This window comes from Urocitellus parryii, chromosome 13 (assembly GCF_045843805.1).
Source record: "Urocitellus parryii isolate mUroPar1 chromosome 13, mUroPar1.hap1, whole genome shotgun sequence".
In the NCBI taxonomy this organism is placed as follows: domain Eukaryota; kingdom Metazoa; phylum Chordata; class Mammalia; order Rodentia; family Sciuridae; genus Urocitellus; species Urocitellus parryii.
In genome coordinates this window covers 26,150,890-26,269,178 of record NC_135543.1, presented here as the reverse complement: position 1 = coordinate 26,269,178, position 118,289 = coordinate 26,150,890, and the positions used below count along the sequence as shown (strand labels likewise).

The window sequence follows — 118,289 nt, the reverse complement described above, 5'->3', positions numbered from 1 at the left end:
AGATACTCATCAGTATTCTTTTCTAAATGGCCAAACAGATCAACTTTCAATTCCCTCACTACTCCCTTGGTCCCTGCTAGTCTTAGGGGAACTGCACCTTGGTAAGTAGATTTTCACCTAATCCCCATTTTCAGCCCTGTGTTCCATCCTCGCCTATAATCATGCCCATTGTCCCCAAGGCCTTAACTTGCATGGTTCCATGTTTCTAGAGTATAATGGAAAACCTCCACACTCCTGCCTTGCCCAGGGGTGGGTGGTCATCTGGCTGCTCAGCAGGGAAAGGTTTCTGGAACTCCAACAAATCAGCTTTTAGCCAATTCCTCACCTTTCAACCTGCTTTCAACCTCTCTTCCTTGCTATCTGTTGCCTCGAAGACGAGTCTTTGAGTTTATTCCACTGGATACATTTTAGTTGTATTTTCTTTGTGCTGATTTTAATGATCAATACCCGTCTACCTTCCATTATCCAAATCATCATCTCTTTATTCACAGACGTCTTCTCTGACATTGTTGTTGGTTGATCTTGTGGGTTTATAACTTCTTTATTTATTTTCTGGTATTTTTCTAGAGTTTTGAGAAAGACCAACTAATACATATTTATGTGTCATGTACTATAGGGTCTATCTAGTTATTTTTTGGAAAGTGGATTGAAAGTGTCTCAGCTACTTGTGAGGCGGAGGCAGGGAGATTTTGAGTTCAGGGCCAGGCTCAGCAACCTAGCAACATTCTATCTCAACAAACAAATACACACACACACACACACACACACACACACACACATCTAAATTTATATAGGAAATTGGCTATTAGCGAAAGATGACTTTATCCATGTGTGCTATTTTCTTCTAAAGCAAGAGGTCATGACTCAAACACCCACAGAAACAATGAACTTGATACCCAATGAGTAAAATAAGCTGAGTGTGGTTCTTCAAGACAGACGGGGGTCTGGAGAACTGGGGATGAAGGAGACTGTGAAGGGCACAGCAATGAATGATTCAACCTCAGATGAATGTGGGAATTTGGTCCAACATTGCCAGATCTTCTAATCTTCCTAGAAAACCCAGTAATTGATTTGCACTTGAATCTCCTGATTCTCAAATGTCAACAACTAAGGATGACCACCTGCCTGTACAACTCACATTCACTCCCACACTTCATTCCCATCAGAAGCCTTATCCGATGCACCTGGGATTATCTGGAATTACCAGATTATCCCATCCCTCCCTTTTATTGGTTTTAGTTGTCATCATATGAATCTCTCATTATAGTAGGTAGTCGTGTATTTGTGCATGTGTTTTGTTGCCCATTTACCCTCCTCAAATATAAGCCTTGACTGTGGTACTTTCTGGGCTGCTACTGAATGAATGAACATTTTTTTTTTTTAATGGCATAGGTCAAAGCTATCTGAGCAGCGTTTGCTTCACAGAATTTGTGACTTTTGTTCCATAGCACATACCTTGCTGCACAGAACTTCTCATTTAGAGGACTTACACACCATTTTGAACTTGTTAGAGCCCTTTATATATTGTCAGATGTATTTTTATATGCTTCAATTCCCCACCTAGAAGGTTGACATTGAAGAAGTCAGAGCAGCATTCCACTGTCTTCCTTATGCTTTACCCAGCAAGCATTTAATATGATTCTCTCAGCTACATCAGCCAGTGAAACAAACAGTTTAGATGTGTATGACATGAAGGTGAGCATTGGAAAATGTAAGGTACTCAAACCGAGAGATAAGCAGTTTGTTATGATAAATGATTTCTGGTGCTCGGGTGCCTCATTACTGCTCCTTAAAGAGAGTAACATGCTTTCAGCTAGTAGGCCTTGGTGGCTGGTGTAATAAAGTCAGTAAAGGCCTTGTGCATTTATGCTGAAAAGGCCTTTGTGACTTAGACCAACTAAGCGTGATAATGCAAACAAGGCCCTGTGTAAACAACTGCTAGTATGAAAAGGGTGTCTACCACTCAAGACAGAACCTTTGGTGAAACAGATTAATGTATTTTAAAAATTCTTAACTAGCTGGATACAGTGGTGCATGCTTTGCAATTCCAGTGGCTTGGGAGGCTGAGGCAGGAAGATCTTGGGTTCAAAGCCAGCCTCAGCAACGGAGAGGTGCGAGGAAAGCGGTGGAGCCTCCCGGTCCTCTGCACACCAACTCACAGCGCATGCCCTGCAGCCATCTCCTGACAGTGGGTATTCTCATCACTTTTCTAGAACCAAGGTGTCAGCCACTTGGTCCCTTTCCTGGCACAGGATAGGATTACAGTAAAAATTATACAGACACTGTCCTTGTGGTCAATACCACAAGAAGATCCTCTAATTGTGGGATGGGTGGAGAAGGAAACTCTACAGATGCTTGAATTACTTGTACTTCCTCTGTGAGGCTCAAGGTGGCCTATAACCAGCTAAGACTAACACTTGGAGTATTTGTAGCTATTTTGATCTAAGATGAGACTTTTATTTGTCTCCATGGACGTCTCTGTGGACAGGTGTCACTTAGCAAGCCATGTTTGTTAAATAAATATCTCAAACATGGAGGAAAGGGCAGAAGCCGATTCTCTGGGCCGGGTATGTCTGCTCAGGTCTCACCTATGCCTGGGACTGTTCAACTTCCTGATCCATCATGAGGTCTTAGCTCTAAGCTGTCTCCACATATCAACTCCATTATTTCCAAATGTCGAATGCAGCCTCCCTGATACGCATCTTTAAGGCAGTAACTCTACACTGAAACATTCCATGCCCCCCCCCAAAGCTATGCCTTCCAACATTACATTCCTGTAGTATTTAGTTTTATTGGTTCAATAACTGATCGCCTGTGTTGCAGCAAGTATAGAAAATGACTCAGTCTTGTCTGGTGGGGAGAAGAGAAGTGTGAAGACACAAGGGCAATATAAGAAGTGCCACCTGGGGATGAAGGAGGCTGCACCTTGCTCCAGTCTGCGGGCAGGGAAGACATCAGAGACACAGGAGTTGTCTTCCTGGTGTTCCTGACTTAAGCATTCTCCTTAGCTCTGATTAGAAAGGATCAAGGCAAAACCCTTCTTATATGCTTACTTCCCATAAAAATCAGGGATAGCACACCAGTTAGCACACGGCAACTGGCAAACATTTGATAAACTCCTAGGCAAGGAATCCCTAACTCCAGAGCACAAGTCAAAGTCAAAGCTGACTGTGGCCTGTCCACCAGGCAGTGCTTTCTACCTGCATGCTGGGCTTCTCCTGCTGCAGCTTTGCCCTGAGACTGCCCAAGTGCAGCATCATATCTCCTTTAATCCTCAGGAAGACTCTCTCAGAGACAGCCCCTTACTGGCAGACAGTCCCTTCACCCGTTCAGCACCACTGCAGACACACAGCACTTAATCTGCCCCATTCCAGTCTAAATACTTAAATGTGTTTCAAGTATTTAATATTCAACAGCAACCCTGTGTGGTAGGCACTGCCATTATCCCCATTTTACAAATAAAGACAGGAGGCCTGTGAGGTAAGGTGACTTGCTCAAGGTCAGAGGGCTTGGTGTATGCTGGTGGGACTCCAGAAGCTCTGCTCACAGCCACTCCATGCAGCCTGCTGACCTGGGGGCTTGGTCATTCCATGTCTGTCTTTTGCTTCTAGACATAAGTATTAAGTTGGGGCTTTTGCAAAAACAAGAAAAGTGCTTGCCCAACTATCATTTATTTAGCTTTGCTCCCTCCCATCCAAGACCGAGCTGATCTCTAAACAAGCATCAAAACCCGAAGCTCATTAACATCAGCGTGCACTTCAATAAGGTGAACACTACAATGATGTACAATTACATTCTAATAATTCAATGCCCAAGAGCCCTGTAAAACAATTGCAAAGGCCCAGGATTATCACAGTATGCAAATTCACTAGGAAAATCATTACCTACTTAGTCCCCTTCATTTGGGTGGGTTTAACATGAGAAGAATAATCCATGCTACAAGACGAGATTTCATTTTACAGCTGTAGTAACCAAGTACATAAAAGCTTGAATCTGTCCCAGTAGCTTCTAAAAGATTTTTCCCATAGTGTCAGAGGCAAAAATAATGAAATCTTGCAAATGTACAGTTAATAGGACCCTGGTGGACACTAACTTCAAAAATGCATGGTCTATAAGACATTAAAGGCTTGATTTTAGTTTCTGCACTGTTCCTGTTAATAACAATGTCTAATTAAAACATCTGTAAAATACTGATAGTTTTAATTTTACATAAAATTTCCAAAACAACTGTTACACAGTATAATAGGTATCTGCAATGAATAGGTTATTAATGGAAATATTATTTTAAATTAAAATCAGGTTCTAAATTTAAATTAGTCATCTCTGGCTAATGAAGAGAAAGGAAGTCACCCGTGCTGGAAATTCAACAGAAAATCTAGTTTTCAACATCTGTTAAAGTAAATTCACTCAACAGTCTGAAGGACAATTCATTTTGCTGCCTCTGTCTTGTACTCCACTTGGCTCTTTGGCTAGGTCTCACAGTTGAACTCAATTTCAAAACATGAGGCTAACGCACCTTTCAACGCATCACTTTATAATTTACAAACCACCATTCAACTTTATTCACAGTCTGAATCCCCCTCCCGATTTCCAGCAGGAGACAGCAGAGAACACCATTCCCCATTGGAGCTTCTCTCTCCCAGCCCTGCGAACCTGATGAATATTTTAGAGGGAATGGCATAAAATCTCAGCTTTTCTTTTCTTCAGGTCTCATCTTCTTTTACAAAATAAAACAAAAGAGATTAGCAAGGCTTAGTAGCTGGATGCAATTCAATACCTTTCTTTCTAATTAATGCACAATAAAAGAGGGTTAAAGCATAATCAGCTCTGAATGGCTCGTGGCTACTGATGCTGCACCAAGTTGGTAAGGGATCCATTCCAGACAATGAAAGCTGTGTGTCAAGTTGCTTCACATTCACAGGAGGGTCACAGGAGATGCTGCAGAATGTGGTCCACGGCATGAGGGAAACTCTCACAAGTTAGGTAGGGAGGTGGACTAATTTTTTCTTCATCTGCTGCTCGGTATTTCCCTGAAATGAAGGAAAAGCCAGTGAACAGAGCCTACTGCTAGAATGCTAAATTAATCATGCCCCCTGAGCACCTGGCCTTTACTTACTTAGTAAATTAGGGGATCCACATCCCCTAAAGCACTTTTTATTGAGGTTTCAGGATGCAAGGAGGCAGTTCAAAGAAATGTCACATTCAGTGTTGTCACAGGTCCTCTGGTTGTTCACAAGGGACAATCACAGGTCACATGGTGGTTAAGATTCCCTTCAAATCACCGCTAATGAAATTACTTTCCTTCCCCACCCCACCCCTTAAGATAGAAAGGATGATTAAATCAATGATTTCAAATAGAAGTTCATATCTGGGAGGGCAGAGACCTTGTAGGCTCTGAGGGTGACTGGAACGTGCTGCTGTCAATCTACCCTGGAAGCCTGGGGGTGGAGAAAGGAAAGTAATGGGTGCTCCCAGGGCAGTGCCAGGCAGGGTAGCAGGTAGGCATTAGGTGACAGGAACACTGCCAGACTCTCTTGACTCTGGAATTCCAGGTAGCCTGCTGTTCCTGGGCCTGGCACACAACTCGACACCCCAACTCAGAGGAACCATTCCACTACAGTGGTTATGGAGAGCTTTCATACATGTGAATCAGATGGTGCATGGTCCCTATTTAAATACACTTCTCAGGCCCCAGTGCCCTTCAGAAAAGCTCTTCCCTGTTATTCTCTCTCTCCTAGAACATTGTTCTTTGCCTCCACATTTATGGCAGCGTGCAACAATGCATTTACTTGTTTAATGTCTGCCTCGAATCTAAAGGACTGTAAGCTTCCTCAGAGCAGAGACTGTCTGTCGGGTGCCCCAGTGGATTCCCAGCACAAACATCAACACCAGCACGCCTTCCCTAAATATTTGTTTAAAAGAATAAATGCAATGAATAAAAGGAAGGAGGGAGTAATGAATGGGAAGAGGTGGGCAGGGAAAAGAGAAGTGTTGGGGGGGGCGTTGCAGGAGGACCACAGGAAGGAGGCTACTTATCTGCACTTATATTTTTGCTCTCTCATTCCATTTTCTGTTATCTCTGCTATTTATTTGTCTGCTTTATTCAATTTTTTCTGCCTAAATCCAGCTGCCCCAACAACAGGCCCACCTTTTCTACAACTCCCTCTTTAGGAGGTGATATGGTTTGGATATGAGGTGTTCCCCAAAGTTCATGTTAGGCCACGCAGGAATGTTCAGAGGTGAAGGGGTTTGATCATGACAGCTGTAACCCCATCAGTGGAGCAGCGAATGGTGGACCATGGGGTGCTATCTGTAGGCCAGCTGGGCCTGGCTGGAAGAAACAGGTCACGATGGGGGTTGGGGGTGTCCTTGGCTCTGTGAGTGTGCACTCTCTTTCTCTTTCCTGGCTGCCAAGAGCTGAGCAGCTTTCCTCTGCCACGCGTCCTTCCACCATGATGTTTTGCCTCGCCTCAGGCCCACAGCAATGGAGCTGGACAACCATGGACTGAGTCTCTGTAACTGTGAGCCCAAAGTAAACTTTTCCTCTTCTAAATTCTTGTCAGATATTTTGGTCACAGTGATGAACAGTTGACTAAACAGAGGGCTTTACCTAGCAAACGCAAAGCCTGAAACCTCAACCCCACTTCCACGTCTTTGCACTGTGCTGGAGAAGATATGTACTATCCTATCCTACTGACTGATTTGTTACAGAGAAGAAATCAGCATCAGGGCTGGGGATGTGGCTCAAGCGGTAAAGCGCTCGCCTGGCATGCGTGGGGCACTGGGTTCGATCCTCAGCACCACATAAAATAAAATAAAGATGTGTCCACTGAAAACTGAAAAATAAATATTAAAAAATTCTCTCCTTCTCTCTCTCTCCCCCTCTTAAAAAAAAAAAAGAAATCAGCATCAAATGTACATCTAGGTAATTGGCATATACCTCACTTACCCCAGCACCCTCAAGTCACTTCTCCATAGCATGATCCATATGGAAAATTCTACTGGCAGTTTCCGTTTCCCCCACCCCCACCTCAAGCTTAAGTCCTTTAAGTATAAGCTTCTCTTCAAGGTTTCTGCTTGGTCTCATAGGTATGTTAATAAATAACTTGCTGTGTTACCTACTTCCAAGATCTATGGTGTAAGGGGCAAGTAAGTTTCTTAACTACAGAGTTAAGGGCTTCTAGAATGTTTCTGCTTGTCTGGCTTTGCCAGTGGGGTCTCTACAAAGTACAGATGATACCAGTGGCCCAAGAATATGTTCCAGTTCTGGCACCTCACACGGAGCCTGTACACAGCAGGTGCTCAATGTCAGCAAGAGGAATGAAGCAGCATCCCTGCCCTGCAGCAGCCTGTGCCTCTGTGAGTGAATAAATTAACAGGGGGGACTTAGGAGGCCATGCTGATGCTATAAGACAAAGGGCAAGCTCATTTCTTTCTACATGACTACTTTATAAGTTAAACAGAGATGAATTCTGGTTAGGACAAGTCAAAACCCTTATTAAGATTTTAAATCTTTATTAAAAAATAACTAAAAAAATGTATATTATGTATCTACCATATGCTACCCATTGAAAAAAAATTGCTCAAGACTATCCACAAATAGTACTTCTTACTGAATATGAATTAAAATATTTTAGTAGTTTTAAACACTGTGAAGCCCAGTGCTTGTCCATAGTATTGGGCTAAATTTTATCAATGGAGCTCACAGTTTTAGAACAGTGGGCTTACTCTGGATTTTTGTGACCAAAAACCCAATAGTACAAGAGGGTCTATTTCTATGAGATGGACTTAGCTGCTTTATTAGTTACACATTTTAGATTTGACCGTTATGCTGTTAGCCTAAGACTAACTGGATGCTTTTCACACAGGCCACTCACGATACTGCACGGGTCCAGTTTTGATAGCTGGTATAAATCCTTAACTATGTGAGCTCAAGAAAGGAAATGTTTATGGGAATAATACCCACAAGCAAAAATAGTTATCTGAGGATCCCTTAATGGGATAAAACTGAAGGCAGAACAGTGAGAACAAAGACGCAGAGAGGATGATGTGGTCTGTGTTTCCTGACTTGGTTAATGCTTCCTCTTGCTACTTACATCACAGGGCCATAACATTCCCGGGTAGGTGACAATCATTTTGATGGAGAAATGTGAAAAGACATTGTGTTAATCCTGCAGTGACTGGTGTTACTATCGGTGGGCCCAGGATGGCCCACTCCAGAGCTCAGGCTCTAGCAGATGTGGGGTTTCCCTCTGTACCTCTTATTCAACTCTAGCTCCATCTAGATTTTCCCATTTTAATTTTAAAGTAACTTTTCCGCAATCACAATTTTCTTGAACTCAGGTCATAGTCACTTTCTCTAAAAGATTTCCCCATGGTAAAACTCCTATGACTTTTATGTTTCAATTTTACCTTTTCTGAACAGTCTGTTAAATAGTTTCACTACCATCATATGAAACTATGCAAATGAGCTCCCAGAGTTGTGTACACAACTGTTTATCTGTTACTTGATTTACAAAAACCTGATGGCAATTCTTGGACAAGATTTCCCATTATTATGTGCTATTAGTTTTGAATTCAGCAGGTGCCATTTGAGGGTGGGGTGGGAACCTTTCATTATCTTTTGAAAAACCCATTAAATTTCCCCATGCAAAAATATCTGACCCTCTCACAACTCCCATGACTGTTTCTTCTTTACCTTGAAGAGACTACAAGTAGACCACCTAAGGGATCCTCACCTAGGAGATTCAAGGGCCCAAAGGGAAAAGAGCCATGACCAGAGTTTCATACAGCAAATCAGCACAGAAATGAGACCAGAATACAGGACACTGAATCAGTCAAAATATCGTATTGGGGGCTGGGGTTGTGGCTCAGCGGTAGAGTGCTCACCTAGATTGTGCGAGGCCCTGGGTTCGATCCTCAGTACCACATAAAAATAAATAAATAAAATAAAGGTATTGTGTCCAACCACAACTAAAAAAAAATATTAAAAAAATATGTCATATTAGGTGAATAGTCTCCAAGAAGGTCTTTCTTTTTTCTTAAAATTTGAGAGATCATATAAAGTAAACCTAATTTTAGTGTAGGAAATACTTCTTAAGCTTTTGGTCACCAAAACCAGCAAATGAAAATAAAGAAGTTTTTTATGTGTGTGCTGGTATGTATATATTTTCACACCACCTTCCCCCAACTATATTCAACTCTAGCCTGTACTGAGGATTAAAATTGGGAGCAGGCCACTTTTTTTCTGTTATTGTATTCTTTATTTTTTTCTTTTTGAGACAGTCTAAGTTGCTGAGGCAGGCCTTGAACTTACGATCTTCCTGCCTCAGCCTCCTTAGTTGTTGAGACTACAGGTGTGTGTCATGCCCACCCAGCTGGTATATATTTTTTTAAAATGCAAGCGTGAAGATAGAGGATCAGAGCACACAGATGACCAGTTCTTAAAGAAATCAACTTTATCATCAGATAGCTGGCATAAAACAAATGTTTTCTCAGAGCACCACAATTCATGGTCCTTGCTCCATTCCGACATGGTGAACAGGGCAGGTACTATCAGGCCTCGAGCCCTGATCTTCCCACCTTTTTGCAGCATGTTCCCCCCACCCCTATGGTCTTTTTCCTTTTAATCCTAAGCCCATTTCATTTTTCTTCATGTAGAAAGAAAATTAGAGCCCAGAGTTCTACCATTTCAACAAAGGCTATTCTTTGGGCAACTGTGAACTCTACCACCCTGTTTTTGGAAAGGCATTTGGAAAGGCATACAGAAGATACCTACCAGTTTTTACTAAAATGCCCAGCATGCCAGCATTTTGAGCCCCGCCAACATCATCCCTGCAATCCTGGAAAAGCAGAAAAAGGCACTTAGTCCAGCGTCTTTTATTGCTTGCCAACACATTCTGCCAACAATTAATTAGGATGGGATCGCCACTTGGAATCCCCTGCTTTTTATTTTCAAAATGAAAGAGGAGAAGGTGAAAAGGGGTGACTCCACATGAAATACTCTGAGGAGGAGAACCATATTTGGAGAAGAAAGCGCTGCTGAGGTGGAAAGCAAACACTAGCGTAAGGAATTCCAGTAACTGAACACGGACAACAGTGAAGAGTCTATGCCTTGCCACAAGTATACCTATTTCTTCTTAAAACAGATCACCGGGGAAAAAAGCATTCTATGCATTTGACAGCTTGTACAGTGAATAACTCAGCTGTAAACAGTGAATGAACTCGATTTAGAAGATCACTTTTTAGTGGCCCACGTAATATATTACTCTTAATTTCCATCCAATTGTCTATAATAGATAGGATCAAATCAAAGCAGTATACTTAATCAGACTGTAACTATTTATGTTTACTTCACTAAATCTGGGAATCACACATCAATCTGTAAAGGGAGCTCCCCTGTCCAATTCTTATTCAAATAGGGATAAACACACTTACACAGTGGCGTGCATCTTTACTCCCAGCACATGGGAGTGAGACAGGAAGATCACATTTGAGCCTAGGAGTCTGAGGCCAACCTGGGCAACATAGTAAGACCTTTTCCAACAAAACGAAAAAAAACTAACAAAATAGTAAGAAACCCACCAAAACAGAATATAAAACAAAATAAATAAATACTTGGTTGAGTGTAACAATGAATGCAAGGCAATTAAAATTCCAAGGCCTGGTCAAGTAATCAGTCCTAAGAAAAAAATAATAAAGAAAAAGAAAATCAGTCCTGCTATCTCATATGTACAAGCAGGATTCATTCAGATTATGCCTAAAGAAGATTTTTTCCACAAAAATCTTTAAGTTTGTTCATCAATGACCCTTAGAAATTAGCTTCAGAATGTCAAACTCTTTGTTTAAGGTCTTACTTAAAACCTTTTTCCATTATAGTCAAATTTGCCCATTGAAGAAATGGGGATGGGGAGAGGAAGAAGGGAAATGGGAAAAAGAAAATAAGAAGGAAGCTGGGCATGGTGGCACACACCTGTAATCCCAGCAGCTGGGGAGGTTGAGGCTGGAGGATCACTACTTATAAAAGTCCTTAGTTATATTTTGTTCTCTGCATAATGCTCAAAATACTTTAGGTTTTATAGGGATTTTCTTCAGAAAAAAATGTAAAGCATTTAACTGACTTGCAATATAAACATTTTTTAAAATTATACATGCCCTCACACTTTGGAGAACTGTCAGAAACAATCAAAATTTCAAATGCTTACAAGAATACTGTCAAACATCTACAGGAAAGCTTGCTTCTGACTATTCTTCTCTTGAGTAACAAAAAGTCCACTTCCCTAAAGCAGTGCTTCAAAGCCAGCCGTCCTAGCAAAGGGGTGAGTGCAGGGCATCTCCTGGGCTCTTCTACTTACATCTCCTATCATGACGGCCTCTTCAGGTTCACAGCCAGTGCCCCGCAATGCTTCCAAAAAGAACGTCTTTTCTGGTTTCCCCACTACTATGGCGCTGGTGTCAGTGGCATACTCTAAAGCAGTCACAAAGGGTCCAGGCCCCAGGGCTAAGCCATCTTTTCTCTTGTAATACCTGGCTTTGTGGATCGCTATCAGAGGCGCTCCATCCAGGAGTAATCTAGAGAGACCAAAAAAACAAAAACTGGCTAAAAGCAAGGCTTTTATAACTGGAAAAGAATGTCAGACTGGCAAAGTGGTTTTACTCACACTCACAGAAACAAATAGTTTCTTATTAACTTTTAATGACTTGCTGTCTTCTAATGAATTCACGAAGAACTGCTGGGAATTACATTCAGATACACTAAAGAAAGGTGATAGATTATTAAATTTGGGATTGCTTCAACCTTTTACCTTTCGTGGTTTCAGACACTTTACCCAAATCACCAGGGAAAGAGAATTAAGAGAACTAAAGCTAAATAAGGCACTCTAGGGAAGAGGCTTAACTTAATGAGACGTGTTGTTTCAGCCTTCCCTAATGGTAAGCAGGAGGCTCCTGAGCCTGAAAACGCTGCTAGACTGTTGCTGAGGCAACTTAGGAAGTGCACTTCAGAAACACTGAATTCCTGTTTCCTCGCCTCCAAAATGTAAATTTCTTTTTACTTCAGAAATTTATTTAACTGTTTTTTTTTTTTAACCGAATTTCTGCATGTAATTTCACCCCTTCATTGTACCTAACTGCTTTCGATGGTGTTTGCAAATAAGGCCATCTTCCCAAAGCACATACTGACAAAGTTTAAGGGGACAGCCTGCGGTCTAGTCCCTTCCTTGATTCCGATAGAGAACAAACAACTCTCACACCAAACAAAGGTGTAGTTTTCCTGTCAGTTTGGTAACAAAACTCTACATATAGCTAAGGATCTTCCTTTGTGACTCAGGTAAAATACAACAAAACAAATCTCTGTGAACTTAACACTCACCTCTCACCCCCAGATCTGCCACTCACCCCAACAATGTCACCTTCAGTCACCCAGAAGTAGTCATGCACAAATAATTATCTAATGGAATACAGGACATGATATATTTCTCAAACTGCTCTTAACCAACGGAATAAATGACCTCACTAGCTTAATTTACTTTAAGTCATCTACTTAGTTAAAATATTTAGTATGTCCATGGAGGAAGAATTCATCACTTCTTACCCTTCACAATTATGAGTAATTAAGCGCTCAACTATGAAACTGCTGAATTATTCTTGTCAGTGGGCATGGAAATAACTTCCTGTGGGAGATGCAGAATTCAGACATTTGTGATTAAATATTTTATTAAGTAAAAACCAATACTGGACTATTACAAGGACTTACTGTTAGTTACTACAAATTGCTCACAGCACAGATCCTTCAAATTTGTTCACTAATATTAATACAAATTTATTTCTGAAAGCAGACCTTGAAATCCAGCATTAAGAAATCTGCAAAGCCTCTCCTTTGGCCTTAACCACAGCTGATAGCAATGAGTTAGCAATGGGTGATTCATCCATCCCCCTCTTTCACCCCACCCCAATCCCATTTATTTGCTTCTCTACCACGGAACTGGAATTCTTTATGCAACAGACCTCAAAATTGCTTTCCACTTATATAGCTAAACTAAAAACTCATTTGATTTAGCTTTGTTAATATTTTATTATATATTAACTGGGGATAAGACTTATCAGCCTGATTGATGTGTGTACTTAATTCCAGGCAGCACTTCTGTGTTTTCCCTGGAAGGGCTGGAACAGTGTGTTCCTAAGTGGGAACTGGTTCTGCACTAGTCTGGAGAAGAGCATCTCTCAGGGCAATGGTTCCTGCCTTAACTGTTCTCTGTACAGCATAAGCTTCACTGGATCTTGGAAGAGCTGAGGCATATTTAGGATGAACTAAAAGGGAAACATTTCATAGGGCACAGATTAAAAAATCTTTCACAGTTAAATATTTAAAAAATATTAGAAATAGACACCCCAATACTTGGTAGTGGTCTTATATACTAAACAGGCAACAAATGGTTGGTTTTGTTACCAGAAGGAACACATCAGGAGGAAATCTATAAGCCTGTTGAGTATAAAGAAGCAAAGGAAAAATGCAAAAAGAGGTCTGACACCAAATTTCTGGCTATAAATTCCAGGTAAGCTAAAAATTCCTAGCCAGGGAACAGGACCACAATTGCAATGAGAGAAAAAGCCATGGAGATAATTTAAATTCAGAGCCACAAAACATTATTGCAAGGAACCTTAAGGCACATTAAGGCCAACATGCCCGTTTCACAGATGAAGAAACCATCCAGAGACGCTGGCTGAGCTTAGTGGTACCAACCAGGGAGCTCTAGAGCCAGTGCTATAACCCGGAACTTAAGAAAACCAGTGGAGCCCTCTTCCACATACAGTCCATTATCTTTCTAAATAACTTAACCTCTCGAGGGAAGTGATCAACTTGCCACCATTTCTGCTGAAGGTGGAGCATGTAGAAATGAAATCACCCTGCAGCTTAAGTCACCATCAGACACCTCTTATCTGTTCAATATCAAACTAATGGATCTCTCTCACCCTACTCTCCCAAAGTGTTCCTCCCCCAATCTTTTCCATCCCCCAAAATTCATCCAGAAACCTAGTAGTTATCCTTGATTTCTCACTTTCCCTCACCATCCCCACATCTCTGTTAATCATCAAATCCAGTAATTTATAATTTCAAAACAAAATTTAAATGTTTCAAATCTGTTTTACTCTCCAACCTGAATTGCTGCTATAGACTCCCAATAATAGGACATTATTCTTGTCCTATTATTCCAGTTTACTGTACAGGCAATAGCAGGAGTTTTAAAAAGCACAGATGGGACCATGTTGCTCCCCTGCTGAAAATCCTTCAATAACTTCTCATTGCAAACAGCATAAAATTCAAAGTCCTTCGCATGGCTTGTGGGGCTTGCACTATCTTCCTGCACCTACCGTGTCCACATCTCCAATCTCAAGTCACTTTCCCTACTGCGGACTGTATTCCAGTCACAGCTGTCTGCTATTATTTCCTAAAAAAAGATCAAACTGTTTCCTGCTTCAACCCCCATGGTGGTCCCTCCACCTGAATGGCCCTATACTTTTCACATAACTTTCTTCTATTCATTTGACAAGTCTCAGCTAAATCTCAGTACAACAAAGAAGCCAATTCCAGTCTCCCTATTTAAATAAAGTGGACTTCTTCCTCACATTTCATTTCTATCTCATCCCTCCCTTTTTTCCCTTCATATCACTTGTCATAATTTTCAATACTTTCCAACTGTCTGGTCAGTCTTCTTCACTAGAATATAATCTCCACAATGCAGTCACTGCATCTGACTTTTTTTTAAAAAAAAAAAAAGGTCTAGCACTGCTCACAAAATGATTATTGAATAAATTAGTTAACAGATGAACCTTTGTATGCCCCAGTACCCTGCCTAAAACATAGGGAATAATATATACTGTCCTGGGAGCTAACAGGGACAATGGATGCAAGCAGACCTTCTCACAGTATGTTTCTCACAATAATGACAACTATTTGTAAATGTGGGATATACAGTCCTTACACTATTTAAAATAGGTAACAGCAATTCACTTCATATTTGTGGGCCTCAGTTTCAAATGAAGGGGTTGAACTACATCAGGGCTTTTCAGTATCAGTTCTACTAACATTTGGGGCTAGAAAATGCTGTTTCATAAATCACCTTGACCTTTATCCACCAGATGCCAGTAGTACCCTTCGTCAGTTATGATAACCAAGTGTCTCCAGGCATTGCCAGATGAGAATCACTGAACAAGAACTGCCAAAGTATTAACATTCAAGTATTTTTTTTTATTAAAAATACAAACACAAGGACTGGGACTGTAGCTCAGTGGTAGAGGACTTGCCATGCACGTATGAGGCACTGAGTTCGATCCTAGCACCACATAAAAATAAATAAAGATATTTTGCCCCACTTACAACTAAAAAAAATATTAAATACAAACACAAATGACAAAAGTTTAAATTAAAACAATAGTGAATCATAAAAAGCATCAAAGGAAAACTCTATTAATATTTAATTGAAACCCCCAGAATACCTCTAATATCACACTGATGCAGTCATTTTTAATTACTGAAAAAATACACTGAGTTTTCAGGGATTCTATGATCCCCATGAAATAGAAATCTTCTGAGAATACTATATATTGAGAGAAGTGATGAAATGACAAAACAGAAGATCTAAGACAAGCTCAACACTGCTATTTCTGGTTAGGATCAAAAGTGAAAAGCAAATATATTCATATAGCTTAGTGAGCTGGTACAAAATATTAAAAGAGGTAAAATATTAAAGTTTTACCCTTGAATTCAGAAATAAGATAAGGCTACTTACTATCATCACTTCTATTTAACACTATAGTAGAGATCCTGACCTTACAATAAAGCAAGAAAAAGAAAAATATAAGAAGTGGAAAGAGAAATGTAAAACTGTAATTATTAATGGAAAGCCCAATTGTTTATGTAGAAAATGCAATTTCAAAGATTCTACAAATAAGTCACTGGAATCACCAAGGAAATGTAAGAAGGTTGCTGAATACAAGGTTAATATACAAAATCCCAATGAAATTTCTACATATTAACAAAAATGAAAATAAAATTTAGTGAAGTACTACTTACAATGGCACTAAACAACATGAAATACAAGGAATAATTTAATAAAATATGTCTAAGACCCATACTTTGAAAAATACAAAACACTGATGAGATAATGTAAAAAAAAAAAAGTGGAAAGACATTATGTTCAGATGCAGATTCTACCATATCCACAGATTCAATAAAGTATCAATCAAACTTCCAGCAAACTTTTTTTTTTTAATGTTGGATGGATATCAACAAGTTGCTTCCAAAATTTTTATGGAAATGCAAAGCATGTGGAACAGTCAAGGTAATCTTAAAGAAAAATAAAGTTGAAGGATGTACCCTGTCAGCTATTAAGAATTATTGTAAAGCTATAGTAATCAAGATACTGGGAATAAAGCCACATAATATAGTATATGGTTACTTAATTTATGTCAGAAGGACAACTACAATTCAGTGGGAGGTAAAGAATGGATCTTTTTTTTCCACTATTTTATTGTCCTTTTTAGACATACGTGACAGTAGAGTGTGTTTTGACATATACATACATGGAATATAATTTATTCTAATTAGAATCCCATTCTTGCAGTTGTAAAGAATGGATCTTTGCAATAAATATTGTTGGAACTAGATGCCTATAGGAAAAAGATAAAATGTGACCTCATACAATTCATAAAAACTCAAGGGGAGCTAGGTGGTGCATGTTATAATCCGAGCAGCTCAAGACGCTGAGGTAGAAGAAGCATGAGTTCAAAGCCAGCCTCTGAAACTTAGTGAGAGGCCCTAAGTAACATAGTGAGACCCTGTCTCTAAATAAAATATAAAAAGGGCTGGGGATGTGGCTCAGTGGTTAAGCACCTCTGGATTCAATCCCCAGTACCCCTCCCAAAAAAACCTTCAAGGAGATACTACATCTAATTGTTAATAAAGGTAAGGTAATAAAGCTTATGGAAGAAAACATGAGACTTATCTTCATGTTCTTGGGGTAAACAAAGTATAAGAGAAGAAAATAGTCACAAATTGTACTCCATCAAAATCAAGAACTTCATGTTCTCATACTCTTAAGAGAATTAAAAGGGAAACCATAGGTAGAAAGAAGATACTTGAGAAGAACTGGGTGCAGTGTGTACACCTGTAATCCCAATGGCTTGGGAGGCTGAAGCAGGAGGATGGCAAGTTCAAAGCTAGCCTCAGCAAATTAGAGGCTCCAAGCAACTCAGGGAGACCCTGTCTCTAAATAAAAAATATTTTTTTTAAAAAAAAAAAAGGGATGGGGATATGACTTAGTGGTTGAATGCCTCTGTGAACTCCAGTACAAAAAAAATAAATAAAAATAAAAATACCTCGAGTACATATATTCAAACAAAGACTCAAATTTATAAGACATAAAAAAACTTACAAATCAACAGAAAAAGATAATACAATATAAAGGATGAAAAAATTTGACTGGGTACATCACAAAAGAAAACATCCAATGTCCAACAAGTATATGAAAGGGTTTCAGCACTACTCATCAGAGGAATACAAATTGAAACTTAGTACACCACTATCTAAACCATAGCCACAATTACACAGACTGTTAATATTCTGGGGAAAATGTGAAATAATTGAACTCTCATTTGTAGCTAGTGAGAATGTATAGCTTGGTACAGTCACCTTGGAAAACTGTTTGGCAATATTTCCAAAAGCTCAACAATTATCTATCCTATTATCCAGCAATTTCACTTCCAGATCTATACCCAAGAGAACTGAATGCATGTCTCTCAAAAACATGTAGAAGAATGTTCATAGTAGCTGTATTCATAAGAGCAAAGCTGGAAGCAACTCAGAGCCCAATAACCGCATGATACATTAAAAAACAATGTCACCATAGTATGATTTCATTCATGTGAAGATCAAGAACTTGCAATACTGATGGAGTCAGAACAGTAGTTCTCTTGGGGAAGAGTGGACAGACTAGCAAAGGGAGCCCTCATGGGAATGTTCTTTATCATGAACACACTGGGGGTACATAGATTATCTATGTATAAAATTTTACTGAGTTGTATAATTTGTGTACTTCAGAAAAATCAGTAACAAAATGTATTTTTGTAACTTACTCCCCTGAAACATTTATTTAGAGAGTAGCAAGAGCTGCCTTAATCATAAAAGAATTTATCCCCAGGGGCTGGGGTTGTGGCTCAGTGGTAGAGCGTTCGCCTAGCACCAGTGAGGCACTGGGTTTGATCCTCAGCACCACATAAAAATAAATAAATAAAAATAAAAGCATTGTGTCCATCTACAACTAAAAATATATTTAATAAAAAGAATTTATCCACAAATTACAAAATAATGGTGGTAATTCTGTTATTCAACTTAATTTTGTATGCTGACTTTCAAATTTGTACATAAAATTATTCTCTGCCATGTACTAATAGAATGTTTAAATACCTCAAGCACTTAAGTCTAGAAACAACTTCTCATCTCCAAAGTACTTTATTTTTATTGTTTGGACTTTAATTAAGAAGACTGCATAGCAGTTAGCTCTTTCAAAAGTGAAAAAGCCCACATAAATATTTCTAATTTGAGCCCTTCTGCCACATTGTTCTGAAATTCCTCACCTCCAGGGTTCTAAACACTCAGAAAATATTCAGAAGTTATTATAGAAATGCAGTAATAATAGAGGCCATTACTGTTGGTTTTTCCCCTTCCCTTTCTGTTCTTCCTTTACTAAAGAATTAAATTTACTGGAGTAATTAAACTTGTTATTTTTTTTAAAGAAATAGATGCCCCTAAGCAAGAAATCTAACATTCAACAGAAACCATTTATGATAAGTATGTCATCCCCAAACCCAAAAATCATGGAATTCTGTTCATCTATGACTTTTGAAGCACCCTCAGACCCTTTAATAATCGCAGGAAAGACATCATTCACAAAGCTTCAAAGCAGCAATTTTAAACAGGCTTCCCTATCTAGAATTCTAGATAGGGCAGAGGGGTGGAAGGGAAAGGGAGGGGGCAGGGAATTAGCAAGGAAGGTGTAATGTGATAGACATCATCATCCAAAGTACATATATGAAGATACAAATTGGTATCAACATACTTTATATAAAATCAGAGATATGAAAAATTGTGCAGTATACATGTAATAAGAATTGTAATGCATCCTGTTGTCATTTATTTAAAAAAATTTTTTTAAAAAATCAGGCTTCCCTGTGTATTTAAATGTGACAGTTGTGATGCCCTTTATCTTCAGCTACAAGGACATTCTAATAGGCTCCTCTAGAAGCTGGTGATCAGTTGCTTTTAATTTAGGGAAAAAAACCTTGAACCTTTTTCTAGGTTAAAAAACTCCATGCAGTGTTTTCTCAAAACTCTTGACTTGAGAATTATATTTCTGGAGGGCAAAAATAAGGAAAAAACCCAAATACTCAACAGACACATTCTTAGAAATTCAAATATAACTTCAAAAACCTGAATAAATCCAACAATAGGAAACTCATGGCCAAACAATTTATTTGTTTTTTAATGGGATATGCTATAGGAATAAAAAATGTTGTAGAATAAAGAGTACAGAAAACATACATAATATATTATTGGGTTGCTAAAATGCAAGTCACCGCATAGCCTATACAGAGTTTATATTATTGCGTATATACATGTATGTGCATAGAAACACATAAACTAGTTATTTGCTAAAATGTTAACAGTGATACTCTTTAGGTGACAGGATTAGGTAGTTTTTAGTTTTTTAGTATTTTTTTTTTTGGAGCACTAAAACTTTTCCACAATGAAGTCATATTATTTTTGGGATTAGATATTTTTTAGTCTTAATACCAAGTTTGGGTAAAATTATTAAGAAATCTCTTTGCCTACATAGTCTTCCTCCTAACTGTGATCATTAAATTTAATTTATGATTGGTCCATTATTTAAATGCTCCAGCTTTGGGTTTTTTTACTCAGATCAGAAGATTTTAAAAAGACCTTGGTATAAGCTAGTAATACTGCTATGAAAAAAATCAATGAACTAGAGCTGTGGTTATTCATATTGATGAATTACATAGTATTGTTAGGGTTGTAGACTGATGAATATTAGTAGTATAAAACATGCAAAAATAATTCTGTATTATGTTTAGGGATACCTACATATATGTATCACAAGTGTAAAGAAATGCATGTAAATGAGAACACTTAAATTCAAAATCCTATTACTTATGGTTTGGAAATTGGGGAAGTATTTGTAAGGGATATCAAATATTGATATTTTCTATTTCTTAAAATGGCTTGATAGGTATGTGAACATTCATGACATTATTCTTTTAGCATTAGATAACAGGGGGAAAAAGCTACAAAGGCTTTTAGTGTTTGAATGTTTTAGACAATCCAAACCCAAATCGAATTTATTCCTATAAATGGTTCATATTCTTTCCCAAGATTCTTTAAAATCATTCTCAATTTTGTTCAGGCATTTAAGACTTATCTGGTCACATACTTTGCACAGTATAGATGCACTGAACTATGCACTTTTGGAAGTGTTTGCTCATTAAAAACACAGTGAAAGAGGTAGTGATATTTGAAGGTTGACTATCTGCCTTAACAAACATGCCCCTGAAACTGGCACTCAAAGCAGCTATCCAATGGGCTTCAACATCAGTGTTTATTCTCATTACCAACCTGAATAGTAATTTAATCATTGGTTCATTTGAGATGACTATATTTGCTACATACAATCGAAACAGCTGCTATCACTGGTTGGAAGGCACAGTCTCTGTGGAAACATCAATATGCAAAGAAGGGCGAGACCTAAAATCTTTGTTAACTCTCCACTCAGCTGTTAAGTGCATTTGTGAAATTAGAGTTGACCTATAAGTACACTGTAATGCTTTAAAATGTGGTGTTTGAAAAAATCAATATTAGGAAAGTATACTAATTAGACAGCATCCGAGCAATTACAAAGACAGTATTATGTCAACATACATTTTTATTACCCTGAGTCTAGCATTCATCTAAGACAGAGACCTCCTAACTTCCTATTAAATATGTCCTTCCCAAATTATGAGCTAAAATCAATCAATACCTTCTCCTTGAATTCTGTGGTTAAGAGAATGAATTAAAGTTAGCAGGGGTAAATTCAGAAGTAAGAAATAATGCATAATAATGCAGATTCTGTATTTCAAGTGAATACTGACTTGACTTTGGTTAGTATAGTTGTAGGCCTTATTTGAGGAGCAGACAGGAATTCTCTAAGAAACTAAAGCAGGATAATAGAAGTAAGTGAAGCAAAAGGAATTTTAAAATCATGTACTCTTTTTTATTTTTGGTACTGGGGATTGAATTCTGGTGTGCTTTAACACTAGCTACATCCCTAGCCCTTTTTATTTTTTATTTTGAGACAGGGTCTCACTACGTTCCTTAGGGTCTTGCTAAGCTGCTGAAGGTGGCCTTGAACTTGTCTTCTTTCTGCCTCAGCCTACGGAGTCACTGGGATTATAGGTATTTCCCGCCATACCTACCCAATACCATATACTCTTAAAGCACATTTTTAAGCAATCTGGCATAGCAATGAAAGTTCAGGCAAAACTATAGTAAATTAGTTTTAAACAAATGATGAATACCACACTAAGAGAATCACAAATGAAAGTGCATTTAGTAGTTGTGGTTTCCATTAACTGAGTATCAAAAATGACCATGCACATAGGGAAAAGGTGGCTGTCCTCAAAGTGCTATTTTTGGCCACACAGATTTTACATGAGGCTAGCCATTTTTAAGATCTCAGCAAATAATGCAGCCACATGTGTGAACCTGGTATTGTGTTTTAAAGTTTCCTACAAATATTCTGATTGTAGGATATATACATCAAAAATGAATTCTACAAAAAAATATAAGAAAGAACAATTCTTAGAGATCCTTGTTCTAGTAAGAAAAATTGAATTTAAAAAATAATATTTTTATAGTTAAATACTCAAAATTTACTATGCCATTAAAAATATATATCCCTATGCAAAATTTTGAACTATTAATTTGTCATAAATTCAAAGATAAATTTACAGTATTTTGTGGTTTGACAAGACATAAAAGCCAAGATATGAAAACTTCAAGGAAGAAGATCTGCAAGTAAATTTGGATCCAAATTATCTCAGGAAGAATGAAAACATGTATAGTCTTTCTTTTGGAAGTAGCAGCAAGAAGTTCATGTAGGTGAAATGCACACACTAACAGATTTACATGTCTTATTTATTAACTGTGCTTCTTCTGCCAACAGCCAATGATGTATCTCCACTTGGATGTCTCAGAGGCCAAATGGCCCCAACCACTCATCATTTCCCAGAGCCCAGAGAGAGTGCTCATTCATTTGCTGAAGCTAGATATCTGATGTTCTTAACTCACTCTTCCTCACCATCCCAACCTAATCATAGAGCAAATCATGAGGACACTATCCAAATTTGTTTTTCTTCACCCCTACTGCCACAATTCCAGGTCAGATTATCATTATCACTCACTGAATAATTCCTTTGTAAGTGTGATCAAATGTGCAGATCTTTTCCATTGCCTGGATTCTCCCTGGAGGGAAAATACATCTACTGTTTTTAGGTTAGCCTGGACGCTATCTGCAGAGATTAATGTAGTCAGAAGAGAATCACAAGAGTAATAATACAAGACAAAATTGCTAGCTTTAGAGTTGAAATTTTATTATGAATTTCTACTCCAGAATATTGATTTCACGAACCACAAAAACCCTAATGATCATCACATTTTAACATACTGATTATTTAAAAAAAAACAGAACTAAGAATATTAAACAATATTATTTGATATTGACTTTAAAGTAATTTGAAGATGTCTGTAATTATGTACAATCTAGGCAGCCAGAAACTAAAACACATAAGACTTTATGTGAAAAAGACTTAAAAGAAAAAAGGGGGAGCGTATGACCAGGTGAAAAATTAAAAAATAGATTTACCGGAATGCTTGGTTCAGAGTTTGATAATGAAAATGTTCTGGTGCCAGTCCTATGACCACAGCATTAGGATCATTTGTTTGTATTCCTATGAGTAGAAAAAATAACTGTTAAAAACTGCAAATTTAAAAGCAATGCCACATTTTATAACAAAGTAGTTTTAATCAATTAACTGGACATTTTTGCTCAGCCATATTTGAAGTTTAAGAGATTGTCTTGCCAGTATACTTCGAAAGTGAAAGAGAAAGAATTGAAGACAAGAAGGTGGAAAGGGCTACTAATATTTTTCCATATTCTCATAGCTACTTAGTAACTGAAGTGAAAATGGTAACTTGATGTTCTCAAGCAAGTAATTTCTAACTTCAAAATGCTTTACTGATTACAATCAACAAGAACAGCTACAAGTTCCTTAGGAGCCAGCAGATCAATAGCAACTGATGAGGAATTGAGAATCTAAGAGGCAAGGGAAATTAGACTTTCTAATTGACACTGTCAAGGTTAACACATTCACAATGAATATGGAAAGTACTGCAGATTCTACAGTTTTATACATGAGGCCTCATCCACTTTTCAGAACTTCTTTTCTTTTGTGGTGTTGGGGATTGAACCCAGGGCCCTGTGCATGTGAGGCAAGCAGTCTACCAACTGAGCTACATCCCTAGCCCTTTCATCTACTTTTAGTTTCACATATTTTACAATTAAAGCATGTTGTAAGGCCTTGGTATCTGATAACAGGATGTCAGATATGACAACTAAACGTGCACACTCACCATACAGTTTTTCAAAGTCTGATTAAAAGTTCTGTGGATTATCCATGTGCCAATTCCTATTTGCCTCTCTTATTGCCTGCAGATGCCCAAGTTTTCCAATTTCCTCCTTACTAGTTGCCACAAGTATCAAGAAGTTGGTTAAATTGTTGAAGGAACAAAGTAAAATTGTTGACAACAGTAAGAATTAAAGGGTTTTGTGGGTACACGTGTGTAAATTTTTAAAATTATCTATATCCATCACTGGAGCAAAGATGCTCAACACTGGCAAAGTTATCTCCATTCCCTTCAAAAATCCATCTACCTTGGCAATTTTTATGTATATAGAAACGTTGCAAGTATAGTCCTAGACTGAATGATAAATTTCTTTCAGACCAAGGAGAAGCAGAAGCTTATATATTCCAATTCTAGCACAAATTTGGAATCAGAATTGTAATATTTCTTACCTATCTGAAGTCAAGAAGAAAAAAATCAGATTAAAACATTGTACTGTAGTCCTTCAGCTTGTCCAGAAACATAAATATGTAGACTGTAGGAGATACTTGTCATTATTTTTGGTTGCCCAGTTTCTTCATGCCATTCTCACAATTAGGGAACTTATCCGCTCATTTGGAGTGCTAAGGGGTGGAGCTTACTCTCACAACAGAGGCTGAGGATACCAGAGGCTTTCTATACTCCCTTGGCACCTTGTCAGTTCTGTGGGCAATGGTGTACATTGTTCTGGGCTGCATAGCCCTTAAGACTAACTCTCCAACTATCCTTGGCAGTTCAGTGGGTCACCTAAACAGCTTTTTGTTTGTCTGTCATGGAAATTTCCAAAAATATATAAGTAGAGAGACTAGCGTTATAAGTTCTGATATACCACACAGCACCCAGCTTTTGCAACCATCAATATTTTGCCAATCATCCCCTACAATTTTTTTGCAAATGTTTATAGAACAAATACCAGATATTGTGTCATTTTACTCATTTATACTGAAGTATGTATCTAATCAATAAAGACTTTTTAAAAACCGTAACATTATTACATAAAAAGTGAATAACTTGAGATCCAACATGGTGGCAGGCGCAGAGAGATCAAGTCTCTGACCCCTTCAGCTGCGCGGGCATAGGGAGTCGTAAACTGTCTAAATGCTGTTTGCTCAGGAACACTAGGCAATGCTGAGCTGACATGGATCTGGGGCGAACAGTCTAGGCCTCTCGGAACACACACCGAGCCCGGAGCGACTGCATTCAAGCTCTGGATCACCTGTTTCTCGTGACTCAGCACTAACGATCCCGCTGAAATAACTGGTCGGCCCTTCTGAACTTACAGAGGTAAAAGGCAAGCGAGCCTTCATAGGCAGTGGCCACAGGATTGAAACGGGGCTTGGGAGAGAGAGTCAGGACCCACCCGTTGCATTGGTCACCCGGCAAAGGGAACGAACGGTCACCATTTGCATGGGATACCACCATGGCAGAGAACTGACGTCACGGGCGGAGGAGATAAGTTCATTGAAACCGGCGACAGGTGTGTAATCCCCTAGCCATTCCTCTCCACATAGCAGGGAAACCTTAAGGGCCCCTCCCAGCTCTCCCGTGAGCTCGCTAGCCAGACCGGAGGGAATCAGGAGTGGCGCGGGACTGGAAGCGCGGAACTCGAGGCTACCGCTCCCACCAGTGCTGACAACTGAGGTCCCTTGCACCAGCTACTGGGGGCGTGGCTACCGGAGGGCAAGCAAATTCGCTGGGAGTTCTCAGCCCCAAGCTCTACAAACTTAGGGTCTGAGGGAGGCAAACAGGGAGAGTGTGCCCAGGCATTCATGAAAACAGGGCTCCCAGGAGCAGCAGACATGGCGTGTAGCCAGTATTGTGGTGAGCGTCACAGGTGAGCAGGGCCTGGCTTGAGGAAACACAAGAGAAGGCCCTAGGCACTCAGGATTGGAGACCTGCCCAGTCTGGGAGGAAGAGCTGCTGCACAGTGATTGGTTCCCACCTATTGAGAGGAGAAGCTTGGCCCGTGGGCACAGCTCCACCTACTGGAAGAGAAGTTAATCTAACTCTATGACTGCATTTATTATTTTTTTTTCTTAATTTGGGTTTTTTTCTTTCATTTTCATTTTTTGTTGTTGTTGTTGTTCTTTAACTCTTTTTTAATGTTTTTAACTTTTAAAATTTTTTTAATTTTATTATTATTATTATTATTATTTTAAATTTTAATTTTCAGTTTTTATTATCATTATTATTTAAAATTCTTTTTTCTTTCTTTCTTTATTTTCTATTTTTTTTCTTTTGTCCTCTCATTTCTTTTCAATTTTCTTATTCCCCCCTTCCTTGAATTCTACCTGCCTACTCTCATTCTCTTTAGTGACTTCTTCCCTTCCCTTCTAATATCTTTCCTCCCAAGCATCAAATAAATTTATAAGAGTAAACAGTAACTCAGCAGTCAAACAGAACAAGAAGTAACATGAGCAGCATAAAAAAGCAAGGAAGAAAAGGAGTATAAACAATGAAGGACAGCCTAAATATTCAGGAGGACCTAGAGTCATCAGAAAAATGGTCATATAAAGAACTCAAGGAATACCTTAGACAGATGGAATGGAACCTTAAAGAGGATACGAGACAGCAAATCCAAACAGTGAAAGAACACATTGAAAATGAATTACATAAACAGATAAAAGAAGTAGTTAAGCATCTTTATCAGGAGACAGAGATTATTAAAAAAAATCAAACAATAATTCTAGAAATGAAGGAAACGATAAACCAAATTAAAATCTCAATTGAGAGTATCACTAACAGAGTGGAGCAAGTAGAAGCCAGAATGTCAGATAATGAAGACAAAATGTATCATCTTGAAAAGAGTCTAGCCAACTCAGAAAGGCTGGTAAAAAAATCACAAGAAAAACATCCAAGAGATATGGGATAACACAAAAAAACCAAACTTACGAGTCATCGGGATAGAGGAAGGTACAGAGATTCAAACCAAGGGAATGAGTAACCTGCTGAATGAAATAATTACAGAAAACTTTCCAGAAATAAAAAAGGAAACGGATATACAAATTGTAGATGCATGCAGGACACCGAGCACACAAAATCACAGTAGACCAACGCCAAGACACATTGTTATGAAGATGTCCAATATACAGAACAAAGAGAAAAGCTACAAGAGAAAGGAGGCAGATTACATTCAGGGGTAAACCAATAAGGTTAACAACGGATTTTTCATCACACACACTGAAAGCGAGAAGATTCTGGAACAACGTATTTCAAACACTGAAAGACAATGGATGCCAACCAAGAATTCTGTATCCAGCAAAATTAAGCTTCAGGTCCGACAACGAAATAAAAATCTTTCATGATAAACAAAAGCTAAAAGAATTTGCATCCAGAAAACCAGCATTGCAAAGCGTCTTGAGCAAAACACTACACGAGGAAGAAATGAAAAACAACAACCAAAACCATCAGTGGGAAGTGCGTCGGTAATGACAGTGGGCAGGGGGAAAGCTAACCATGGAGAAACAAACTAAATTAAAAAAAAAAAAGATAAATAATCAAACAGGGCTGGCAGTACAAACCATATATCAATAGTAACTCTAAACGTTAATGGCTTAAACTCTCCAATAAAGCGACATAGGCTGGTAACATGGATTAAAAAAACAAATCCAACAATATGTTGCCTCCAGGAGACACATCTGATTGGAAAAGACATACATAGGCTGAAGGTGAAAGGTTGGGAAAAAATATACCATGCACACGGTCCTTGTAAGCAAGCAGAGGTGGCCATCCTCATAGCAAATAAAATAGACTTCAAGACTAAGTTAATCAAAAGGGATAAGGAAGGACATAATATACTGTTTAAAGGAACCATTCACCAACAAGACATAACAATTATCAATTTTTATGCACCAAATAATGGTGCTGTGACGTTCATAAAACAAATTCTCCTCAAGTTCAAGAATCAAATAGACCACAACACAATAATTATGGGTGACTTCAACACACCTCTCTCACCATTGGACAGATCCTCCAAACAAAAGTTGAATAAAGAAACTATAAAACTCAATATCACAATCAATAACCTAGACTTAACTGACATATATAGAATACATCAACCATCATCAAGTGGATATACTTTTTTCTCAGCAGCACAAGGATCCTTCTCAAAAATAGACCATATATTATGCCATAGGGCAACCCTCAGTAAATATAAAGGGGTAGAGATAATACCATGCATGTTATCTGATCATAATGGAATGAAACTGGAAATCAATGATAAAAGAAGGAAGGAAAAATTCTACATCACATGGAAAATGAACAATATGTTACTGAATGATCAATGGGTTACAGAAGATATAAAGGAGGAAATCAAAAAATTCTTAGAGATAAATGAAAATACAGACACAACATATCGGAATCTATGGGACACAATGAAAGCAGTTTGAAGAGGGAAATTCATCACCTGGAGGTCATTCCTCAAAAAAAGGAAAAACCAACAAATAAATGAGCTCACACTTCATCTCAAAGCCCTAGAAAAGGAAGAGCAAAACAACAGAAAATGTAGCAGAAGGCAAGAAATAATTAAAATCAGAGCGGAAATCAACAAAATTGAAACAAAAGAAACTATTGAAAAAATTAACAAAACTAAAAGTTGGTTCTCCGAAAAAATAAATAAGATCGACAGACCCTTAGCCATGCTAATGAAGAGAAGAAGAGAGAGAACTCAAATTACTAACATACGGGATGAAAAAGGCAATATCGCAACAGATGCTACAGAAATACAGAAGACAATTAGAAATTATTTTGAAAACCTATATTCCAATAAAATAGAAGATAGTAAAGACATTGATAAATTTCTTAAGTCATATGAGTTGCCCAGACTGAGTCAGGAGGATACACTCAATTTAAACAGACCAATATCAATGGATGAAATAGAAGAAGCAATCAAAAGACTACCAACCAAGAAAAGCCCAGGACCGGATGGGTATACAGCAGAGTTTTACAAAACCTTTAAAGAAGAATTAATACCAATACTTTTCAAGTTATTTCAGGAAATAGAAAAAGAGGGAGCTCTGCCAAATTCATTCTATGAGGCCAACATCACCCTGATTCCGAAACCAGACAAAGACACCTCAAAGAAAGAAAACTACAGACCAATATCTCTGATGAACCTAGATGCAAAAATCCTCAATAAAATTCTGGCAAATCGGATACAAAGGCACATCAAAAAAATTGTGCACCATGATCAACTAGGATTCATCCCTGGGATGCAAGGATGGTTCAATATATAGAAATCAATAAATGTTATTCACCACATCAATAGACTTAAAGATAAGAACCACATGATCATCTCGATAGACGCAGAAAAAGCATTTGACAAAGTACAGCATCCCTTTATGTTCAAAACATTAGAAAAACTAGGGATAACAGGAACTTACCTCGACATTGTAAAAGCTATCTATGCTAAGCCTCAGGCTAGCATCATTCTGAATGGAGAAAAATTGAAGGCATTCCCTCTAAAATATGGAACAAGACAGGGATGCCTGCCCTCTATCACCACTTCTATTCAATATACTTCTCGAAACACTGGCAAGAGCAATTAGACAGATGAAAGAAATTAAAGGCATAAAAATAGGAAAAGAAGAACTTAAATTATCACTATTTGCAGGTGACATGATTCTATACCTAGCAGACCCAAAAGGGTCTACAAAGAAACTACTAGAACTAATAAATGAATTCAGCAAAGTGAAAGGATATAAAATCAACATGCATAAATCAAAGGCATTTCTGTATATCAGTGACAAAACTTCTGAAACGGAAATGAGGAAAAACACTCCATTCACAATATCCTCAAAAAAAATAAAATACTTGGGAATCAACCTAACAAAAGAGGTGAAAGATTTATACAATGAAAACTACAGAACCCTAAAAAGAGAAGTAGAAGAAGATCTTAGAAGATGGAAAAATACACCCTGTTCATGGATAGGCAGAACTAACATCATCAAAATGGCAATATTACCAAAAGTTCTCTACAGGTTTAATGCAATGCCAATCAAAATCCCAACGGCATTTCTTGTAGAAATAGATAAAGCAATCATGAAATTCATATGGAAAAATAAAAGACCCAGAATAGCAAAAGCAATTCTAAGCAGGAAGTGTGAATCAGGCGGTATAGCGATACCAGATTTCAAACTATATTACAGAACAATAGTAACAAAAACAGCACGGTACTGGTACCAAAACAGGCAGGTGGACCAATGGTACAGAATAGAGAACACAGAGACCAATCCACAAAATTACAACTATCTTATATTTGATAAAGGGGCTAAAAGCATGCAATGGAGGAAGGATAGCATCTTCAACAAATGGTGCTGGGAAAACTGGAAATCCATATGCAACAAAATGAAACTGAATCCCCTCCTCTCGCACAAAAGTTAACTCAAAGTGGATCAAGGAGCTAGATATCAAATCAGAGACTGCATCTGATAGAAGAAAAAGTTGGCTCCGATCTACATATTGTGGGGTTGGGCTCCAAATTCCTTAATAGGACACCTATAGCACAAGAGTTAATAACAAGAATCAACAAATGGGACTTACTTAAACTGAAAAGTTTTTTCTCAGCAAGAGAAACAATAAGAGAGGTAAATAGGGAGCCTACATCATGGGAACAAATTTTTACTTCTCACACTTCAGATGGAGCCCTAATATCCAGAGTATACAAAGAACTCAAAAAAAATAAACAATAAGAAAACAAATAACCCAATCAACAAATGGGCCAAGGACCTGAACAGACACTTCTCAGAGGAGGACATACAATCAATCTTTTTGATGCTCAAATTATCATTGCAGGTTGGCTCCAGAGTTCTTTAGACATGACCTCATCAATCTTAGTAGTTTCCTTGCTTATATTAGCTTTTTATATTAAAAGCTAAGCTAGAACTATAGTGAGAAATAATAGTAGGCACCACAGTCTGAGCACTGGGTTATCACTGCTTCTAATGTTCTCAGTAGAAGCTCTAGATGAGATGTATTTTTTCAGTAAAAGCATAAAGGAGTTAGTAATGAAATTTTCAATTTAGTTAGGAATACTCAGCTTTTAATTTACTTGATTATTTTATATTCGTATCTCCTTTTTATTATTTTTTTGTAATTTTTACTTACGTTTAAAATCCTTGAGTCATAACTGAACTAACAGTTACTACTTTGTTTTATCCATATCTCTAATTTAAAAAGTTATAATACCAATATTACTAAGAACAATAAGACTACTGAACATAGTTCAAGCTTTCTTTGCAGTTGTTTTGACCTTAAAAATTTGTCCCAAAATAAATGAACAGGTCAAAACACTGTCAAGTCATGTGAAGTAATTCTTTCTGAGTGGTTACATCACCAACTTGATGTAGCATTAAGCTCATTTTAGAGAAGGTTCTTCTCCTGACCCCCTCCCTACCCTCTCTTCCCCTTTAGATAACCATTTTTAGTGTTCTTTCATTTATCTTTCTTTGGCTTCCTTTTACCAATATAAGACAAATATATATATTTAATTTCCCTCTGATTTTCCTAAACAGAAAATGTTAAGGTTTTCTATACCTCACTTTTTCACTTAATATATCCTATGAAGATCACTCATCACATCATTCATATCAGGAGAGAGAACTCTTTGTCATTATTTATTTTTCAGATACAAAGCTTTCCATTTTGTGTCTATAACCATAGTTTATTCAACCAGTCCCTTCCAAGGAACAGTTGGGTTGTTTTCAATCTTCTGTTATTATAAATAAAGCTATAATGAATAACTTTGTTCATATGTCATTGTATAGTTTTGTAACTATATCTCAAGATAGATTCCACCAATTACTGTTTCATATGTAATTCTGTTAGTTACTATCAAATTCCTCTCCATAGGAGCTGTGTTATTTTATATTCTCATCAGTAGTAAGATCCTCCTAATACATTTATTGCCAGTTAATTCAGCCAAAGTTGGTTTCTGTTTCTTACAAGTAATAATTCTAATTGATACACTGGTATATTTTTCCATAGTACAATTGTGGAGGTCCTACTCCACTGTATATACTAAGCTTCCCTAATCATTATCTGTAAAGTTATCACATGATATTTTTATCGAACATATTCATATCTATTTTTCTGTCATTCTGATCTGAGTATCAGCTACAAAAAAAGAAGCAACGTGGCAAAGCTTCATAAAGCTATGACATTTTTCTAGTCTGTCTTTTGAAAGCAATTTTATTTTTTCTTGGTTGAAAAATACTTTGCACTACATAATCTCTGTACTATCCAGCATGACATCTATTTTTAAATGAGGAGATTTTGGTTTACCTTATTTAATCAAGTTTAGAGAGGGGCTCCAGGATTGAGGGTTATAATACTCAAAATAATGCTGAACTTTTTTTTTCCCCCAAATTGGGGGGTCTTGATCCATCAATAGATCATGAAACAAATTTGGAGGGCTCTAAGTAACATCAAAGTCAAACAATTAAGTACAACAAATGGAAAATAAAGCATACTTCATATAGTAAGTAACATGAACACACACACACACACACACACACACACAGACACACACACAATATTACTATACAATGTGTTTCCCTTATTGTATATTATGGTCAAAAAAGGTTTGAGAAAAACCAATTCAGATTTAAACTCCTTATCCATACTGTCAACCATTTCAATAACAGATGGAAATCAGAATAAACACTCCTTATGAATGATTTTTAAGTAGTTATGACTAATTTTTAAAATTTTTCCAACTTTCTCCCACCTTTGAAATCAGGTAATGCCCGATCATCAACCAGCAGCATGGGCCTGACTTGCTTCTGCTCTACTAGACTTCTGGCTGCAGTCAGAGACGTGAATATTTCATCTTCGGAAATATCAAACTCCAGTTTTTTCAACCTTTCCAAAAGATCTTGCTTGCTTTCTTTGGTTGTATTGGTCACAAACCTAACAATTACAGAAGAACTGCGTAACCTGGAAAAGAAAAATTCAGGAGTCAATGGGAAAGTTTTAACATCCTCATGCCATAAAACCTTATAATTTGGTAGAACTGTGCCAAATGTCAGAAGTTAAAGGTTACTATTTTTATGGATAAAAAGTTCTTTAGTTTTTGTTTTTTCTTTTGCCTAGAAAGCTTATAAATTATCTACATCCTGTGGGCAGTTATCACCTCTAAAAACAGCAAAGTCAGACAGAAAAGGTTACTTTTACCTTTTTTTGAGGCCTTCTGTACTTTGTATATACTGCAATGTTTAGTAAACAAGTGAAAAGCCACACTGTACTCAGTACAGTATAAGAGGTGAATGTTATTCAGTATAAGAGGTGAATGTTATCTTAGAGATTATCTACTGGTACAACCTTCTCTTTGTTAAAGAGAGAAAACTGAGGCCTAAGAAGTGACCTCTTAGCTTTATACAGCTAGGAAGCAAAAGGGCTGAGACAGGAATCTTCTGTGTCCTGGGACAATGATCACCTATATTAAGACAACAGATGCCTCAGGATTTTATTGGACACTGCCTAAGCCCTAATGAGTTATTAAATTTATAAACAGAAACTACCTGGACAACTCGAAAAGACATTCTTTTTTTATATATATCAAAAGAGGTTCTCCCCTTGAACAACCTACATGAAAGATTAATTTGATTCCATGGCTACTTTTGAAACAAACTGGCATGATTTCAGAGAAATAATTCATTTAGCCTTCTTTAAAAATGGAAAAATTTTTTCTTATTTTACAATGTTTCAATTCAAAAATCTAAAAATAATTTGAATTTAGTTTTAATTTAGAATTCTTTATTAACATCCTGTTGCTTTTTTATTTAAATCAATCCCCCAAAAGCCATAAGGCATGAAAGTACTAACCAAGCCAAATAAAGCAGAAAAGAGATTTCTATGTATTTGCCTAAAGAGCATTAAATACATTCATGATTACATAATTCACTGTAATCATGATTACCTCTATAACATCTGTGTGGCAGCTTTTCTACAAAACACATTAAATTTGGTGGTTTACTTTACAAAAGAAATTGATTACTTCTACATAGCTATTATCCTAAAAATGAGTAAGTATGAAATAACCACATCATTTTTAATGAGTTTCTTTAAAAAACTTTTACTAGTCCCTCAACTTTCTTTAGTCTATTTGTTTCTATAGAAACCAAACTGGCAGTACCAGTACAGTGACTTCTCCAGGAGGGAAACCTGCCAGTGCCTGTGACAGAATGTGTCGGCTCCTGCCTCAAAAGAATGGCAACACTCAGAGTTTACAGAGCTACTTTAGAAAAGTCACTGTTCACCAAAAATACTTCTTGCAGTCCAGAGCAGAAAGCTCATTTTTTAAAGCAGTAAGAGCTCTGTCCACAGGAGCAGATTCATCAACAGAGATCCATCTTTGTTCCCAGAAAGCCTGACTCTGAGCAAGAGCATGTCAAGCAGTGAGAGAGAATACAGCTGTGTGTCTGATTTCTTTGGGCTTTAAGCAATACACTCACTGTTCATCATTTTTCTACCTGTAAAATGTCATCATAACTCCTAACGAAATTGATACACAAATCTGTTTGTATTTCTTGGTTCTCCAAATGGAAAGTAACCTCTCTGGGAGAATACAAAGTCTTGTGTCAATCTTTTGCCTAACTCCTAGTGCTGTGATACTTGACATCAGATTTTCTGATTAACAGCATATAGTGAACATCTTAAGGTTGGAAAATGATAGGCACCAAATGCTAAGTATTGCTGATTTTGAAAACCTCCCTAATTTTTTTCTTTTAGGATGAAGATGCTTAATGCCAGTTATTTATTCTGTTTTGCTGGTATTTTTTTTCAGGATAACTAGAAGCAAACATACATATTCAGTTCACTTGAACATGCTTTTATTGTATATCCCATAGAATTCCAAGTCCCGTAATCAAAATTTATTTGAGCACATTCAATGTTAGATGTTAGGTAAAGCTAGAGGGGGCAGAAAATGCCTTGTATGTGAGTATGCTACATTTTGATTCCAGAATTTATTTGTGACTTTTCTAATGCTACTTATTTCACATTTTAGAAACTTGAGTTTTCATTCCTGAATTTACATTACTGACTTAGAAAGATACACACAAAGAACAAAGGGACTACAGCAAAAGTCCAGACCTAATAAAGGGTTAGACAATGATGTTCAAAGGATATTACAATGCATACATCTTCTCACTAAACCCAAGGCAGTTCCTGGATATACGGTAAGCTGGTGAAATGCCATCTTAAGGCCATCCATTTAGCTAATGATCTGCCTTGGTAAAATGGCACTTACAAACATATTTGTCAGCTGAACCTGGAGGATAGCTTGCCTTTTAAGAGCTTCCTGTGCGCCTGGCACAGCTGCATCTTCAATGTGAAGTGTGCCATTGAGATCTACCAAAACAGCTTTTAATGCACGGCGAACTGCCATCATTCATTCCCTAGGAGAGAGCAAATGAAATTAAAAATACAGCTTCAGAAACAATGGACAATTAAAAACTGATAAGTCTTCAAAAATATCATTCACATCCAGAAAGATATTGCTTAGTGTTAAGCTGCTTGCCTTTGAAAAAGAAATGTTTTTAAAAATCAAAAACTCAAAATTTGATCCATAAAACTTGTGTAATGCTTACTTTAAAAAGGTTGAATTACATCTATAGAAAAAGAAATGATATAAGAGATATTATTGCTTACTTTCAGGTTTCTTAAAGTAATTCTTTGATGAATAATTATTTTAAAACATGAGAATGATATGTTTGTTCTGAAGAATGGGTGGTAGAAGTACGACTTCAACAAGACCTTCCTCATCATGAGTTATGTATAATTAAAAATATTCTAATTGCCCATCTCCACTGCTATGTCCCCAAATGGCACACGTGGCTAAGGTGCTACCAGTATTTACGGGTCACCAAGGAAGAAATTTCAAGTTTCATAGCAATTTTAAAGTAAGGAGATATTTTCATTGCCTTACAATCTACAACTTTCCTTTTGCATATTTTCCATTTAGATAATTTCTATTGTGAGCTACAGCATCTATAGAACATAAGATAAATGTGGTTTAAAGATAATAAAGTGTAGGCAAGAATAGCATGGGAGCTAATGAAAAAGGATGGGATTGATTTATACTTTTAAAAAACTAACCCATTTATTCAGTCATTTCTTTTTCTTATTTGGCTGTTTTTATAAGTATGTTACACATACCAAAAAATAGAAAGGATATTACAACAACCCCATTTCCCCATCATTCAGCTTCAGAAATGAGGCAGATAAAGCTGGGGTCTTCCCTATACCTCCTCTCACGCACTGCCATTCTTTCCCTTCCCACAGTAGCCACCCTCCTGACTTTTATATATTCAAAGCTTTATACTAAGGATACTCAGTGTACACTTGGCAACTTGCTTTATCACTCAACATTATCTTTGTGAGATGTGTATATGCTACCATACGTAGTTACATTCATATATTTTCACTGCTGTATGGTATTCTATTGTATAAATACACCCTAACTTATTTATCTGCTCTCCTAATCATGAACATTCAGGTAGTCTTATATACCACAAAGTGCATCTGTAAACACCCTTGCACACATCTCCTGGTGGACACACGCATGAGCATTTCTCTGCGGTCTTGCTGGATCTTAAGGTGGACCTCACCCTATTGTTAAGTTGCCTTATTCATTTGGATCCTTATAGGACAAATGTTTACTAAGCACTTACTATGTGTTTAGCTCTAGTATAATAGCAAAGCTAGAAGAGCCACCTCCTTTAAAATTAGAAGCAGAAGGAAAGGATTAAAGTCGGTTAGAAAAAACCTGGGAGGTGGAAGCAGACAATTACCAAAGATTTGGGAGAAATGTTCTGGGAAGAGTTGAGTAGTTTACAAAAGGAATCTTCCGTTGGGACAGAAGATCGGTGGGAGGAAGACCTCTCCTGCCCAACTCTCTCTCTCTGAGATGCGTTTGAGGGTTTGCAGCCAGCAGTTATCAGGACTAGGGATTGGCCAGGTTCTGCCTCAAATTAATTATTTGTGGTTGGCCAAGTTTACCCACTCTGGGCCTGTGATTCTCCTTATACAGGAACAAAGGCAGGATGAAGCTTTGAGCTTTACCTATTGCTTAGGAGTTCTGAGTTGGAAGAATCAAGGTGTGGCATAACTCCCCAAATCCCTAATTTTCTCCTCTTCAACACTGGTTTGCTAATCCCCTTAGGACCAACTTCCCAAGGCTGCCAGGAAAACTCCAGATCGAACTGTGCTATCCTTTGAAATAACTGTTTTCCCCTACATTCAGTCCTGTCAACTTAGAGGGATAGCAAAGATGACCCCTGATTTCTTCACAGCTTCTGGCTTTTAGCATTTCTGTTAAACATTGTCCCCAGACCCTGCTCCCATTCCAAGTCAGCCATCTCCCTCCAAACACAAAGAACAAACATACAAAATAAAACCACCGTCAACCTCAGAACAGAAGCAAACTGCTGGAAAGTACTGGCCAATGATTAGTATCATACTATACTCAACATTTTTTTTCTAAATAAATTAAACAACCACATGTTTAAGGTAAAACAAACTTTCAGACGGGAGAGTATTTTCATGACTTGAGGACAGGACAGGCTATTTAAAACAAGATGTAAAAGCAGAAACCATAAAGGAAAAGACATTTCCTTTATGTTTCAACTATGTTTCAACTATGTATAAACAGAATGTGAATGAAAATATTCAGAACAGTGTTTAACATGTAAGAAAGGACAAGACTCCAGGAAATACAAACTATAATTATAAAGAAAAGGACAAATGACCAGAGAGAAAAATGGAGTAAGACCTCAACATACACTTTATGAAAGAACACAACTGAGCTCTGTCTCTCTGCTTCCCCTCTGCTAAGGCTTTACATTTACATTTACGAAAGGAATCTTCCATTGGGACAGAACATGCTTTGCCCTTCTGCCATGATGTTTCTGCCTTGGAGCTGGCCATCATGGGCTGAATCATCTCACTGAAGCACAGAGCCTACTGGATGAATGTCCCTGTGTCCCAGTCAATAGGTCCAATGAAGGTCTTGGCTGATGGCCAGAACCAACCATCAATCACTAGATATATATATATGAGCTTCAGATGATTATAGCCCCAGCCATCAAACCACCAGCCCTAAGCAAGGTGGAATTGAGCAGAGTCAAGCTATCCCTGCTGAGTACTGCCCAAACTGCAGGCTCATGAGCAGAGGAAACAATAGCATTGTTTAAAGATAGCTTGGAGGTGATTTGTTTGTCGGCAATAGAGAAGGACAGTGCTCTGGGTGATTCCTTAGCTTGCTCTGAGAATCCAGTGTCTGGATAACTGTGTGAGGATCTGGGGGAGGCCAGAGGGCCAGATCCTAATAGTAGTGATGGCTTTGCATTTGGGGCAAGTTCTTATTGGTGTAGAGCATCTCTCAGGGGAATGTGGGGCAGAACAAATCTCATTAGTAAATAACATGAAGATGCTCAAAATTCACTTGTAATAAAGAGAAATGCATATTTAAAGCACAATGAGATCACCACACCTAACCAATAGACATGCAAAATTATTAAGTCTGAAAATACAACATATTGTCAACAGGAATTCACAGATCCTGTTACCATTATAAACATTTGGGAAATTAGTTTGGCAACACTAATACTCTACAACACAGCAATTCCACTCCCAGATATTACAAGTTTGAAGGACTCTCTCACTTAGTACCATGAGACAGAAACAAAATGTCCACAGCAGTACTGCTGGTAAACAGCCAGAAACTGGACACAACACTAATGTCTACCAGCAACAGAATGGGTAAATAAATTGTGGTACATCCATGTATAGAATACCAAAAGCAATGGAAATGAATGAAGTAAATTTACACACATCATCTTAGACAACTCTCAGAAATCAACCATAGAATATGTCACAAAACGATTCACATGGTATGGTTTCCTATAATATTAAAAAATAGGGATGAACAGATAGGCAATAACATTTAAAAAAAGAAGGAAATGAGTATCAAAAAGTTAAGATAGTGACTTTCTCTGGGAGACGGGGAGCAAGTGCAAACCAGGAGGAGTACAAAGAGACCCTCTAAGGTCTGACAATGTTTTACATTTCAATCTTTATAGTGAGCGCATAGGTGTTTTTAATTTTACTATAATTATTAAAAATTACAGCTATAGATTAGATACTTTTGTATAGATGATATATATTTCACACAAAAAATAGTCTTATTATGTTTTAGTCAATCATTTCTATATTTACATAACTGTATTATAAAAATTAGTCTGGACAATTATTATACACTTGGCATAAAAAACTCCCACTCTCAAGTCATTGTGAATTTTAAGAAAAACCCTGATTCTACTTGTCTTTTATGTCTCTGCTGAAAAAGAAAAAAAAAAAGTGCTGAGACCAAAAAAAAAAAAGATATAGGAGCTTTAGTTAATCAAGTTTCAACTACAAAATCATCCCTTTTACAATAGTCCTTAGGTTATTCTATTCATGATCTTTATTGTGACCTTGAAATCAAGGATTATATCAACAATGGCATCAACTGTTTCCTGCCTGAGTGGGGAAACAGCTTGCAAGTCAAAAGCCAAGACTGTTTCCAGGGTCTTCATTTGGATGTTTATCAGTTAAAGGGTTCTTCAATTTAAAATATGCTAATTGCACCACAGAAAAAGATGAACAAAATGAAGACATAGCACTGTCATTTCATATAAGGAGGAACATAAAATTGCTTTTCTCAAAACCCAACTTTTATGAAACACTTAATATTCAATAAAAACTTTTTTATTGAAACACCTAAAAGGTGCTATAAAATCACCCAAAAGTGAATAAAAGAACAAAATAGAAACAAGACTAAAAAATAACAGTAAGAATTATACTTTATTAAAATAAAGATCCAAACTGTCCAACTACTGCCAGGGAACTGTCCTAATAAATTCTGATAGTTTTAATCCTTACTAAAAGCATTCACATAGGCATAATGTTTCCAAAACATTAAAAAAAAAAAGGCCTATGTTCTTTGTCAGTCCCAAAGATCATTCTTTTTAAACTCTAAAATGGCTCTTTTGAAACATCACATATTTGACAGTGATTGACCAAGACCTAGAACAAAACTCTGGTATACCACTCAAACTTCAAAATTCATTTACTTTTCTAGGTGATCTCACTAGCTCTCAACCATTTCCTCCATGATCTGTATTCTCAGCCAAACCATTGTTAATACTCATTACCTGAACCATGAATCAGTGTTTGGTAAAATATATAATTATGCTTCAGTATCCCCAGGGAATTGGTTCCAAAGTCAACAGAAAGCTCAAGTCCCATATATAAATTGGTATATAGTATCTGCACACAACCTATGCACATCTTCCTGCATAATTTAAATCATCTCTTGATTACTTGTAATACTTAATACCATGTAAATAGTTGTTATATTGTTTAGGGAGTAATGACAAGAAAAAGTCTATATGTATTCAGTACAGTTTTTTTTTTTTTTTTTTTTTTGCGGGGGGCGGAGAAGAATTTTGTTCTGTGGTCAACTGAATGTGTGGTTTCATAACCTGCAGATATGGAGGGTCACCTCTTAATTATAAAATATCAGGATTATCCTCAAAAGAATTATGAAGGTTTCAAAGGCAGTCCATGTTTTTCATTTCTCTTGGGTCTACATCTACCACTTCCCATAGTTTGAATGAATTGTATGGAACATCCCTTAGAAGAGCCATAAACAACTGATGGTACCTTCTCAATGCAAAGAAAAGTGTATTCCCTTCATCCCAAGAGGAACTCTTCCAGGTACTTCAGAGGACAGCTGTCCCTTGTATATCCCAAGGGCATCTTAATCCAACAAAGCTGCTTTCGTTTTCCTGCAATCTCTATGAGCAAATGACAGCACCAGCAATCCAACACCAAATCACTTCAGTCTTGAATCTACTTACTCTTCATCATCTTTACTAAAACTACCTCAGGTTTGAAATCATCTCTTGTCTAACCTGTCAACTTCCTAATGTTTTCTGTTTTCCATCTCCTATTTCCAGCCATGAATCCATTCCCTGGAATGCAATAGTGTAGCAAAGTACAAGAACAAGGGAGGTAAACTCCTGGGTATGAATCCTGACTCTCTAGCTATGTGAACTTAGGCAATTTCCTTAATCTCTCAGCCTGTTTCTTTATTGCTAACATAGAAAAACACCTCCAATAACTGAAGAGTATTATAGAAATTAATCCCTGTAAATTACTGTCAACAGTGTTCCATGCTTAGAAAAGGGTGGGTTATGTTTTTGGGGGGTAGCAGAGGAAAAGCACATGATGATGTTTCAAGGGCTACAAAAATCACAGAATAAATATAATGCAAGGTCTGAGAGCATTAGTACAACCTGAGAATTCCAGAGGACATCAATATAATATGTTCAGGGGCATATAATTCAAAATTTGTGTAAATACTTAAGATAAAACAAGAAATTTTAAGAAAAATATTCTCTTGGGAGGTTGATGCTCTTCAGAATATGCCTCCTAGATGCTCTAGGGAGTAAAAATTCTCTTTTCTTCCCTGTATGGTACACAAAAGCCTAGAATCACTGTAATCAGTAAATGTCCTGTTATTCAGTTACTCCCCAGTTCACTCTTCCAGTCACTCCCTAATGCCCTCAGGCTAAAGTGTGAACAGCAGACACTGGAGCACAGAGTCCTCTTCTCCAATTCACTTATCTACTTCCACACCCAGGTTCCATGGCACTGTAATTGGGGTCCACTTTATGTTCTGAGTTAAAAACCTTGCTGCTCAACCTTGGGTGACTTATTTTAAAACTGATTTTACTTTTTCTTCTTCCCCCTCCCCTTCCCCAGCAGTTGGGGAAAACAAGACTAACATTTTTCCCACCCAGGCTACAATGTTCTTTGCTGCCTGGAAAGTGTCACTGCCCACAAGAATAAAGAAACTCCAAACCTGGGAACTGGAACAAAGGCTCTCTCAAGGATACCTGATGGACACTAATTAACTACATATCTACTGATAACATTTAGATCCCGGTCATTGTGTTTCTCTTTTAAAAGCCCTGTGTTCCCACTGACAGGGAGACTCAGTCTCTGGGAGGCCCCCGCCTTTCCTCTTTGCTGGCAAATCAATACATCTTTTTCTTTTCTTTCAAACTCTTGTTGTAATTGGATTGACTTTCGGGTATCTGCAGTGCACCTCCCCCATCAATGGACTTTTATCTGAAATCACTTTTACTCCCTAAATACTACCACTCCTACCCCACTCCATCCTCCTTTCCCTCTGGTTAATTCCTTTTCTTCTGGGTAGGGTTAGGTGCTGCAAATGGTCCCACTGTCAGCATCATTCTATCCTGGTTATCTGCCTGGCCCTCTCCTAAACTGTGAGCTCTGCACAAAGGGACTATGTTGCCATTTCCACTGCATCATTTAACGCTCAATAAAAGTGGACTGAATTCATGAATCTAATCTTCGGAGCTGTAAGGACCTACGACTGGATCCTCCAGTACGAACCAACATCGATACCCCGCGCCCCGTCCCCAATCCCCGTCTCCTGCAGGGAAGGCGCTTCAAGCCCCTCCACCGCAGTCACCACCGGGTGGGAGACGCCGCGCACTGCACGTGCCTGAACCGCGCACGCGCAGACTGCCGCGACCGAGGGGCCGCTGCCACCGGGTGTGACGTCCTCCCAGGTCGGGCGCGCAGTTTGGGTTGGGCCCGGCCTGGAGGGAGGGTAGTGGTCTAAAGACGCCGTCGGTATTTTCCCAACCCTGTCACAAGAAATGCCTCTTCCAACAGGCGTGCCGCCACCGTTCCTAATTCCACTTCTTTCTCTTCCGTTCCGAGCAGCTCCTCACCCCCACTCCGCGTGCGGTCGTCAAGAGCCAACCCAGCCGCACAGACGAAGGGCACCGCAACCCGTCTCACGCGCCAGCAGCCGCCCAGGGGACACCGGACACTGGGCGCGGGCCGCGCCGGAAGTCCCGCCCCGGGCTCCTCCCATCCGGTTGGGGCTCTGGGCCTGAGACTCCCACTGTCGGGGGTCTACACCAAACCGCGCCCGGGGAAGAGGGGACGTTGTTTTAAGGGTCCGCTCCGGCAGGGGCGCGGCCGGTTGGGTCCGGATGCACCACGGAAAACAAAACCTCTGCCTTTGCTCAGGAGCCGTTTTCCATCTCACAGACCATTGCTAACCAAGTATTATTGGGTAACAGTCTCTGCTTGCTTCATTTCTTGTGCATTCCCGAGGGCTAACTCAGAACTCGCCTGCTAGACACTTTCCATGAAACATCCAGTGTCCAAGTTGTCACTTCCTCCTTTGCTACTTGAACAGCATCTGGCATTTATTGCTGTCTCCATTACCCACCATCACAGGCAAGACACCAACCATTGTTTCCCACACCAGCCATTCTATAACCTTGCTGGCAGCTTTCTCACCCTTCTGCTTTCTCTCCTCGGGCTTCACCTGCCTGTTCGCAGGGGAGCAAGATTTCAGAGGTAAAACAGAAATTTGTGATACGTTAGATTGGGGGTAAGGGAGAGGAAAGCCTTAAAATAATCTCTAGGTTCCAGGCTTGAGCACTCAAGTAAACTGTGGGGTCACTGACTATATTATCTGGACTTAACTGCTTCCTCTTCAAAAGGCTTTTCTTGTCAAAGGGCAAGATGAGCAATGAAAGGATGGCACCTCAAAAAGGAAAGGCTAAATTTGGAAAAGGGATGGGGCAAAAACCCCAAAGGAGTGGAGACATAAAGCAGTATACGAGCCGGGCATGGTAGCACACGCCTGTAATCCCAGTGGCACGGGAGGCTGAGACAGGATGATTGTGAGTTCAAAGCCAGCCTCAGCAATGGCGAGGCACTAAGCAACTCAATGAGACCCTGTCTCTAAATAAAATACAAAATGGGGCTGGGGATGTGGCTCAGTGGTCAAGTGCCCCTGAATTCAATCCCCATTACCCTAAAAAGCAAAAACGAAACAGTATATGAACTACAGTAAAAAACAGTATGATTCCAAAACTTATCTTGATCATTATTAATACCCTTGGACATAGTCCATGGTGTCCCAGGTCATTGCAAATAATGTTTTCATAACATGATATCAAATGAACAATTGGAGCAAGGGAATTTTTGGTAAAATAGTTATATTGTTGCATAACAAAACTATTTTGGTAATAACCTTTAAACTAATAAATCAATGAGAAAGTGATTTACTTCACCAAAACCATTTTACTTCGGGTGGACATCTCTTTATCTTTCACTGAAGATATCAAAGATTGGTCAAAAAAATTGGTCACAAATTTTTCCCCATATGTGGGTCCAGCTGCTGTTCAGAAAGCAAATTTAAAGATGAGGCAACCCTTAAATTACTGAGATCTTAGAAAGTCTGTTTGCATTGAGTGAAATGGTAAAAAGGTTTTGCTTGGCATTAGTAATATCCTATTATTTTTTTTACTATTCACATATATTGTTTTCTCTCATTTTGAGTGCATACACATATAAACCCAAGTGACTGCCTGTACCTATTGAACACAGACCACATTTTCTACTCCTGATAGATCTAAAGCTAGAATTTAAAAAAATACTTTTAGCCGTATTTTTGAGAATTTAGAATTTTGGAGAATATCTTGAGAAGCTTGGAAGGAAGAGGGGGCTAAACAGTGGGCCTTTGGAACCCAGCCCAACTTCAACTAAAAATGGGTCTGCCTTCATGTTTTAAATATTATAGTTCTATTTTGGAATTTCTTTGTAAATCTGATTCTGCTGTTTATAACCAAAATTTGAAAACTGTACTTGATTAAGGATTAGGGTATAGATTTTATTAGTATCTACAGAGTAGAGCCAAGGCTCTTCAGATAGTTCAGAGGCACAAAGACATAAGGCCTGAACACATAAAGACCACAAACATGATATTTGGAGTTCAGAATGATCACAAATTTGTTAATCCTGAGATAAGGGGGAAGATATAAGCAGGCAATCAGGCACTTAAGTTAGTCTACTAAAATAAGATCCTATGGTTTCTGAATTCTAATTGCTCGGGAAAATCAGGACCACTACCTGAAAGTATGTTGATTTCCCTTTGGCCACATTAAAACTGGGATTGTATAAGTGGCTTCCAGAGGTGAAATATTTTGATGTCCAGTACTTTACTTTCAACTACTTTGCTGCAGAATACTCAGACCCTGCCTTGCCATGATTGCTCCTCAGTGGAGTGAGGACTTGGGTAATATCCTGACACTAAATTAACAGGAAGGTGTGTTGTAATGTCTTACATGAAAAACAGCATCAGACCAAAGTCTCTTTCTCTTTTAAATAAAATTTGTATGATTCATGGTATGTGGAAAATGGGAATCCCTTCAACTGATTTTTAAAAAATCTTTTTAGAGGCTCAAATTTGACTCATACACCAATTCTTTGTTAAGCTGAAAGAACATCACCTCTAAATATCAAATATTTAGTTATTTATATGAAGTAAGTATCAACTAACATTCCTTGGTAGATTTTCTTGGTCCAGCTGCAGGGCCACATTCCAAACTAAAGATCATCCATCTCTAATTCAGGTGTCACTAATAGGTAATTCAATACCACCTGCTCTATGGAGCAGGTTTTGGAAATAACTTAAATCATGGAGTAATACCCATTAGACCTGGAGATTTATGCCAGCAATTCAGTTAATTCACCAAAGGAAAAAAAATGGATTTTGAGTGTTTACTTTCATTAAGTCTACACTCAGCAAAAAACATTTAAGAGATATTACACACACACACACACACACACAAAAAAAAAAACAGATTAGTATAATTAATACTGACAGGCTTATGCTAAAATACAAAAACAAATGCTTGATTTGAAAATTCAACTTTATTTACAAAAGTTCTATCAACAAAGATGCCATTCCACCCCTTCAAAATAACTGATAATTTTCACAAAAACCATTTACATAGTTTAAGCCTTTCTACATAAAACCATATTATGGGATAAGCAAACAACCTTACAAGATGATTCAAGACATATAAACAAAAAATAAAAAACAACATCTAGCATGAATGCTCTATTGACAGAATGAAGAATCAAGAATCACACTTTTTAATGTGCTGCTCCACCAAGAAATGGAAACATGATAATATTTTGGGAGGTAAAGGCTTCACAATAAACAATCTTCTTACATAGGATGGTTTAGTTGTGATTATTTAGGGTTGATATTGCAGGCTAATATTTATGCTGATTTTATAAAATAAGTCATCATCATTGTAAAAAGGGTACAGACATTTCTATACAGATTTTTCTACCAATGAAAATGCGGATACTGGCTTGATCTCATTATTCAGGCCAATTAATAAAATGCATAAAAAAAAACTTGAGACCACAATCATCAGGTGACTTACAAAATTAGAATTTTCCCTGAAATCAAAGAGTATTATCCTTTATAGTATGTATAAATTTTAATTCTTCATAACAAGACCATATAGACTATTTAACCAACAGTTTAAAATAAAATTATCCAAATTACTTATTTACCATTTACATGTGATAATTACTTAAAAATTCTTTAAATTTAATCTAGGGGGATAATTACTCTCACATCACAACTAAGTCACAAGGAACTTCAAAACTTTGGAAAAAAAATTCATCCCTGAGAAGTGAGAGAAAAACATCTAAAAACCCAAACAAACAACCCAGAGAGGGAGTCTTGTACCCTTTAAACAATTTTTACCATAGCACAAACTGTTATTAATAGCCAGTAATCAGATGTATTTCAATCTTGGACAGCTACCACCTCTGGTGACTTGATCTTTCTGTAATTAAACTGCAAGTGCAGTATTAAAAAAAAAAAGTCAGATAAATAGAAACTCTGGTTTTATTTTAAATTTTACATTTGTCAAGTGAAATATCAACCTGCTAAGAAATGAATATTCTAGTAATGACTGAAATAATAACTTCACTGGCATCTCTTCTTCTGGGTCTCCATTTCTCCCATTGTTGTTCACCCAAATAATAAAAGCAGTACGATAGCAACTGAGTTTACTATTATCAATGGCACTGCAAAGGAAAAACAGAAGTTCATTACTATAAAGAAAAATCAGGAAAAAAATTGAGTAGCAGCAACTACTAAAAAAGGAAAGAAGGAAATACAATATGTCATCATTATCATGTTGTAAATAGTTATAAAAGAGAACATTAGCAAATGCACCATATTATAAAACTTCAAGCTTGTGTAATTGTTTTTTCTTAGGCAACCTAATAAGAAGCCAGTAACTTTCAAGAGTAAAGCTGGGTTAGAGAGAAAATCAAAAAATTCTACTACAAAAAGGGTATGCAATTCATACTCAGGAGCTTTGTTACTTAAACCACAAAATTAAAACTTCAAAATGCTCTTCAAGTCTTTCTTCTTACCTCGCATTACAGTTCTTACAGATCGAATCAGGTTCATTAGCTGAGATTTAATTCCTGGTTCCTCTCCGAATCCACCAATTCCCTGGTCCGTTCCCCAGCCAACTGTATAACATAAAGATGATTAACTATGTTAAAATTTATTATGGCTAACCTTGAACCCTCATTAGCCATCTTTTAAAAGATTAGTTTGAAGCTGGGTGTGGTGGTGCACACCTGTAATTCCAGCAACTTGGGAGGCTGAGGAAGGAGGATCACAAATTCAAAACTAGCCTTAGCAATTAGCAAGGCCTTTTCTACATAAAACCTTGCAACTGAGCAAGACCCTGTCTCAAAATAAAATATAAAAGGACTAGGGATGTGGCTCAGTGGTTAAGTGCCCCTGGGTTTCATCCCTGACACCAAAAATGTTTTAAATTTAACTTCTTTCTTTCAGACAAGAAGTAGCTGAATGAGTTTTCTTCACTATGTGGCAATGCTCTTTTTGTAATCTAAGTCAAAGATGTAACATTGACCTTCAAGTACTTATAGCACGGTAAAAACTATTTCATGTTAGTCTTCCGAGTCATACATGCACATAAATGACTACTATCAGTTGTTCCATCTTCCTAACTATGTAACTGCTACAGGAAAATATCCATTAGAAAGGACAATGGGGTAATTTTCCAACTAGTTAATAGATTCACTCTTGTAAACCTAATATAAAAGTTCTGCACAATATGAAAGCACTAAGGTTCTGGTTAAATATGATGCATATGGACTTTATTCATATCTTTTTTTAGAAGTTCTACAAATAAATAGCAATAAAGAAACAAGATAACAAGTAAGAGTCTCCAGGCAAGTGAAATCAATCAAAATCAGAAAAAGAGTGACTGATTTAAGCAGAGAACACTGAAATCTAAACTCAGAGGAATACACAATGAAATAAATAGATAAACAAACAAACCAAAAAAACCCTGATATGACTCATTCTGAGAGCCCTGGAAAAGTGAGAAAACCCTAAAAATGTCAATGTGGGCACTGGGATAAAAATGAGGTTCACTGAGAGTTTATGTCAGAGCTGTTACATTCTGTTTCCCCTTCCTCTTCTCTTGTATATTCAGCTGAGACCCCGCCAGACCCTGCCATGATTTCTCCTCAGTAGAGTGAGGACTTGGGTAATGTCCTGACACTAAATTAACATGAAGGTGTGTTGTAATGTTTTACATGAAAAATGGCATCAGGCCAAAGTCTCTTTTCTCTTTTAAAATTTTGTATGACTCATGGCATGTGAAAAATGGGAATGCCTTCAACTGATTTTTAAAAAATCTTTTTAGAGGCTCAAATTTGACTCATACACCAATTCTTTATTAAGCTGAAAGAACATCATCTCTAAGTATGAAATATTTTAGTTATTTATATAAAGTAAGTATCAACTAACATTCCTTGGTAGTTTTTTTGGTCCAGCTGCAGGGCCACATTCCAAACTAAAGATCATCCATCTCTAATTCAGGTGTCACCAACAAGTATTCAATACCACCTGCTCAATGGAGCAGGTTTTAGAAATAATTTAAGTCATGGAATAAATTTACCCATTAGACCTGGTGATTTATGCCAGCAATTCAGTTAATTAACCAAAGGGAAAAAAATGGATTTTGAGTGTTTACTTTCATTAAGTCTACACTCAGCAAAGAACACTTAAGAGATATTACACACAAAACAGAACATTCTGTTCCCCCTTCCTAATCTCTTGTATATTCAGCAGAGACCAAAACAGAAGCTCTAGACCTTGAGTATCTCAGAAAGGTATAAAAGAAGAAAGTCTGAAGACTAAAGTGTTAAGACACTGCTTATCTCTCAGGTAAGTCTGAATGTATAAGACTCACTTTCTGCAGGCAAGGAGCTAGAAAATCACTCTAGAAATTGGACAGCTACCCAGAAAGAAAGGCTTCAGGTACTGACACTTGAGAGGTTTCACCTCAGTGAAATAGCCAACTTCTTTGTTCAGATTTTGGTGATCATCTTCTTTGTTCATCAGTAAACAAGACCTGACCATACATGGAGCTTCCAACAAGTCTTCTATTGCCATACACTTAAAGGTGAACTCACAACTAAGAGGGAACCATTCTTAACATGCAAAGACAAAACAAACGGGGAAACAAAAAACAGAAAAGGAGACCAAGGAAGAGAGAATGAAGATGTAGAAGAAAACTTTAAAAAATAATATCCTTAGAGAAAAACTACTGTAACTAAGAAACAAGAATAAAATCCTGTAAAAAAAAGCAACATTTGGGGATCAAGAAGCAGCTCTGGCTGCATTAGGATACGTAGTTCAAAAGAAGGGATTGAAAGATCAAGTAGAATAATACAAAGCAAAATTAAAGAAAATTAGAGCATTGATCTGTCAAAACAATCAAAGTTCCAGAAGACAGAAGAAAACAACCTGAAACAACAATTAAAGAAATATTGACAGAAAATATTCCATAACTGAAGGACATGAACCTTTAGCCAAAAAGTTTCAATCAAAACACAAAACAATTTAAACAAACTCAAATTACTAAGATTTACCCCTTTAAGAATTCTCCCTACTGCTCTAGCTCACACAACTTTGACATTCTAAACTCTAGATGATTTACATTAATCTGAAGCACTTAGATCTTGAATCAAATAATAGCTTATGATATTTTAACCATTTGCTAGGCACTGAATTGGGTGTCTTACACTCCCCCTACACTTTTGTGTTGAAACTCTAAACCTCAATTTAACTGTATTTGGATACAGGGTCTTCAAAAAGGATAATCTAAGATGAAGTGAGGTCATAAGGGCGGGGTCCTAGTCCAATACATCAATAGTCTTACAGGAGAAAGACATCTCTGCCATGTAGGGGCTGACTACTGGCCAGGAGGAAGGCGCTCACCACAATTGGACCATGCTTGGACCCTGATCCTGAACTCCCAGCCTTCAGAACTGTCAGAAAATAAATTTCTGGGTTATGATATTTTGTTATGGCAGGCAGAACTGACCAATACACTGCTTAATATTTATTTTGAATTGTATGTAATCATATGTAACCTACGACTGGTTTTAGTAAATATTTGTCAAATTGATACCAAGCCCCACAAAACTCTAGTAAAAAACAATTTTTGCAGACATTAAAATCCACTGTTATTTTTTTCTTATTAATATTATTGTATAGAACTAGAAGAAACAATGCATTTCTGTGTACTATTACTAAAATACTGACTAAATTAGTTGTATAAATACATAGCCTTTAAATCTGGAATTGCTAAAATATGATAATATAAAGTTACTTGGTTATTCAGAAAACACCCATTGATTGATAGAACTATAAAGATAAAGAATCCTTCTCAGTCTACTAGAGGAGGCAGAAAAAAAACTGCATTGGTGCTGTGGCCCATGAAGTTAGGTCAGAGATGGTCTGTGGAAGAGGGAATGCCAAGAAGTAGTCTTGAAAGGACAGGCTGAGGAGTTGCCAGTTAAAAAAGAGGGTAAGTCACTGTAGACAGAGAATGTAGTATGAGTAAAGGCTCAGAAGTGAGGAAGAGCATCATGGGAAGAATGCTACATGGCAAATATCAGGGAGGGGAAAAGAGGGGGAAAGAGTGAGGAAGGGACACCCTGTGGAGGGATTGTAAATCACCCAAGGAGTCTGAATATTACATAGAAAACTATGGATACTAAGAACTCAGGAGCTGCAGGCCACTGAAGAACATGCTCAGCTTTGCCTAGAAGGTAGAACAAAGGAAGCAAAACTAGAGGCAGGGCAACCATTGAATAGGCTGCTACAGAAATCTAGGCAATAAGAGTTAAAAGCTCATATAAACAATATTTAATAAATACTTGATGTTAGGGTGTAAACAAGTCTGGATGGCGCCTGGAGATTCCTTATTGGTTGACTGCTGTGTCTAGTTTATGTTAATTAGATAAGCTGTGTGGAATGTATAAATACCCCTCCTGTCCTACAATAAACGGCTCCCACTCCTGCTGTATCAATCTACACAAGTTGCTCGTCACCCCCCGGTTATTTTGCTGCAACTGGACTGCGGCAACTTGAAATATTTTAAAATGTATTTAGATACCTCATAACAAGAGCTTATAAGCCACTGTGGTATTTTCCCTTAGTTCTAAGACAATGTTCAAATCACATGTTCAGGCAAATATTTCTATGCTTCCTCTGGGTAAAAGTGGAAATATGGAAGTTTTCACCTAGGGGCACAAATCTCAATCACCTGAAGAAATTTTGGAAAAGACACAGTGCTGAATTTGGCTTCTAGAAAATTTGAACAAAGGTTTGGAGTAAGGCCTGGCATTATATTTTTTAAATGTACCTCTAATGATTCTGCATATACTTCCATGTGGAACCATTGGTTTATTGGGACAATGGCTTTGAATATATGATTGAGGCTATTCTAGAAAATCTGAGATGCTATGGACATCACACAAATCTATACTTTCCTAAATCAGTGGTGGGAAAGGAATGGAATGAATTAATGCACATGTCTTATATATCAACCCCATTTAACTTAGAACTTTATCATATCCAACTAGCTCATGTATCATTTTGAATTAGTACTTCATATATTCTGGACAGTTGTCCCTCATCAGACTCATGAAGTATCAGTATTTCCCTTTGGAACTGTTTTGGGGATCCTTGTTGAAATGACCATAAGTGTAACAAGTTAATTTTGGACACTGAATTCTATTTCATTAATTTGTATGTCTATTCTTATGCCAATGCCACACTGTTTTGATTACTATAGTTGTAGTAAGCTTTCAAATCAGAAAGTATGAGTGATCTAACTTTGTTCTTCTCTTTTAAGATTGTTTTGGCTATTTGGGTTCCATTACATTTCCTCTGCGATCAACTTGTCAGTTTATTCAAAAAAGCTAATTGGGATTTTTGACAGACACAGCATTAAATCTGTAATAAGAACTATCATTTCAACAAGATTATATCTTCTGATCAACACATGGGATGTCTCTACCTTTAATAAAAAAAACTCTAATTTTTAAAAAATTTGTTCTAGTTAGTTATATATGTCAGTAAAATGCATTTTGACACAACATACATAAATGGAAGATAATTTCTAATTCTTCTGATTGTACATGATGTGGAGTTTCATAGGTTGTGTAATCATATATGCATATAGCGTAATAATGTCTGATTCATTCCACTATCATTCCTACCCTCATACCCCCCTCCCCTCCCTTCACTCTCCTCTGTTTAAGCCAATGTACCTCTATTCTTCCCTAGACTCTCCCCTTATTACGAATTAGCATTCATACATACAAGAGAAGACATTCAGCCTTTGGTTCTTTGGGATTGGCTTATTTTGCTTAGCATGATATTCTCTATTTCCATCCATTTACTGGCAAAGGCCATAATTTCCTTCTTCTTTAAGGCTAAGTAATATTCCATTGTGTATATATACCACAATTTCTTTATCCATTCATCTGTTGAAGGGTACCTAAGTTGGTTCCATAACTTAATTATTGTGAATTGAGCTACTATAAACATTTATGTGGCCACGTCACTATAGTATGCTGATTTTAAGTCCTTTGGGTATATGCTGAGGAGTGGAATAACTGGTTAAATGGTGGCTCCTTTCCAAGTTTTCTGAGGAATCTTCATACTGCTTTCATAGTGAATGCACCAATCTGCAGTCCCACCAGCAATGTATGAGTGTACCTTCTCCCCCACATCCTCACCAGCATTTATTGTTCCTTGTATTCTTGATAATTGCCATTCTGAATGGAGTGAGATGGAATCTCAGTGAAGTTTTTATTTGCATTTCTCTAACTGCTAGAGATGTTGCCCTTTTTTTCATGTATTTGTTGATTGATTACATTTCTTCTTTTGTGAAGTGTCTGTTCAGTTCCTTAGCCCATTCATTGACTGGGTTGCTTTTTGGTGTTAAAATTTTTTTAGTTCTTTATATATCATGGAGATTAATGCTGTATCTGAGGTATGCGTGGTAAAGATTTTTTTCCCCATTCTGTAGGCTCTCTCTTCATGTTATTGTTTCCTTTGCTGTGAAGAAACTTTTTGGTTTGATTCCAACACAGTTATTCTTGAAAAAAAATCTCTCTTAAAAATGCCCTGCAGTTTTCATGAGATTTGTATTTTTGTCAAATTTATTCCTAAGTATTTTATCTTTTTGATATTATAAATGAAATTGTTTCCTTAATTTCATTTTCAATTGTTCATGTACAGAAAGACAACTGATTTTTACATACTATTCTATCCTACAATCTTATCAAATTTATTAGCCTAATAACTTTCTAGTAGATTCTTCAGGATTTTCCATACATATAAGACTATATCATCTGTAAGCAGAGGCAGTTTATCTTTTCAACCTCATAATACGGGCCTCTTCATTTCTTTTTTCTTGTCTGGAATCTCCAGTACAATGCTAAGTAGAAACGGCAATAAAGGATATCCTTATCTTATTCCTGATCAGAAGAGCATTCAGTCTTTTATCAGTATGTATGATGTTAAACAGGGGTTTCTCAGAGAGGCTCTACATCTAATTGAGGAGGTTCCCACCTATTTCTAGTTTGATAAATACTATCATGGATGATAATTGGATTTTATCAATTGTGTCTTCTGTATCTATTGTAATAACCATATTATTTTGGTTAATTTAATATTTTTATTTTAGTAACATGATATATATATATATTATTTGGTTTTCAAAGGCTGAACTAATCTTGTGTTCCTGGGAAAAATTGTACTTGGTCCTGGTGAATAATCCTACAGTGCTAGATTTAATATGCCAGTATTTTGTTGAAAATGTTTGCACTTATATTTGTACTTTGTGATGTCTTTCTGTTTTTCAAATAAAACTATTACTATCCTCATGATATAAATTGGAAAATGTTTGTTCCTCTTCATTTTTTGAAATAACTTGTGAAAATTTGTTATTAAGTCTTCTTTAAATGTTTGGTAGAATGAAGCATTGAAGACTGGACATTTTTATGGAAAGTTTTTAAATTATTAGTTCCATCTCTTATAGATCTATTCAGATTTGCTATTTCTTAAGTCAGTTTCAATCTTTCTCAGAATCTGTCAATTTCTTTAAAATTATTTATTTTGTTGGCATATAGCTGTCCTCTTCATTTGTCTAAGGTCAGTAAAGATGCCCCTTCTCTCCTGATTTTAGTAATTTTAATCTTTTCTATTTTTTCTATTGGTCAGTCTAGCTAAAGGCTTATCAAATTCGTTCATCCTTTTAAGGAACTAGTTTTTGTATTCTATTATTTTTCCACTTTATTTCATTAATTTTCACTGTATTATTATTATTATTATTATTTTGCTTAAGGGGGGTGTGGTCAGTGAGGAGAACAGGTTGAGACTCAATTGCCAGAGACTGTCACTGTTCTGAGATTTAATAGATGTTTTTAAAAGTTCTTCAGTTGATGTATGCTCTTATGAGAATTCCCAAAAGCTTTGAGTGTTTAGTTTTTGTGTTAGTTTTTCATCACTGTGACTAAAATACCTGACAAGAACAATTTAGAGGAGAAAGTTTATTTTAGCTCCTGGTTTCAGTTCATGGTCAGCTGGCTCCATGGCAGAAACATTAGGATGGAAGGGGATGGTGAAGGAAAGCTATTCAACTCATGGCAGCCAGGGGCAGGAGGGAGATGGAGAGGCCCGGGACAAGACATAGTCCCCAAGGGCATGCCTCTAGTGATCTATTCTTCAATGATGCCCGCCTGCCTATAGTTTCCACCTCCTCCCAGTAGTCTATTCAAATTATTAGTCTATCAAATGAACTCATGATCTAGTCACTTCCCTAAAACCACACCTCTGGACATTGTGGCATTAGGGACCAAATCTTCAGCACATGAGCTTTTGGGGGACCTTCCAGACCCAAACCATAACAATTTAAAAATTGTTTTTTCCAGTTATAGCTATTTCATTAGAAAGTAGGCCCAGGTAGGTCCATCATGTTCAAAGTGCTCTCCATTGAGAATAGTTTTCACATTTTTTTTTTGAGCAAATTGTTTTTACTCTGTATAATACATACATTTCCCAACTATGCACAATTAGCTAAATGAACCCTATAGACATCTTACTAGCAAATGAAGTAAGGTACAAATACATACAATAAATATGTATATGCAAAGCAGATCAAACTAAATTACATTATTTAGGACACTGCAAACATAGGATAAAATCCAGCAGGTATTGTAAAAGTCGTGATACTGATTGGCTCTAGAAGAGTCATCAGAGGTTGTAATACACTTTGGAGGCTTTTCCCCTTCATAAGTTTTATTGGTGCATTATATTGTATGTAATGGTGGGATTCAGTGTTATTTATTCATACATGTATACAATATAATGAGACCAATTTTCCACATTTTAAGTGTTTAAAATAAATAAGTACATATTTATAGACATATATACTTATATATGTGTATGTGTCTCAATTTTGCCTCTTGTCCTCCAAAGCTTAAAATATTTATAATGTGACCCTTTAAGAAAAATTTTGCTTTCTTTTAGCTTTGTTTTACCTTTCCCATTTAGATTCACAAGAGTCATTTATTTCTTTGGGGGTATCCATTTAACCCAGAATCATTTATTGAAAGGGCCATCTTTACAATATATTAGACACCAGCTCTATTTATATTCCTCTCCACTATATCACCTTTATCATAAAGTGTTGGTAAAAAATGAATCTGAATTTGGACTCTCTAGCTTGTTTTATTGTTCTACTTGTCCAAAAAACTTTCAATAAATTCCCTTCTGCTCTATCAGCCAGAAATCAGTTTCTTTGCATGCAACCAAGAACCCTAACAGGAATGAGTAATTTCAGAATTTTATCCTTGTATCTGTAAGGCCACCTTCATTCCAACTATTTCAAATTACTATTCAGTACTGAAAATCCCTAAACAGAAGTCCTGCATAGACATCCTTCTGAATACCAGACTTGTATATTCAAATGCCTTCAAGACATCTTGACTTGAAAGTCTTAAAGGTACCATGAACTAGACTAATTCCTATTCTTATTCAGGACTCAGCTTTAAATGGAATAACACTGTTGTTATTTATCCAGTTTACATTCCTATGTGTTTGTACCCAGTTTGCTTCTTTCAAAGCATTTTTCCCAGACACAACAATCCATTTCTGTCATTATTTTAACATCTATCTCTCCATTAGGCTGAAAGCTAGAGACAACAGGGATATGGTGCTACCTTCACTTCTATTTCCCTTTCACCTAGCTGACAGTAATTGGCCATTTGCTGGAAGTTTGTCTTCTGCTATCAAATCTAGGAAACTTCCCTTTTTGGCTAATTCTTCCTATCTCTTATCAATGAAGGAAGTACCCTAGTTCCTACTTAATGCCATCTACTCTGTGACTTAGATCCATCCCTTTTCTACCTTTTCAGAATCCTTCCATTTCTTTGATGTTTTACTTTATTCTCATTACCAGATCTTTTCCACTGGCAATTCTTTCTTTACTTTTAATTTTGAAGGTTTTAGAACATTTATTACTCAATTTAACAACTTCACTTTTGGGGGGCAGGGTACTGAGGATTGAACTCGGGGGCACTCAGCCGCTGAGCTACATCCCCAGCTCTATTTTGAATTTTATTTAGAGACAGGGGCTCACTGAGTTGCTTAGTGCCTCACTATTGCTGAGGTTGGCTTAGAACTCTCAATCCTCCTGCCTCAGCCTCCAGAGCCACTGGGATTACAGATATGCGCCCCCTACGCCTGGCCAACTGTTCACTTTTTGAAATATATACTTCAGTTTTTCTCTGCTTAGGTACTTGGAATATTTCAGTATGCATGTTGAAAACTAAGGACATTTTCCTACATAACACCATTAGCATACTAAAAAAATTTACAGTAATTCCTTAATGTCATCTAGTACTTAGGCCATATTCAAATCTCACCAAACATTCCTAAAATGACTTTTACAGTCAATATTTTTGAACTAGGATTCCACTAAGGTTTACACATTGCTTAAGAATTTCTCCCGGGGTTGGGGATGTGGCTCAAGTGGTAGCGTGCTCGCCTGGCATGCATGCGGCCTGGGTTCGATCCCCAGCACCACATACAAATAAAGATGCTGTGTCCGCAGAAAACTAAAAAAGTAAATATTAAAAAACAAAATCTCTTTCTCTTAAAAAAAAAAAATTTCTCCCTTATAAAACACATTCATTCTCATTCTCATTCCCTCCCCACCCCCTCTCTCTCTCGCCTCATTGGTCACCCCTGCTATCTCCCACTTATTCCAAGCACTGACTGTTGAAGAGAGCTGGATAGTTCTCATTGTCACTGCTGAAACATCTCTAGCTCTTCCTGCATAAAAGCAAATTGAACCACCACCACAATATATCCTCCCTCAAGCTATCTTTTCTTCTTTCTTCCAACTTAATGATAACACTGGATAATCTTGTTGCCTCCATTTTATTACTTTCCACTTACTTCTTAGTCCATTCCCATCTGGGTTTTACCCACTGCTATAACTTAAAAACCATCAATGATCCCAATTACCCAGAATCCTTGGGATGCTTTTAAATACTTATCAAACTTGGCACCTCAGCAACATTGAACCATGCTACTATCCCTCCTTCTTCATACCTTCTTTTGACTTTGCTGAAACCCCAGTTCTAGGTTTTCCTGGTTCTCTGTCACTAATTCCTCAAATCAGCATTTCTACCTCTGTTCAACACTAAATACTAGAGGAGATTCTAGGATTGTCCTGAGCATGGATTATTTTTGTACTCTACTCCTTCCTTGAATAATTTTATCTATTCACATGGCTTGTTTATCATCTGTGCTTGACAAACTCAAATTTCAGTCTCCCCCTCTGGCTTATGTTTTATTTTATGGACTTAAACCCAATGTCTATGCTATATCTCCATTTGCATATCTCACAGAAACCTGAAACTCAGGCAGTTCAAAACTTATTTCATTATCCTTTACCTCCTTAACCACTCCACAAACCCCAATTTTCTTCCAATACTTTCTAACAATGAAGGTACTATCCTTAATTCAGTAGCTTAAGCCAGAAAACTAAGACACATCTTTGACTTTATCCTGTCTCTCTCATTCTCAATGTCCAACAGTATGTTCTGCCTTTTTTTACCTTTAAAATATCTCTTGATCTGTATTGGTTTCTAAGGGCTACCTGTAACAAAGTACCACAAACTTAAGCTTACCACAACAGAAATTTTTCTTTTTAGAAGCCCCAAAGTCCAAAATCAAGATGCCAACAAGACTGGTTTGCTCTGGGAGCTCTGGGGATAATCGCATCCTCCCTCTCTCCTAACACCTGGTAGTTTTGGAAATCTTGGGGTTCCTTGACTTGTAGCCACATCACTTTAACCTCTGTCTCTGTTGTCACATGGTCTTTTTCCCTCTGTGTGTGTTTGTGAGCCTCTGTATCTCACTCTCCTTATAAAGACACCAGTCATTGGATCTAGGGCTCCATACCTAACCCAGTATGACCTTATCTTAATTTGATTACATCAGCAAAGATCCTGTTTCCAAATAAGGTCACAGCCACAGATACCAATGCTTAAGTCTTCAACATGTCTTCTTCAGACATAACATAACATGATCACACATTCTTTTCTGTGCAGTACAGTGTTAAAGAGATGGACTCTGAAGTCAGAATGCTTATTTCTGCCATTTTCTACCTGTGTGATCTTAAGTTACCTCCTCTGTGCTTCAGATTTCCCATGTGTACTGCAGGAATGAAAACAATGACTGTCTCAGAACTGCTGTGGGGGTTACACAAATAAGTAAATGTAAAGTACTTGATACAGATCCTGCACATAATTACTGCTACATTAAGTATCTGCTCTTGTTATGTTTGTACCCATCCATGTCTACTTGTGCTATTTGGAAGGGTTCTTCCCACATCCAGCCTTCTGGATTCTAATCTTTCCTCACACTGTGGCTGGAGGGATAGTCAAAAACAAAAATCTGGTCATGAGTTTCACTGCCTTGCTTAAGACTGTTTCTACCTGCCTCAGCATTTTCACACCAGCTCTACATCTGCATACAGTCTCCTTCCTCTCAACTTCTTCCAACCCTTCCGTTTCACCTAGTTAAGGTTTACTCATTAGATTTCAGCTAGACACATTTCCTCCAATAAGTTTTTCCAAATTCACAAATTACTATCAACCTGCACGTCTCTTTATTCTGCATATTTGATACTCATTCGTTTTTATTTAGATTAAATTCCACTAGAAGGGCAGGGTTATCGGCTGTAATTTCAGCTCCAACTACATGGGCCTGGCACAATTTATGGTCAATAAATCTCTTCTTGAGTGATAAGTGAAATGAATCAATCTGGGCCGTGCTTTTGAGTTTCAATGATTCACACGGATGCAAGTTGTATACAGTCACAAATGATTCACACAGTGCAGTATCCTGTCTCAATTTTGCCTGCCCAGGCTGGCATGGAGATGGCTTGATTGTGAGGTCCCTGCAGCTGTACTGAATAACTTCTTGGAACGTGGGTAGCTGGAAGTCCTGATAACTCCAACACTTTCCCTTTCTTATTATCCCAAAGCCCAGTCCACCCTCCCAATAAGCAAAGCTCCAACATGAGCCACACCCACTCCACCATCCCCAACTCTTGATCCAAACTCAGACCCCAGCTTTTCGACCATTAAAATCGGTCACAGGGAATTGCAATTACTGAGCTAAACTCATGGCAGGCAGGGGGGCCCCGGCCACACTTCAGTATCCCCTCCCAGCCCTGACCCTGGACCCCGCGGGGGTCTGTTCTACGTTCACTGGATGCTGAGCTCAGCGCTGGTGAGAGGAACCCTCCAAAGAAGCCGATCCCTCGCCCCGAGCAGCGCCCAGGGCCGCTGCCGGTCCCGAACCAGGTTGCCCGGCACGTCGTCGGCTCGAGTCCGCCGCCCCACAACCCGAGCCCCGCGATGACTCACTGTTTTTAAGGAAGCGCTCCTCGTGCAGCACGGCGATGGCGTTGACACACAGCAGGGCTGCCTGAAGTAGTGAATACAGGGTAAAGGCCATGGTCACCGGGAGCCTTCACGAGGCCCAACTGAACCCTCTCCCGCCGCCGCCGCAGCGGACGTGGCGCCGCCACCACCCCCGCTCTTCTACGGGAACCCGTGGGGCCCAAAACGCGCTCTCCGCAAAGCTCCGCCCCCGTGTGGCTAAGAACCGTCCACGTTTACGTCACAGGGCGCGACCCGTTTGTGGCTCTTGAACGCTTGGAATGTGGCTGGTCACTCTTGAGAGGGACCACAAGTTTAAGATTTCGAAGACTTAGAGCGAAAACAAAAATAGAGGATATCTCATAATTTTGTAATATTGATTACATATTGAAATGACATTAAAAATATAGGGAGGTAAATAAAATATTTTGCCATCTATTTTTACTTTTATAAGTTTTATCTGTGAGTGCATATAAATGACATATGAAGCTTGCATTGTGTTTCTACTGAACAGTGCTGACCCAGATGCTCCCAAGAGCTACATGAGATGTTCATATTTTACCAAATTTTACCAAAGAGGAAATAGAGACTTTGACAACATTTTTAAAAATTAAAAATAAATGTTGAGAATGTAGGTCAGTAGTGCAACATTTGCCTAGCTTGTGCAAGGCCCTTGGTTGACTCCTAGCTGTTAGACCAGGACAAGAAAAGACCACTGACTCCAATTAAAATCAAATTAAAGCAAGCTTATTATTTCGACCTGCTGGGCTGCCTCTCCCTCCCAAAACCACAGGAACAAAACAGCAGCAGCAGCTTTCCTGCAGCTCAGCTTTATAGCCCAGAAAGTTACACAAAGGGGGGTTACAGATAACAGAACTCTGAGGAGCATAACACTAATGGTAGTTTACATTTTTTTGCTGGCCCCAACATCAGAATTTATGAGGATCATTAGAGCCTCAGAGAGGGTGGTTGTCTGGCCAGGGAAGGCCAATATTTATGAGGTGTCACTAAAGTTTCAGAGAGGGCTGCTATCTGGTCAGAGAGCCAGGCATGGGTGAGTTCAAGGCACGGGCAGGCATTCCAAGCAGGTTCAGAATTTGCAATAATTTATAGTAAAGCCGAAATTATCTTTTCATGGCTTTGTGGCGAGATGGCTCCCAATTTTGAGAGAAAATCAGGTTGGGTCTATCACTAGCATGGCAATTAATGAATGAATGAATGCAACATTATTCAGTGAGAGATATCCTCTCCTTGATCAAACTCCAGCTAGGGTCCTCTAAGCCTTCTTCTGGACTGGGTCTCCATCTTGGCTTAGAACTTTTATAATCTCAACACAAATTATTCCATCCACCCACTTACTGTCACAACAAATGAACAGTTTTAACTGTTTCTAACAGTTCAATGCTTCATTCCCAGATGACCTATCCCTCTTTAAAGTGCTTGCCTGATAAAGCTCAAGGTTGCCAACAACAGCAACAACAAAAAAAAATTGTTATAGCCTACACCTAAGGATAGGCCTCTTTTCACCCTATCTTATTGCACTTACTGAAAGAGGCTTACAGTTGTGAATCAATCTTTTTTTTTAAGATGTATCTGTACCTTCTATAACTCGGGATCTATTTTCAAGGACCTGACAAACATGCCTTTAAAATGTAACCACCAGAAAGGACAGGGCTTCTGTCTCCCTGTCTCTCTGGGAGGATAGGATCCTAACTTCAATAATTGCCAGCTAGCAGATAGAGCTGGCCTAATTGCATTTACTTTGACCAGCCCTTTGAAATATTTCACTTGCCTGACTATTGAGTCCCACATGTCTCCCTTCCTTATTACCTCCTAAACCACCCCCCAAACAGTCAGTTGCAGCATCCACGCCTGTAATTACAGTAGCTTGGGAGACTGAAGCAGGAGGATCATGAGTTCAAAGACAGTTTCAAAATTTATCGAGGCCCTAAGTCTCTCAGCAAGACGCTGTCTCTAAATAACCTATAAAAAAGGGCTGGGTATGTGGCTCAGTGGTTAAACACCCTTGGATTCAATTCCTGGTATCAAACAACAACAAACTCCAGTCACCTCTGGAGTTGAGTTCAATTCACACTGGGCCCTCCAATAGTATATTACTGATTAAAATATGCCCTTATCATTCTAATTTCTGGCTTTGTCTTTGACAGCATAGTAAGAGACTGAGTTACTTTAGTTTAAATTCCATAGATTGTTTGAGAACAAATATGTAATCACTTCCTGAAGATGATTCCTAAGGCTCCCTAAGAGAGTAGAGGAGAAAAATACCATTCAATTCCAGACTTTGGAAGCCTGTGTGTTGGTAGTGCTGGAAGAGAACCTGAATGAACAAGGAATAATTAAACTCCCAAGAAGAAATTAGGTTTAAATAGGCCAACTAGTTAGGAAGAAGAGATGTATTATTTCCCACAGATGTAAATAAACATTTGCTCCAAAATCTAGTCCAAAGTGCAAGTCAGGTAGATAGACACATGAAGATAAAATAAAGGAAACAAAAGATACAGTAGGATACCAACAAATCCTCCAGTTTTTCAAGGACCCTATAACTCCAGACACTGACGATGGTGAGGTTCTTAGTCTGTTAAGCCAGCTATAACAAAATACCAGAGACTGGATATCCAATAGGCATGGATTTCTCCCAGTTCTAGAGGCTGGAGGTCTGAGATCAGCTTCTGGTACAGGCTTTTTCCCTGTGCTGGCTGCTTCATTTTATCCTCACAAGGTGTAGAGAAAGCAAGCTCTCCTGGGCTCTATGAACACTGGCTCCACCATCACAACCTCATCTCATCCTAGTTATCTCCTAAAAACTGAACCCTGTAATACCATACTATTGGGGGCAAGGGTTTCAACCTGTGGATTTTTGCAGGCACACAATCATTGAATCCACAATAGTGAAGAAAAGTTATTTCTGAACATGGAGAATGGCCACTCTAGGATGTCTACATTGGGATGAGTAAAGGAAAGGATAGCCAGGGGAACTTGTCTAGAAGTTTTCATTGTGCAATTATAATTTTTACGTGGTGAAGAGCGTTAAAGCGGGGAGGTTATAGTTTGTCCCTGCCCAAACATGTTGAGGCTTGGTTCCCATGTAACCAAGTTAAGAAGTGGTGCTATGTTTGTAAGGTAATTAGGGGGCTTTATCCTCATTAAGGTGTTAATGTAGTTTCTGTGAAAATGAAGTAGTTGATCACAAGATCTGGATGCTATAAAGTGAATTTACCTTTCCTTGATTCTCTCTTACCTTTCTTCTGCATGTGACTGCTTGCTCTTTTATACCAAGAGGCTGTCATCAGAAGCTAAGCAGATGTCAGCATGATGCTCTTGGACTTCCAGAAACTTGAGCTTTAAAACCTCTTTTCTTTACAAATTAATCAGTCTCAGGTATTTTGTTACAGCAACAGAAAATAGGTGACAGCTAGAGATTACGGTACGGATGGAGTGAAGGCAGGAGTAGAGTCTCCCACAGTTATTCCTTATGCTGACACTGGGTTACAAGTCACATGATCTGATTTTCTTATTGTCAAAAGAATCAGGTTAACCCTTTGAACTTCTGTTATTTCATCTATAAAATTAGATGATTACCATATCTGAAGCTCCTTCAAGCTCAAAAAAAAAAAAAAAAATCTCCGGATCTAGTAAAAGCAGCTTATAAGATAGTGTACTTGTGCTAGTATCAGGCTATCTGATTCATTATTTTTCAAAAGTCTAGGCTTGTAGCCTAAGCTGTAACAGATTATATACTTTAAAAGTATTGTTCTTCTGATGCCTTTACTTCTAAAGACATTCAAAAGCCTGAAGATCTTATCATATATTTATAAGATGGCTATCACAGAAGAAAACGCTGCTGCAAAACAAAAAAAAAATAGGTAAAATTTATATTCTGAATCTTAGAAGCTTGAAACAAAATCTAATGGTTGTGGTTCATTTAAAATTAGAACTTGCTGCTTCACGCTGAGCTTCTGATGTCTGTTTAATAAGGATTTAAGCATTCCTGCTAGTTATCCTGTGAGATACTTCCGTTGGGGATGAACTTTGTTCTTCTAAATTTAGATACAGATGTCTCCTTATCGGTTTTTTTTTTTTTTCCTTCGAGGTGTTTCATTTGGGTTTGTTTTGTTTTTTCTCTCTGGGATGACAGATGGCCCATTTTGGCATTTTAGGCCATCTTGACGAAGACATTCTTTTTAACGATTAATATGGAATCAGTGTTTTCATTGCTTTAACAGAATCAAAGAACTGATGCCTTCAGTAACCAACTGGTTCCCTTAGGTAAGGGAGAGCAATGGTTACGATTAGGTCAAGGATCTTCACATTTGGCCTCTGATTAACCTTTTAGAGTTAAAATGCTCCGGGACTCAGTCCCTTATACATTTTGAGAGATTATATTCTTGAACACAAATTTTTTACCCTTTCCACTGTCAATGTCTTTTACTTATAACTTTGCTACTTTTTAACTACACAACTTTGTTTCAGCTATAAGACTGGCTTTGGCCAACAAAATGAGGAGAAAGTGATAATATGTCAGTTCTGAGATGACATCTCAAAAGGTCTTACATGTTTCTTATATTTCCATTAAAAAAAAAAAAAAAAGCTTGGGTTAGTTCACTAGCTTCAGGAGAGGCTTGTGAAGCAGATCCAAATCACCGTAGCTCCGCCTGGCCTAGACCAATCAATACTCATTCAATCACAGATCCATGAGAATAAGTGCTTATTGTTTTAAGTCACTCAATTTTAGTGCTGTTGGTTCTGCAGTGCTTTAGAAGCCGCAGGCTCTTCTGGTTCTACAGTCATTCACTTTATTTTAATTTAGACTAATGGCCTAAAACATTGATATCCCTTGAAGATTCCCAAATTCATGTCTCCTGCTCAGAACTCACTTGGGAGCTCTTGGGGCATGTTTCCAGCTCACTACCACTTGAGTGCCTAGTCGATATTTCAAACTTATCTTGCCCAAAACTGAACTCCTGATTTTACTTCTGAAACCTACTTCTTCTATTTCAGTTAATGGTGACTCCGGTGGTTCAGGGGAAAATTATTTGAATCATCATTGGTTCTTTTTCTCTCACCCTCCACATATCATCCACCAGCAAATCCTGTTAACACATGCTATGGTTTCAGTGTTCTTTCCAAAACTCATGTTGAAATTTAATTGCCCTTGTAACAACAGTAGAAGCAGCAACCCTTAAGAAGTGATTAAGCCATGAGGCTGTGCCCTCATGAATGGATTGATGTGTTATCTGGGGAGTAGGTTCATTTTCAAAGAGCAAGTTGGGCAGGCTGTCTTGCTCTCTTACCTTCTCTTTGCCCTTTTGCCATTGGATAACCAAGCAAGATGTCCCTAACCACTGGTCCCTCAATCTTAGACATCATATCTTCCAGAACTATTGAAGCAACACATTTCTTTTCTTTTTAATTTTTTTTCTATTTGTTCTTTTTAGTTATACATGACAGTAGGGTGTATTTGAACATATCATACATTCATGGAGTACAACTTCCCATTGTGGTTGTACATGATGTGGAGTTACACTGGTCATATATTCATATATGAACATAAGAAAACACACTTCTTCTCATTGTAAATTTCCTAGTCGGTGGTATTCTGTTATAGCAGCACAAAATGGACTAGGACAACTTATATTTAAAGCTGACCACTTCCTACTAAAATCATCAGCTAAAATCCTGGTCCTGTGTAGGATAGTGTGGTAGCCTCCTACCACAATGGAAATAAGGTAGGCTCCTTATTTCCATTCTTGTTTTTCTGCAATTCATTGTCCCCAAAGTAGCTGGAGTATCTCTTCTCAAACCAAATAATGAAAGCGAGTTCTTTGTTGAGAGCACTGGGTCGTTTGTTCCTGTAGAACTTCCCACGTTCTGGATTATGCTGATCATATCCCCCACATTCCTGTTCGACTTTTCTGTGGTACATAATGCTTAAATCATCGGTTAAAAAAAAAGAGAAAACACTTGCTGATTGAAGAAAGCAGCTACTATTTAAACTGACTAAAATCTTCCCACTAATAACGAAGAAGTATCAGTTATGTGGTTAAAAAAATATTTTTTCACAAATCAAATATTAGAATAATTCTTCAAAAAATTCATCGACTTTGCTCTCTTTCTCTTCTTATTTTAAATGTCAGCATCTCTATTCCTGCAATCATTAAAAAATAGCTCATGAAGATAAAGAGGATGCATGTTATATATTAAAAATTTAGATTCTCTTTGAAGACTGACAAAAATGGATTATGGTTTTTAACATTTTTATCCTGCTAATATATTTTCATAGATCTATTTGTTTTGTTGTCTGTGTCTGAGATATGAGTCAATGATGATTGAGGTATGTTTGCTTTTAATCTTGTTATTTACATAGCAGCCTTGAGTTTAAATGGGCTTATGGCTGCAGAATTTACCCAAATGGATTCTATTTGAGGTCAGCATTGGACCAAAATAGGAAAATCCCACAAGAAATGTCTCATTCATGTTTTTGGACTCATACAAGCTATTTCTGGTAGGAGACTGAAATGAAGCCATTTTTAAGTTGAAAGCTTGTGCATTATGAAGTGTTTCTGGAAATAGGGCTCTTGGAAATAGAAAGTTTTTTAAAAAATAAAAATGAGTCACTGCATCTATTTTAAAAGGATATTAATACTAAATGGCTATATTGAGCTAATTTTCTTTTTTAAAAAAATACCACCCGAGCTTTGTAATGTTTTGAACAACCAATAAAAACATACCACCTGAGTAAATAAAATCAGAACTTAAAAACATAAAGAAACTACTAACTTGAGTACATATCACTCATTCATTCATTGTTTAATTGTTTTATTCACAAGAATTTAATGAACTTTTACAGTGTGCCTTACATCATGCAAAGGGGTGGTTGAGGTTCAGGAAGCTAAGCCCAAATCATAGACACACTCCTGCTCTGATTAAAAGGATCAACTACTAACAAAAGTGGGTCATCAAATGCAAGGAGTTACAAGGCAGTAGATGCTCAATGCTTAAAATACAGGGAACATGAGAAAAACGTATAGTTTAGAACAAAGTCTCCTAAACTTGGCTAATCATCAAAAACATCGAGATGTTTAAGCATATGTGATTGCCTTCTAGTTCAAGATGGTGCACCAAGTACATGTATTTCTCTGCATTGCTTCCCGAGACTTTATTAAGCTATGAAGGATTAAAAAGAGAAAATGCACTTATAAAGGTAAAGATATGAAGAAACACAGCAATTTCAACAATCTCTTCAAGATTAAAAAAAAAAACAAAACAAAAGGAAGGAAACATATTGATGGATGACCTACAGTGGGTAAAATCTTAGCCCAGAATGAACCATGGAAGGGTCACAGTGAAAGTGGACGTCATTGTCCTGAAGAATTGCCCCAAAACTCCTGATTCAGAACCAGTGGGTGCAACAGAAGTCTAGAAGAAAAAGCAGAGCTGAAAATAGGTGGATTAATTGATGATCTGTATATGAACTAATCAGCTTTCCCAGCATTGACTCCCAAACCCCTTTGGACAAGATGGCAGACAGTCTGGCATTGCCTTGGGCAAGACTGAAAGGGATTTCTCTTAGGAGCTAAGGCTCCTAATGTGAACACTGCTGCTCTACAGTAGGGCTGTTTTTATTTTGTCATTTGGGAGACAGATAGCTTCACTAGTCCAAACTGTTTAACCAACAGTTAAACTGATGATTCTACACTTTCACAAGTTCCTAGAGTTTCCAGTTAGATATTTCTTCTCACATCAATTATATAACTATGCACTTTCATTCATTGTTATTAAATATGGACAGGCAAGCAGGACAGGTGATGAAAGCCAACAAAGTGAAAAAGAAAGGTTAAGATGAAAAATCAGTAAAACTAACCTCAGAAAAGGACAGAGACAATTTAAGAAAAAAAATAGTAAAGCAAAAGTGATTTGAGTGGCATTTATGCAAAATTTTTGGAATTTTATAGGAATGAAGGAAAAGAATTCTCAAAATTAAAATCTTTATAGTCCCTCTAAAAACTTGCACTGGAAGATAAAGAAAACTCTAAGAGTAAAACATGGCTACAGAAAACAAGAAAAATGGGGGTTTCATAGGGACAGGAATATGGACCAAAAACTAATAGATTAAAATTTCCAGAGATGAAAAGAATAGAGTGTTCATAAAAAAATTAGTAGGTATTAATTCAGATAAACAGTTTTTAAAAAATTTATTACCTATACCCATCCTTATGAAATTCAAAGAGTCTAATAATAGAAAGATTCTGAAAGCTTCAAGGGAGAAAGGAATAACAAGGTCTGGGAGTGTAGCTCAGTGGTATAATGCTTGCCTAGCACGTGTAAGGATGGATTTGATCCCCAGCACTGAAGAAGGAGGGAAGGGAGGGAGGGAGGGAAGGAAAAGAAAAGAAATAAGAACCAACCAGTACCAAATGTAAAAGGCAATAGCATACTTATTTTAATGTTTTGAAGGAAAATAATTCTGAATCTAAAAATCAATAGCTAAATGATCTACTAATAGAGTGAAATAAAGATTTTAAAAGCAAAAGCAAGAATGAACATTCTCTGAGCAAAAATTATGCTTTGAAAAGATTTTTAAACATGCAAAAGACTCAGAAAGATTTCACATAAACAGCTAATATTTATCAAGTACCTATTTTGTACATACTTTTAGGCAATAGTGATAACCACAATAAATTTAATAAAGGCCTTCATGAAATATTCTAATGAAGATCAGTTTTATGTATCATTTTTGAGAAAGTTGTTTGAAAATGTGCTCCAGCAATACACTGATAAAAAAAAAAAGAAAAGAAAAAGAAACAAACAAACAAACAAGAAAACAAATGATAAGAAAGGCAGAACTAGACCAAGCAGTCAGTGGAAAGAATCTTAGATGAGAGATAGGCCACATTCCCACAAAGCACTGGTCCAAATGAGAACAAATCAGTGTGCTCCATAAAAATCTCTTATTGAAAGAAAGAAATTTAAAATAGATCCCCATTAGTAGGTAAAACGAGAAAGCAGATGGAAAACACAGGTGCTATGAGGTGGTAGTCACTGATGGTCTTCCTCAGCATCCAACTGCATCCTTCCCAGGTGCATCAGATGTCTACATTTCTTAGAGTTCCCTACAATTAGGTGGGACTGTGCAATTGGGTTTTGACCAATCGAATTTAAATTTCGTTTTCAGGCTAAGTCAGTTAATAAGAATAAAACCCCAAAAACCAAAAAAACAAGTCTTCTCTGCAGCCTCTCTTTTCCTCTGTGGGCTGGCTGGATGGAATTGATCCCATGGAGAGCTAGGAAGATTTCTTTCTACCTAAGAAAGAAACTTTCATATTGATAAAGTCACTGACTGAGAGTGCATCATTTTTGTTACTTAAATTACTGATTAAACATTTCTTAATCTACCCTAAATACAAATATGGTTTTAAAGAAAAAAAAAACACCTTTTTTCCCAATAAGAAATAAAAGAAATATAATCAGGATTCACACAACAAAATGTGAAACCACAAACATTTGATCCAATACAAAATCAAGCTATAGGTGGCCCCCGATGATACAAAAGCTAGGTTCCAAGGAACATATAAATCTGCAAAGAATGAAAATAAAAGGAATTGGCAATGAGGGAAGGGAGAAAGCGAGTTTGGAGAGAAGACAGAGATCAAGAAAGACTGTGGTCAGTCCATTTATTCTTAAGCCCAATAACTCTGTACAAACACCTACCTGCCCATCCTCTGTTGGCGTTGGCAGGGTTAAACCTACGCTGCATCTGGAGCCAATTTATAGAACATTTGGAAAATCAAAAGTCAAGAAGCATTTTTAAGTATAAGCAGAGGGGAGACTGAGTCTGTGAAGGGGAGAGGTGGCGATCATGAACCCGGCATGGCTAGGGAAGGAGAGCAGCGTGGCTGGCCACTTTTCTGTAGGCTGGGTCTTCCCAAATTTTGATAGCCTGTACAAAAGTTGAGAGTACATAAGGTCTCCAAGTCATCTGCATTGGAAAACACTTAGAGCTGCATTTACTAAGCCAAGAGGAGCATAGGTAGGACAGGGGCTATCGGTTCCTACCCTAAAGGAGTTTAGAGTCTCTTGTGCACACCTAAGACAGAAAGAGCAATAAAAACCCAAAGCAGCAAGCACCCAATGGGTGCCAAATGACTAGTGCAGAAAACTGCTGGGTTTCTGTTCGTGACTAAAAGGCTCAGGGGTCAATCCAGTTAACTGGGCTAACTGGGCAAAATAACCACACAAGAGACCCAAATACCTTTTTCTTTGGGGTCGCTGTGACGGCTCCTCTGACCTTAAGGGTCCACAGGAAGAAAGAGAGCGAGAGCCCTGCTGACCCCTTTAATTGAGGAGAAGCTATTCAAATGAGGCAAGGGGTCAGGTTTCAGGGGGCTGAGTCTGTCTTCATGACGTTCACTGTCAGCAGGTTGACTGACACCTGGGTAGGCCACACCCAAGGGCACAGTAAGAGAAGGAGACACACACAAGGCACTTCCATGGAAGATTCTATCCTAAACAGGGCAAGGGGTTATATTACAAAGGAACAGGTGAGCATAGCTCCACCCATGGGGCTGTAGGAAGATGACCGGTGGAACCCTAGAAGAGAGGGGCAGTTTAGCAGCATGGATGCCTGAGGCCATATCACCCAGCAGGGGAGGTAACTCAGTCACATGCGAGGTTGGTCTCCCACAGAAAACCAAGTGCCCTTACAAGATATAGAGAAGAGGGAGAACCTGAGAGTCTGGAGAACCAGGGGCTGGAGTAGACTTGAAGAATATCTTGAGAAATGGGTGGAATTCTGGAAGAAGAAAGGGAAAGGGCCTTCTCAATGGACAAATGTTGTCAACAAAGGCAAGAAGGCCAGGAACGGTTGGCCAGCATAGGACAAGAGTCCTGATACGAGATAGAAAATGTAGATTGTGTCTGAATTACGTAGGGCTTTGAACAACAGGTAAGGATTTGGATTTTATTTTGTAGATAGGTAGCATCAAAAATTCTCAAGGTAAAAGTGGTGGTACAAAGCACAAGACTATATTTCTTTTTGGTAGTACTGGTTTTTGAGCCCCTGGATATTTGAGAATATTATCTCAATACATATAGTTCTGGAATAGCTGCAAGGGTCAATTAGCCTTGGCTTATCGAGAGCTAAGAATAAAAAGTTCTGTTCCAGAAGATGGAGCACCCATCTGTTGTTGTCAAGAGTTTCTCCTTCATTGTTACTTAATGCTAAAGGAAGAAAACCTCTTAGGAGTTCTGAGAATTAATTCATATCTCCCAAGGGTTTCCTTATGTCTCTTGTTATTTATGTAGCTTATTAAAGAAAAGATCTCTCTTTATAAATATCGCCTTATTAATCTTCACTGAGTCAATGATACAAAGATACTTGGGGGCAGAGGTAGGGGAAAAAACAAAATATATCAGGAAGAATGAATATAGATATTAAGAAGAATTTGGAGACTGAGGGATGTGCAAACCTCTTCTATTATTAAATAGTGTTCCTTTCTCTAAATAATGGAAAAATCACATAGTTTTCTTTTTTTTTTTTTTTTTTTTTTTTTTTTTTTATTGTTGGTCATTCAAAACATTACATAGTTCCTCATACATCATATTTCACAGTTTGATTCAAATGAGTTATGAACTCCCAATTTTATCCCGTATACAGATTGCTGTATCACATCAGTTACCCTTCCATTGATTGACATATTGCCTTTCTAGTGTCTGATGTATTCTGCTGTCTGTATTATTCTCTACTATCCCCCCTCCCCTCCCCTCCCCTCCCCTTTTCTCTCTCTACCCCTTCTACTGTAAATCACTTCTTCCATTTGAATTATCTTGTCTTACCCCTCCTTTCCTCTTATATGTCATTTTGTATAACCCTGAGGATCGCCTTCCATTTCCATGCGATTCCCCTTCTCGTTTCCTTTCCCTCCCACCTCTCAACCCTGTTAATGAAAATCTTCGTCTCAAGCTCTTCGTCCCTACCCTGTCCTTGTTTCCTCCCCTTATATCAGAGGAGTCATTTGGTATTTGTTTTTTAAAGATTGACTAGCTTCACTTAGCATAATCTGCTCTAATGCCATCCATTTCCCTCCAAATTCTATGATTTTATCATTTTTAAATGCAGAGTAATACTCCATTGTGTATAAATGCCACATTTTTTTAATCCATTCATCTATTGAAGGGCATCTAGGCTGATTCCACAATCTTGCTATCGTGAATTGTGCTGCTATGAACATCGATGTAGCAGTGTCCCTGTAGCATGCTCTTATTAGGACTTTAGGGAATAGACCGAGAAGGGGAATAGCTGGATCAAATGGTGGTTCCATTCCCAGCTTTCCAAGAAATCTCCATACTGCTTTCCAAATTGGCTGCACCAATTTGCAGTCCCACCAGCAATGAACAAGAGTGCCCTTTTCCCCACATCCTCTCCAGCACTTATTGTTGTTTGACTTCCTAATGGCTGCCAATCTTACTGGAGTGAGATGGTATCTTAGGGTAGTTTTGATTTGCATTTCTCTGACTGCTAGCGATGGTGAGCATTTTTTCATGTACTTATTGATTGATTGTATGTCCTCTTCTGAGAAGTGTCTGTTCAAGTCCTTTGCCCATTTATTGATTGGGTTACTTGTTGTCTTATTGTCTAATTTTTTGAGTTCTTTGTATATTCTGGTTATTAGGGCTCTATCTGAAGTGTGTGGAGTAAAGATTTGTTCCCAGGATGTAGGCTCCCTGTTTATCTCTCTTATTGTTTCTTTTGCTGAGAAAAAACTTTTTAGTTTGAGTAAGTCCCATTTGTTGATTCTAGTTGTTAACTCTTGCGCTATGGGTGTCCTATTGAGGAATTTGGAGCCTGCTCCCACAGTATGTAGATCATAACCAACTTTTTCTTCTATCAGATGCCGTGTCTCTGATTTAATATCAAGCTCCTTGATCCATTTTGAGTTAACTTTTGTGCAAGGCGAGAGATAGGGATTCAGATTCATTTTGATGCAAATGGATTTCCAGTTTTCCCAGCACCATTTGTTGAAGATGCTATCCTTCCTCCATTGCATGCTTTTAGCCCCTTTATCAAATATAAGATAGTTGTAGTTTTGTGGATTGGTTACTGTGTCCTCTATTCTATACCATTGGTCCACCCGCCTGTTTTGGTACCAGTACCATGCTGTTTTCGTTACTATTGCTCTGTAGTATAGTTTGAAGTCTGGTATCGCTATACCGCCTGATTCACACTTCCTGCTTAGTATTGTTTTTGCTATTCTGGGTCTTTTATTATTCCATATGAATTTCATGATTCTTTTATCTATTTCTACAAGAAATGCAGCTGGGATTTTGATTGGCATTGCATTGAACTTATAGAGAACTTTTGGTAATATCGCCATTTTGATGATGTTGGATCTGCCTATCCATGAGCAGGGTATATTTTTCCATCTTCTAAGGTCTTCTTCTATGTCTTTCTTTAGGGTTTTGTAATTTTCATTGTATAAATCTTTCACCTCTTTTGTTAGGTTGATTCCCAAGTATTTTATTTTTTGGGGGGATATTGTGAATGGAGTAGTTGTCCTCATTTCCGTTTCAGAGGATTTGTCGCTGATATACAGGAATGCCTTTGATTTATGCGTGTTGATTTTATATCCTGCCACTTTGCTGAATTCATTTATTAGCTCTAATAGCTTCTCTGTAGACCCTTTTGGGTCTGCTAGGTATAGAATCATATCATCTGCAAATAGTGATAATTTAAGTTCTTCTTTTCCAATTTTTATCCCTTTAATTTCTTTCGTCTGTCTAATTGCTCTTGCCAGTGTTTCGAGGACTATGTTGAACAGAAGTGGTGAGAGAGGGCATCCCTGTCTTGTACCAGATCTTAGAGGGAATGCCTTCAATTTTTCTCCATTCAGAATGATGCTGGCCTGTGGCTTATCATATATTGCTTTTACAATGTTGAGGTATGATCCTGTTATCCCTAATTTTTCTAGAGTTTTGAACATAAAGGGATGCTGTACTTTGTCGAATGCTTTTTCTGCGTCTATCGAGACTATCATATGGTTCTTATTTTTTAGTCTATTGATGTGGTGGATAACATTTATTGATTTCCGTATATTGAACCAGCCTTGCATCCCATGGATGAATCCTACTTGATCATGGTGTATAATTTTTTTGATATGTATCTGAATCCGGTTCGCCAGAATTTTATTGAGAATTTTTGCGTCAAGGTTCATTAGAGATATTGGTCTGTAGTTTTCTTTCTTTGAAGTGTCTTTGTCTGGTTTCGGAATCAGGGTGATGTTGGCCTCGTAGAATGAATTTGGAAGTTCTCCCTCTTTTTCTATTTCCTGAAATAGCTTGAAAAGTATTGGTGTTAGTTCCTCTTTAAAGGTTTTGTAAAACTCTGCTGTATACCCATCCGGTCCTGGGCTTTTCTTAGTTGGTAGTCTTTTGATGGTTTCTTCTATTTCTTCTATTGTTATTGGTCTGTTTAGGTTGTCTATATCCTCCTGGTTCAATCTGGGCAGATCGTAAGACTTAAGGAATTTATCTATGCCTTCACTATCTTCTATTTTATTGGAGTATAAGGCTTCAAAATAGTCTCTGATTATCTTCTGTATTTCTGAAGTGTCTGTTGTGATATTGCCTTTTTCATCCCGTATGCTAGTAATCTGGGTTCTCTCTCTTCTTCTCTTCGTTAGCATGGCTAAGGGTCTGTCAATTTTATTTATTTTTTCAAAGAACCAGCTTTTAGTTTTGTCAATTTTTTCAATTGTTTCTTTTGTTTCAATTTCATTAATTTCAGCTCTGATTTTGATTATTTCTTGCCTTCTACTTCTTTTGCTGTTGTTTTGCTCCTCTTTTTCTAGGATTTTGAGATGAAGTATGAGATCATTTATTTGTTGGTTTTTTCTTTTTTTGAGGAATGAACTCCAAGCAATGAATTTTCCTCTTAGGACTGCTTTCAATGTGTCCCATAGATTCCGATATGTTGTGTCCGTGTTTTCATTTAACTCTAGGAATTTTTTAATTTCCTCCTTGATGTCTTCAATAACCCATATGTCACTCAGCAACCTGTTGTTCATTCTCCAAGTGATGCTTGATTTTTCCTTTCTTCTTTTATCATTGATTTTCAGTTTCATTCCATTATGATCAGATAAGATGCATGGTATTATCTCTACCCCTTTATATTGTCTAAGAGTTGCCCTGTGACATAATATATGGTCTATTTTTGAGAAGGTTCCATGTGCTGCTGAAAAAAAAGTGTAACTACTTGATGTTGGGTGGTAAAGTCTATATATGTCAATTAAGTCTAGGTTATTAATTGTGTTGTTGAGTTCTATAGTTTCCTTGTTTAACTTTTGTTTGGAAGATCTGTCCAGTGGTGAGAGAGGTGTGTTGAAGTCTCCCATGATGATTGTATGGTGGTCTATCAGACTCTTGAACTTGAGAAGAGTTTGCTGGATGAACACCGCTGCACCATTATTTGGGGCATATATATTTATGATTGTTATGTCTTGTTGGTTTATGGTTCCCTTGAGCAGTATGAAGTGTCCTTCTTTATCCCTTTTGATTAGCTTTGGCTTGAAATCTATTTTATTAGATATGAGTATGGACACGCCTGCTTGTTTCCGCTGTCCATATGAGTGGTATGATTTTTCCCAACCTTTCACCTTCAGTCTATGGATATCTTTTTCTATCAGATGCGTCTCCTGCAGACAGCATATTGTTGGGTCTTGTTTTGTGATCCATTCTACTAGCCTGTGTCTCTTAATTGGTGAGTTTAAGCCATTGACATTTAGGGTTATTATTGAGATATGGTTTGTACTTCTATCCATATTTGTTTGTTAATGTTACTAAACCTGATTTGTTATCCTCTTTGACTACTTTCCCCCCTTTACTGTCCTACCTCCCATTGTTGGTTTTCAATGTTATTTTCCATTTCCTCTTCCTGCAATGTTTTGCCAAGGATTTTTTGAAGAGATGGTTTTCTAGCTGCGAATTCTTTTAACTTTTGTTTATCATGGAAGGTTTTAATTTCATCTTCTAACCTGAAGCTTAATTTTGCCGGATACACGATTCTTGGTTGGAACCCATTTTCTTTCAGTGTTTGAAATATGTTATTCCAGGATCTTCTAGCTTTCAGAGTCTGTGTTGAGAGATCAGCTGTTATCCTGATTGGTTTACCCCTAAATGTAATCTGCTTCCTTTCCCTTGTAGCTTTTAAAATTCTTTCCTTATTCTGTATGTTGGACATCTTCACTATAATGTGTCTAGGTGTGGATCTCTTATGGTTTTGTACATTCGGCGTCCTGTAGGCTTCTAGGATTTGGGATTCTGTCTCATTCTTCAAGTCTGGGAAGTTTTCTCGTATTATTTCATTGAATAGGCTGTGTATTCCTCTGGTTTGGAGCTCTGTGCCTTCCTGTATCCCAATGACTCTTAAATTTGGTCTTTTGATATTGTCCCATATTTCTTGGATGTTCTGTTCATGGTTTCTTAGCAGACTTGCTGAGCTGTCTATGTTCTTTTCCAGTTGAAATACTTTGTCTTCATTGTCTGACGTTCTCTCTTCTAAGTGATCTACTCTGCTGGTAGTATTCTCAATTGAGTTTTTAAGTTGGTTTATTTTTTCCTGCAATTCTAGTATTTCTATTTGTTTGTTTTTTATTTCCTCTATCTCCCTGTGAAATTGATCTTTTACTTCCTGGATTTGTTTGTCAATGTGATCTTTCATTATCTGATTTTGCTGTCTCATGTCTTCCTTGAGACTCCAGATCATCTGAAGCATGTATATCCTGATCTCTCTATCTGACATTCCATCTGTTGCACCTATTACCTCTTCTAAAGTTGAGTTGACCTGCATTGCCTGTGGTCCTTTCTTTCCTTGTCTTTTCATACTGCTGGCGTTTCTTTCTGCTTGGTGAAACTGTTGTGTTTTGAAATTTTCCCTCTATTTATTTATATTGCTCTTGTATAGTTGAATAATCACCCTTGCAGGGCATGTAGTGGCTGTGATCCTCCTCCAATTGGTGTGATCCGTCTACCACGCTGGGAGGCCCTAGGTCTGCTCTGCTGGTCGGTCAAAGGTCCGCCTACCCAGCAGGTACGAGGGGCACCTCTATCACTCCGCAGGTTGCTGGGCCTAACCTCCCGATGGGTCAAAGGTTCCCCTAGCTTGGAGGGGGCTGCTCCCGGAGCGAGAGCTAGGCCTCCCGGGGGAGCCCGGATGGTGGAGGCCGACTGCCGGTTCAGGCGGGGTGGGCCAAGCCGCACTGGGTGCCGGCGGCTTGCAAACGCGGCTGGTATCAGCAGGACTTAACTCCTGCACCCGCTGCGGGGGCACCTTTATCGCCGAGTAGCTGCGGTCGCGTGGTTGGGACCCGGGCGGGTGGGGCCGCTTCTCCCAGGGCGAGAGCTGGGCCTCCCGGGGGAGCCCGGATGGCGGAGGACTGCCGGTTCGGGCGGGGCTGGCCAAGCCGCTCAGGGATCCCGCGGGTTGCAAAGGCGGTTGGCGTCTGCAGGACTTAACTTCTGCACCCGCCGCCGCTTGGGCAGGGCGGGCCAAGCCGCTCAGGGTTCCCGCGGGTTGCAAAGGCGGCTGGCGTCTGCAGGATTTAACTTCTGCACCCGCCACGTGGGCACCTTTATTGCCGAGTAGCTGTGGCTGCCTGGTTAGGAACCGGGCGGGTGGGGCCGCTTTTCCCTGGGCGACAGCTAGGCCTCCCGGGGGAGCCCGTATGGTGGAGGACTGCCGGTTCGGGCGGGGCTGGCCAAGCCGCTCAGGGATCCCGCGGGTTGCAAAGGCGGTTGGCGTCTGCAGGACTTAACTTCTGCACCCGCCGCCGCTTGGGCAGGGCGGGCCAAGCCGCTCAGGGTTCCCGCGGGTTGCAAAGGCGGCTGGCGTCTGCAGGATTTAACTTCTGCACCCGCCACGTGGGCACCTTTATTGCCGAGTAGCTGTGGCTGCCTGGTTAGGAACCGGGCGGGTGGGGCCGCTTTTCCCAGGGCGAGAGTTAGGCCTCCCGGGGGAGCCTGTATGTCGGAGGACTGCCGGTTCCGGCGGGGCGGGCCAAGCCACTCAGGGATCCCGCGGGTTGCAAAGGTGGCTGGCGTCTGCAGGACTTAACTTCTGCACCCACCACGAGGGCACCTTTATCTCCAAGTAGCTGAGGCCACCTGGTTAGAAACTGGGCGGGTGGGGCCGCTTCTCCCGGGGCGAAAGCTAGGCCTCCCGGGGGAGCCCGTATGGCGGAGGACTGCCGGTTCGGACGGGGCGGGCCAAGCCGCCCAGGGATCCCGCGGGTTGCAAAGGTGGCTGGCGTCTGCAGGACTTAACTTCTGCACCCGCCACGTGGGCACCTTTATTGCCGAGTAGCTGTGGCTGCCTGGTTAGGAACCGGGCGGGTGGGGCCGCTTTTCCCAGGGCGAGAGCTAGGCCTCCCGGGGGAGCCTGTATGTCGGAGGACTGCCGGTTCCGGCGGGGCGGGCCAAGCCACTCAGGGATCCCGCGGGTTGCAAAGGTGGCTGGCGTCTGCAGGACTTAACTTCTGCACCCACCAGGAGGGCACCTTTGTCTCCAAGTAGCTGAGGCCACCTGGTTAGAAACTGGGCGGGTGGGGCCGCTTCTCCCGGGGCGAAAGCTAGGCCTCCCGGGGGAGCCCGTATGGCGGAGGACTGCCGGTTCGGGCGGGGCGGGCCAAGCCGCCCAGGGATCCCGCGGGTTGCAAAGGTGGCTGGCGTCTGCAGGACTTAACTTCTGCACCCGCCACGTGGGCACCTTTATTGCCGAGTAGCTGTGGCTGCCTGGTTAGGAACCGGGCGGGTGGGGCCGCTTTTCCCAGGGCGAGAGCTAGGCCTCCCGGGGGAGCCTGTATGTCGGAGGACTGCCGGTTCCGGCGGGGCGGGCCAAGCCACTCAGGGATCCCGCGGGTTGCAAAGGTGGCTGGCGTCTGCAGGACTTAACTTCTGCACCCACCACGAGGGCACCTTTATCTCCAAGTAGCTGAGGCCACCTGGTTAGAAACCGGGCGGGTGGGGCCGCTTCTCCCGGGGCGAGAGCTAGGCCTCCCGGGGGAGCCCGTATGGCGGAGGACTGCCGGTTCGGGCGGGGCGGGCCAAGCCGCCCAGGGATCCCGCGGGTTGCAAAGGCGGTTGGCGTCCGCAGGACTTAACTTCTGCACCCGCCGGTTCGGGCGGGGCGGGCTAAGCCGCTCAGGGTTCCCGCGGGTTGCAAAGGCGGCTGGCGTCTACAGGACTTAACTTCTGCACTCGCCACGTGGGCACCTTTATTGCCGAGTAGCTGTGGCTGCCTGGTTAGGAACCGGGCGGGTGGGGCCGCTTCTCCCAGGGCGAGAGCTAGGCCTCCCGGGGGAGCCCGTATGGCGGAGGGCTGCCGGTTCGGGCGGGGCGGGCCAAGCCACTCAGGGTTCCCGGGGGTTGCAAAGGTGGCTGGCGTCTACAGGACTTAACTTCTGCACCCGCCACGTGGGCACCTTTATCGCTGAGTAGCTGTGGCTGCCAGGTTAGGAAGTGGGCGGGTGGGGCCGCTTCTCCCAGGGCGAGAGCTAGGCCTCCAGGGGGAGCCGCCTGCCGGAGCGGCTGATGGTTGGGGGACTAGACCTCTGTGCCCGCGTGGCCTTCCAAGATCCACTTCTCTGGGGCAACCTGTCACTTCGAGTAAACCTACCAGTTCACGGCAGCTCTCCTCTTAAGGAAGTTATGGTAGAAGTTCCTCCGTAGCTAGGCTGCAGCTGTTTCGATGAGTCTTTCATATCCCGTTAAAGTGGAGACGTTGGAGACGCTGCTTCCTCGCCGGCCGCCATGTTGGATTCTCACATAGTTTTCTTCTAATGTTCTTTTCCCTGAGCAAGGAACACAAAAATTATCTTTTTTATTATGTGTGTAGACATAGACATAAGCAAAACCGGGACTATTACAAATTATATGAATGGTGTGCTCAGCATTTGTTTGTCAAGGGGTGGTTATTGTAGGTTCACCTTCCAAGTAAGATAATGAACCTTGAGAGGATCTAGATATGAGCCTCAACAATATAATAGAAATATTTGGGGAGCTTATAACATTCGCATGCCCCCCCAGTGCAGTCCAGGCCAATTAAATCAGAGTCTCTGGGGTGAAACCCAGATATAAGATGTATAAGATTCCAATGTGCAGCTGATATTGGCCAAGACACAGGACTAAAAGGGGTCATCAGGACTCACAGGAGAAAATAGACCATAGGAGGGGGAATTGTTTGGATTCTGGGTAGGATAGAAGTATGTTTGAAATAATAAAGAAAGTACTTATTGATGTACATTTATGAATTATCTTCCCACCTTACTCATACTTTTATCTTGAGCAGAGGAGTCACAGTAGCCCATATTTATGAGTTGGAACCTGCACTACATGCTCACCAGTCAGAGCAAGCCATGGTGACAAATTCACCAGATATCGGTCTATGTGGGGAATCTAATACACTATTGGTTCCTTCAAGTAGAGATTTAACACTGACAATGATTCACTTGAGGACATTATGAAAGGGAAAACTCTCAACTTCTTTCATTCAGTGTTAGTAGAAGAAATATCTCAAAGATTCTTTTTATGAATTCTAAGCACCAACATGGTAGACAATATCCAGAAGAATGTGAGGGGAATTTAAAATATATGTGTGGAGAATGCAAAGAAGATACAGGTAACTCCCGACTAGCATACACAGAAAATTGGGGCTACCATACCATTCTATCCTTGTTGCATGAAAATTTCAGACACATTGCAAAGAATTTTGAAGTGAACACCCACATGCCTACCACCTAGATTCAGCAGAATTTGCTGTTGTCAATCTTTTACATTTTAGTCATTCTAGTAGATATACTTGTAGCTCATTGTGGAACTATTTGCATTTCCTGATAATTAATGATGTTGATCACTTTTTCATATGTATATGAATTATTTGTACATTTTTGTGAACTTTCTATTCAATTACTTTGCTCTTTTTTAAGAAATTGAAGCTAGATGTGGTGGCTTGCACTTGTATTCAATTCTATTGTATTCAGTCTATGAATCTCAGCTATTCAGCAGGCTGAGGCAAAAGATTTGCTTGAGCCAGGAGTTAAACGCCAACCTGGGCATGTGGGGAGACTCCATCTAAAAAAAAAAAAAAAAGATTGATTTAACAAAATTTTTTTTAAAAGGATGGGGATGTAGCTCAGTAGCATCATGCTTGTCTAGGCTGTGTGAGGCCCTGGGTTTGATCCTCTAGCACTGCTTAAAGAGAGAGAAAGAAGAAAAATTGGATTGAAAAGTTTTTTTATTATTAAGTTGAAGGAGTTCTTTGTGTACTCTGGATACAAGTTCTTTGTTAAACATGTTTTACAGGGTTTCTTTTCAGTTGTTGGCTTGCACATTCATTTTTTTTAATGGTAACTTATGATGAGCAAATTTTAACTTTGAGCAAATTTTAATCCAATTTATATTTTTTGGCAGTTAATGTTTTGTGTGTCTAAGAAATTTTTACCTTGTCTCATAGTCATGAGATGGAGTGTCACTATGTTGCTCAGACCAGAGTTGAATTTGTGGGCTCAAGTGATCCTTCTGCCTCAGACTTCCAATTACCTGGGACTACAGTTGTATACCACTAGACTTGACTTTGCTATATGATTTTAATTCTTATATTTAGGCCTATCATCAATCTTACATTAAATTTTATAAAAGGTATAAGATAGGAGTTGAAGTTTTCTATTTTTTCATGATGGATACAGAATTATTTCAGCATGACTTTGTTGAAAAGATTTTTTTCCTCCATTACTCAGGCATCTTTGTTAAAAATAAAATAACTATGTAGGAGTAATCTTATTTCTGGACTTTTTACTCAGTTTCAGGGTGTTTATGCCATTTGTTAAAGCAGGCTACACATTGTGATAATTGTGATGGCTTTATAGTGAGCTTTAAAATCAGGTAATGTAAAATCCTGCAACCTTGTTCTTATTTTTCAAAAATGCTTTTGAGTACCCTAGATTCTTTGTACTTATATTTAAACTGTAGAATCAGCTTCACAGTTCCTTTCAAAAGTCCTCCTGAGAATTTGATTGAAATTTAATTCAATCTATGAATATATTTAGGGAGAATGGACATTTTAACAATAGTAAGTTCTTTACCTCATGTCCATGGTATACACCCCAGGCTTTTTCACATTTTTTATTGGTGCATTATAGTTGTACACAATGATGGGTTTTGTTGTTACATATTCATACATGTACACAATTTCCTTCTTAGTTTTTAAAAGTCTTTTAAACTTCTCTAAAAAATGTGTTGAGGTGGTTTTTTGGGGGGGGAGGGGTACCAGGGATTGAACACAGGGGCACTTGACCACTGAGTCACATCCCCAAATCTATTTTGTATTTTATTTAGAGACAGGGTCTAACTGAGTTGCTGAGGCTGGCTTTGAACTTGTGATCCTCCTGCTTCAGCCTCCAATGCTGCTGGGATTATAGGCATGAGCCATTGCACCCAGCATGTTGAGTTTTTCAGTGTACAGGTCTTACACATCTTTTGGTATACTTACTCTTAAGCATTTTTGTGTTGAGGTGAAATTCACATAACTAATCATTTTAAAGTGTACAAATTCAGTGACATTTGGTTCGTTATGAAACCATGGAACTCTCTATTTCCAAAACATTTTCATTACTCCAAAAGAAAGCTCTGTATTCATTAGGGGGGTCTCTTAACTCTTCCCTTCCTCCTAGACCCTGGAAACCACCAATCTGCTTTTGATCTCTAGGCATTTACTAGTAATATGTATCAGTATTTTGCAAATCATATATATTATCACAGTTTCACCAATGATGGCTTAGTACTGAATTCATCTAGGTATACAACTTGATAATAAAAAATCCAACTAAAAAATAGGAAAAGATATGAATAGACATTTCCTCAGAAAATATATGCACATAAAAATATGTTCAACACCAAGAGTCGTTCAGTAAATACAAGTAAAAAACCATAATCAAATACTCTTTTACACCACTAAGATGACTATTATCAGAAGGACAGGCAGTAACAAGTGTTGGTGAAAATGTGGGTAAATTGGAATCCTTGTACATTACTTTCCATTTACCTACCTCTTTTTTTTCTCTCCAGTGCTTTTGATGTTATATGTAACCCCAAGTTCAAGAAGATATGCTCATATGTTTTCTTCTAAGAGTTTATATTTTTAGCTCTTTGTTACTTTTTGAGTAACACTGTCTTTGAGTGTTTATCTTTTCAGTAATCATGCTAAGCATGGAATTTCAGCTTCAAGTGAGATTGGTAAGAGATTTTCCAGCACCATTCAAATGATGTCAACCTAGGGACTTCTGATACACTTCTGTGTAGATGGGTTTCTGCTTGGTTCATTTGGCAGTGAGCAGTGGAGTTGAGTGGTTAAACGCAGAGATTTTGAAGTCACAGTGGCCCTATATTGGAATTCCTGCTTTGCCACTTATGCACTGAGTGCCTTAACTCCAAGTTTCAATTAAATCATCCCTACTTCATAGGGTTGTTGAGAGGATTAAATGAAATAATGCATTAAGACACTTAGCACAATGTTCAGCTTCCTGTAAACACTTGATGAAAGTTGGCTGCCGTTATTATTATTGGCTGCCAAGTAATTGTATTATAGTGCCAGATAAGTAGAGGGAGGAGAAAAGAACATATAAAAATCACAGTTTCACCAATGATGGTTTAGTACTGAATTCAAACAGTATTTAACCATGTTTTAAAGCACACAATTTGGGGGAAATGTCAATTCTTTTAAAAAGACAATCTCTAGAGAGCCATAAAAGCTATTTTAATCACTACAACTAATTACAAGGAAGTATAAATCAATAAACTTTGCTAAATGGTCTAAAATATAATAAAGAAAACCATCATTAACAGTCATCCAGGAAGCCACTGTCCTTAATAGTGAGATGATGTAAAAGTTGGATGAGTTTTATTATTGAAAACTCTAGGCGTTAACAATGCTTTCAGGGAAATTCTTAATTCAGTACAGAATCAAGGTTTTTCAGAATGATTATTTACTTTAGGTAACTTGAATTTACTATTTCTAAATTATCTGTATATTCGTCCTGGCATGGAAATACATGGCCATCTGCAGGAAGGTGTTTTTGGTTCTCAAGAGTTTTCCAGCACCCTTTGTGGTAAGTCAAAATCAGTTTACTTCCCATCCCTCCTCCTCAAACTGCAGCTCAGTTTCAGAGTTCAAATCAAGACTGGAGTCAGGCTGCATACAGAAAGTCTTAGCTCTTCTCTCCTGGTCCTGTGTGGAGGTTACCAGCTCTAATCTTGGGATTCCTGTGCTGTCACCTGAGTTTCCAAGTTTACCTTGCTGAACTTCTGTGCTCCTGAGCCAGAGCTCTCTGCCTATCACATCCTGGAGTCTAGGACTGGGCTTACTTCTTGTCACCCCACTTTCTTCTCAGTGATGTGTTTTCTCAAGGCTGGAAACTGCCCACAAATGCCATGCAAACAGTAGTAGGATCTCCTTGTTGTGAATAATGATGACCAACCACCTACTGCTCTTGAGCTTGCCAGCCCTGCTGAGCTCTGTTTCCTTGTTGGATCTTGCCTGTGCACCTGGTCACATCTCTGCTTGTATTACACTGAATCCATTAAGTCTTTGGACAGTGTACCTTGCCAACCCAGTTCCTGTCTTGCCCTGGAAGCAGACCAAATTTAGATCCATCCTCATTCTGTATCTTTACCTGATATTTTAGTCAGCTTTGCATCACTAAACCAATATGTCACATATAAGGAAAGGGAAGGGAATAAAGAAACACTTCTTAACTAAATCAACTTTTTTTTGAAGAGACCTTCCTAAAAGTTCCTTGTTTCTACCTGTATCCCATTGGCCAGAACACAGTCAATGACCACATCTAACTGCAAGTAAGCCCAGGAAAGGCAGTCTTTATTTAAATATATTGCCTCCTGAGTGTGGATACCAATGGATGGCAACTAGCAATTTGCCACATATGGTCACTTGAAACCAAATGAAATGTCAATATTCTTTGAGAGAGAAAATTCGGAACAATAACAATAGAATGATCTGCTATGAAGATTGACTCAAATAAAATAAATGAGATTCCCTTAACTCAGTTGGCAAAAATGCTTTGTGAAGCTACAATATGACAGGAACCATGCTAAACATTAGCAGAAGATGGTGAGCTGAAATACCCCTGATCTCCCCACCAAAGAGGGTAGAATTATAAACTTGGTTTGGGGTGTCTGTTCACCCTTGTAGGGTGAACCAGCTTTGTGCACTTATCTTGGAAGAGGGAGACCAAGGCACTCACCCCCTGGGGCCTGGGGTCTGCCAGAGGGCCCCATTAGATGACATGGTCACACATTCTTACCATGCACAGTGTTGCTTTTCTCTGATCAAAGCTGTCTTAATTCTTAAATGACAGAGCTCTTGTCAGTTTGACCATATCCCCTGAAGCTAGCAGAGTTTCTCCTTCTGTTTTCCACAGAGCTGAAGCCACACTCATTGCAGAATCTTAGGAAATTGGGATGTGATGTCCCTCTCTCCTTGCCTGTGGCAAACAGACATGCAATTACTCAGGCATTCTGAGGATTGAAAGCATCAGTCTGAAATGTCTAGTTTGCCCCAACAGAAAAGACTTTATTGGTTGGGCCAGATTTTTTTTTTTTTTTGGCTTTGATTTGCTATGGTCTTTTCTGATCTTCTAATTTAATTTGAAATTAAAATAGAGAATTTTGTTTGCATTGTCTATATTCTTCATTAGCTAGTATTTGGGTTAACCTTGGAATTTTGTCCTGACAAAATAGTCAAAGAAAAGAGCACAGCATTTTTCTGCTGTCATTTTGGAGAGCCAAGAATTTTGTTCGTCCTTCTGAAGAGTGGCTTTATTTTTAGCTCCGTGCAGCAGTCTAGATGGATGTCCTGTCTGTTTCTACAAGGCAGCTCAGATAACCCAGTCATATCCAGCTTTAGGAAGAAATTCTTTCTGTTCCAGCTTAAAAGCATTGAGCATTACAAGAATAAGGAAAGGTGTTCACTATCCTTGATGAGAAAATGTGCAGGAGTAAACGACACATTTCCATGTCATATGTTGGATCTCCCAAAGTGTATCACTTTATGGTTACATGGAAGAGATTTAGGTTCTTGTGTTTGTAGCAGCCCACAGACTGGGTCGGATAAAAATGTTTTAAGAAATGAAGTTCTAAGGCTATGGGAATAAGGACATCAGGATTCCTCTAGCCCTCAGGGTGAGATATTAAGCTGGGAAAGATTTGGATCTTAGAATTTAGATGGAGAACTGGAAAGCATCAGTGGAGTTTTATAGTCTCAACAGTGAAAGCCAATGGTCTTATCTGCACTGGACATGGCTGTTAACCCAATTCAGAGCTATGCCATGGTTAACAACTCCAGGACTCTAGAGACATAGCTATTGATTTATCTGATTCTAGTTTCCCATTTGCTGTAAAATCATTTACTGATATTTGTGCACTAATAACTCTGAGACACTTAAAGTTGTATTAGAAATAAAAGAATGACACTTTTGGTTAGTTTAAAAAATATGTGCCATTCCAAGCCCTGGAAGAGTGGCTCAGAGTGAATATCCTTTGTCACAGCATGTGCATATTAATTTCCTCTAGCAGGCAATAAAAACCTGTCCTCATATTCTAGTACTTGGTTTACAGCCCTTCCCTGATGCATCTTCTCATCCTTCATGAGATAGGAAGAAAATCATGAGTGAGTATTCTTCCTTCCTTAGTAATGTGTACTGTAGTTTGGATCTTGAATGACCCCAGAGAGAGATGGGCAGATTGGAGAGATTTGGAGCTTAGGATTTAGATGGAGAACTGGAAAGCATCAGTGAAGTTTTATATTCTCAACAGTGGAGGCCAGTCTGTGGAGCTTTGGGAAGGTGGTGGAAACTTTAAGATGTAGGGCCTGGTGGAAGGAGGTTAAGTCACCAGGGGCATTCCCTTGGAGGGGTAACATGACCCTGACCCCTTCTCTTTCTCTTTGCTTCCTGGTTGCCATGAGGTGAGCAGTTTCCTTCTCCATACACTCTCCACTGTGATGCACTACTTCATCACAGGCCCAAAGGGAGCATGGCCAACAGACTAGTGCTGAAACCTCTGAAACCATGAGCCAAGACAAACTTTTTTTTTTCTTATAAGTTGATTTTTTTCAGATATTTATTACAGTAATGAAAAGCTAACGAAATGTGGTAGCCAAGATAAAGACATTTATGTAGCTCAAAGGTAAATTGTGGAACTTCATTGGCTAGTTTATAATAATAGAGTTGGTGGGGGAAATGTATTAAATATCATGGTGTTGCCCTTTAAATTTCTTTTGAAATCTGCCAAAGGATGTCAGTATTGAGATGCATCTTCAGTTAGGATAGTCTTTGGTAACTTCAGGTTGGGAGGTTGTTCACAGTGGACTTTTTTTTTTTTTTTGCAGGGCAGAGTTCCCTTAGAAATCTTGACTGCAAGGGGGTCACTATTTTGATGCTTCTATTTATCCTATCCAGCAGGCTGAATGTATGGCACAACATGAATGCATGGACTTAATTTTAATGTCACAACATCAACTCTCTCCCTGACAGTGTTGGAAGACCTGGCAGGAATTTAGAACATCACTTTGCCTATACAAAGATCCTAACATGATGGAGAGGTCTCCATATGCTGATTAGAGTGAGAGGCTAATTTAGCTTTTAGTAATCATTTTTGAAGGAATTCTACTTTTAAAAATAATTTATTCAATCATTTTATGCTAAAATAATTGTAAAATATAATAACTTTCATGAGTTTCCCCCAAGCAAATGTGCACTTAACCACACAAACACAACCATTACTTCATAGGTTTTTTTTTTATTATAGACTTTTTATCCACATGAATGTTAAAGAAACTACAACAGAGTTAAATACCATTTTTGATAACATGATTATATTCTTAATTACACTCGATATTAAATTGTAAAATATTTCCAGAGGAATACAATCTTCATTCATACAGCAGGCAAAGGACCAGAGAGGAAGGGGCCACGTGTGTCTGTCCAGTTTGCCATGAAAAGCAGGTTTGTAGAGCTGACATCTTCCCAGTCTGTCGAAAGAAACACGATCCCCACTCCCGGGACAGTTCTTCTGTCTTCTTTCCACTAAGAATCACTTCTTCAAAAGTAAAAGACAACTGTATAGAACTGCTCTCTCTCTCCTCGTGCGCAGCACTGAGACTTCCTGGGACCGTCTGTGGATGTCCCACCCAGCCAGTTGGCTAACAGCACTTCCCACGCTCTGGGTTCGGTTGTCCTTTAAAAACACAAATACTCAAACTTTGGTTCCACCAAAAGATGCAACAAGCATTGACGGCTCTGGTTGGCTCCCCCCTCCCCCCACTAATGAATGGCTACAGTCTATTTTACATGGTTGTCCATGCTGCTTTGAGGTCACTTGTCCTTGGGTTCTCCCGAACCTGATTTTGTATTGGATTCCCAAGCCCTTTCAGTGTGCAGTCTTTCTGCAGGTCAGAAGTGCTCAGTGGCAGGCTGTATTTTACAAGAGAACAAGAATAAGTGGATGTGTGCACCTGGAATAAAACAAAAGACAGAACCATGACCCGAGAGCCACACAGGCAGATAATTTTCAAACTAGTAAAATGATAGTTACTGCACCCTGAAGGGAAGACATTTTTAGTGCAGTTTCATTATTAAAAGGTAAATATAAAAGCATCTTCCTGTTTCCATGTTTGTCTGCTAACTTATGCTCTACATCTCAGATGACACTGAACCAAACTAGAACTCCTAAATCAGAGTGTGCTGGTTTGCTATGCCTTCCTTACCATAAAGCTGTCTGGCTAGTTCCAGAAACTTTGGTTTGCTGTTGGACAAACATTAAGACAGCCCACAGTGAAAGGGCAGACAGAATTCCATGCTCTGGTGCCCTGTTGGCTTTGGTTGGATGGTCCATGTTTTATTTATTTTTCTTGTCTTAAGGTATTAGGGAAACTGTAGAAGTATGACTGGAGGTTTTATGATTCAAAATCAACAAGATCATCAGGTTGTTAACTGCATATTTATAATGGATAATGGAAGAGGTGAATTAGATCATGATTTTAGGTTACAAACCAGAGACAGAGGAAGAATGGGCTGCAGGACCAGCTGGTTTTGCTCAAGTTTGCCCCTTCCTAGTGGTGAGTCCACGGACAACCTACTCACCTCTCTGCTCTTCAGCTTTTTCAGCTGTAGGATGGTGAAGGGACAAGTACTGATTTCAATGGGTTGATGGTTAAGACAACCCATGAATTCAAAATGCTGGGAACAGTGGGGGCACATCATTATTCTCAATAGAGATTCTTGAAAGAACCTGGTCCTGTCATTTCTAACTAAAGGTGAGAGAAATGGATATATTATTTCCCCTTTTTATCTTTGGTCACCCCAAAGGAAAGCACAGGGTTCAACTACAATCCCTCCATATCCTTTTAAGACATTTTTTCTTGCTATTACTTTTACAGCAATTATTCCAGAAGTGAAGTAAAAGTAATGAGAATTTACCAAAGAGGTAAATATTCTCAACAAAGGGGAGACTTCATATTTTCCAACTCTCCAAGAGGATGCAAAGAAGTAATTGGTGATACAAGAGGTAATATAGGTGGACAACTCTTTGACCACTACTCTTGATCTTGACCTGGCTTTGATAAAGCAGCCCCTTTACAGGACAGCAACAGAGAACATGGCAGAAGACTGTCATGCATAGTGATTACCAAAATTTTAGAGCTGAAAGATACCTTGATTGGACTCATTCTCACATGATTTTTAGAAGACAGTGAGACTCAAAGACTCTAAATGATAACATTAAGATAACATGGGAAGTATCCAATCTAGAACCTCATCATCCTCATCAACAGCTCAAGGATACAAGGCAGGCAAGAAAGTGGCTGTGGAGTCAAACAGACATGTCACTTCCTAGCTGTATGACCTTTCAGAGCTTCAGTGTTCTCCTCTATGAAATGGGAACAGGGTCTACATTATAGAGTCATAAGAACTTACAGATGAATAAATTTTAAGATAATGCAGACAAGAATTTAGCCCAGGATCTGCCATAATTAGTGCCTGATAAATGATAATTATCATTTCCAACCTGGTCAATGGGTATTTATAGTTATTTAGATAACTATTTATAGTTATGTATATAACTATAAATGAGTCATCTTCTCTAATTTTCTTTTCATTATGGAAAATGATTTAATTCTTTTCTGTCAAAGACAGGTGTTTCAACCTGTTATGTGAATGATATTTGAAAAATGCTTGAAGGTGCTTGAAAGAAAACAAATATAAAGTAATAAATTAGTGTTGACATCATGCCATTTTTATTTGGGGCACAAATTTCACACAGATGATACTGGGGTGTCTTTGCAGGAACTGCCTCAGAGAAATAAGTAGAGTCAAGGAAGGCCATTAGGAATATTTCTGGGCTTAAAAACAGACTCAGATGAAACTGTGAAACACAAAGACATTCTGAAATGTTCTTCAAATCCTTTCTATTGTACTCATGAGCTCTTGATGTGACAAATACACAGAGCAGAACAATGTCTGATCTAATAGGGCCTGTTTTAGGAGGTGACTTAAAGATAAATTAAATAAACTACACTTTACACAGCTGGTAGCTAAACAAATAGAATTCATTGCCCCAAAGGGGGCTATGCCTAGGTTGAAGAAAGGTTTAAATAAATCCATGGGTAATGAGTACTTAAGGAGTTATCGAGGGCAACTTAAGAGTATTATGTGTATATGCCTCAACTTTTAGGGTGATATCATTAATCACAGTAACTTGGCTCTTCTGATGAATTATACAGTCAGTATCTTGGCTGGGGTGTTTGTTTCCTTTGAGTCAACATGGAATTTCTTATGTTCTAACACAGGGCAAAAAAGATTTGTGGAGCAGTGATATGTGGCAGTACTTGCTCAGCTTATTAAGTGGATTGCCTGTGGTTTTGAAAAGCTTCCTCCCCTTAATAGTCATATTGGAATCCACTGGGTGGCAAGAACACAGCATACCACCTTAAGGGTCACTCTTGCATAAGACATTAATGCATCAATCCCTAATTTGGAAACCTGTGGTCACTCAGCAAGACAGAATTTGTCTCTCTCCCCTAGTGTAATGATTTTTATTTTGTAATCTCTCTTGGGGTAACTCCTTGCAGGCTTGGCATGTTGAGAATCAGAGACTGGCTCTAACAATATGGCCATGATTCTCTGCCTGGCTGATTTAGCTAAGCATTTAAGTAACCACTAATCTTCTGAAAGCACCAGGGTCTACTTAGAGAAATCCCTGTTGTCTGCAAAGATGGAAACAAAATCAGCATGGAGGAAGCATTAGTTACTAAACACAAATCAATCTCTTTTTTTTCCACCTCTCTGTTCGCTCTATAACCATCAGGGGCGTGGTTTCAGGGCGGCGAGTCTTCATTTGGTAGGTGCAAGATGGGCTCATGCCTGACAAGCAGGGAAGATGAGTTGGGGAAGTGGAAGGAGTAAAAGGAGAGTTTATTGAAGCTCCTTTGTATAAATCAAACCACACTCTAATGGGTGAATCTCACAAATGCTGAGTAAAAAAAAAGCCAGACGCAAGAGAACATTCTATACCATGTCCTTCGCATGAAGTTCAAAAGCAGGCAAAATTGTCTTAGGTGGGAGAAACCGGATATGGGGTCACCAGATGCTTACTGGGTGCTACAAGTGTAAAAATTGAGTTTTTAGGTGGAAATCCACTGAACTTTGATCTGGAGACTTCATGACTCATATGACTTTATGATATGTAGACTATGCCAAATGTGTTACACTTCAACAGAAAGGTTATTTTGAAACACATGTGTTAATATTTCATCTTTTATTTGAAAGAAGATTAGTTTGACACTTTTGACTATCATACATGTGGTATTATCAGAATTAGTTTGGATCATTCTTTCTTGCCTTGGTTATCTTGATACTCTGAATCTGGAATCTAAATGTTTTAAATTTTTCATTTCATACTGCTGGTGCAAACCTCCTCTAACTATAATGGGAAAGAAACCATCCAAAGTCAACTTCAGTCTTAATACAAATACTTTAATATACAGAACAGAGCCAGACTCAGGCACATCTGTGTATCATTCCGTGGTGGTGGAATCAGAACGATTTACTATCTGGGCATCTCTGTTGCAGAAACATCTGTTCCCTAAGGATAAGAAGTTCATATGTTGGGTACAAGCTTCTAAAGTGGAGAGCCCTAGAATCTTTTCTTGGCTTTGCAGCATGGACACTGCATATCACATTTTTCTTTCCTGTGCCTCAGTTCCCCATTTGTAACATTAAGGGAAAGTGTACAAATGAGAATGTTTGGGAGAGGGCTTAGAGTGCCTGATAAAATTCCATTATCATTATAATTAAGACAAATACTGAAAATGGTCACTAATAAAGATGATGGCAAGAAGTAGGATTGTCATCTGTGCATGGAACAGGAAACATGATAGGCAGAAGAATTGTGAGCCTGCATTGGGAGAAATTTTCTTTTTTCTTTCTTTTTTTGGCCAATAAATCCTATTGAGTTGAAAACATGTTCCAGAGGAAAGGAGTAGGAAAAATTATTCTGCTGGAAATGGATTGAACTGATAAATTGCCACAATCCTAGTTGGCCATGAGCACTGACAAATTCCACCCTCTGGTCTGGATTTTTTTCCCCCTGATTTAGCAAATTCAATTGTCATCTCAATATATGGGTATAGAAACAATCATGTCTTAGTTTTTGCATTCCTACAATTCTAATAAACACATATGTCTTCTTTCATGGAATCAAAAAGTCACTTTTGAAATGCTTAGGCATGTTCTGAATAAAATCAGTGAATTTTCACAGTTTTTCCTTAAGAGTTCAGAATGTTTGTCTTTTAAATTATTGCAGGATGTGACTTTGAATCTGGCTTTAGCATAGAAAAACTCTTACAGGTTCAGAGAAAGAACGAACAGAAGGTCTCAAACTGCCCCCCAATTGTGCATATCACCATCTGCAGTATAACCCACTGAAAGTCAGACTTCAGGAAGACCTTTCAGAAGCAAAGGAAAGACAAAAAAGATGAGATACGATAAAAGCATGACTGGTGACATTTCCAAGGGGTAGAAACAAGGGTGTCAGAGAGAACCCTAAAGAGCAGAAAATCTCAAGATAGAATGAGCATCACTTCTGCAGACTGAGTAGAGAACTTCCTTACTTTCAGGAATTTTCTGTGGAATTTATAAGAAGCGCTTAGTCATTCACATATCAAGTCTCATTCCCAGATATAGTAAAGCTCATCAGTGTATTGACTTAAACACAGGATACAACTTTACAAATCCTTTGGGCTATTTCAAATACATCAATCAAGAGTACAGTCAGCAGTAACAACAGGGATTGTTAAAAATCTCTTTCCTCTGGCGCTCTCACCTTTTAGCTTTTGCTGAGATGGGCACCAAGCTTTTCTTTCCTGATCAAGCTTGCTGCATAGGGGATCTGTAAGACAAAAGCAAAACCATCCAGGTGAGCTGATTTGGAGGCAGGTCGCTAATGAAAACCCATCACATTTTAATTAGAAAATTTAAACGGTCATCCTCTCCTCTAACCTCAGTTAAAGTCCTTTATCATTGTGTTACCCACCTGCATCATTACAAGACTAAACTCAAGATCTTAGAGATTTTACCTATTTTAAATATTATTTAAGAAATACATATTTGGCCTTTTAGAATGTAACATAAAGCCGGTGTGATGGTGCACACCTGTCTGGGAGAGAGGCTGAGGAAGGAAGATCACAAGTTTCTTAGCAATTTAGTGAGGCTGTAAGCAACCCAGTGAGACCCTGTCTTTAAATTAAAAACAAACAAACAAACAACAACAACAAAATAGAACAATGGTTGTGATTCAGTGGTTAAGCACCCCTGAGGTCAATCCCTGGTACCAAAAAAAAAAAAAAAAAAAAGAATGTAACATAAAAATATGGATGTTACTTTAAAAGAGGAAGGGAAATAAAATTATTTTAAATTTTTAGGCAATGCTTTTGAATTTGGTGATGTACATTTTCACATTCTCAGCACATTGGTGTGTTTTACTGTCTTGATCTTCCAGTCCATAAATACAAATCTTTGTTAATGGAAAAGAGCTTCAAATTTACACAACGATCTTATTGACTAAGGTGAGCTGGACCATTTTACCATAAAAATAGGTCAATTGAATCAAATAATCTCTTTAATGGGAAAAAAGGAGAAAATTAAAAGAGTCCCCTATTTTGATGCACGATCACAAACGAAACACATTGGATGGGCACATGTCTGATAAAGGACATAGATAGCAGCATTGACATAAATGATTCATGTATCGACATAAAAAGTTCAGTGTTCTAATCTCATAGCTTAGGATGTGGGCTGAGATCAGCTAGCTAACTATGACAAGGACCGTTACACAGGGACCTACTCTTGTTACCTCTTCTTTTCACTGGAGGTCATGCTACACCTGCTGTTAACAGAGACACCCTTGAATCTTGCCTTTCCATTATGGTGTATGCTGCAATAAGCCAAAGCTCATGAATCACCTCTCTGGGTAGATGTGTAATAGAACAGAGTATTGAATGCAATTATTTAGGATAACCATAAATGATATAAACTGTTGGGCACAATGAGTTACCCATAACTTTTTTTGGAGGGGTACTGAATATTAAACCTAGGGCCTCACACATGCTAGGCGAGCACTCTGAGTTACATTTCCCAACTCTTTTTATTTTTATTTTGAGACAGGGTCTTGCTCAGTTGCTAAGGCTCATCTTGAATTTGTGATCTTCCTGCCTCAGCCTCCCAAGTCTCTGGGATCACAGGGGCGCACCCCCCCCCCTGGATTGTGACATTTTCATATTTAGAAAGAGTCCTCAACATCAGGATTGGATGTCACAGATTTATTGTCTGTTCTGTGCCAGGCACTATGAGAGATAAGTCAACATCACCATGAGTCACCGTACAAGTGTGTAAACTATTTATCCTAACCCAAAGAAAAGTGCCAATAGGTCCCTATTCTCACAGCTAAGTCAAAATGCCTTTTTCTCTCCTTTGTGTGTGTTTTTTCCTCCAGAAAAAACAATGTAGCATTTTATTAAGGTAAAAAGTGGAGAAAGAAAAGAGAAAAAGGATGTTTTCAAATGTCCCTCCCCAAAGCCCCAGAATGAAATTTAAACTGCTGTGAGAATTATCTTCACACAACACTAATTTTTAAATTTATTTTCTTAAAACAAAAAGAAATAAAAACCAAAAACAACAATAATTTTAAAAGAAAAATTACATTAGCAAATGGCCTACTTGTTCATGAAAACTAGGTTATTTCATTGATTCCAAGATACCTGTTTCCTCCTCACATTTTAACATCTCTTAAATCAAATTATTATAATTATGGCCTCTTAAAATTATGGTCGAAATTTTTTTTCTTGTAATTCGCCAAGTAACGTGCCTCTTAAAATTGATGGTGTTTCATATTCCATAAAATGCAATATTGGATTTATAGACACATCAGCAAACTCTTCCCAACTTCCAGGAGCTCAGGATTCTAGAGGTTCCATTTAAGCCATTATTCCATGAACATCTCCTACAACAGGACTTACAGAAGTTTTCTTTTCATTTTGGCCAGCTTGGAAATCACCCAGATTGGCATGAACAAAAAAAATAATTAATTAACTAATTCGTTAATTAAAATGTTATGTCACTTCTAAGTTGCCCAGTTGACTCTAATTGAGCTAAAGTATTGGGGTTGGTTAGGGAATGTAGCTGAGTGGTAGAGTGTTTGCAGGCCCTGAAACCTCTGGATTTGATCCCTAGAAGTGCAAAAAAGACAGGGATTGGAGTCTTTCAACTTTCCTAGTTTGTACTAAGAGAGAGTTAGCCTGAGTTCACTCAGGTGAGTCAAGAGCTCAGAGAAAGAATGATGAGAAGGCTATAGAATTAAGGGAAATTGATCATTGTTAAGATGCAAGGCAATAGATGAATAATTGGAAAAAGGCACGGAGGAGTCAAATAGTCAAAATCTTTCTGCTGTTAGAAAATCTTAAAATCTTAAGGAAGCTTCCACAGAAGTTCAGATTTGTATCAAGGCTCCTGACCTGCAGGGATCTCCTTTGACACATACTCAGCCATAAAAGCAAAATCCTCTAGAGGCCTAGGAATCTTTTTCTAAAAGTACAGTTGAAAACAGTAACTATTTGATCTACTTTTTTCAAAACATGTAAAACATATTTTTACAAACTCTCTGGGTTGAGACTAAGAATCTGGGTAAGTTCCATCCTAATGAATACTGGAGAAACTCCAAGAAAAGTCCATTCCACTGAGGAGCTGAGCTCTTATCCAAAGCCAGCGCTCAACAGCAGTGGGAAAGACCTACTGCTCCTTTCTCTGCAAAGAGGCACTGTGCTCTCACCATTGGGAAGTGGTAAACTGCTTTTTTACAAGTCCACAGTGAATGAAACATTAGTACTAAATCTATTGATTGAACATTATTTTAATTGAGGCTTTTAATGAAGAACTTTTGAGACCAGTTCCCCTAGCTGCTTGTGACTGCAGCATTCTGGAAAAACAGCAGAGGGCACTTCAAGACTAGAACATATGCTTTGTCTTGGTGCTTTGCGGTAGCTATCCTGCAAGTTTCAAGGAGGAGAGAGTCTGGGTCTAGCCCTAACCATGTGCTGTGTTGCAGCTTCACAATGTCCTTCAAGGACGAGGATCAAAAAAAATTTTTTTTAAAGGAAAACAGCATGTTTTCCACAAAAAACTGCAGTAATAGTTTATATACAGAGAAGCACTGCTTTAAAAATTATTACCAAATAAGCAATGGGGAAAAAAAAGATTATCAGGGCATCCTAATAGTCTCAGTTCATGTTGTAAATCATTATAATCCATTCTTGGAAACACTAATCAAAGGGTTATTCACTGAATAAAATATCTTCAGCTTCTTTGTAATCCAAAGGGATGATGGATTTTTTTTTAATTGAACATATTTCCCCTAGAATCACAATTCATTTGTGAATGAGGAATCTTTTACCCTTTATTATACTAAACATTTACATTTTCATGAACTTCTTAAATTCTAAAAATTTGTATTGGGTTCCTAGTGAGAGGACTTTATTTTTGTGTGTGTAAATAAATCCAGTCTAATAAAGAGAATGCTTTAAGCATTTGAAAACCCAGAGCAGAGATGCAGGATTTTAACACAAACTATGTCAAATACTTTGAAACTCAAAATTTAAGCTATTTTTTTAAAGTGTTAGCCTGTGTTCCTTAATAAATGTTAAATAAACTATTCTACATATGCTTTAAGCTCGGCATTGAGATACATGCATATTTATGTATAAATGCACAAGGAGAGTCTATCATTTGATTCTATGGTCACCACAATTTTACATCTAACAAACTAGAAAAATATGCACTAGCACAGAAATGATAGTCAGCAGAGAATCTATAAATGTAGGATCCAAAGAAATTCAGAAGTTTTCTTTTTATGGCAATGATACCCGAGATGCTTTCCATATAAGTCTTTAGAATAGGAACGCTGTGTAACACATAGGATAAATCCACTGTGGGTCTATGGGAGTCATTACAAAATATGATGATTTTAATATGTTTGACTGCAAGATAGGATTGGTTTTTATTTCATCTACAGAAAAAATGATTATTCTGTATTATGCACTCTGTAAACTTTAAGTATAAAATGATTTTGAGTGGATTGTTCTGTTCTCAGAAAGCAATGTACACAATGATATTTACTGATGGATGAGATCATTCAACTAAAATCTTGAGAAAGCCAATAACTGTGATACTTCACAACTCTTTAATAATCTTCAGATAGGAATTTCTAAAAGACACTTTCCCCCAGGTACATTAGCAGATACATAAAGCTGAATAAGGGAACTAGATATATCACTATTCAAGTCACACTGTATCAGTTCTAAAGCAGATAGTGTAACACAAACACAGATCCTTTCTGTTTAAAAAATCTCTCCAGCCATCGAGGCTTAACTGGTTCAACTATTATAGACACTACTTGTACACTGCCCTAGCATTTTATGCATGTGCATTTCCTGTTTATTACTCACTTGCACCTTATAATATCCCTAAAAGATTAATCCTTACAACAATTCTCTTATGAGAAAAAAAAAATCTTGACAACATGGGCCTTGAGCCAAGTTTACAGACCTCAGTGCTTACGTCTGCTAGTTGCTGACAGCACAGTACTAATACACCAGCTCCCCATAACTCATCAGTATGCTTTACTTTACTAGTTATGGCAGCAGTTGCATAGCAGGTAAAAGAACATTTGAGGAAGTCAGGACCAAGCCAGGGACATTAAGAGTTAAGGGGACTGTTCTATGAAAGCATCAGAGTTAGGTCAGCTAAGTTCATGGGTGGTGATTCATTTGGCAAATGTCTACTTCTAACTCGTTGATGCGAGACCCTGCTAGGGGCTGGTCTCGTTGATGCGAGACCCTGCTAGTGGGATACCAAAGAGGGGAAGAAGCAGGAGGGATGAATCATGTCTATTTCACCAATTTTTCTTGTTGATCATATGAATATAGTTTTGTGAATTTCAGGAATTGTACCTGTAGGGTTGGGGAGAAAATTCTAGCTTCTGTGTAACTATTTAACTTGTTAGGGATGAATAAGACTCATCTAGATCCACAGATACATGATGATAAAATATTTTGTAATACAGTCTAATAAAAATGTTTAGTAATACCAACTCATATTTTCCAGGTGCCAATTATCTCAAAAGACATGAGACCTTTCTTCCATCCATACCACCTGCTTATTTGCTAAAGAAATCAAATATAAAAAAGACATTAAGTTTATATAACTAGCCTTGAAAAGGGAAAATAAAATAAATACTTTGTTTCCTTTTCTAATGCCAATTTTGCTATATTCACTACCACCCTGAAATCAATTTTTTTTAGTCTCATATATGGCAATTTAAAAAATATGAAAATAATGCTCTATGTAAAATCAGTAAGGTCTAAAATTTTTATATCTCTCTGCTTATATTCAAATTATTCCTTTGGATGAAGAAAACAATAGGTATATTCACAGCAAGTAATTATACCACTTATTATCTAGAAATAAAAAACTGACGATAGTAGATCCATTTTTTTTACTGTCTATGAGGGATTTATTACCAATTGATTAAGAAAATTATCTTCTCCATAGTGAATTTAGGTGCATACAAGACTGACTGACAAAACTAACATAAGTTCCTATTTAAGGGGCACCTTGTATAGAGGTTTTCAGAACTGAGAGCTGTCATTAAGGGACTGAGTCAGAAAAAAAGGGGGGGCTGTTTTGAGAGTTACAAGCAGGATCTTGTAACGTCATCTTATGTACAGTGCCCCCAGAATTCAGGAAAACATGATGAAATCCAAGACTGCTTTAAGAATGATTCTAAGGAATCTCCATGAACACAGGCACAACAGATGCAGAAAGGAAACATTAAAACATATTTCTTAATTGTGACGGAGACTAGATACCTAGTTCTGAAACAAGATGCACAGATACCCACACCTAATTGGTACAAGGGTAACAGATCAGCTCAAAAATGTCAAGCAACCCAAATTATAATAATCATGCTGGTAGTACCACTAAGGATCAGCACATGTCTTTATCCAGGTGATTAAAAATATCTTGAAAATATTGAGCAGAAATTAGTTTCCCTATTGTACTCATGAAAATGAGGAAGCTTGGCAGAACCCTTTGAGAACACTAATGAATAATACCAGATGTGTCTGTGCAGGGACAAAGGGCAAAGACTTCAGAAAACAAACAAAAATCCCAAACAAAGCTTCTACATTTATCAGACATCCTTCTGTTTTTTTTTTTTTTCTTCTCCTATATAAATAGATTACTTTGAAGAATGATTAGGATAGAGTAACACACTTTATTTGAAAATAATGTTTCTTTTCATTATCCTTCAAGTGAATGCAATTGGTTAATTGTGTGTATACTAAGCTCTATTGACTGTGGAGGGCCTGGCTCAGGTGTGGGTCAGGAAAGGAGGGGTGGGCAGGAGAGAGTGGCCCCTCCCTGTGCTCTCACGCAGCGCAGCACCAGGTATGGAAGTTTGTTGGGTGGAAGGAAACATCAGACACCTCTAGTTGGCCCACAGAGACAATTTACGCATCTGTCTATTAACACATGGTAGGTAGTTACATTTAGAGGAAGCACACCGACACATCTGTTTGCCCTGTTTCCTAAGTAAATCTCTTGGTAATTAGCATATAAACCAGCTGAGAGGTAAGTGGACCCAAGGACTCCCTGGAAAATAACAGGAACAGTTTCATACATATTGTGGGGTTTGAAATCAAATCCATCAAATTGCATCTATTTTTAAGTAGAAATTCATCTTACAATTTGTAACTGTTGCACCATTTCCTCACGGTAAGCTAGTTCCCTCTTCATCTGATCCTGAAAATTATCTGTTAAGAGAGAGAAATAGAGAAGAAAATTAGTTGAAGTGCAAAATCTACTTTTAGTGTACAGTTGGCCCTCCATGTCAGAGGGTCCTGCATTCATGATTCAAGCAACCTAAGATCAAAAATATGCAGTTTTAAAAAGTGCATCTGTATTGAACATGTATGTACAGGTTTTCCCCTTATCACTATTCCCTAAACAATTTGGTCTAACAATGATTTACATAGCATGCACATTGTATTAGGTATTATAAATAATATAGAGATTATATTATATATAGAGATTATTTAAAGTATATAGGAGAACGTGCAGAGGTTATATGCACACACTCTGCCATTTTAGGTAAGAGATTTGAGCATCCATGGATCTTCCCCTGCAAGATCCAATCCCCAGTGGATGTTGAGGGACCACTAAAATATTGCTGATAGTTCCATAGAGAGTCCCTGCTCTGTAGCCACCCCCACCCTTTTAAGTAAACATCATGGCTGTTTAAAGACATGTTTTCAGCACCCTGTGATTGAATTTGAATCAGACAGTAAACTCTGAGAGAGTAAGGCCTATTCTTATATTTCACAGCATCTCAGCCCCCATCAAGTCCCTTACACAGAAGAATTATAAAGAAAGATCCACTGCATTCATGTTCTCTGATCTTCGCACACTTGTACAAGTACAGCACTGAGCTTGCACTATCTCCACAAGTTCATTGTCAGTGAGGGGATTGACCAACGTGCAGATGAAGCTCTGGGCCACTAGAACACAAGCCTTGGAACACGCCTGCTGGCTTCCCTACAGCTCACCTCACTTGTATTCTGGCCTGACTCTCCCAATCCCAATCCAATCTGCCAATCCTTCTTACCCCATATTAACCCTGGTATGTCCCCCTTTGGCCTGATGCCATTAAATAAACTGCCTCAATCCAAGAAACCAGGGAGGGGGGACTTTAAGAGATACTATAATACAAAAAAACATTTTATAATTCTGGGTATTCATCATTTTTTTAAAACAAAAAAAAATTAAGTTATCAATGGATCTTTATTTTTATTTATTTATATGTGGTGCTAAGAATCAAACCCAGTGCTTCACACATGCCAGGCAAGTGCTCTACCACTGTGCTATAAACCCAGCCCACATGTTTATCATTTTTATTTCATTTAAGAAGTGACTTTGAAATGCATAGCACAGCACTGCACCTTCTCCATGTGATCTTTTTTAAAAGCATAGACTTGGCCAGCTTTGGCTCTTTGTGCTTTAAAGGAGAAATTAACATGATTGTGTGATTAAGTATTATATGTAATTTTTTTGCATTTATGGTTGATAGAGCAGCTGCTTGGAGAAACCAGAAACTCCCTTCTCGGCTTTTCCTCTCCTCTCCCTTCCACCTCTGCAGCCACCTGATGTGTGGATCCCCTGTGTCCTCCCTCCTTCCTCCACTCTTTGTCCCTGTGTCCTCCCAAGCACAAGCAACACTCAAAGGCAACACCCTGCACCTACCTCTTCCCTGAATAATTTCCCAACTGACTTCAGGCCTCCAGTCCCTCTCTCTCCAAATCCCTTTCATTCTCCCGCTTTAAAATCTCTGATGGCCATCATTTTCAAGATAATAAATAAATCTTTAGCACTCACAAGACTCTGGATACTTAAGAGATTAAAACTTTGTTGCTTTTATTTATGTATTTATTTTACTTTTATCTTCTATACTATTTGATTTCTTTTCCCAACCCCAAGCATGTATTTTAATTTTTTTTTCAAAGCCTTAATCTCTCTTCTGAATTTGCTGGGAAAGGCACTGCAGAGAGAGAAGCATCTGGTGCAGAGGGAGGGTAGGGGCTCTCATTCCCTTGGGGACGGAAGAAGGAAGCAGAGGTGGAGAGTGGTGTGCAAGGAGAGGGTGACTGGGAGTGGTCAGTTCGCAGCAGCTGAGGGCTCAGAGGAAACACCCTGCACCTATCGCCCATCAAACCACCCTCCAGTCCTCAAACATGCACCCAACTTCTGGTCTCTGTGCCTTTGCTCCTGCCATGTTTTGCCTTCACGGAAAATACCAGCCTTTTCTTTAAAGTCCAGTTCCAACATCACCTCCCCAAGAAAGTTCTCTCATTTTCCTGCCCCTTCTGCCAGAATCAGACACCTTTCTTTGGTACTTCTCCAGCACCCAATCAGCACCTCTGTAAATATGTCCGTAATACACACTATTAGTTGTTACACATTTGTCTTCCAACTGAACAATGAATTCTTGAAGGGCAGGGAGAGAAGTTGCAGACACTTTTTAAATTTCCCCAGCACTTCTGTGCTTCTGCTGGGCACACAGCAGGGGTGAGTTAATGAATCCAGCAAGGTACTCTCCACCTGCAGGGGGGATTCTGCCATCCCTGGGAACTGCCCCACTTTGCAGCCTCAGACCTTTATCTGAAGAAGCAAGAGTGTGCAGTGCTGTGCTCTTGAGGCCCTTTATGCTCTAGTGTTATAAGGTTGGATGAGGAGGTGAACGGATGTGGCACTCCCCCACCTCCGTCTTTCCTATGCTGGGAAAGGAGGAAGGGGATATTCTGATTCACACTGATAACAATTAGGGGTGAGGTGCTGTCTGAGGAGCTGGCACCCACCTTGCCACACTAGGGTGCTCTGGGGTGGGTCAAAGCCCACAGGCTGGGACAGGGCAACAGGGGAGTCAGTCCTCTACAAATTGCCCTGGTTCCAACACATTGGTCCCACGGCCTGGCCTAAATGTCTCCAGGAAGCCAGAGTTTGCAGACACAGACAGCCCAGAAGAAAAGCAGACCTCCCTCCAGAAGACAGCTTTCCTCCAAGCCTCAGGAGGCTCCCCTGTCTCTCTAGGGATCCAAGGTGCCTCTGATCAACGTGGTAAACTGAGATAGACTAGGAATGAGGGGCAATCGGAAGCTGACCTGGCTGGAACATTCCTTGGGATTCCAGAAGATTTGATAGTCAGGGGGTGGAAACAGCCCAGAGTAATTAAAAGTGAAATGATGAAAACTATTCTTCATTCCAGCTCATTGTTCTATTACAGTACATAATACAATCCCTTACAATGAAGAGAAAAATGAAGACATTAAATTATTTTTTAAAAAATGAACAATGAATATCTTTGTGAGGATTGCAGTGGGGGAAAGGCATTAAAGACAAAAAAATCAAAGAGGAAAAAAGATGGATTGGTTTGATTAGACAGTACTTGAAAACTTTGACATGAAAATAAATTACAAATTTAACTTCTCAAACACAAAAACACCATTGTACCATCTAAAGATGTTGATATAAAGCAGAGAATATTTGTGTCATGTCAAAAATTTAATATTTTAGTATGTAAGGGATTCCTACAAATCAATAAGAAAATGGACACATCAAAAAAATAGAGGGAGAGAATATAAAATGGAACTTATAAAACATAAGATGAATGATGAACAGATGAAAAGTCTTCAATATGTTAGCAGCAAAAGAAATAAAATGACACGAGGCACCATTTTCCAGTTAAGGTAGTGAAGACTAAAAGAAAAGATGTTACGTGTGGTCCCAGGGATGGCACCATGAACTGGCACACCCTTTGGGGGAAGAAACCTGAAATTAGAGCTTTCAACGGTTCATACTCTTTAATAACAATTCTTTTAGGAGTTTATCCCAAGGAAATAATAATGGACATGTGCAAAGATTTTAGTTACAATGTCTCTCATCTGAAGCTTGGACAAACCATATTGTCTAACACAAGAGGGCTTCATAGGGACATTCTCGCTAACTCAGTGGAGAGCACTTGCCTAGCGTGTGAGAGGTCCTGGGTTTGATTCCCAGCACAATAAACAGAGAGAGAGAGAGAGAGAGAGAGAGAGAGAGAGAGAGAAAGAGAGAGAAGGAGAAGACATTTATAGAATGATGTGTAATAATAAAAAGAGAATTTTTTTCTCCTTTAGCAAAACACAAAAACACACACACACAGTGGCACAGACTCTGTGTGTGTGTGTGTGTGTTTCTGGGGACAGAGCCCAGGGCATTATGCATGCTAGATAAGTGGTCTACCACTGAGCTACTTCCCCAGCCTCAAGAAACACATTTTAAGTAAAAAAAGAAGAGATGACTTAGATACAGGTGCAGGCCTATAATCCCAGCAATTCAGGAGGCTGAGACAGGAGGATAAAATTTGAGGCCACCTAAGTCAGGCCCCTGTCTTAAAATAAAAACTAAAAAGGGCTGGGGATGTGGCTCAGTGGCAGATCATCCCTGGGTTCAGTCCCCAGTATCAAAAAGAAGGAGGAGAAAAAGAAAAAAGAAGGAAGGGAAAAAAGGAGGATAAAAAATTGTATAAAATCTCACTGTTAAAAAAAAAAGAATCTAATATGTATTAAAAAGACAGATTTACTAAAGGAGATTGAAATTCCAAAATGTTAATAGCATTTGCAAGATTATAGGTGAGGTTTTTGTTTTCTTCCCTTTGTATTTCTGTTTATTTAAAATTTTCTAAGACAAACATAATTTTTGAGATACAAAGACTGTCATTTGACAAGGAAACAAAAATATTAAAAGCTTCGCTATATGCTAAAACTTGATGGAAATATAATTGGAAATGAAATGATTAAGCTTATTTCTCTAATGAGAATCCCTTAAAACTCAACAATTTTTGGAAAGTGATGATAAAAAAGGAGGTAGCAGAGAGAAACGCCACAGTGCAGTGGCACAGGCTGCGCACTGCAACCAGGAAAGCTTGAAAGCCAAAACTCTCCAAGAAGCAAGAGAAGTATCCAGTCTGCACTCTTGGGCTGTAGGTAAGAAGAAAGCCTGTGTGGCACATCCAGTGACCCAGGACACCCTACTCAGGGCGCACCAGGCTGTGAAGTTCTTTTTCCATACACCATCTTCATTTTGCCATACTGTTTCCAAGCAACTACAGGGATGTTTGGTCTGTACGGTGTTTTGGACACCTCCCCCCACCTCCAGAGGGTGCTACAAGAAGACAGAGGAAGGAGGAGGGACACCACTGAACATAAGTGAACCTTCAGTATGGGTCACAGTGGGAATACGCAGACAACCAGATGCAGGTAGCTGAGATGTCGTTTATTTTTAATAGAATGGAATCAGCTTTCTGGGAGAGCAATGCTTTATGAGAATCTGAAATTATGACATTTTAGATGGAATCTACTCGGGTTTTTCCTGAAGCCCCCATTCCCTGGAGTCACCGACTGGCCTTTCCCCCCAGTTCTCTCAGGGGCTGCAAGTTGGTCCCCAAGCCTGCAGAACCCAGGACTCCACTCTGAGCCCTGGTGGCTCCTGGATTCCACGATCCTCACTGATCCTCTTTCAGTGTCAATTTTAGTCTCTTTGAATCTGACATCAATACCTTTATCCACTATTTATGGACCCCCACCTACGCCAGCGCTGGAGGCACCCAGTGGTGGTCCACTCCTGGACCTCTTCACCCCCCAGTAGGGTGAGGAGAGGAACAGGGGCCAGGCGGAACCAGGAGTGAGGCCAGGAGAACTCATCTCAGAACAGGGTGCCCACTACGGGTGGGGGAAGGCCTCCTGGAGCTGGGTCCTGGATGAGGAGGGCCTGACTAAGGGGGCCATTCCCAGCCCGAGAACCACCATGTGCAGAGGTGGACAGCGAGGGGTGGGGACGGTCTGCTGCTCACTGGAGCTTGGAGGGGGAGAATCCAAAGAAGGCTGAGAGGCAGGTGGGCCATGGAGGAGGGTTTTGAGAGTCGATGAGGAGTTAATGTGGACACAACGTGACAAGAAGTGAGAACCATGATGGTTTCCTGAGTGGAAAACATGGTGCTAAGGTAGAGTATGAGGAAGACCGGAATAACCACAGCCGGGGTGGAGAAGGGAGGCGAGGACACCGGCACCCTTCTACCACCACCAGACAGGGCCGCCGGGTTTGGGGCCAGGCTCTGAGGTCACACGGTGGCTAGTGGGAAGAAAGCAAAATGAATTTAAAAACGACAGCCAAAGGATGAATGCTGCACTGAAGTAAGGCATCGCTGGAGGAGAAGAGAGGGAGAGGAGACAGATGGCTGACGGAGAAGAAGATGTGGTGGTCAAAATGACTTTTTGACTTAATAACTGCAAAAATGATCAGACCAGTCATCAGTGGGGCCTTTGAAATGGTGGCATCTGGGGTCACCTTTAATCATTTACTGCAGTCCAGTCCAACATGGTGGTCATTGCAGATCATGTTTGATCAGCCATGCCATTGTCATCTCAAAGTGACCTTGATAATTCTAGAGTCCATGTCTCCCATCTTGTTAGGATGGTCTCCTGATCTCCTCTCATGCCCCACTCAGTTTCTCAATTCTATTTAACTGTCCTGTATCAAAATAAGCTTTATTGCCTGTCCCACCCTCTGTAAATACAGACCAAGAAATCTCTAGGTGCTCTCTCTTCTGATATTAGCCGTTTTATGGTACAGGAACATAAGCAAAAAACTTTAAAACACGTTCAGTAGTAACGACTTGCATTTCTTGGTAATTACTCTGCACCCAGCTCCATGGGAAACGCTTCATTCATTAATCCCCTCAGCAAGCCCTGGAGGTAGGTATAGCTTTGCTTTGCTTTTGGGGAAGAGCTAAGGGAACTGGTCTCAGGTCACTAGCCATCGGTGGGGGAGGCTGGAACCCTCCCTAGGAACCCCCTGCCTGGCCGGATCTTCTACTCGGTTCTTCCACCAGAGTCAGGCACCGCTGCTCCTGGAAGCCTCTAGTTCAACAATAGAGCTCTGCTTGTTCCTACTCATCCTCCCAACCTCTGCTCCCCAACCAAGGATGGAGACTGGTTCTTTCTCATCCTTCTTCCTTTTTCTTTATCTCTTCTTTTTTCGCCTTTCTCCTTCCATCACCTCCTTCACTTCCTACTCTTCTCCTTCTCCTCCGCCCTCTAATCTTTAAGGCTTTCCTAGAGCTCAGTGCTGATGCCCTCTCTTCCTCCTCCTGCCACATAATCACCGCCGTCATTGCATTTGATGTCGACGGAGCACTCATCTTGTGCTAGCAGTATGTTCAGTACTTCACATCCATGGTCTCACTTAGTCCTCTCATCCTCTGAGACAGGAATGATCTGCCTCATTTTACAGTTTCCACGGTTGGGCAACTAGCAGGGAACATGGACCCAGGTCAGGTAAAATTTTGAGCCTGGATTCCTGTTGTCACAGGCTCTACAGCTCTAGCCTGGGTTCCCAGAGCTCTAAATTACCTGGGTTTTTAACCATAACTGTGAATGTCTGTCCACCTCCTAGGAAGAAGGTTTCCAAAACTCTTATGAAGCTTCCTCTAGGCTTTCTTCCAATGCAGCTTTACAAAGTCCACAGTTTCCATCTGACAGAATTTAAATCCATCCACTAGCCTCACAGCCCCTCACATTCAGTTAACAGGCACATAATTCGCATTTGCTATTTCCATCCGTGTGAAATTGACTGCCTCTTTGTGGTGTGTGGAAACCACACATTACTCAAACTTGGGCACACACATGCCACTTCCTTGGTCAGTCAAGTATGGTACAGATTAAAAAAAAAGTGGAAAATTTTGTTGTTGTTATTCAATCAAAGTGTTTTATACATGTGGCAATCACAGAGGATTTATTTAAATTCAGATCAAAATAATGAATGATAGATTTGAATTGAAACTGTCCAATCATAGCAATATTTTTTTAACAGAAATGTATTATGCACAGTGTGCAATAGAGCAGTTACTAAGGAAAATGTATAAATTATTGTAAATTAGTCAATTCCTTAAATGACTGTTAATTAGTTCTTTTTTTATTAATAGGATAAATTATGGCTACACTGGCTTCATGGGGGAGCTAAAAGGGCACGTTAGGGATTCAATGGGACTTGGACCCACTCCACTGATCTAAAGCAGGGCTTTGCAAACTCTACAATTAGATAAATACCAACCACAGGGAAATAAATCATTTGCCGTCTGCTTCTTGCTGCAAAGAACTGTAAGATACAATATTTCTTAAGATATAGCTTTAGGGGGCTGGGGTAGAGTGCTCATCTAGCATGCATGAAGCACTGGGTTCAATCCTTAGGACCACATAAAAATAAAATAAAGATATAGCTTTAGAAGGTAGAGAATTCCGAATCCTGTCCAAGCACCTGTTTTTTTTTTTTAAGGCTTCAAAGATATTTTTAATATTTTTCTTTTCTTGAAGCTACAAATGTCATGATGTTCCTAAATATACTACCCAAAGTTATTGGCTGTTCTCCTGCCTTCGATTTTATTCTGAGGCTCAGAGGAATTCTCTGGATTTAAAACACTGAAGTCCTGGAGCCCCAAACCTGTCTTGGAGTTCCAAAGAGATCATAAACTTGGCAGACCCTCCTGCTCCTGTGGTCAGAGCTCTCCTCCAACACTCAGCTACCTTCTCGTCTTGAGTTCCCACTGAGTATTATTGAAACTCAGTTTGACAGGTTGCCAGAACCTGGTGCTATTCACAAATGCTCCTGGCGTCCACTTTCATTTGTGTTGACTATGGCACCTGGGAAGCTTTGGTGAGCACAGACCTTCAAGTTCACATGATCAAAATGGTCACAGTTACTACAAAATCTTACAGATGCTGGATGCTGGTCTGTGGCTCTGGCACAGAACTATCAACTCGAATTTTGTGATGCCCAGATTAACAGCGGGGGTCCTGTTGGTATTCTAAAGAAGTGTCTCAGAAAAAGTTAATTTTAAATTTATATAATTTTTAAAAAAGTGTACATATTGTTTGCTTTCCCACTTTCTCGGAAGAGGTGAATCTGACTAAATGAAACTCCAGAAATCTTGAAAAACACTACTTGGATGCATTTGTCCCATGTGACCCAGCTCAGGACAGGTGAATTTTAGAACTTTGGATACCTTCTATAAAATATTTCCAAAATTCCAAGACTCTAGGAACAGAATGATAGTTTTTAGGCTACAATGTCTCCTGCCCCACATTTGGAATGGAGTTTTAACATTCATTGCTAATTGAGAATGCAAAACGTCTAAAGTTATATCCATTTTCATCTAGTTATATCAGTTTTAATTACAGTAGTCCCCTCTTAATTCAGATACCCAAGGTCAACCATTGTCCAAAAGTATTAAATGAAAAATTACAGAAATAAGCAATTCATAAATTTTAAATAACTTTCACTATACTATATGGTTGTTATTTTTCTATTTTATTATTGTTGTTGTTAATCTCTTTGTAAATTACACTTTATCATAGGTATATATGTTTAGGAAGAATCAGTATATGTAGGTCCCAAAGGCAGTTTCATGCATTTAATGGGACTCTTCAAATGTATCCCCAAAGATAAGGAGGTACTACTGTAACAAAAGATTCATGTGCATTAAATTGTTAAAGTTTAAATTTTCATATTTATATATATTGCAAGCACCAGGTATTCATCCAGAGATATTTAAGAATAAGAGTTCTTTTGCTTTTCCTATCTTAGATAATAATAAATACTTGTAATTATTTTGTTTAAAAACATACAATCTGAATATATGAATATATTTACATTTTAATTACATGTCTATATACGTATTTTTAAATAGACACTATACATACACACACATACACATATCAACACATAAATACCAAAAAGTTTTTGTAAGGAATCTTATCTGTGAGCCAATTGAAAGCATAAATAAAAGACTATAATTTATGAATATTTAGACCATGGAAAGCCTGTCTGGGATTGAATTTAATCCCTTAATACTTAAAATCACATTCTTAAGGCTAATAATAGAAATGTCAGCAAATATCACAAATTCAATGAAATAAAAGTGATTTCTTACTGAATACTGGGAAAGATGTATTTCCTTTTAACACTTGGAATTCTTGTTCCAGTCGTCTCCGTAAATCTATTTGTTCAAATAAAACCTTCTGAAGTTCTTCTAATAGGGAAAAAAAGAAGAGTCATTTTACTAATCTTTATAAATAACTCTCTAGAGAACTGTTATATATGGCAATTTATTATTATAAGACAAAATATTTTACCAGCTTAAAAAGTGTTGCATAGACATAGGATAGATTTTGTGCAGAAATCCATGAATATAAATCAATGTAATATATTATTTTAAAGTATTGTATTACAGTGTCATGTATTGATTGATATGTATGCATTAATCTCAATTATATCCACCCAATGGTCCATATATTATTCATATGTTGCTTGTCAAGCTTAAAATATGGTGTAGAACAAAAATATCCTCTTATTATCTCCATAGTCTTTTAAAGCTAAGAGAAGTTCTACAGGATGAAAACTTTTCTTTACCTTTCCCCATATTTTCTACATCCTTTTTGAGTGAATGAGGTGAACTGGTTTCTTGTGTATGTTCACCTTTTAAAAAAGGAGAAAAATATTATTAGTTTTGTGTAGGCTATTTTCTGAAAGTCTTTCTTTGCATTTCCTTTGAATATCTACAAAAGAGTTTATTTAATAATAACCTGAAATTAGAACTGCTCAGACCCAAGTGTGGTTTTCATTTGCTCAGGTACGATTCTCCTGAACCGTGGAGGGAGCTACAGAAAAGGAGGGCGGAACTGCCTGGCCTGTGCTCAGCAGCTCTGGTGAAAGCAGAATCCTGAACTCCACCCTTCTCCAGGTTCCCCACGACTTCCATCCTTTACAACACAAGTCATTGCTGGAAAGGGCAAAAGAGCAGGCTGGGCAAGTTCAGATTTCTGGCAGAAATTTCTGATCAGAGCTGCTCTCCTCCCTGAAGTGAAGAGTGAAGTAGCCTGATTTCAACTAGGAGGCCCTCAGGACCACAGAGGGAAAAGCCTCCTAGACTTCTCAGGTCCCTAAAACGTGGGGCAGTGAAAAAGAAGTGGGGGAAAGCCTTGAGTTGTTCGTTCAGCATGGATAACCCTGAAGGGGTTTCTTGGCAATGGATGGCTTATTAAAAAAAAATCAACTTAAAACAGAGATATGAAATTAGCTATCTGCTAGTTTTTAAATATTTACTTGCTTGCGGATAGTCTTTTAGCTACTCATTTTGGACCAATAAAAATTATACTGTGGGACCTTGGGGTGTAACTCCATGGTAGAGTACATGCCTAGCATGCCCAAGGCCCTGGGTTCAATCCCCAGCACCAAACAAACAAACAAACAACAAACCCCATCTATGTTGTGGGTAAATGTTAGATTGTTATTCTTACTTATTTTTCTTGTGCTGGGTAGAGTAATAGAAAGCTAAACAATCTTTTAAAAGTCCTATCTACAGTAAATTGAGTCTACATAATCCAGAAAATCTGAATAAACCAAAGAAATTCAATCATTCAACTAAGCAGATAATTGTATCTTCAAACTTCAAACTGATTTCTGCAATATCCAAGTAATGTAATTAAGCTTTCTACCCTTGTCTAGAGAGGTATGGTAGAACAGATAAAGGCACTCTGACACTGGGTATGATGGCCCATGGCTGTAATCCCAGTGGCTCAGAAGGCCAAGGCAGGAGGATTGCAAAATCAAGGTCACTCTCTGGGGAGCTTAGTGAAACCCTGCCTCAAAATAAAAAATAAAAAGGATTGGGATGTAGCTCAATGGTAGAGCACCCCTGGGTTCAATCCCTGGTATGAGGAGGAGTGCCCTGAAAAGGTTTTATGGATTCCCTTCCTCAGCACGAGGCTAGATCCCTCCTCTGTGTCCTGAGAGCATCTTGCACAGGTTGTGGTCCTATTCTTCTTCCTCTCCTACTAGGCCATGTGCCACTTGGAGGAAGGGGCTCTGTCTTTTCTGCATGGCTGGTACTTAACATAGTCCTGAAGACACAATAACCCTTCAATAAAGTATCTTCAGTTGTCATTGAAAAGAATCCAGGAGGTCATAAATTCTAAATTATGGCATAAGCAAGAATTCATTGTATCAATTCTCTCCTATTTATCATTTCCCTCAGCAAGAAACAAAATGATGGCACACACCTATAATCCCAGCAGCTCGGGAGACTGAGACAGGAGGATTGTGAGTTCAAGCCTCAGCAATGGTGAGGCATTAGCAACTCAGTGAGACCCTGTGTCTAAATAAAATACAAAATAGGGCTGGGGATATGGCTCAGTGGTTGAGTGCTCCTGAGTTCAATCCCCTGTATCCCGCTCCCGGAAAAAAAGAAACAAACTGTAATGGCCCCAGGCACTTGTAGGAATACTAGAAAATTTCATTGCCAAGGTAACTTTTTCTATGAAAAAAGAAACAGAATTTCTCCCCAAAGCAGCAACTTATACTTGGGTATCATGGACTAACAGGAAAATCTTCAACATGATACTATAAATGGCATTTCTCCATTCCACTTGGTAATTTTCAGGAGTGTGTACATGCTAAGCATGCTCGTGTGTTTGCAAATATCTGTGCCTGTGTGTATGTGAGTATTTCCGAACACATGCATGGTTAGGGATGGAGCTTAATAATATCCTTGGCATTCTTAAGTTCTTTAATGGCAGGCATTTTCTCTACTAGCTAGTCCCTTCCACACAACCTCATTCCCACTCATCATGGATGTGACCTCTATAGGCCTAGGTGCTAATGTTTACTCTTAACCTTGAAATCTTGGTTTTCTTCACATAATGAGAAAGCAACAAGGAAATACCTGTGAAATAGTTTAAATATAGACCTCGATATAATTCCTAATAATACTATTATCTAAAAGAAGAACAATATGAAGGTTGAGACAAATCACTTATATGTAAAGGAAGGATAATGGTATTTTGAAATGAAAATGAATATAGATTATATGCAGTGTTGCCTGTTTAGTCTCAATCAGCCAGGTGAGCATGTAGAAGTCTCATACTCCTATACAATATTAAATCTGAATGAGAGAAGAACCAGGCCACACATATCTTTGCACTTATCTATAGGATACAATGAGGCTATATCATTCTACAACTTCCTTGATCACTCAAAACATGATGTAGATGAGATCATTTGTTCCTGAAAAGGCAATTCTAGAAGTCATGTTCTCATCACATGAGGGATGGGATTTTTTTGACTCCTTAGTATATTTTGTGGACTGTTTGTTTTATATTACACTTCATTTTGATAATTCAGTTTAAAAATTAAAATATGATTTGCAAAAATGCCTGTCTTTTCCACTTCACAATTAGTCAAGTTTTACATGGGTATGAAACCACTAAACAGATAGCTAATAAATGGAAACATGAACCACAGGAAAATCTGCTGGTGACATTAATAACAAGCTTTGCTTTTCATCAGCTTAGAGGAGGTTTTGTTGATATCAGTGTCTATTTCAGATATTTTACTGAAAGTTTTTGAGCTGAGAAGATTTAAATGTTTCCCTTACAAAGCATTTTTTAAATAGTTAGATGGTAGGTAAACAAGGAGCACAGAAGCCGCTTCGACTGCCTTGTGTGCATCTTTTACTGGACGGTTGCCTTTTGTATATTACTAATCCGTGAAAACCAGATTGTTAATGGTGGTTAAAAATGACCTCTGGGAGCCTGGATGTTTGTTCACTATTACTGCTAATGTTTACCATCTGGTTAAAAAAAAAAAAAAAAGGCAGTCTAATACTAGATTAAATAAATGTGATTTAATTGACAGTGAGCTTCCACTTTTTATAAATATTCCATCAGGTTAGATGCATTTTACTTGTACAAAATTAATGAATGGGTTGGAAATATCCCAACATTAAAATGCTGGCTTCCCTCTCCCTCATAGTCTCCCTTTAAAAAAAAAAATTGCAGTGTAGGGAAACATAGCAGTCTTGGTATATAGAGCTAAAAGAGAGGATGTTACACACAGAAGGAATTTGGTTTCAAACATGTCTTAAGTCAGACCACACAAAACAGTCGAGTGGCTTGAAGTTGGAACATAATGAATACTCAGGGCATAAAATGCACCCTAGGAGCCAGGCACTGTGGTGCACCCCTGTACCTCCACCTACTCTAGAGGCAGAGGCAGGAGGATCAAAAGTTCAAGAACAGTGTGGGGAACTAGACCTCGTCTCAAAATTCAAAACAATTTTTTTTTTTTAATGTTCAGGAATAGCACATCCCATGGACAGATGTGACTAAAACTTGCTTTTTTGGGGATCTGATCGCAATAGCCCCCACCAGGGTACCTTCACAGGTCCAGCTTACGGTGCTCGGCATGGTTTCCATGCAGCCCCAGCAGGCAGAGGCAGCATCATGTACGTTAGAGAAACTTTACTGCTGCCATTGCAATGGAAGCAGGGGACCTGGGGCTATAAGGTTCCTGCTTTCCTGTTCCTCTCCTGGGTCCTCCAGAACCAGGTGGTCCCGGGTTCTAAGTGAATGCTCCACACTACCCTTAGTTCAGCCCTCATTCAGCCATTGGAAGTGGAAATACAAGAGACATGGATGTGAGAATCCATTCATGCCATGCTGCAGCAGACATGAGCAATAAATAGCAAACGAGGAAGGAACTGGAACCTACAAAGAAAAATCAGTCAATAAATTCATTATCATTACCTTTCAAGGCACAAGAGCAACTAACTGCTTTCTCTCATATATCATGCCACACCTCTGCTCAAGAACCTGCAATGACTCCCAGTGGTCTATATCAAAGAATCCACTCTAACTTTTTCCTTGAAGCCTCCATGTTCTCCCATAGCTTTGCCCCACCTGCTAAATGGAGGTGTCCACTGCCAACACAAAACCTTTATTGAAGTCAAGTCTACATTTCCCACTTCCACTGGATGGTTCCGTCTTACATTGTTTCTCTTACTTAAGGTACCTTTCCCTCTCCTCCCTGTCCATCTAAAATCAGAATGCCATCCAAGTCCCTGTCAGTCATAGACTCAATGTTTGAATCTGTCCAATAATCTCATACGTTGAGATCCTCATCAATGCCATAGTTCAGCCTTTGGGAGGTGATTGGGAGGTTTTGAGACTAGAACCCTTAGGAGTGGTTTTAGTGTCCTTATAAAGGAGGACTCAGAGAGCTCCCTCCCCACTTTTTTGCCACATGAGAACACAGCAAGAAAATAGCTATCATCAAACACTGAATCTGCTGGTACCTTGACCCTGAACTTCTCAGACTTCAGAACTATGAGAAATAAACATTGCTTAAAACACCCAAATCTATGGTGTTTTTGTTGTAACAGCCTGGCTTCAATGACACTTCTATAAGCCTTTCTCAACTTCCGCAAATGCCACTGACCTCCTTCCTATGTTGTAGTTCAAAATGCTTATCATCTTTCCTCTGCCCCTTTATATCCAATATTCTAGTATTTCTCCTCTGTTAGTCTGGTCTTCTCCACTAGAAATATGTTTTCTGAGATGCTGCCCTACAGGTAGCCCTATCATTCCTACCCTAGGGAAGGATACAAATGTATTCCACTAATACTTGGACTTAACTCATTCTGATTTATGAAAGAAATACCAACTAGCATTATTATAAATCCTCATGTGTCACAAAGGGTTCTAAAACTTGAACGAAGTCCTACAAATGAAGAAGCACATTTTTTGTTAAGAGTCTGTAAACAAGTCAAGATGGCGCCTGGCATTTTGCCAGGGGGAGTGGTTTGTGAAGTAACGCCAGCGAGCCATTAAGTGTGGAGATTCCTTATTGGTTGACTGCTGTATCTAGTTTATGTTAATTAAGATAAGCTGTGTGGAATGTATAAATACCCCTCCTGTCCTACAATAAACGGCTCCCACTCCTGCTGTATCAATGTACACAAGTTCCTCGTCACCCCCTGGTTATTTTGCTGCAGCCGGACTGCGGCACATTTTGATTCATTTATACATTCTAATGAAGTTAGGCTAACTCTATATTTTCAGATTACTGGGAAAGTTGGTGATATTCCAGTAGGAATTAGTTTTGTTCCATTTGATCTTTAGAAAACCAAACCATAGCACTGAATTACAACCAAAACATGGGAAAATATCAATGAACTATGGAAACATTGGCTTGACTGAAAGGATGGTTCTTCATCTAAACGTTAGAGTACATGTGTATCTCATGTGAAGACAAAACACACAAGTAAGTAAAAATAGCTTACATTTTTAGAACTCATTTAGTTATTTACTTTGATTTTATTTTTTGTGATACTGGAGATTGAACTCAGGGCTTCATGCATGCTACGCAAGGGCTCTACCACTGAGCTACAACCCCTGTCCAAACTCATTTAATTACCACCAAATGAGTATGTTCTGTTTGTGGTCATGAGGAGAAGTTGATTAAATAGTACCACTCAAGCCAATCTTTAAATTCAATAAATAAGATTGTTTAAATACTGTAACCTGTTAAGGTCTGTAAATAAGTCAAAAATAACACCTGGTATTTTGCCAGAGAAATGTTAGAGTTCGTAAACAAGTCTGGATGGTGCCTGGCAAAATGTCAGAGGGAGTGGTTTGAGAAGTAACAAAAGTGAGCCATTAAGTGTGGAGATTCCTTATTGGTTGATTGATGTATCTAGTTTATGCTAATTAAGATAAGCTGTGCAAAATGTATAAATAGCTCTGTTGCCCTACAATAAATGGCTCCCATTCCTGCTGTATCAACGTGCACAAGTTATTCGTCACCCCCCGGCTATTCTGCTGCAGCCGGACTGCGGCAGTAACCTGTATATACATGGGGTATACTATATGCATGGGAACAATATGAAATACCACGCATTCGGGTAAAGAGTAAGGAATGTGGCCTTCACCCATCCCTTCTACATAAATGCAATCTCTCTTGCTCCTCCTTTCATCCTCCACTTGGTTTCCTGTTCCTTGTCTTGGCTATCTCCTTTATAAATTCTCCCTTGAGCCTTCAACTGGTACTCAGAGATACTGCCAGCTGCCAGCAAGTTGTTTGTCACTGAAAGGGCCTCTGTGTCCCCCTAGTACTGCTGTTGACAATACTGATGAAAAATATTTGGAAAAAATATTTCCTTTTATAGAAAGAAAGCATGTCATATAATTGCCCACTCAAGGTAACTTTACTGGAGGAAATTATTTTAGTCTGGAGCTTTGTCCACACATGAGATACACATGTACTCCAACGTTTAGATGAAGAACCATCCTTTCAGTCAAGCAGCCAATGTTTCCATAGTTCATGGGCTTGTGTGCTACCACCTGTGTTCTGGTGCAGGGGAGCAGATACATCCTGCACTGAAAGCTGCAAATGGTCTCTGCATGCTGTTCCTATGCCCTCTAAGGTTCTGCCTTCTTGCTTCCCAGAAACCTCAGCACAGGGCCTGACCTCTGTTGAACAGCCTCCATTCGTGCACATTTAATTCCCAAATAAACACTGACTTTTAATAATTGATCTTAGTTTTATAATCTGGATTTAATTGATGCTTTCTGTAATTTTTATTTTTTCTTTCTCTTACAATCTATTTTAGAGGTATAAACAGGATGAGGTCAAAATTAATCTACAGTTGGTATAACTAGTGGGTTTAAGAATAACCCAAATTTAGTACAATATATGATTCAGAGAGTCTTTATTTTTTATTTTTATTTTTTTAACTATAAATAATTGTCTTTTTCTTTTTCTTTTTGCTTAGGTTCAGAGAATTTTTAAAATATGCTTTTCATCAAGACATTAAAAAATCAATCATATAGAAGGCAAGGTTAAATAATTTTCTCCTCTATCAATGGGACATAGACTTCTGCTAATTTCTTGGTGCTAAATTTCTGCATTAAACTACTTCCCCTGTGATGTTTGGCACTTTAGTGAGGTCACAGAGCAGAAGATAAAAAGAAAATCAATATCACTGGAGAGGGTATTCTATAGAATGAACTAAATATTAACTCCATTAGTCGGGGTTGGGGAAAAGCAAGTGCAAGATTAAGTAATGCTGGTTG

The 118,289-nt window shown here is 38.8% G+C and overlaps 3 protein-coding genes across 3 annotated transcripts in view; all 3 read right to left on the bottom strand.

Annotated features, from left to right (window-relative positions):
• Window positions 1-3,430: 3,430 nt before the first annotated feature.
• Hdhd2 (haloacid dehalogenase like hydrolase domain containing 2) lies at window positions 3,431-42,688 on the bottom strand. Its single transcript, XM_026381293.2, has 7 exons — window positions 42,583-42,688; window positions 35,056-35,166; window positions 32,496-32,704; window positions 22,974-23,058; window positions 11,355-11,571; window positions 9,779-9,842; window positions 3,431-5,030 (listed from the first exon to the last, which is right to left on the bottom strand). The coding sequence occupies exons 2-7, from the start codon at window positions 35,157-35,159 to the stop codon at window positions 4,927-4,929; spliced, it is 783 nt and encodes a 260-aa protein (XP_026237078.1). The 5' UTR covers window positions 35,160-35,166; window positions 42,583-42,688; the 3' UTR covers window positions 3,431-4,926.
• A 3,877-nt stretch (window positions 42,689-46,565) lies between these two features.
• Window positions 46,566-60,214, bottom strand: Ier3ip1 (immediate early response 3 interacting protein 1). The gene is made up of 3 exons (XM_026381298.2): window positions 60,038-60,214; window positions 47,120-47,221; window positions 46,566-46,765 (listed from the first exon to the last, which is right to left on the bottom strand). The coding sequence occupies exons 1-3, from the start codon at window positions 60,126-60,128 to the stop codon at window positions 46,710-46,712; spliced, it is 249 nt and encodes an 82-aa protein (XP_026237083.1). The 5' UTR covers window positions 60,129-60,214; the 3' UTR covers window positions 46,566-46,709.
• A 33,297-nt stretch (window positions 60,215-93,511) lies between these two features.
• The window catches only part of Skor2 (SKI family transcriptional corepressor 2), a 34,660-nt gene continuing 9,882 nt past the window's right edge, over window positions 93,512-118,289 (bottom strand). Inside the window, exons 4-7 of the mRNA XM_026381302.2 lie at window positions 110,791-110,856; window positions 110,312-110,410; window positions 100,480-100,547; window positions 93,512-93,574 (exon numbers count right to left, since the gene is read on the bottom strand). Of these exons, the coding sequence (XP_026237087.2) occupies window positions 93,512-93,574; window positions 100,480-100,547; window positions 110,312-110,410; window positions 110,791-110,856 (296 nt within the window). The remainder of the gene's footprint in view (window positions 93,575-100,479; window positions 100,548-110,311; window positions 110,411-110,790; window positions 110,857-118,289) is intronic.

What these genes read in the sequence shown, in the direction of transcription:
- Hdhd2 (XM_026381293.2), bottom strand. Translation starts at nt 35,159, where the DNA reads ATGATGGCAGTTCGCCGTGCATTAAAAGCTGTTTTGGTAGATCTCAAT. An exon ending in GCACAGGAAGCTCTTAAAAG is followed by an intron (nt 32,705 to 35,055) that starts GCAAGCTATCCT and finishes TTTCTTTTCCAG; the next exon opens with GTTACGCAGTTCTTCTGTAA. An exon ending in GGGCATTTTAGTAAAAACTG is followed by an intron (nt 5,031 to 9,778) that starts GTAGGTATCTTC and finishes CCTTCATTTCAG; the next exon opens with GGAAATACCGAGCAGCAGAT.
- Ier3ip1 (XM_026381298.2), bottom strand. Translation starts at nt 60,128, where the DNA reads ATGGCCTTTACCCTGTATTCACTACTTCAGGCAGCCCTGCTGTGTGTC. An exon ending in GGAGCGCTTCCTTAAAAACA is followed by an intron (nt 47,222 to 60,037) that starts GTGAGTCATCGC and finishes TATGTTATACAG; the next exon opens with TTGGCTGGGGAACGGACCAG. An exon ending in TGTAAGAACTGTAATGCGAG is followed by an intron (nt 46,766 to 47,119) that starts GTAAGAAGAAAG and finishes TTTCCTTTGCAG; the next exon opens with TGCCATTGATAATAGTAAAC.